The sequence below is a fragment of the Oncorhynchus clarkii genome, chromosome 16 (genome assembly GCF_045791955.1).
Source record: "Oncorhynchus clarkii lewisi isolate Uvic-CL-2024 chromosome 16, UVic_Ocla_1.0, whole genome shotgun sequence".
Taxonomy (NCBI): Eukaryota; Metazoa; Chordata; class Actinopteri; order Salmoniformes; family Salmonidae; genus Oncorhynchus; species Oncorhynchus clarkii.
In genome coordinates this window covers 65,671,062-65,815,240 of record NC_092162.1, presented here as the reverse complement: position 1 = coordinate 65,815,240, position 144,179 = coordinate 65,671,062, and the positions used below count along the sequence as shown (strand labels likewise).

The window sequence follows — 144,179 nt, the reverse complement described above, 5'->3', positions numbered from 1 at the left end:
TAGACCCAAACTGCTACAGACCTATATCTATCCTACCCTGTCTTTCTAAGGTCTTCGAAAGCCAAGTTAACAAACAGATTACCGACCATTTCGAATCCCACCGTACCTTCTCCGCTATGCAATCTGGTTTCAGAGCTGGTCATGGGTGCACCTCAGCCACGCTCAAGGTTCTAAACGACATCATAACCGCTATCGATAAGAGACATTACTGTGCAGCCGTATTCATCGACCTGGCCAAGGCTTTCGACTCTGTCAATCACAACATTCTTATTGGCAGACTCGACAGCCTTGGTTTCTCAAATGATTGCCTCGCCTGGTTTACCAACTACATCTCAGACAGAGTTCAGTGTGTCAAATTGGAGAGCCTGTTGTCCAGACCTCTGGCGGTCTCTATGGGGGTGCTGTTGTCCAGACCTCTGGCAGTCTCTATGGGGGTGCCACAGGGTTCAATCCTTGGGCCGACTCTCTTCTCTGTATACATCAATGATGTTGCTCTTGCTGCTGGTGATTCTCTGATACACCTCTACGCAGACGACACCATTCTGTATACTTCTGGCCCCTCTTTGGACACTGTGTTAACTAACCTCCAGACGAGCTTCAATGCCATACAACTCTCCTTCTGTGGCCTCCAACTGCTCTTAAATGCAAGTAAAACTAAATGCATGCTCTTCAACCGATCGCTGCCCGCATCACTCGCCCGTCCAGCATCACTACTCTGGACGGCTCTGACTTAGAATACGTGGACAACTACAAACACCTAGGTGTCTGGTTAGACTGTAAACTCTCCTTCCAGACTCAGATTAAGCATCTCCAATCCAAAATTAAATCTAGAATCGGCTTCCCATATCACAACAAAGTATCCTTCACTCATGCTGCCAAACATACCCTCATAAAACTGACCATCCTACCGATCCTCGACTTCGGCGATGTCATCTATAAAATAGCCTCCACCACTCTACTCAACAAACTGGATGCAGTCTATCACAGTGCCATCCGTTTTGTCACCAAAGCCCCATACACTACCCACCATTGCGACCTGTACGCTCTCGTTAACTGGCCCTCGCTTCACACTCATCGCCAAACCCACTGGCTACAGGTTATCTACAAGTCTCTGCTAGGTAAAGCCCCGCCTTATCTCAGCTCACTGGTCACCATAGCAGCACCCACCTGTAGCACGCGCTCCAGCAGGTATATCTCACTGGTCACCCCCAAAGCCAATTCCTCCTTCGGTCGTCTTTCCTTCCAGTTCTCTGCTGCCAATGAATGGAACGAACTGCAAAAAACTCTGAAGCTGGAGACTCATATCTCCCTCACTAGCTTCAAGTGCCAGCTGTCAGAGCAGCTCATAGATCACTGCACCTGTACATAGCCCATCTGTAAACAGCCCATCTATCTACCTACCTCATCCCCATACTGTATTTATTTATTTATCTTGCTCCTTTGCACCCCAGTATCTCTACTTGCACATTCCTCTTCTGCCGATCTACCATTCCAGTGTTTAATTGCTATATTGTAATTATTTCGCCACCATGGCCTATTTATTTCCTTAACCTACCTCATTTGCACTCACTGTATATAGACTTTTTGTTTTCTTTTGTTCTACTGTATTATTGACTGTATGTTTTGTTTATTCCATGTGTAACTCTGTGTTGTTGTATGTGTCGAATTGCTATGCTTTATCTTGGCCAGGTCGCAGTTGCAAATGAGAACTTGTTCTCAACTAGCCTACCTGGTTAAATAAAGGTGTTCTCAACTAGCCTACCTGGTTAAATAAAGGTGTTCTCAACTAGCCTACCTGGTTAAATAAAGGTGTTCTCAACTAGCCTACCTGGTTAAATAAAGGTGTTCTCAACTAGCCTACCTGGTTAAATAAAGGTGTTCTCAACTAGCCTACCTGGTTAAATAAAGGTGTTCTCAACTAGCCTACCTGGTTAAATAAAGGTGTTCTCAACTAGCCTACCTGGTTAAATAAAGGTGTTCTCAACTAGCCTACCTGGTTAAATAAAGGTGTTCTCAACTGGCCTACCTGGTTAAATAAAGGTGTTCTCAACTGGCCTACCTGGTTAAATAAAGGTGTTCTCAACTGGCCTACCTGGTTAAATAAAGGTGTTCTCAACTGGCCTACCTGGTTAAATAAAGGTGTTCTCAACTAGCCTACCTGGTTAAATAAAGGTGTTCTCAACTAGCCTACCTGGTTAAATAAAGGTGTTCTCAACTGGCCTACCTGGTTAAATAAAGGTGTTCTCAACTGGCCTACCTGGTTAAATAAAGGATAAAGGTGTTCTCAACTAGCCTACCTGGTTAAATAAAGGTGTTCTCAACTAGCCTACCTGGTTAAATAAAGGTGTTCTCAACTAGCCTACCTGGTTAAATAAAGGTGTTCTCAACTAGCCTACCTGGTTAAATAAAGGTGTTCTCAACTAGCCTACCTGGTTAAATAAAGGTGTTCTCAACTGGCCTACCTGGTTAAATAAAGGTGTTCTCAACTGGCCTACCTGGTTAAATGAAGGTGTTCTCAACTGGCCTACCTGGTTAAATAAAGGTGTTCTCAACTGGCCTACCTGGTTAAATAAAGGTGTTCTCAACTGGCCTACCTGGTTAAATAAAGGTGTTCTCAACTGGCCTACCTGGTTAAATAAAGGTGTTCTCAACTGGCCTACCTGGTTAAATAAAGGTGTTCTCAACTGGCCTACCTGGTTAAATAAAGGTGTTCTCAACTGGCCTACCTGGTTAAATAAAGGTGTTCTCAACTAGCCTACCTGGTTAAATAAAGGTGTTCTCAACTAGCCTACCTGGTTAAATAAAGGTGTTCTCAACTGGCCTACCTGGTTAAATAAAGGTGTTCTCAACTAGCCTACCTGGTTAAATAAAGGTGTTCTCAACTGGCCTACCTGGTTAAATAAAGGTGTTCTCAACTGGCCTACCTGGTTAAATAAAGGTGTTCTCAACCGGCCTACCTGGTTAAATAAAGGTGTTCTCAACCGGCCTACCTGGTTAAATAAAGGTGTTCTCAACCGGCCTACCTGGTTAAATAAAGGTGTTCTCAACCGGCCTACCTGGTTAAATAAAGGTGTTCTCAACCGGCCTACCTGGTTAAATAAAGGTGTTCTCAACCGGCCTACCTGGTTAAATAAAGGTGTTCTCAACCGGCCTACCTGGTTAAATAAAGGTGTTCTCAACCGGCCTACCTGGTTAAATAAAGGTGTTCTCAACCGGCCTACCTGGTTAAATAAAGGTGTTCTCAACCGGCCTACCTGGTTAAATAAAGGTGTTCTCAACCGGCCTAACCTGGTTAAATAAAGGTGTTCTCAACTGGCCTACCTGGTTAAATAAAGGTGTTCTCAACTGGCCTACCTGGTTAAATAAAGGTGTTCTCAACTGGCCTACCTGGTTAAATAAAGGTGTTCTCAACTGGCCTACCTGGTTAAATAAAGGTGTTCTCAACTGGCCTACCTGGTTAAATAAAGGTGTTCTCAACTGGCCTAACCTGGTTAAATAAAGGTGTTCTCAACTAGCCTACCTGGTTAAATAAAGGTGTTCTCAACTAGCCTACCTGGTTAAATAAAGGTGTTCTCAACTAGCCTACCTGGTTAAATAAAGGTGTTCTCAACTAGCCTACCTGGTTAAATAAAGGTGTTCTCAACTAGCCTACCTGGTTAAATAAAGGTGTTCTCAACTAGCCTACCTGGTTAAATAAAGGTGTTCTCAACTGGCCTACCTGGTTAAATAAAGGTGTTCTCAACTGGCCTACCTGGTTAAATAAAGGTGTTCTCAACCGGCCTACCTGGTTAAATAAAGGTGTTCTCAACCGGCCTACCTGGTTAAATAAAGGTGTTCTCAACCGGCCTACCTGGTTAAATAAAGGTGTTCTCAACCGGCCTACCTGGTTAAATAAAGGTGTTCTCAACCGGCCTACCTGGTTAAATAAAGGTGTTCTCAACCGGCCTACCTGGTTAAATAAAGGTGTTCTCAACCGGCCTACCTGGTTAAATAAAGGTGTTCTCAACCGGCCTACCTGGTTAAATAAAGGTGTTCTCAACCGGCCTACCTGGTTAAATAAAGGTGTTCTCAACCGGCCTACCTGGTTAAATAAAGGTGTTCTCAACCGGCCTACCTGGTTAAATAAAGGTGTTCTCAACCGGCCTACCTGGTTAAATAAAGGTGTTCTCAACCGGCCTACCTGGTTAAATAAAGGTGTTCTCAACCGGCCTACCTGGTTAAATAAAGGTGTTCTCAACCGGCCTACCTGGTTAAATAAAGGTGTTCTCAACCGGCCTACCTGGTTAAATAAAGGTGTTCTCAACCGGCCTACCTGGTTAAATAAAGGTGTTCTCAACCAGCCTACCTGGTTAAATAAAGGTGTTCTCAACTAGCCTACCTGGTTAAATAAAGGTGTTCTCAACTAGCCTACCTGGTTAAATAAAGGTGTTCTCAACTAGCCTACCTGGTTAAATAAAGGTGTTCTCAACTAGCCTACCTGGTTAAATAAAGGTGTTCTCAACTGGCCTACCTGGTTAAATAAAGGTGTTCTCAACTGGCCTACCTGGTTAAATAAAGGTGTTCTCAACTGGCCTACCTGGTTAAATAAAGGATAAAGGTGTTCTCAACTAGCCTACCTGGTTAAATAAAGGTGTTCTCAACTAGCCTACCTGGTTAAATAAAGGTGTTCTCAACTAGCCTACCTGGTTAAATAAAGGTGTTCTCAACTGGCCTACCTGGTTAAATAAAGGTGTTCTCAACTGGCCTACCTGGTTAAATAAAGGTGTTCTCAACTGGCCTACCTGGTTAAATGAAGGTGTTCTCAACTGGCCTACCTGGTTAAATAAAGGTGTTCTCAACTGGCCTACCTGGTTAAATAAAGGTGTTCTCAACTGGCCTACCTGGTTAAATAAAGGTGTTCTCAACTAGCCTACCTGGTTAAATAAAGGTGTTCTCAACTGGCCTACCTGGTTAAATAAAGGTGTTCTCAACTAGCCTACCTGGTTAAATAAAGGTGTTCTCAACTAGCCTACCTGGTTAAATAAAGGTGTTCTCAACTGGCCTACCTGGTTAAATAAAGGTGTTCTCAACTAGACTACCTGGTTAAATAAAGGTGTTCTCAACTGGCCTACCTGGTTAAATAAAGGTGTTCTCAACCGGCCTACCTGGTTAAATAAAGGTGTTCTCAACCGGCCTACCTGGTTAAATAAAGGTGTTCTCAACCGGCCTACCTGGTTAAATAAAGGTGTTCTCAACCGGCCTACCTGGTTAAATAAAGGTGTTCTCAACCGGCCTACCTGGTTAAATAAAGGTGTTCTCAACCGGCCTACCTGGTTAAATAAAGGTGTTCTCAACCGGCCTACCTGGTTAAATAAAGGTGTTCTCAACCGGCCTACCTGGTTAAATAAAGGTGTTCTCAACCGGCCTACCTGGTTAAATAAAGGTGTTCTCAACCGGCCTACCTGGTTAAATAAAGGTGTTCTCAACCGGCCTACCTGGTTAAATAAAGGTGTTCTCAACCGGCCTACCTGGTTAAATAAAGGTGTTCTCAACCAGCCTACCTGGTTAAATAAAGGTGTTCTCAACCAGCCTACCTGGTTAAATAAAGGTGTTCTCAACTAGCCTACCTGGTTAAATAAAGGTGTTCTCAACTATTCTACCTGGTTAAATAAAGGTGTTCTCAACTGGCCTACCTGGTTAAATAAAGGTGTTCTCAACTGGCCTACCTGGTTAAATAAAGGTGTTCTCAACTGGCCTAACCTGGTTAAATAAAGGTGTTCTCAACTGGCCTACCTGGTTAAATAAAGGTGTTCTCAACTAGCCTACCTGGTTAAATAAAGGTGTTCTCAACTAGCCTACCTGGTTAAATAAAGGTGTTCTCAACTAGCCTACCTGGTTAAATAAAGGTGTTCTCAACTAGCCTACCTGGTTAAATAAAGGTGTTCTCAACTGGCTTACCTGGTTAAATAAAGGTGTTCTCAACCGGCCTACCTGGTTAAATAAAGGTGTTCTCAACCAGCCTACCTGGTTAAATAAAGGTGTTCTCAACCAGCCTACCTGGTTAAATAAAGGTGTTCTCAACTAGCCTACCTGGTTAAATAAAGGTGTTCTCAACTATTCTACCTGGTTAAATAAAGGTGTTCTCAACTGGCCTACCTGGTTAAATAAAGGTGTTCTCAACTGGCCTACCTGGTTAAATAAAGGTGTTCTCAACTGGCCTAACCTGGTTAAATAAAGGTGTTCTCAACTGGCCTACCTGGTTAAATAAAGGTGTTCTCAACTAGCCTACCTGGTTAAATAAAGGTGTTCTCAACTAGCCTACCTGGTTAAATAAAGGTGTTCTCAACTAGCCTACCTGGTTAAATAAAGGTGTTCTCAACTAGCCTACCTGGTTAAATAAAGGTGTTCTCAACTGGCTTACCTGGTTAAATAAAGGTGTTCTCAACCGGCCTACCTGGTTAAATAAAGGTGTTCTCAACCGGCCTACCTGGTTAAATAAAGGTGTTCTCAACCGGCCTACCTGGTTAAATAAAGGTGTTCTCAACCGGCCTACCTGGTTAAATAAAGGTGTTCTCAACCGGCCTACCTGGTTAAATAAAGGTGTTCTCAACCGGCCTACCTGGTTAAATAAAGGTGTTCTCAACCGGCCTACCTGGTTAAATAAAGGTGTTCTCAACCGGCCTACCTGGTTAAATAAAGGTGTTCTCAACCGGCCTACCTGGTTAAATAAAGGTGTTCTCAACCGGCCTACCTGGTTAAATAAAGGTGTTCTCAACCGGCCTACCTGGTTAAATAAAGGTGTTCTCAACCGGCCTACCTGGTTAAATAAAGGTGTTCTCAACCGGCCTACCTGGTTAAATAAAGGTGTTCTCAACCGGCCTACCTGGTTAAATAAAGGTGTTCTCAACCAGCCTACCTGGTTAAATAAAGGTGTTCTCAACTAGCCTACCTGGTTAAATAAAGGTGTTCTCAACTAGCCTACCTGGTTAAATAAAGGTGTTCTCAACTAGCCTACCTGGTTAAATAAAGGTGTTCTCAACTGGCCTAACCTGGTTAAATAAAGGTGTTCTCAACTAGCCTACCTGGTTAAATAAAGGTGTTCTCAACTAGCCTACCTGGTTAAATAAAGGTGTTCTCAACTAGCCTACCTGGTTAAATAAAGGTGTTCTCAACTGGCCTAACCTGGTTAAATAAAGGTGTTCTCAACTGGCCTACCTGGTTAAATAAAGGTGTTCTCAACTAGCCTACCTGGTTAAATAAAGGTGTTCTCAACTAGCCTACCTGGTTAAATAAAGGTGTTCTCAACTAGCCTACCTGGTTAAATAAAGGTGTTCTCAACTAGCCTACCTGGTTAAATAAAGGTGTTCTCAACTAGCCTACCTGGTTAAATAAAGGTGTTCTCAACTGGCCTAACCTGGTTAAATAAAGGTGTTCTCAACTAGCCTACCTGGTTAAATAAAGGTGTTCTCAACTAGCCTACCTGGTTAAATAAAGGTGTTCTCAACTAGCCTACCTGGTTAAATAAAGGTGTTCTCAACTAGCCTACCTGGTTAAATAAAGGTGTTCTCAACTGGCCTAACCTGGTTAAATAAAGGTGTTCTCAACTGGCCTACCTGGTTAAATAAAGGTGTTCTCAACTGGCCTAACCTGGTTAAATAAAGGTGTTCTCAACTGGCCTACCTGGTTAAATAAAGGTGTTCTCAACTAGCCTACCTGGTTAAATAAAGGTGTTCTCAACTAGCCTACCTGGTTAAATAAAGGTGTTCTCAACTAGCCTACCTGGTTAAATAAAGGTGTTCTCAACTAGCCTACCTGGTTAAATAAAGGTGTTCTCAACTGGCTTACCTGGTTAAATAAAGGTGTTCTCAACCGGCCTACCTGGTTAAATAAAGGTGTTCTCAACCGGCCTACCTGGTTAAATAAAGGTGTTCTCAACCGGCCTACCTGGTTAAATAAAGGTGTTCTCAACCGGCCTACCTGGTTAAATAAAGGTGTTCTCAACCGGCCTACCTGGTTAAATAAAGGTGTTCTCAACCGGCCTACCTGGTTAAATAAAGGTGTTCTCAACCGGCCTACCTGGTTAAATAAAGGTGTTCTCAACCGGCCTACCTGGTTAAATAAAGGTGTTCTCAACCGGCCTACCTGGTTAAATAAAGGTGTTCTCAACCGGCCTACCTGGTTAAATAAAGGTGTTCTCAACCGGCCTACCTGGTTAAATAAAGGTGTTCTCAACCGGCCTACCTGGTTAAATAAAGGTGTTCTCAACCGGCCTACCTGGTTAAATAAAGGTGTTCTCAACCGGCCTACCTGGTTAAATAAAGGTGTTCTCAACCAGCCTACCTGGTTAAATAAAGGTGTTCTCAACTAGCCTACCTGGTTAAATAAAGGTGTTCTCAACTAGCCTACCTGGTTAAATAAAGGTGTTCTCAACTAGCCTACCTGGTTAAATAAAGGTGTTCTCAACTGGCCTAACCTGGTTAAATAAAGGTGTTCTCAACTAGCCTACCTGGTTAAATAAAGGTGTTCTCAACTAGCCTACCTGGTTAAATAAAGGTGTTCTCAACTAGCCTACCTGGTTAAATAAAGGTGTTCTCAACTGGCCTAACCTGGTTAAATAAAGGTGTTCTCAACTGGCCTACCTGGTTAAATAAAGGTGTTCTCAACTAGCCTACCTGGTTAAATAAAGGTGTTCTCAACTAGCCTACCTGGTTAAATAAAGGTGTTCTCAACTAGCCTACCTGGTTAAATAAAGGTGTTCTCAACTAGCCTACCTGGTTAAATAAAGGTGTTCTCAACTAGCCTACCTGGTTAAATAAAGGTGTTCTCAACTGGCCTAACCTGGTTAAATAAAGGTGTTCTCAACTAGCCTACCTGGTTAAATAAAGGTGTTCTCAACTAGCCTACCTGGTTAAATAAAGGTGTTCTCAACTAGCCTACCTGGTTAAATAAAGGTGTTCTCAACTAGCCTACCTGGTTAAATAAAGGTGTTCTCAACTGGCCTAACCTGGTTAAATAAAGGTGTTCTCAACTGGCCTACCTGGTTAAATAAAGGTGTTCTCAACTAGCCTACCTGGTTAAATAAAGGTGTTCTCAACTAGCCTACCTGGTTAAATAAAGGTGTTCTCAACTAGCCTACCTGGTTAAATAAAGGTGTTCTCAACTAGCCTACCTGGTTAAATAAAGGTGTTCTCAACTAGCCTACCTGGTTAAATAAAGGTGTTCTCAACCGGCCTACCTGGTTAAATAAAGGTGTTCTCAACCGGCCTACCTGGTTAAATAAAGGTGTTCTCAACCGGCCTACCTGGTTAAATAAAGGTGTTCTCAACCGGCCTACCTGGTTAAATAAAGGTGTTCTCAACCGGCCTACCTGGTTAAATAAAGGTGTTCTCAACCGGCCTACCTGGGTAAATAAAGGTGTTCTCAACTGGCCTACCTGGTTAAATAAAGGTGTTCTCAACTGGCCTACCTGGTTAAATAAAGGTGTTCTCAACCGGCCTACCTGGTTAAATAAAGGTGTTCTCAACTGGCCTACCTGGTTAAATAAAGGTGTTCTCAACTAGCCTACACTTTACTCAACTGGAGAATTCTCTAACCTCTACTCTGAAACATACATTGGACTGAACTTTTCAATAAAACACACCCTCACTTTTTATACTGTCTGGACAAACTTAATAGAATTGTTGGTCTCATTCCAGGACTATTTCCATTGTTTAAAGGGAAAAAGCGATCTCTGTTTTTGGCAGTAGAAATAAGAACAATCCCTTTTCATTTTTTTGGAAGGGTGGGGTTTCAGACAATGGAGATTTGGGGATGAGGATTGGGGAGAAGGGCTCCAGGCAGTCCTACTCCCCACCTGTATGTTTCCTGGATGGGAGGAACAGAGTAGCCCCAGTCCAGTCAGGAACAGAGTAGTCCCAGTCTAGTCAGGAACAGAGTAGTCCCAGTCCAGAGTAGTCCCAGTCCAGAATAGTCCCTGTCCAGTCAGGAACAGAGTAGTCCCAGTCCAGTCAGGAACAGAGTAGTCCCAGTCCAGTCAGGAACAGAGTAGTCCCAGTCCAGTCAGGAACAGAGTAGTCCCTGTCCAGCTCTGCAACTATTACAAAAGCACCAGAGTGTTACATATAAAAACGCTGTACTCTCTGGATCACTGGGTATAATGTGTTGGAACTGGATCACTGGGTATAATGTGTTGGAACTGGATCACTGGGTATAATGTGTTGGAACTGGATCACTGGGTATAATGTGTTGGAACTGGATCACTGGGTATAATGTGTTGGAACTGGATCACTGGGTATAATGTGTTGGAATTGGATCACATCCATTCTGGATGTACAGTACTTCTACTTCTAAATTGTAGACTCTCCTTGAGGACTTTTACTGGGTATGAGTGTACTTATGTCTCGGGGTAGTAAATGTCCAATCAGAGGTTGAGTTACTGACTGTTATTGACAGCGAAAGCCATCTTGAATGGCCTCAAATCCTCAGAGCTGATATCAGTTTTGCCTTGTGGATGTATGCGTGGTCCGTGGTGTGCATTTATCATGTACTCAAATGTGCTCCTATATGAAACGCCTACCTTATGGAGATGAATACTCCAGGCACAGGTTGAAATACATTGGGGCAGAGTCGTTTCACTGTTCATTGTCTGATCTGTAGGAGAGTAACTTGGCAGAAGCTGCCTATGCTCTGCAAGGAGACTGGGGCTGAGGCTGTGTGTGGGTTGAAATGGCCTGACTGAAATGTGGTTCAGGCCCTCAGAAGCCATATCATTCACTGCAGTATATGAACACCCATGGAAATTACTCTTCCAAAGGCCTTCAGCAAAAAGGCCCGTCTGAAATTGAAAAATGAAGGGTGTCCTTAATAACCAGACATCAGCAATTAGCAGGGTCTGTAATAGTGCTTATTTTATCAAACCATAATATAAAAACTAACACCATTAATCAGGATTTATTTGAACACACTTTTTGGGCAATGTGGCGTTAAGAGTCTGTATTTTTGTCGTAACTTTGCCATTCTCTCTTGTCTGTGAGACCTGCCACTGTCGCTGGCTGGATGTGTCTGTTTTGAAGGTACCCCAGCCATTCAGATTCAGGAAACGTTAATGTCCTCAAAGAGGTCATTCATCTTGCAGCAGTCATAAAACATATAACATGCAACTTCAATTAGCACTGAGGTGTGACGTGAGAGGTGTCAAAGCCCTTGAGCCCAACAATGGCAGGAGAGTTTCGCAGCCCACCCCAACCAAACACAGACCTTTGAAGCCCCCTCCCGCTGTTCAGATGTCATTACAACACACTACCCTCTGGATGTAGAAAATGACAAGGCACAAAAAGAGTACAAAAAAAGCTCCTTATGGAATATCAAGAGACACTTTTTTTGCTGACTATTGTAAAAATGGGAACATAAACAACTTAATATTCCACACAGACCATCCCCTGGCATGGTGCAGTGCTATATTAACACACTATACCTCTTTTAAGAGGGGAGGTGTTAGCGATAGGTGGAAACTCGGGATACTAGAAAATGAGGACTCTTGAGTCAGCCAATGTCAACCTGTACAAGTCTAGAACAGAACCGAGTGCTGGAGGAGAAGGAGGGAATGATGACATGTGACAAACCATTAGAGAACTGGCCACCCCTTCAGAGAAGCCAGCAGAACTACTCACCTCAGCTCCTGACAAAAGTCTCGACAAAACAGCAGAACAGTCCACCCCAGACCCTGACCATAGCCTTGACATCACAGCAGAACAGACAAATGAAGAACCCCAAGCCACCCTGATAGCCCTCCTGACAACCCCCCCACACCCATTGAGAAAATATACAAGCCACAGATTGTACTCCTTATGCACTCAAACGGGAAATATATATATACAAGAAAATGTACTTTTTCCCAAACACACAGTGTCTAAACTCTGGTGTCCAAACACCCAGCGCGCTCTAGACCTTCTGTCTGAGGACCAACTAGGGTCACCCAGCCACATAATAATACACACAGGCACAAACGACCTGAGAACACAGCAGAAAACACTTTTTTTGCTGACTATTGTAAAAATGGGAACATAAACAACTTAATATTCCACACAGACCATCCCCTGGCATGGTGCAGTGCTATATTAACACACTATACCTCTTTTAAGAGGGGAGGTGTTAGCGATAGGTGGAAACTCGGGATACTAGAAAATGAGGACTCTTGAGTCAGCCAATGTCAACCTGTACAAGTCTAGAACAGAACCGAGTGCTGGAGGAGAAGGAGGGAATGATGACATGTGACAAACCATTAGAGAACTGGCCACCCCTTCAGAGAAGCCAGCAGAACTACTCACCTCAGCTCCTGACAAAAGTCTCGACAAAACAGCAGAACAGTCCACCCCAGACCCTGACCATAGCCTTGACATCACAGCAGAACAGACAAATGAAGAACCCCAAGCCACCCTGATAGCCCTCCTGACAACCCCCCCACACCCATTGAGAAAATATACAAGCCACAGATTGTACTCCTTATGCACTCAAACGGGAAATATATATATACAAGAAAATGTACTTTTTCCCAAACACACAGTGTCTAAACTCTGGTGTCCAAACACCCAGCGCGCTCTAGACCTTCTGTCTGAGGACCAACTAGGGTCACCCAGCCACATAATAATACACACAGGCACAAACGACCTGAGAACACAGCAGAAAAGGGTGGCCACAGCACTGAAGGGAGTGATTGAAAAAGCTTCTTCTACTTTCCCCAACGCACAAGTGGTTATCTCCACCCTGCTACCACGAAAAGACTTCCACCCTGCTACCACGAAAAGACTTCCACCCTGCTACCACGAAAAGACTTCCACCCTGCTACCACGAAAAGACTTCCACCCTGCTACCACGAAAAGACTTCCACCCTGCTACCACGAAAAGACTTCCACCCAGCTACCACGAAAAGACTTCCACCCTGCTACCACGAAAAGACTTCCACCCTGCTACCACGAAAAGACTTCCACCCTGCTACCACGAAAAGACTTCCACCCTGCTACCACGAAAAGACTTCCACCCTGCTACCACGAAAAGACTTCCACCCTGCTACCACGAAAAGACTTCCACCCTGCTACCACGAAAAGACTTCCACCCTGCTACCACGAAAAGACTTCCACCCTGCTACCACGAAAAGACTTCCACCCTGCTACCACAAAGACTTCCACCCTGCTACCACGAAAAGACTTCCACCCTGCTACCACAAAAAGACTTCCACCCTGCTACCACGAAAAGACTTCCACTCTGCTACCACGAAAAGACTTCCACCCTGCTACCACGAAAAGACTTCCACCCTGCTACCACGAAAAGACTTCCACCCTGCTACCACGAAAAGACTTCCACCCTGCTACCACGAAAAGACTTCCACCCAGCTACCACGAAAAGACTTCCACCCTGCTACCACGAAAAGACTTCCACCCTGCTACCACGAAAAGACTTCCACCCTGCTACCACGAAAAGACTTCCACCCTGCTACCACAAAAAGACTTCCACCCTGCTACCACGAAAAGACCTCCACCCAGCTACCACGAAAAGACTTCCACCCTGCTACCACGAAAAGACTTCCACCCTGCTACCACAAAAATACTTCCACCCTGCTACCATGAAAAGACTTCCACCCTGCTACCATACAGTGGGTAAACAAAAATATTTTCCGCGACTGTGCCTCAAAGCCCAGTCAGTAATGTCTACCTGGCCCACCACTCCACCCTGGACTTGAACAGCCTTTATGACCAGTAATGTCTACCTGGCCCACCACTCCACCCTGGACTTGAACAGCCTTTATGACCAGTAATGTCTACCTGGCCCACCACTCCACCCTGGACTTGAACAGCCTTTATGACCAGTAATGTCTACCTGGCCCACCACTCCACCCTGGACTTGAACAGCCTTTATGACCAGTAATGTCTACCTGGCCCACCACTCCACCCTGGACTTGAACAGCCTTTATGACCAGTAATGTCTACCTGGCCCACCACTCCACCCTGGACTTGAACAGCCTTTATGACCTGTAATGTCTACCTGGCCCACCACTCCACCCTGGACTTGAACAGCCTTTATGACCAGTAATGTCTACCTGGCCCACCACTCCACCCTGGACTTGAACAGCCTTTATGACCAGTAATGTCTACCTGGCCCACCACTCCACCCTGGACTTGAACAGCCTTTATGACCAGTAATGTCTACCTGGCCCACCACTCCACCCTGGACTTGAACAGCCTTTATGACCAGTAATGTCTACCTGGCCCACCACTCCACCCTGGACTTGAACAGCCTTTATGACCAGTAATGTCTACCTGGCCCACCACTCCACCCTGGACTTGAACAGCCTTTATGACCAGTAATGTCTACCTGGCCCACCACTCCACCCTGGACTTGAACAGCCTTTATGACCAGTAATGTCTACCTGGCCCACCACTCCACCCTGGACTTGAACAGCCTTTATGACCAGTAATGTCTACCTGGCCCACCACTCCACCCTGGACTTGAACAGCCTTTATGACCAAGTCCACCTACACAGCAGCAGTGCCCACCTTTGCCCAGACACTAAAGGCCCTCAACCGCTGCCCCAGCACCTCAGTGTCAACAGACACTCCACCCCAGACCAGTCGAGACACTCTCCCAGACCTGCGGGAGCCCCCCCCCGCCGAGAGGACCTACATCCAGACCACAGCACCACCAGCCACATCCACACCCCCACCCCAACCAATCAACACCCCCCCCCCCTCAACCATGCCCACACACCATTTAGAACACCTCAGATCAGACCTATGCCCCTCCTGCCCACCCCATACCCCCCACTCCCGCAAAGAGGGCCTCAACATGGATGTCACACATACGCCCAGGCCGTGAGCAGGCAAACAGGGCCAACCCCCACTCTTACACTAGCCCAAGTCGATGGCATGTACCAGAAGCTCAGCAGGCTCTGCTCACACTTACTGGCCTGAAGCCAAACCACACGACTAACATTGGACACTTTATGGAACACAAAGCCATCACTAACTCATCCTGGAATATCCAAGGCCTGAGGTCATCTGCCTTTGGCTTAAAGAGCAGGAACCTGGACTTCACCAAAGAAATCAGAAATTCAGACTGTCACCCTACAAGAAACATAGTTTAGAGGAGATGGACTCACTGGTTTCCCTCTAGGTGACAGAGAGCTGGTAGTCCCATCCACCAAACTACCAGGTGTGAAACAGGGAAGGGACTAACTCACGCTATTAAATTAATCAAAACAGGGACATTTTTCATCTGGCTAGAAATTCAAAAGGAAATGATCTTAACAGAGACAAATGTCCTCATGTGTGCTACCTATATCCCCCCACTAGAATCCCCATACTTTAATGAAGACAGCTTCTCCATCCTGGAGGGGAAAATCAATAATTTCCAGGCCTAGGGACATGTACTAGTCTGTGGTGACCTAAATGCCAGAACTGGACAAGAACCTGACACCCTCAGCACACAGGGGGACAACCACCTGCCTGGAGGTGACAGCATTCCCTCCCCAATATGCCCCCCTAGACACAACTATGACAACATTACCAACAAAAACGGGTCACAACTCCTGCAGCTCCGTCACATGCTGGGTATGTACATAGTGAATGGTAGACTCCGAGGGGACTCCTATAGTGGGTACATGGCAGTAGTACTGTAGATTACTTTATCACTGACCTCAACCCAGAGTCTCTCAGAGCGTTCACAGTCAGCCCACTGACACCCCTATCAGACCAGAGCAAAATCACAGTACTTAAACAGAGCAATACTCAATCATCAAAGCCAAAGGAACTGAATAATATCAAGAAATGCTATAGATGGAAGGAAAGGAGTGTGGAAACCTACCAAAAAATAATTAGGCAACAACTAATTCAGTCCCTTTTAGACAATTTCCTGGACAAAACGTTTCACTGTAATAGTGAAGGTGTAAACTTGGCAGTTTCTCAGCTTCCCTATCAAATCAAAAAATGTCAACAATGACAGAAGATTTTATGAAGAATGCAAAAACCTAAGAAAGAATTTGAGAAACCTATCCAACCAAAAACATAGAGACCCAGACAACCTGAGCCTACGCCTTTTGTGGAAATGCTGTTTTGGCCTGATTGGGTCTTAGTGGAGCTTAGCTCCAGACCCGCTGAGGGGGTTCAGATTGGAAAGCTTTGGGCCTGAGCTGTGGACAAATACACCAGTTGTACATCTGATCAACGGTCCACATGTTTCGCCATGCTGCATGGATTACTACACTATTGAAAAGATTATCATGCCGCTTTTGTTTTTAATAAGACCACATTATGAAGCCCTTACTACATAGACATATGTCTTTTACAGCTGCTATGTAAAATAGGGGTACCCTCCCCGGTCCCTACCCACACATCTCTGTCAGAACAATAATGTAAAGCCTGATATGTAAGAGGTCAGATTTCCTCTTAACAGATCTGCCTGACTTCTACAGCATTATATTGTAAATATGAGGTCATATGAGTATGAATGTAAAAGCCCATCTTTCAAGGTTATTGTTGGTTATATTACTGTTTGTTCTTCTTTAGGCCATGTAATTGAGTTTGAAAAAGCCTTTGGTAAGACATTAGTGTTGGTTCAGAGGCAAACTCACTATTGATATGATTGTGATGAATTACCTGGATGTTCTAAAGGGAGAACAATGTTGGCCGTTTGGGATTTGATATGATTCATTGCATAAAGGGAACAAATCAAACTCATGTTATTAGATTTGTGAAAGTATAGTGAACACAATTCTAAATGCAACATGTAAAGTGTAGGTCCCATGTTTCATGAGCTGAAATAAAAGATCCCAGAAATGTTCCTCACGCACAAAAAGCTTATTTCGCTCAAATATTGTGCACAAAACATTGCTTTTAGTGAGCATTACTCATTTGCCAAGATAATAAATCCACCAAACAGGTGTGGCATATCAATAAACTGATTAAACAATATTATCATTACACAGGTGCACCTTGTGCTGGGGCAAACAAAAGGCCACTCTAAAATATGATATTTTGTCACATGCTACAGATGTCTCAAGTTTTGAGGGAGCGTGTAATTGGCATGCTGACTGCAGGAATGTCCACCAGAGCTGTTGCCAGATAATTGAATGTTAATTTCTCTACCATAAGCCACCTCCAACGTCGCTTTAGAGAATTTGTTTGTACGTCCAACCGGTCTCACAACCGCAGTGTCAACACGGCAGCTCAGCACCTCCACATTCAGATTCATCACCTGCTGGGATCATCTGAGACCCCTCTGAAACTGTGGGTTTGCACAACTGAAGAATTTCTGCACAAACTGTCTGAAACCGTCCCAGGAAAGCTCATCCGAGTGCTCGTCGTGCTCACCAGGGTCTTGACCTGACTGCAGTTTGGCGTTGTAACCGACTTCAGTGGGCAAATGCTCACCTTCGATGGCTGCTGGAGAAATGTGCCCTTCACGGATGAATGTCTGGCGTCGGATGCGACCAGCGATTTGCTAATGTCAAAGTTGGGACTTTCCAGCAACTTCACACAGTCATTGAAGAGGATTGGGACAACATCTTTTACATTGTTGCATGTTGCGTATATATTTTTGTTCAGTGTAGTTTCATTTGTATTTGGTAAAGGGAAGTGGCAGTGGAAGTGTTTTGGGGCGATGGAAGGTGAAGCAGCCAGAGGAAGGCTACAGAGAGTGGGGGATGGAAGGTGAAGCAGCCAGAGGAAGGCTACAGAGAGTGGGGGATGGAAGATGAAGCAGCCAGAGGAAGGCTACAGAGAGTGGGGGATGGAAGGTGAAGCAGCCAGAGGAAGGCTACAGAGAGTGGGGGATGGAAGCAGCCAGAGGAAGGCTACAGAGAGTGGGGGATGGAAGCAGCCAGAGAAAGGCTACAGAGAGTGGGGGATGGAAGCAGCCAGAGGAAGGCTACAGAGAGTGGGGGATGGAAGCAGCCAGAGGAAGGCTACAGAGAGTGGGGGATGGAAGGTGAAGCAGCCAGAGGAAGGCTACAGAGAGTGGGAGATGGAAGGTGAAGCAGCCAGAGGAAGGCTACAGAGAGTGGGGGATGGAAGGGAAGCAGCCAGAGGAAGGCTACAGAGAGTGGGAGATGGAAGGTGAAGCAGCCAGAGGAAGGCTACAGAGAGTGGGGGATGGAAGGTGAAGCAGCCAGAGGAAGGCTACAGAGAGTGGGGGATGGAAGGGAAGCAGCCAGAGGAAGGCTACAGAGAGTGGGAGATGGAAGGTGAAGCAGCCAGAGGAAGGCTACAGAGAGTGGGGGATGGAAGCAGCCAGAGGAAGGCTACAGAGAATTGGGGATGGAAGCAGCCAGAGGAAGGCTACAGAAAGTGGGGGATGGAAGCAGTCAGAGGAAGGCTACAGAGAGTGGGGGATGGAAGCAGCCAGAGGAAGGCTACAGCGAGTGGGGGATGGAAGCAGCCAGAGGAAGGCTACAGAGAGTGGGGGATGGTTGTTATGTTACCATACATGTGTTTAGATGTGAAAGCCACACTGGGTCACCTATTTCTAGAGTGTGATCTGCATGAATGATTCCAGATTCTACTCTGTTAACGCTTTAGGGGACATTAGTAAATTGATTCTACAGTACGCACACTGACGAACACACACACACACACACACACACACCATAAGTCACATGCTCAATGTACTGTATGTTTACAGAATTAGACACGTGTCATCAACAGACAGTAATTCACATATGATTCCAGCTGTAGCGTTTATGTCTATGCCTTGCTAAATCTTCCTCTCCCTCTGGATCTTCTTCTCCAGGCAGGAACACTGGACTCCAAGGCCCAGTCGGAGATCTCGTCACAAGGCGGAGGTAATGGACACAGGGGCACCCCTCATGGAGTCAAAGTGACTGGAGACAGGAGGGGAGGTGGGGGAGGAGGAGGCGGCAGTGTGGGATACCAGTACCCTTACACCACCCTCTGTAAACCTCCTCCAGACACCAACATGGTGGACTGGGCCAGTAAGAACCTGAACCTGCACACGCAGGGCCTGTTCCGCCGCCGCGTCTCCATCGCCAACATGCTCTCCTGGAACAGAGGCTCCATCAAGAAGCCCATGCTGATCACCAGCGACCGCACTGTCAAGAAGGAGGCCTGTGAGATGTTCAAGCTGATTCAGGGCTACATGGGGGACCGTCCGGCCCGGCTGGAGCGCCGTCACACCGCCCTGCTGGTGGTCACTAAGTGCTGGGGAATGCAGGCCCTGAGGGATGAGCTGTACGTCCAGCTGGTCAGACAGACCACTGACAACCTGAGCCTGAGGAGCCTGGAGGCCGGCTGGGAATTCATGGCCATCAGCCTGTCCTTCTTCTCCCCCTCGCCCAAGTTCAGAAGCTACCTTGAGGGGTACATCCAGACACACCTGGAGCCCTCCAACGACAAGAAGAGTGAGTGTCAAAACTGCTTCTATTGATAAAAATGTTTGTACTATTTATATACAGTACATCTATGGATTATGGGTTGGTGAAGGTGTTTTCCTGTAGCTGGTGGTTTCGAAATATGATTTATTTGTTTGATTAGACTTGGGTGCATCCAGAGGTGTCTTTATGTATCCGGTATTCCCGTGAGTTCAAAAACAGACAGTTGATATTGGTTTTCCAGCTATTATTATCTGGGATTCGGGCCAGATCAAACAGGATGCAGCACTGGAAAAGTGAGACCAAAAAAAAATGGAGTGGAAGCAGGGTCAAAGTTGAGAGAGCCCAGCACAAAACACCGTCATCTGTTTTTCAGACCTAGGCACTGGGGAGAGCGTTATTGCGACAAATCTTTAATCAAAAGAACATTTTGTCTTTCCGTCCTCCTCACCACTTCATTTACAGTCATGCAGCACATTATGGAACAACAGGACATGAAGACCAAGAAGAATTCAAAGTCCCGGAAGAAGAGGAAGCAGAACAACGAGGAAGAGGAAGAGGGTGAGTTTCACTACATTAACACTTGTTCACTACAGTAACACTTCATTCACAGAATAAAAAGAGGGAGGAATAACAGTTGAATTAAATTAATTTGGGTGAAAAACATATACAAAAATATGTAGAATGTGTTCCTAGAGGATAGCAGTTACAAGTATTAATTAAAACACTTCCAAAGTAGTCCTCACAGTGTCCCCATCTTACAGCCGGCAGGCCGACATTCACAGAAAATATTAACCAATGATAACACTTTATGTGGATAGTCCGGATTTTCCATTAGTAGATGCTCCACATATAGTTTGTTGGTAGTCATGCCATCTGTTGATAAGCAACTGGTTGCTAAGGTTACGGTTAGGCTTGAATAAGAGTTGGAGTAAAAGTTTTGATTAAGTGTTAGGGTTAAGTTTATGGTTAGGATAAGGGTTAAGGTCAGGGTTAGCGCTAAGGTTATTTAGTCATTTGAAATGTTAGTGATAGTCTGTACCAACGTATGTTTCTTTCTATATGAGATTGACAATTGAAAGTATTGCACACATTTACATCAGTACTAGACTCTTTAAATAAGATTAGCAGAACCACACAAAGGAGCCTTGAGGAACAAAATCTGGGGTAACGTGTTTCCCTCTGTGCTTTATCTCTGTTGCCCTGCTGGGCAGGCTGGCACACACACACACTGCCAGGCAGGGATTAGCAGGCAGATAGCCATGTTATAGGAGTCCCTGGCCCGGTCTCCTCCTAACCCTCTGGCCTAAAGAGCATTAGTAATGCTGTCCAGGCCATGGCTGAGGGGACCTCTCTGTAGAGTGAGAGGAGACACCACCTTCATATAATCAATAAGAGACACCACTACCTAGACTCAATAAGAGACACCACTACCTAGACTCAATAAGAGATACCACTATCTAGACTCAATAAAACACCACCTACCTAGACTCAATAAGAGACACCACTACCTAGACTCAATAAGAGACACCACTACCTGGACTCAATAAAACACCACCTACCTAGACTCAATAAGAGACACCACTACCTGGACTCAATAGGAGACACCACTACGTAGACTCAATAGGAGACACCACTACGTAGACTCAATAGGAGACACCACTACGTAGACTCAATAAGAGACACCACTATGTAGACTCAATAGGAGACACCACCTTGCTAGACTCAATAACAGACACCACTACGTAGACTCAATAGGAGACACCACTACGTAGACTCAATAAGAGACACCACCTTGCTAGACTCAATAACAGACACCACCTTGCTAGACTCAATAAGAGACACCACTACGTAGACTCAATAAGAGACAACCCCAACGTAGACTCAATAACAGACACCACCTTGCTAGACTCAATAATAGACACCACCTTGCTAGACTCAATAAGAGACACCACTACGTAGACTCAATAGGAGACACCACTACGTAGACTCAATAGGAGACACCACTACGTAGACTCAATAAGAGACACCACTGTAGACTCAATAGGAGACACCACTGTAGACTCAATAGGAGACACCACTACGTAGACTCAATAGGAGACACCACTACGTAGACTCAATAGGAGACACCACTACGTAGACTCAATAAGAGACACCACCTTGCTAGACTCAATAACAGACACCACCTTGCTAGACTCAATAAGAGACAACCCCAACCTAGACTCAATAATAGACACCACTACGTAGACTCAATAGGAGACACCACTACCTAGACTCAATAACAGACACCACCTTGCAAGACTCAATAAGAGATACCACTACGTCGACTCTAGGGTCCTTAGCTTAGTGATGAGCTTGGAGAGTACTAGGGTGTTGAACACTGAGCTGAAATCAATGAACAGCATTCTCACATAGGTGTTCCTTTTGTCCAGGTGGGAAAGGGCAGTGTGGAGTGCAATAGAGATTGTGTCATCTGTGGATCTGTTGTGGCAGTATGCGAATTAGAGTGGGCCCAGGGTTTCTGGGATGATGGTGTGGATGTGAGCCTTTCAAAGCATTCCATGGCTATACATAAAGTAGTAGCTGTTTGTTATAAAGTAGCTGTTAGGTAAGTGAGTGTATTTCCTACCTCAAACCACTGCTACTTTCTGTAATGGTTCGACAGCTAGAGTCTCTCTCAGGATGGTCAGTGACAAACTCTCACCCCAGCTCTCTCTGTGTCTCGTACAGTGGTGGAAAAAGTACCCAGTTGTCATACTTGAGTAAAAGTAAAGATACCTTCATAGAAAATGACTCAAGTAAAAGTGAAAATCACCCAGTAAAATAGTTCTTGAGTAAAAGTCTAAAAGTATTTGCTTTTAAATATATATTAAGTATTAAATGTAAATATAATTTCTAAAATATACATAAGTAACAAAAGTACATGTAAAAGTATGAATAATTGAATATTTCTTATATTAATCCAACCAGACAGCCTAATTTTCTTGTTTTTTAAATGTACAGCTAGCCAGGGGCACGCTCCAACACTAAGATATAATTTACAAATGAAGCATGTGCTTAGTGAGTCCGCCAGATCAGAGGCAGTAGGGACCATTTTCCTGTCCTACTAAGCATTCAAAATGTAACACGTACTTTTTGGACAAATTCAGTGCATATAGTTGATTTTATTAAACACATACGCTGTGTCTATATATGGAAAAATACACGTTTAAAAAGGTTGACCAATCTATTGGTTGAAAGAAAAGAACACTCTTGGTTGACCAATTTTTATTTTATTTTTTAGTCAGGTACAGCCCTAGTGTGTTCATTTGAGCAATCAGATGGCTCCTCACAGCTGTGTCCCAGCATCTTTGCTGGTCTCATGATGCTGCATTCTGCCCTGAGGCCAAACACACTGCGTCTACCACACCAAGACCAAGACCCAGACTGACACCACATCACATCGCACAGTCATCCCCAGCCCTGCTACCAGCTGTACCAGTACTGTGACAGAGAGAGTCCCTGGCCCAGCTCCAGGATGACATGCCTGGGGGGGCATTTTAAATCTATCTGTTGTTTAAAGCACTAACAACACAAGGTAGATTGGTCTTTCTGCTGTTCAAATGTACACACGTGTATCTGAAATGTAGCCCTACACATCAACAACCATCACTTTATATAATAACACAAGAAAGAGATGCTCCCCACTAGGACGTGTATCTGAAATGCAGCCGTAGCTGCAGTAGGCCTACACATAATCTATGCCTACCAACACTCACAGACCAGCTGACAGGATGAGCCACACTAGCTTGTCAACAAATCTTATTAAACTTTAATCATTATAACTATATAGACTACATTTCTGTTCAATTTGTTACACTACACAGTGAGCGTAACCAAGCCGCCCTTCTGCTACTACCAGCTGTACTAGTACTGTGACAGAGTCCACTCACTGTGCTACCAGCTGTACTAGTACTGTGACAGAGTCCACTCACTGTGCTACATAATTTAAGAGACTATAGATAATGGGAGAGTTGTGGAAGGTTGAGATGGTTGTTGACTGACTCTCCTCCCCTTACTGTAGTAGAAAACAGTTAGTCACACTGTACACCACATCCACTCTGGAGTGTTTTCACTGAGGACATGAGGAACTACTGTCTGTGTGAGAGTGTTGTCACTGAGGACATGAGGAACTGCTGTCTGTGTGAGAGTGTTGTCACTGAGGACATGAGGAACTACTGTCTGTGTGAGAGTGTTGTCACTGAGGACATGAGGAACTACTGTCTGTGTGAGAGTGTTGTCACTGAGGACATGAGGAACTACTGTCTGTGTGAGAGTGTTGTCACTGAGGACATGAGGAACTACTGTCTGTGTGAGAGTGTTGTCACTGAGGACATGAGGAACTACTGTCTGTGTGAGAGTGTTGTCACTGAGGACATGAGGAACTACTGTCTGTGTGTGAGTGTTTTCACGGGTAAGGATAAAGGGGAGGAGAGATTGGATGGGGATGGTCGTTGGAATGTTTTGAAGGGAGGGAGGTGGCATCTTTGTGAGCTTCACCAGCTGCCTCTCTGGGCCCAGGCTGCTGAGTGGGTATTGTTCTGGGCGCCAGTTTGGGGCCTCGGATCCAGCTCTTCATCAAAAGAGGAGAAAGAGGGCGTAGGGGGTTTGTTTTGGTAGTGTCCGATCTCTCTGGGGCACGTTTAAGAACGTGTGGCTGACAATGGGGCCGGCCCATGGGCCTCAGACAGGCTGGGAAGACCTGGGCAGCCAGGCATTGTGGTGGCAGCAGTGGGTGTCCTGGAAATGAAACAGTGGGCCAAGCCCAGTTAAGCCCCCAGTACAAGGGGAGCGTGGGCCAGAGGAGTGGTGTGGCTGGGGCCTCTCTCTCCTCTCTGTGGAAGATTAAAGGTTGGCCGTTACACCACCAACTATTTGTATGCAAATACTCTCCGTTTCCTCTGTATCTTTTCTCTGGCCCTGGCTGTCCCTGTTTAGCGTGGGATCGCTGGATCCCATTGGACACTCAGCTGAGGCTTAGGCCACAGACACAAACAGGCTGCAAGTGGAGAGTAATGAAGAGACTGTTGATCTTTTATGTCACCTGCTTTATAGATGCCCCCCATCCCCCACATCAACTCCCTAGTTCTCGGTCTGTTATTTTATGCATACAAACACATTTACAGCCATGGTAACAGACTCATACACACATACCCATGTAGCCCCCCCCCCCCCCCCTTCTTGTGGTATCATATAGGGATTACGACCCCCAGGCAGTGGAAAGTCAACACGGGATTCTCTCTATCTCTCAGAGCCTTAATAACAGTCTCTGAGGTCTTAACCGTGGTGCTCAGTGGTACAAGCCAGCCCTCTACCCTGCCTGGGCTATGTGCCTCATCTGGGCTATGTGTAACATCATCTGACACATAAGAGGGGAAATCAGTCCACCGCTCCCACATGCTTGTCATTCCAACCCTAACAACACAGGAGAAGGGAGGAATGCTCAGGAAGTAGGAGAGAGAGAGAGAGGAATGCTCAGGAAGGAGAGAGAGAGAGAGAGGAATGCTCAGGAAGGAGAGAGAGAGAGAGAGGAATGCTCAGGAAGGAGAGAGAGAGAGAGAGAGAGGAATGCTCAGGAAGGAGAGAGAGAGGAATGCTCAGGAAGGAGGAGAGAAAGAGTGAGAGAAAGAGAGAGTGAGAGAAAGAGGGGGAATGCTCAGGAAGGAGAGAGAGAGAGAGAGAGAGAGGAATGCTCAGGAAGGAGGAGAGAGAGAGAGAGAGAAAGAGAGAGTGAGTGAGAGCAAGAGGGGGGAATGCTCAGGAAGGAGAGAGAGAGAGAGAGAGAGGAATGCTCAGGAAGGAGGAGAAAGAGAGAGTGAGAGCAAGAGGGGGGAATGCTCAGGAAGGAGAGAGAGAGAGAGAGAGGAATGCTCAGGAAGGAAGAGAGAGAGCGAGAGAGAAAGAGAGAGTGAGAGCAAGAGGGGGGAATGCTCAGGAAGGAGGAGAAAAGGGAAAGATGAGGAGAGCGGGAGAGAATAACAGTACAGAAACCATTAGAGATGAGGAAAATAAATGAAGGACTGTGAGGGGCAGAGGAGTGAATAAAAGAGGATAAGAGAAGACGAGGGATGTGAAGACAATAAGGTCTAGAAAAAAGGAAGGAGCAGATCTTGGAGCAGGTGTTCCCAGCAGCAGTCCTGAGCCAGAGCGATGTGTGTGTCCTGCAGTCCTCAGCAGCACAGAGATCAGAGAGCAGAGACAGGGGCTTGTGAAACCACTGCCCTGCCTCTTAAATATGTGTTTTTACAGCCAAATAAAAGAGGACTTCTGCCTAAAACAACTCCTATAAAACTCTCTTTTCTTCTTCTCAGTTACAAAGTCCTCCATCCACTATGTTGACAACACTGTAACAACACTGGTCAGAAGAGGAGGAGAAGTTAAAGTGTTTGTTCTGGACTGAGGTCATCAGGCTGTGTGACCGGTCACCTCTCTGACTATCCCTGCTGGGGCCTGCTTGGCCATGTGCCCTCACAGCTGTGCTCGGAGGTGAATGACCCAGTAGTATTATCCAGTCTGGTGTCTGGTCCTCTGAGCCGATGCAGTGCTACAGTAACACTAGGACCTGGGCGGGCTGATGAACGACAGCCCTGTATCATAGTGTTCCATTTTCTCTACCTGGCCTGGTCTCTGGGACCTGCACAACAAGTCCCCCCTCCTTTCCTCTTCCCCCTGAGGACCTTACTTTGATATGTCAGCACCCCTCCTCTCTCTTTGTTGTTTCATGAAGGCGCAAAGTTGTCCCGTGATTGAATTACCTTTCCTCATAATTGAAATCCATCTCATTCCCGTTTTGGATGAGGAAAAAGAACAAAGTTAAATCCCCCCTCCAGAAATCAACACCATGTCAGTTATGTGTGTGATTCATTTGACTTACGATAGGAGACAATACTCGCAAAACCTTTTTAAAGCCTCAGGTTCCCGTAGTTTCTCAAAACTCAACTCAGCTAACCCTCTGCCAAACCTCATGCTGCTGTTTTGTTGCTGAGGACAGGCTGTGAACGACTTTCACCTGTTTGCCATCAATCTGTGTCATGTAGTTTCAGCACCAGGGTCTGCAGCCAAGATGAACTCTGGTTCTCACAGAGTAAGGACAACAGGAAAAAAAAATGTTTTGGCCGGCCAATACCTCAGTCGCTCATTCTACACTCTTGGAAAGGATTCTACATGGAACCCAAAAGGATTCTACCTGGAACCCAAAAGGATTCTACCTGGAACCCAAAAGGATTCTACCTGGAACCCAAAAGGATTCTACCTGGAACCCAAAAGGATTCTACATGGAACCAGAAAGGATTGTACCTGGAACCCAAAAGGATTCTACCTGGAACCCAAAAGGATTCTACCTGGAACCCAAAGGGATTCTACCTGGAACCCAAAAGGATTCTACATGGAACCAAAAAGGGTTCTGATATACAGTAGTAGGACTGGCAGTTAAAGTAGAAGCAGTTGAAGCACAATTAAAAATGCAGATTCAATAATGATAGTAGTAATAGTGCTTTAATAACAGTAGTACTGCTATCTGTTATAGTAATACTTGGTGTTGGATATCTTGGTGGCTTTAACCTTGAGGTACAGCTGCTCCCTGCAGCTCGATAATACAGTAAAAATACACCATGGTGACTGTGCAGGATTCTCCTGGAATGTGCAGAGCTGATATCCAAAATGCCCTGCGGGGAACAGATTTGGTTTTGATGATTCATTGGTGTTCTGTCGGTGGGGTTTATGACCCCCGGGTATTACTCCAAACTCCTGTGGAACTGACACTGAGGACTTTCACATGCAGATAGAAAATGGTAACGAATTGTATTACTGCCTCAGGATTGGTCAGTAATGGTGTCTGTCATCTCCCCTCTCTCCAGGCCTGCCAATCAGCACTTATGCCAAGTACTGCTACCGCAAGCTGCAGAAGGTTGCCGTCACTGGGGGCAAAAAGGTAAGGTCATCCTAAAACACTATTAAAATGGCCAGGGAGGGATGTCATACAAAGACAGAGGGGGTTGCTCCATCTCTCACTGCTCCATCACTCACTGCTCCATCCCTCACTGCTCCATCTCTCACTGCTCCATCTCTCACTGCTCCACCACTCACTGCTCCATCACTCACTGCTCCATCTCTCACTGCTCCATCTCTCACTGCTCCATCCCTCACTGCTCCATCCCTCACTGCTCCATCTCTCACTGCTCCATCACTCACTGCTCCATCCCTTACTGCTCCATCTCTCACTGCTCCATCCCTCACTGCTCCATCTCTCACTGCTCCATCTCTCACTGCTCCATCACTCACTGCTCCATCTCTCACTGCTCCATCTCTCACTGCTCCATCACTCACTGCTCCATCACTCACTGCTCCATCTCTCACTGCTCCATCACTCACTGCTCCATCTTTCACTGCTACATCTTTCACCTCTCCATCGCTCACTGCTCACTCACTGCTCCATCACTCACTGATCACTCACTGCTCCATCACTCACTGCTCACTGTTGGACTGAATTGAGATTTCATTTCCAGACCTTCTGCTGCAGTTTTATATTCTAATTATCTAAATGATCTAGGAACTCCAACTCTCCCAGCAGACAAAGAGAAGTGGAATGTTTCTATTGTTCTAGTGAGTTAGTGTTGCCCCTGAGGTTAGCATCGGCTATGAAGCGAGGCATTCTGGGAGCTCGCACATGTGTTAGCAATCATCACACTGAGCCGTTAGGAATCCTCAGCAAAATAGGCACTAATCTGTAAACCAAAACTGAGACGGGGGCATTACAACAACCCTTTAGACCCCCTCCGTCACCCGCTCTCTCCCAAATCCCCACTGGACACGTGGATCTTAAGAGAGGGTTCAAGTCTGAGCTTGTGCCTACCAAACCACTCCTCCATCAGTCAGCCAGTAGAGCAGCCATCTCCCAACCTCCAGCCTGTCCTCTGTTGTGTCCCACCCTGTAATCAGCCCGCCCACTGCAGCCTTACTGCAGCCCGCCCACAGCCCGCCCACTGCAGCCCGCCCACTGCAGCCCGCCCACAGCCCGCCCACAGCCCGCCCACTGCAGCCAGCCCACAGCCCGCCCACAGCACGCCCACAGCCCGCCCACAGCACGCCCACAGCCCGCCCACTGCAGCCAGCCCACAGCCTGCCCACAGCACGCCCACAGCCCGCCCACTGCAGCCAGCCCACAGCCCGCCCACAGCACGCCCACAGCACGCCCACAGCACGCCCACAGCCCGCCCACAGCCCGCCCACTGCAGCCCGCCCACAGCCCGCCCACTGCAGCCAGCCCACAGCCCGCCCACAGCACGCCCACAGCCCGCCCACTGCAGCCAGCCCACAGCCCGCCCACAGCACGCCCACAGCCCGCCCACTGCAGCCAGCCCACAGCCCGCCCACAGCCCGCCCACTGCAACCAGCCCACAGCCCGCCCACTGCAGCCAGCCCACAGCCCGCCCACAGCACGCCCACAGCCCGCCCACTGCAGCCAGCCCACAGCCCGCCCACAGCACGCCCACTGCAGCCCCAGGCCAGGCACTTTTACTGGGGGCTATATTTCAAATCAAATGTTATTTGTCACATGCTTCATAAACAACAGGTGTAGACTAACAGTAAAATAATTACTTAAGGGCCCTTCCCAACAATGCAGAGAGAAAGAAAATAGAGAAATAATAGAAAAGTAAAACAAGTAATAATAAATACACAATGAGTCATGATAACTTGGCTTTATACACGGGGTACCAGTACTGAGTTGATATGCAGGGGTACCAGTACTGAGTTGATATGCAGGGGTACCAGGTCATTGAGGTAGATACAGTAGGTACATATAAACAGGAATAAAGTGATAGATAATAAACAGTAGCAGCAGCGTATGTAATGAGTCAAAAAAAGTTTGTGCAAAAAGGGTCCATGCAGAAAGTTAAATAGTTAACCAACTAGCTACCCAGACTAACTATTTAGCAGTCTCATGGCTTGGGGGTAGAAGCTGTTCATGGTCCTGTTGGTTCCAGACTTGCTGCATCGGTACCGCTTGCTGTGCGGTAGCAGAGAGAACAGTCTATGACTTGGGTGGCTGGAGTCTGAACATTTTTAGGGGCCTTCTGACACCATCTGCTATAGAGGTCCTGGATGGCAGAAAGCTCGGCCCCAGTGATGTACCGGGCCGTATGCACTACCCTCTGTGGCGCCTTGCGGTCGGATGCCAAGCAGTTCCCATACCACGCCATGATGCATCCAGGCAAGATGTTCTCAATGGTGCAGCTGTAGAACTTTGAGGATCTGAGGGTCCATCCAAAATATTTTCAGCCTCCTGAGGTGGAAGAGGTGTTGTCGTGCCTTATTCACGACTGTGTTGGTGTGTTTGGAACATCATAGATCCTTAGTGATCTGGACACCGAGGACTTGCAGCTCTCAACTCGCTCCACTACAGCCCTGTCGATGTGGATGTGGGTGTGCCCAGCCCTCCGTTTCCTGAAGTCCACGATCAGCTCCTTGGTCTTACTGATGTTGAGGGAGAGGTTGTTGTCCTGACACCACACTGCCAGGTCTCTGGCCTCCTCCCAATAGGCTGTCTCAATGTCGTCGGTGATCAGGCCTAGCACCGTCGTGTCGTCGGCAAACTTAATGATGGTGTTGGAGTCGTGCATGGCCTTGTAGTTGTGGGTAAACAGGGAGTACAGGAGGGGGCAAAGCACACACCCCTGAGGGGCCCCCGTGTTGAGTGTCAGTGTGGCGGATGTGCTGTTGCCTACCCTCACCACCTAGTGGCGTCCCTTCTGGAAGTCCAGGATCCAGTTGCAGGGGGAGGTGTTCAGTCCTTAGTGTTGAATGCTGAGCTGAAGTTAATGAACAGCATTTTCATGTAGGTGTTCCTTTTGTCCAAGTGGGAAAGAGCAGTGTGGAGTTCAATTGAGATTGCATCAATTGTGGATCTGTTGAGGTGGTATGGAAATTGGGAGTGGGTCCAGGGTGTCTGGGATGATGGTGTTGATGTGAGCCATGACCAGCCTTTCAAAGCATTTCATGTCTACAGATGTGAGTGCTACGGGGCGATAGACATTCAGACAGTTTACCTTGGTATACTTGGGCACAGGGACTATAGTGGTCTGCTTGAAACACTTGCCAGCTGGTCAGCACATGCTCAGAGTGCGTGTCCTGGTAATCCTGCTTAATGATCTTACACCGGCCACACAGAGCTGGTGCTGTCACTCATGGTTCAAACATAGAAGGCATTTAGCTCTGGTAGGTTCGCGTCACTGGGCATAGTAGGCATTTAGCTCTGGTAGGTTTGCGTCACTGGGCATAGTAGGCATTTAGCTCTGGTAGGTTCGCGTCACTGGGCATAGCAGGCATTTAGCTCTGGTAGGTTCGCGTCACTGGGCATAGTAGGCATTTAGCTCTGGTAGGTTTGCGTCACTGGGCATAGTAGGCATTTAGCTCTGGTATGTTTGCGTCACTGGGCAGCTTGCGGCTGGATTTCCCTTTGTAATCAATGATAGTTTGCAAGCCCTGCCACATCCGACGAGCACCAGAGCTGGTGTAGTAGGATTCGATCAGTCAATGTGTCTGGATTGACACATTGCCTGTTTGATGGTTTGTCGGAGGGTGTAGCAGTATTTTTTAAATAAATGTCCAGATTAGTGTCCCGCTCCTTGAAAGTGGTAGCTCTAGCTTTTAGCTCAGTGCGGATGTTGCCTGTAATTTAAGGCTTCTGGTTGGGATATGTACGTACGGTCACTGTGGGGATGTCGTCGTAGATGCACTTATTAATAAAGATGGTGATTGATGTGATAAACTCCTCAATGCCATCAGATGAGTCCCGGAACATACTCCAGTCTGTGCTAGCAAAACAGTCCTGTAGCGTAGCATCCACATCATCTGACCACTTCCGGTTTTAACCAAGTCACTGGTACTTCCTGTTTTAGTTTTTGCTTGAAACCAGGAGTCAGAAGGATGTAATTATGGTCAGATTTACCAAATGGAGGGTGAGGGAGAGCTTTGTACATGTCTCTGTGTGTGGAGTAAAGGTGGTCTGGAGTGTTTTTTCCCTCTGGTTGCACATGTGACATGCTGGTAGAAATTAGGTAAAACAGATTTATGTTTGCCTGCATTAAAGTCCACGGCCACTAGGAGCGCCCATGGCCTTACACAGCTCGTTGAGAGCAGTCTTAGTGCCAGCATCAGTTTGTGGTGGTAAATACAAAAAAGATCAATTGTAAATAGTACGGTCTACAGCTCATCATGGGGTATTTTAACTCAGGTGAGCAGAACCTCGAGACTTCTTTAGTATTACACCAATTTAACAGAGGATAGAGGATGATTATTTACTTGTCGCCATAGTTTCATCAGGGTACACGCACGTCGGCCTCTATGTTGTAGTTCATTTTTCGTCTGAATGTCGGGGATTGGGGTCAGGGGTAAGCAGTATGTGCCGCTGACTCATTAGGGTAGAAATGTTCATCCAAATCGAGGTTAGGGATTGCTGTTCTGATGTCCAGAAGCTATTTTTATGGTCATAGGAAGCGATGGCGGAAACATTATGTACAAAAACAGTTAAGATCTGTGGGGGAAAAAACACACAAAATAGCAGAATTGTTCAGGACCCATTAAAATGTCCGCTATACATTCCAGCGCCATTCTTTCTTTTAAACCTTATTTAACCCCTCGGAGCTGCTGAGATGGAAGCTGGGCTTTAAACATGGCTGGGTGTCTCCTGTCTACTTCTGTATATGAGGGGCCTGACCTACAGTTCAGCTGTGATTGCAGTAGGGAAGTTACAGTAGTGTGAGTGACTCGACCTGGGCCTGACATAGATAGACAATGTACCTAGATAAGGGTCGGCTTAAAACCAGTTCTAAGCTTAAATCAATAGACTTTCTAGAGCTGTGTTTAGGGACAGGTCACTTTTTCCTACTCACACCCCCACCCCCTCCCCACTCACAGGGTCTAAGGAAGCCCACCCTGGAGGAGTTAGACCAGGGGAGGAATGCCATCGTGACCCCTTCCTTGTTCGGCAGTGCCCTGGAGGAGATCATGGAGCGCCAGAGCGAGCTGTTCCCGGAGCGCAGGCTCCCCTGGGTGCAGGTGCAGCTTTCTCAGTGCGTGCTAGCCCTGGGAGGGGCCCAGACAGAGGGAATCTTCAGGTGAGGAGTCACACCACATCACCATACCACCAGGCTCGGCTCCTGGGAGAAGGGGTGGGCGTCACGGTGGAAGGATAGGGGGGAGAAGAGCAATGTTGGTGGAATTGGATAAACTTTGGGTTCCAGATACGGTCTCCACAGATGAGGATCACTTTGAGGGGGTAAGTAGTGTTATGGGGTACAGAAAGACAGGCGTGCATCATGGGAGAAAATACAGTATAGCCATCCCTGACACACATGGTATGCAGAACCAGACTAGGTCAGAGCCATTGTTTCAGCAGTAATTAGCAGTACAGACAGACTGAACTCTTCTGCTCCTTCTCTCCCAGCCCCAGGCCAGCAGCGTTATAGGACCAGCCTCATCAGAGACTCCCATTGGTCGGGAGGGGAGGAAGTGAGGCTCTTTCTCCTCTATTCTCATGTTAATCAGTTAAACAAACACCCTGCCTGGTTAACCTGGGGAGGTTAATCCTTACTGACTGGGCTGTGGAAGAAAAATGGAGGAGATGACTGTAACCCGTTCTCGCTGATTCAGACCCTCTCCTGGGGCATCGGTACAGATGTCTGGCGTTCTGAAGACCCCTACAAACTCGGGCCCAAGCCCTGCTCATGGCTCAGACAGACTGGGTGGTCCTACTGAGAAATGGTAGTTCAAACAAACATTAATATGTTTGACATTACCAAATGATACAAATTCACAGACTAAATCCCTGTCACACAGCAAATAATGAAAATCCACCAAATGAATCTTTTGGCCGTTCATGTTTCAGATAAAAGCATCCGATGATTAAAGACATTGTTTTATGCCTGTGTATGTGAAAGTAAACACAGTGGGCAGAGTTTCCTCTTTCTCTCCCATTCTGTTTGTATTGAAGTACATTTAGAGCCCAGTGTTCTGCACACCATCTCTGTGTAAGTTCCTCTTTGGCTGAGGTCTCATCACATACTGACAGACTGTGGATTGTACATAAAACAAACAGGAGATTATGTGAGATACTGTAAACATATTTTAAGACAGTTCCTTTTTGTCACAGTTCTCATTTGTGTCACTCACATCTCCCTTCAGTCTGGTGTGTGATTTGAACATTGACAGGAATTCTACCCTGACAGTTTTTTTTTAAACCCTGCTGTCAGAGGATTGTCTTTACTTTTGTTTTCTTATTGAGCATCACGGTTTATTTATTTCTACTTGACAGGGATCCCGGTGTCAGGGGAATGACTGGCATTATCCTTGTGGCTCAGTGATTTTGCCTTGTTTTTTTATCCTTGGCACAATCAGTCACCATGTAAAGGATACCTCCAGACGTGTAGCACTGCTATGTCCGTGTCTGCGGACATGAAACACCTTTCTCACTAATTATATCTGAGTGGTGTTGTATAACCATGTCCACCTGGGATCATATATCCCCAATATGTGTGGACTAGACCACGGCAACATGCTGAAGTGATACCGTGGTTTCCCCCAGAGCCATGAATTAAAAACATGGCTCTGGTCTTCCCTGGGCAGCTTCAAGAGAAATGTCACAGCTGCTCTCTTTCACTATAAATGTTATTAATTAATTCATGTTATTAATTAATGAAATTAACATATCATGTGTCAAAGCAATTTTCTGCATCGGTATAAACGGGTTAGCTACATTTCCTGGTTGTAAGCAAACCACAATATCCAAAATTCATAACAATTTTATATCCAACTGATGTGAGAAATATCAAAATGTCTGTTTGAAGCCAGCACTGTCAGCCAGAGGATTTTGAAACGGAACTGAAGTCTCAACTGATGGAGTTGGTATGTCGTCGGTCGTTGACAAGTGATGCTGTTCCATATTCCCTTCACTTCAAAGGGGAAGGCATCCGATCAGCCAACATCAGTGCAGCAGAAAAGAGGACAAGCTGAGGTAAGGTAGCTTACGTTACCTAGCGAACTAAACGTATTTGTCTAAACCAAAATCGAGCTAGCTAGCTAGCGAACTAAATGTATTTATCTAAACCAAAATCGAGCTAGCGAACTAAATGTATTTATCTAAACCAAAATCGAGCTAGCTAGCTAACTTTCATAATACGCTGGCTAAACATTCCAAAGCAATAGCAATGTAATTAGCCAGCTGCCATCTAGAGATGCTCAATAATCAATTGCATAGCTATCTAGAAATGATGTTATATATTTTCTTACCTCTTGTTTCAGGAAGTTATGTCACTGAGTACTGCCCCTATATACAGGACCTTCCACCCCCACCTGGGATATGAATGCCTGATGACCTAAGGGTCGAAAATGTTGTTGTAAATACACCAGATTCTACAGCTCAACTGCTCAACGGGACCTTGTTAAGCTGACCCTGGTGTGTTTGAGCAGTGCTGGATGGAGAAGTATGCACACCCAATGGCCTAGCTCTTCAGATGGAGAGTTGACCACGTGTTTTATACAGTAACTGTGCTGTATATTTTATTTGAAGGCATTTCTTCACGGTGGTGTCGTTAATGTTGAGTATCATTATATTGAGCTGGTATTGGTATCGAAATAACAATTCTGAACACTTGATATAGCTAATGATTAGCCCATTGGGGTAGCCTAAACAAATGCAGATGGGCAACCCCATGCTTCAGCCATCTATAGCCTAGCCGCTATGCTACTACATCCGTCAGACTACAGAAGAATGTTCATGGCTGCAATAGCACACCTGCCTGATAATAATAAGCCTTTCGGGCTGCCTGATAAGCCTTTCGGGAAAGAGCTAGCCCAGCCCTATAAATACAACTTTTTGGCAACATGGGCTCATTTCTGGAGATGAACATTGGCAGGTGTGTGCCGTGCTCAGACCTCAAAATTGGCATTGCAATGCAAGTGGCATTAAAATGGTCTTAAAAATACTTCAATTCAAATTCCTGGAGCCTGCAGAAAGCCTTGATTCAACTTCCTGGAGGCTGCAGAAAGCCTTGATTCAACTTCCTGGAGGCTGCAGAAAGCCTTGATTCAAATTCCTGGAGCCTGCAGAAAGCCTTGATTCAACTTCCTGGAGGCTGCAGAAAGCCTTGATTCAACTTCCTGGAGGCTGCAGAAAGCCTTGATTCAACTTCCTGGAAGCTGCAGAAAGCCTTGATTCAACTTCCTGGAGGCTGCAGAAAGCCTTGATTCAAATTCCTGGAGCCTGCAGAAAGCCTTGATTCAACTTCCTGGAGGCTGCAGAAAGCCTTGATTCAACTTCCTGGAGCCTGCAGAAAGCCTTGATTCAAGCGCCGCAACAGAGAATAGCGACACCTTCTAAATGCACCTTCTAAAATCTGACTAAAATCTACTAAATCTTTCCATGATTAGCAAATAATATACTGGAGCTAGGCATAAACAGGTCTTGTTGTCAAAGTTGGTGTGTTTACAAGTAGGTTACAACTTCTACTGTAGTTTTGTCTCTATTATGACTGCAAGGCTTGAAGGCGACATTGGAGAAAGGGAGGTATTAGCTAGGAGGGCATGGTGTGGGTGACTGACTGGTGTCTGTTGGGGGTGGGTATTGTGTGTGAACGTTAGTATGCATGATCTATTGACATGAACAAAAAATTCACCAATACACTAAACTGTCTACTAGACAAGTGTTCCTCAAACTTTTCACACCCTTGCAGTCAGTTCTTTGGCATAGGGGAGAGGGTCTGTTAGAATACCCTTCTAGACTATTCACTCTATTGGTGGCATCTACTCAACAACTGTAGGTGCTCGTACACAACTAGACTGTCTACAAGTCAACTCAAACTTTTCACAACTTTGCTAACAGCCCATCTCAATGGCGCACTCGGAGTCAATAATGAAACAAAACGCATACCAGTCTACTCTACCCTTTTTAGTTTATAGATGAACATGGTTTATTGTATGGTTACACATCCTAATGATCAGTCTTCATGTCTTTCCAGGAGACTTGCAGTACAACAAATCTCCTGCAAGAGGTCGAATCAGTGGGTGGTGAAGAAAGTGTATGAGAGGCTTGTCCACCTGACTGTGGAGTGCAGAAAGAACCAGACGGTTGTCCACCTGACTGTGGAGTGCAGAAAGAACCAGACGGTTGTCCACCTGACTGTGGAGTGCAGAAAGAACCAGACGGTTGTCCACCTGACTGTGGAGTGCAGAAAGAACCAGACGGTTGTCCACCTGACTGTGGAGTGCAGAAAGAACCAGACGGTTGTCCACCTGACTGTGGAGTGCAGAAAGAACCAGACGGTTGTCCACCTGACTGTGGAGTGCAGAAAGAACCAGACGGTTGTCTACCTGACTGTGGAGTGCAGATAGAACCAGACGGTTGTCTACCTGACTGTGGAGTGCAGAAAGAACCAGATGCTTGTCTACCTGACTGTGGAGTGCAGAAAGAACCAGACGGTTGTCTACCTGACTGTGGAGTGCAGAAAGAACCAGATGCTTGTCTACCTGACTGTGGAGTGCAGAAAGAACCAGACGGTTGTCCACCTGACTGTGGAGTGCAGAAAGAACCAGACGGTTGTCTACCTGACTGTGGAGTGCAGAAAGAACCAGACGGTTGTCCACCTGACTGTGGAGTGCAGAAAGAACCAGGCGGTTGTCCATCTGACTGTGGAGTGCAGAAAGAACCAGACGGTTGTCCACCTGACTGTGGAGTGCAGAAAGAACCAGACGGTTGTCCACTTAACTGTGGAGTGCAGAAAGAACCAGACGCTTGTCCACCTGACTGTGGAGTGCAGAAAGAACCAGACGCTTGTCCACCTGACTGTGGAGTGCAGAAAGAACCAGACGGTTGTCCACCTGACTGTGGAGTGCAGAAAGAACCAGACGGTTGTCCACCTGACTGTGGAGTGCAGAAAGAACCAGACGGTTGTCCACCAGACTGTGGAGTGCAGAAAGAACCAGACGGTTGTCCATCTGACTGTGGAGTGCAGAAAGAACCATACGGTTGTCCACCTGACTGTGGAGTGCAGAAAGAACCAGACGGTTGTCCACCAGACTGTGGAGTGCAGAAAGAACCGGACGGTTGTCCACCTGACTGTGGAGTGCAGAAAGAACCAGACGCTTGTCCACCCGACTGTGGAGTGCAGAAAGAACCAGACGGTTGTCCACCTGACTGTGGAGTGCAGAAAGAACCAGACGGTTGTCTACCTAACTGTGGAGTGCAGAAAGAACCAGACGGTTGTCCACCTGACTGTGGAGTGCAGAAAGAACCAGACGGTTGTCCACCTGACTGTGGAGTGCAGAAAGAACCAGACGGTTGTCCACAAGGAGCCACAGCCCCCCAAACCCAACATCCCTGCCAACATCGCCACAGCGCCAAAGCCTGCTAAACCAGCTGCCATTAACCAACACAAGAAGAGGCTCACCAGATGAAGAACATTTTGGAACCTGGCTGGAACATTCAACCAACACAACATCCATATTCAGTACTGATGAAGTAGTATAATATAGAATGCCTAGTATGCTCACAACTGCATTGTGGTATAAACATTGCTAGCTGTTGTAGAAAAGTATATAATGCGTTTTACTAAATGTACTGACAAGTGACTAAATTATTCCAGCTGCATCAAAAAACAATAAAGTGTTGACTTCAATTTCTTGATCAATTCATTGTGATATTCAAGTCCAATGCACGGTAACATAGCTCCTGCGAACCTGTAAACTAGTACCGCCCCCGTTTTGAAAAGCCTGCCTTCGAGGGTGAGAACAAGGAAGTATGACTGTCAGGCTGTAGTCTTTACAAAGCCAGGGAAAATGAGTCAACCTAAGTATACTGCAATGTCCTGGCAGATAGGAACATGGTTGAGACAAGTCCGGTGGCTCTATTGAACAATGATGACCATATCTACTCGCTGCCGGTGTGATCGTGCAATCGGAGAAACACAAAGACCACAATAATTGCTACAAAACTTGACTCCACATTTTTGGGATCAGACAGCTGACTCAATCAACCAATGACATCCGTGGTTGAACTCTCCCGGCGAGTAAATTAAAAAATACAGCTATAGTGCATAATTATGTCTGAAACACCCTCTCATCACTCATAATTATGTAGGGAGACTGGAAAAACACCCCAAATACTGGCTAGTGGTGAAATTTCCTTTTAAAAGACCTGCTGCACCACCTAGTGGAGTATTATCACACTACAACAATCAATATCAACACTGTCATAATACTGTATATCAGCTTCTAGTCCTCCGTTGACATCGCTTTATCTCCTACCACTTCCTGGTCTGTAGCAGCTGTTAAACCTATCTGCTGTGTGTCTCTTCCCTCAGGGTGCCTGGGGATATTGACGAGGTGAATGCGCTGAAGCTGCAGGTGGATCAGTGGAATATTCCAGAAAACCTTGGGGACCCCAACGTCCCAGGTAAGAAATAAATCCCTCTCATTCAACAATAAAAACAAAAACACTAAATTCCTTCTCTTGGCTGCCTGTTTTGAATGGAGAAACTAACCTTTTCTTAGAGAATGTTGTCAAGGCTGTATATAGAGCAGTCTGCACTCCATCATGCCTGGGGGACAACAGAGGTGTGGGTGTCAGAGGGGTTCTGTGTACAGTGGAAAAAGAGGGAGGGGGGGCTTGGTTTTTATCTTTTTAGTTCTGGTAAAATTAAGTAAAGATTGTTCTCAAATGTACAGAAAAATAAATCTATTTTAAAAATAAGAACATCTCTCTCCCCTAGCGTCTCTGCTGAAGCTGTGGTACAGGGAGCTGGAGGAGCCAGTCATCCCTCAGAGCTTCTATCAGCAGTGCATCAGTAACTATGAGGATCCTGAAGCGGCTATCAGAGTGGTACAGTCTCTGCCTGAACTCAGCAGACTGGTGCTCTGCTACTTTATAAACTTCTTACAGGTAACACTCAGACATATAGACGGCTTGGTTGTTTAGCAACAAACCCATACTTGCGCAACCGTGGAGCCAAACAGGCGAGGGTTAGCTTTAGAATCAAAGGCTTGTTGACAACATGTAAACTACACTGAGTGTACAAAACATTATGAACACCTTCCTAATATTGCATTGCCTCCCCTTTTGCCTTCAGAACAGCCTCAGTTTGTCAGGGCATGGACTCTACAAGGTGTCTAAAGCGTTCCACAGGGAAGCTGGCCAATGTTTGAATCCAATGCTTCCCACAATGCTTCTTGATAAACACGGAAAATTGTTGAGTGTGAAAAACCCAGCAGCGTTGCAGTTCTTGACGCACAGTGCGCCTGGCACCTACTACCATACCCCGTTCAAAGGCACTTAAATGTTGTGTCTTGCCCATTCACACATACACAATCCATGCCTCAACTGTCTCAAGGCTTTAAAATCCTTTAACATGTCTCCCCCCCTTCATCTACACTGATTGAAGTGGATTTAACTGGTGACATCAATAAGGGATCATAGCTTTCACCTGGATTCACCGCATCAATCTGTCATGGAAAGAGCATGTTCCTAATGTTTTGTACACTCTGTATATTTCCTCTCTGAATCTTAATTGAAAACATACATTTACACAATGAGCACTTGTCTCTCAAATACATCGTTACAGTTGTTGGTTAGCTAGCTAGCTATTTTTTTTGCCATATTAGCATTGACGTGACATCAGTCAAAACACGTCAAAACAAGACATGGTGTCAATAACAAGATACAACGAGCTGAAACGAGCTACCTGCGGTTCCCCACTTGTCATTGTTGCTTGCTACAACAACTCAGACTTCTGCCAGCGTGCATATCGTTTTCGGGACATTGTCTGCTAACTCATCTATAGGTCTCTCTCTCGCTCGTCTACCCTCTTTTTCTTTCTCTCCTCTCTTGATTGATTGAATTATTGGGGGAAAAAACATGCACTGACTATAACCCAGGGGATAACGTGTTTATGTGAAATTCACTTGTTTCCAACGTGGTCCCTCTATAAATGTTTAATCTGTCACTGTATGTTTTGAAGTTCCACCTACATAATAACTAGATGTATTAGTATAAACACAACAAACACTACATAAATGTCTCTGACCTTGACTCTCACCCTAAACTCATCCACTCTCCCTCTCCCTCCTGCAGGTGTTTGCTCAGCCCGTCAATGTGAGTAAGACCAAGATGGACGTGAATAACCTGGCCATGGTAATGGCTCCCAACTGTCTCCGCTGCCAGTCAGATGACCCACGCGTAATCTTTGAGAACACGAGGAAGGAGATGTCCTTCTTACGCATGCTCATTGTTCACCTGGACACCAGCTTCATCAAAGGCATCCTCTGAGGGAGCCAACTCTATCCCTCTTTATCAAGGGCCTCCTCTGAGGGAGCCAACTCTATCCCTCTTCATCAAGGGCCTCCTCTGAGGGAGCCAACTCTATCCCTCTTTATCAAGGGCCTCCTCTGAGGGAGCCAACTCTATCCCTCTTTATCAAGGGCCTCCTCTGAGGGAGCCAACTCTATCCCTCTTCATCAAGGGCCTCCTCTGAGGGGGTCATCTCTATCCCTCTTCATCAAGGGCCTCCTCTGAGGGAGCCAACTCTATCCCTCTTCATCAAGGGCCTCCTCTGAGGGAGCCAACTCTATCCCTCTTCATCAAGGGCCTCCTCTGAGGGAGCCAACTCTATCCCTCTTTATCAAGGGCCTCCTCTGAGGGGGTCATCTCTATCCCTCTTCATCAAGGGCCTCCTCTGAGGGAGCCAACTCTATCCCTCTTTATCAAGGGCCTCCTCTGAGGGAGCCAACTCTATCCCTCTTTATCAAGGGCCTCCTCTGAGGGAGCCAACTCTATCCCTCTTTATCAAGGGCCTCCTCTGAGGGAGCCAACTCTATCCCTCTTTATCAAGGGCCTCCTCTGAGGGAGCCAACTCTATCCCTCTTCATCAAGGGCCTCCTCTGAGGGAGCCAACTCTATCCCTCTTCATCAAGGGCCTCCTCTGAGGGAGCCAACTCTATCCCTCTTTATCAAGGGCCTCCTCTGAGGGAGCCAACTCTATCCCTCTTTATCAAGGGCCTCCTCTGAGGGAGCCAACTCTATCCCTCTTCATCAAGGGCCTCCTCTGAGGGGGTCATCTCTATCCCTCTTCATCAAGGGCCTCCTCTGAGGGAGCCAACTCTATCCCTCTTTATCAAGGGCCTCCTCTGAGGGAGCCAACTCTATCCCTCTTCATCAAGGGCCTCCTCTGAGGGAGCCAACTCTATCCCTCTTTATCAAGGGCCTCCTCTGAGGGAGCCAACTCTATCCCTCTTCATCAAGGGCCTCCTCTGAGGGAGCCAACTCTATCCCTCTTTATCAAGGGCCTCCTCTGAGGGAGCCAACTCTATCCCTCTTCATCAAGGGCCTCCTCTGAGGGAGCCAACTCTATCCCTCTTTATCAAGGGCCTCCTCTGAGGGAGCCAACTCTATCCCTCTTTATCAAGGGCCTCCTCTGAGGGAGCCAACTCTATCCCTCTTCATCAAGGGCCTCCTCTGAGGGGGTCATCTCTATCCCTCTTCATCAAGGGCCTCCTCTGAGGGAGCCAACTCTATCCCTCTTTATCAAGGGCCTCCTCTGAGGGAGCCAACTCTATCCCTCTTCATCAAGGGCCTCCTCTGAGGGAGCCAACTCTATCCCTCTTCATCAAGGGCCTCCTCTGAGGGAGCCAACTCTATCCCTCTTTATCAAGGGCCTCCTCTGAGGGAGCCAACTCTATCCCTCTTCATCAAGGGCCTCCTCTGAGGGAGCCAACTCTATCCCTCTTCATCAAAGGCATCCTCTGAGGGGGTCAACTCTATCCCTCTTCATCAAGGGCCTCCTCTGAGGGAGCCAACTCTATCCCTCTTTATCAAGGGCCTCCTCTGAGGGGGTCAACTCTATCCCTCTTTATCAAGGGCCTCCTCTGAGGGGGTCATCTCTTTATCTGTCACCATGCCCTGGAGAGCTGCACTTGTTCATCAGCCCTCAACTATAGCTGCTCTGTCTTTCTATCATACAACTCTACAACTGTCTACCACCTTATTCACAACAAGCCCTCTGTTCCTTCACACTTCTCATCAACCATATCACATCTCAACCCTAGATTCCCTCTGGTTCATGAACACCACAGCCGGAGGAACACAGACAGTGGACTGCACAGACAGTGGACTGCACAGACAGTGGACTGCACAGACAGTGGACTGCACAGACAGTGACCGGGTATCTAGATGGTTTTTCGTGCTCCGAATCATCTTCCCTTATTGTTTGAGACTTTGGGACAAGCTCACATGTGATGGTAGTGGGAGACTGTTTATCCGTTGGAAAGCAGGACATACAGTACACGGTGTTCTTGGGCTCGTGTTAATGTCTGGAGCAGAATCAGTGGAATGGTATCCAACACACGGTTTCCATGGTTTCCAGGTCTTTGATGCCATTCCATTTGCTCCGTTCCAGCCATTTATTATGAGCCGTCCTCCCCTCAACAGCCTCCTGTGCTACTGTTTCTGCTCCAAACACTGGACCGTGCTGGCGTGAGATTCAGCATGTGAAGAAGAGCAATCGCAATACGAGACAAATATGCACAAGAAGCATGTGTGCAGGGAAAAGTCCAGAGACAAATGTGTAAATATGATGTTGTTTTTATTGTGGGGGGGAAATTGTTCCTGCTTTGAGTGCCACATATGTATCTGACTGCCATGGTAGTGAATGATGATGATGTCTCATCACGTTTAGACATGACGAATTGAGGGGGAACCCACTACAGACAGAATCTGTATTATTCCGTTCTCTTTTCCTTTATCACAGTGTGTCTGCAAGCAACGATTTCCTTCGCATTTCATTTGGAACGCTTTTTTGACTAATTTTAATATGAATTCTGTCTGTGTTGCCAGAGCTGCAGGATGAGTTGATAGTAAGGTTTAGACTTCTCCACTGGCCGCGGAGACAGATTCCCCCTCTGGGCAACAAAAAATATATATATTTATTTCTAAACAGTTTCTCTTAAAATACAAATGGTTACCCATCAGTTAGGCAGAGATGTGTGTACATGTGTGAGAGACAGAGTCTCGGATTAAAATGAGGAAACCACATTTCTATTCTCCTCAGCGGTGGAGGGGGGAAATTTGTGGAGCACTTTCTGCTGTTTTCCTCCAGACAATTACATTTGACTTATTTTGGAGAGGGCCAAAAATATTTTTATCCTCCCTTCAGTGGAACACAATTATACCTTTGATGGAGCTTGCAAAAATGCTAATTTTAGCTATTAGCAGGTCAGGGGAAAAGGTTGCAGGAGAAAATGAGAGCGTTGCTTCTGCCTGGACCTAAAGCCTTAGCCACGCAGACAGTGGTGGATTTACAGTGCAAGCCAAAGGGAGAGGCAATCTGGCAGTGGTTTTAGGGTCTGGGGGTACATTAGTTTAGTGCCATATACTGGGAGGACAAAAAACAAACCGATTTAGTATTTTTAGACAATATTGCCTAACAAGGACTTTCCTATTCCTTAAAATCGTATGCCACATAAGGAGAAGAGGGTTTAAAATCCATATTTCAGCTGTCTTAAGGGCCATGCGGTCTCTGTTATATTTAGCAGTGTGGTCAGGGTTTAGGTTTTAATGCCCCACATGTTTTCTCTGTGTCTACCTCATCTTAGTGATGGGGTCTGTGCTGCGAGGCTTGTGTGTATGTATACGCACGTGTATGTACGTACTTGCACATCAGTGTGTGTGTGTTTGCCGACTATGCGTGTGTGTCAACTGTAAATGTGTGTAGCATATACTCCGTAGTTACTGGAAGCGGGAGCCCCTAAATTAGAGGGTGTGTTTAGCCAGAAAATTGCATCTAGAGGTTATATGGTTGTTAACCCCTTTTCTGCACTCACAGCATTTACAGCGGCCGCTCCTTCGTTTCCTGCATTAATGCTTTACTGTTCGTCTTACGAAAACCCAAGCCACCAGAGTTGGGTACTCCATAGCCACATCAGAGGACACTACCCAGCTTTCTCCTCACCTCTAGCCAGCAGCGGCAGCTCTGAGGTGGGGTGGAGGATGGCTATGCAGTGCCAGTAGTTCTGGGAGTGCATGAGAGATATATACTGAGCCTGCAGAACGAGGAGGGAGAATTCAGGGGCCAGCAGTCACTGGTCTATTGCTAAAGTTCTTGTATCACAATGTGAGTGTTCTTCTAGAATCTATACACAGATCTTTAATAAAACAGCTGTGGACCTGTAACTCTTAAGACACTGAACTCCTGAAGCTCTGGTTTAACTCTTCTCCATCCTGTGTTCTTCAGTGGCTGATGATTCATATATATATAATATATATATATATAGTGTTATATATGAATAGTAGCATGGTCTTTGGTCACTGAATGTTCAAAACAATGACGGTTATAATAACATGATTCCACAATATTGTGAAAAAGAGTTTAATTCTTCAGTAATGTCATTATTCTCTTAGTTTGACATCAATGCTTACGGTGCGAGTCAGCGGTGTAATTTCTTGATTTGATCAAATCATTTTTGACTCTTATTTTTTTCCTAACTGGAATGAGTGTTGATAATGTTTGTTGAGATGATAAACTGAAGTGTGTCATGTTTAGACTGTGTTTGATGACAGTTACAACATGTGTGCCCCCCCCATCCATTGTGCTTCCTCTTCCCTGGCCCTCGCATGATGGGTGCTATTGACTCGTTGTAAATATGCTTGCAGGTCTTTTGGGTATGTTGGTGTGTGTGTGTGTGTGTGTGTGTGTGTGTTCGAAAACAAGAAAAACAGCAACGGTGATTGTGTGGATGGATTTATTTCATAAATAATTGAAAAAATAAAGTTTGTAAACAAAATTTGTCATCACTTGTTTTATACTGAGCAAAAATAAACGCCACATGTAAAGTGTTGGTCTCATGTTTCATGAGCTGAAATATAAGATCCCAGAAATGTCATACGCACAATAATATTATTTCTCTCAAATTGAACACATTTGTTTACCTCCCTGTTAGTGAGCATTTCTTCTTGGCCAAGATATTCCATCTACCTGACTGGTGTGGCATATCAAGAAGCTGATTTAAAAACATGATCCTTGTGTTGGGGACAATAAAAGGCCATTCTAAAATGTGCCGTTTTGTCACACAACACAATGCCACAGATGTCTCAAGTTCAGGGAGCATGCATGTGGCATGCTGACTGCAGGAATGTCCATCAGAGCTGTTGCCAGATGAATCACATTTTCAACTCTACCCGGGCAGATGGCGTCGTGTGGGCGAGCGGTTTGCGGATGTCAACGTTGTGAACACAGGACCCCAAGTAACTTCACACAGCCATCGAAAAGCAGTGGGACAACATTCCACAGGCCACAGTCAACAGTCTGATCAACTCTATGTGAAGGAGATGTGCTACGAACTCTATGTGAAGGAGATGTGCTACGAACTCTATGTGAAGGAGATGTGCTACGAACTCTATGTGAAGGAGATGTGCTACGAACTCTATGTGAAGGAGATGTGCTACGAACTCTATGTGAAGGAGATGTGCTACGAACTCTATGTGAAGGAGATGTGCTACGAACTCTATGTGAAGGAGATGTGCTACGAACTCTATGTGAAGGAGATGTGCTACGAACTCTATGTGAAGGAGATGTGCTACGAACTCTATGTGAAGGAGATGTGCTACGCTGCACACCAAATACCGACTGGTTTTCTGATCCATGCTCCTACTTTTTTTTTTTAAGGTATCTGTGACCAACATATTCATATCAGTATTCCCAGATCATGTGAAATCCATACATTTGGGCCTAAAGAATTTATTACAATTGACTAATTTCCTTATATGAATTGTACGTCGGTAAAATCTTTGACATTTGCATGTTGCATTTATATTTGTGTTCAGTGTATCTTGAAAAGATTAGTTAACAAGGGATGAGTCGAACTTGTGCAAGTCTCCCATTGACATCAATATGCATTTCAGGGTTTTAGTCTCTGGTGACCTACAGAAACATGGAGTAGCTGGCCAGAGGCCAGCGCTTACACAATTTTGGTTGCGGGGGCCGAGGATACCATTAGGTTCATATGTTATGATAGAATGATGTCTTTCACAGCACCCAACACATCCCAACACTGTCACATCTGAACGTATTTGACAAATAAGCAGCATATGTTACCACAATCCCAACAGAGCCGTGGTAACTCTGTGTTAAAGCAAAGCTCTGGTATCTTCCTGGACAGCTGTAAGCATCAGGCCAAGTCGAGGAGAATAAGCAGCATATGTTACCACAATCCCAACAGAGCCGTGGTAACTCTGTGTTAAAGCAAAGCTCTGGTATCTTCCTGGACAGCTGTAAGCATCAGGCCAAGTCGAGGAGAATAAGCAGCATATGTTACCACAATCCCAACAGAGCCGTGGTAACTCTGTGTTAAAGCAAAGCTCTGGTATCTTCCTGGACAGCTGTAAGCATCAGGCCAAGTCGAGGAGAATAAGCAGCATATGTTTCCACAATCCCAACAGAGCCGTGGTAACTCTGTGTTAAAGCAAAGCTCTGGTATCTTCCTGGACAGCTGTAAGCATCAGGCCAAGTCGAGGAGAATAAGCAGCATATGTTACCACAATCCCAACAGAGCCGCTGTGTTAAAGCAAAGCTCTGGTATCTTTCTGGAAGCATCAGGCCAAGTCGAGGAGAATAAGCAGACCTGCAATAAATAAGTCTGCAAAATGCACAAAATACAGGAAACTGCCAAAATACAGGAAACATTTGAGTAAATGAGGGTTCTGGTGTAGGGTGCATTTTCCTGGCATGGTTTAGGTCCACTCAGCCCCTTAGAGGGCAAGGTAAACACCAATAAATACACAGCCATTCAAAGTGATGACCTTCAACCTGTGGTGAATCATTTCTATGCTGATGGGCGTGGTCTCTTCCAGGATGACAATGCTCCCATCCACAGGGCACAAGTGGTCACTACATGGGTTTGATGAGCATGAAAATGGTGTTAAAACCATATGCCATGGCTGTCTCATTCACCAGATCTTAACCCAATTGAACACTCATGGGAGATTCTGCAGTGATGCCTGAGAGTGTTAATCCATCTACAAAACACAAAAATATGGAATAAGACACTTGTAGCACTATCCAGACATGTGCAGCATTCCAGACACTTGTAGCATTCCAATCTAGAGGCGGGAAAAAAACGCACACCTATTTAGGCGAGGTGCTGGCTAGCGGAATAGAACAGTTGAAAAATGTAAGGAGAACAGCGCACTCTAGGAGCTCGGACGCAATAACTGAATAACCTAATAACCAGCGTTTCCACAGACAAGCTGTCTTCATCAGGGTTCATCCAGATACTTATAGCAGTATTATTATTCCCAAGGTGTTCTGGCGGTTTGTGGTGGTCTACATGGAGATGTTTCTCTCTAGCACAGTGACTGATCATTATCAAGGAAAATACAAAAGCACATTGCTGAAGTTGCTCTTAAAGGCCCAGTGCAGTCAAAAACTTGATGTTGCTGTGTTATATATATATATATATATATATATATATATATATATGTATGTATATATATATATATATATATACATACATACACTGCTCAAAAAAATAAAGGGAACACATAAACAACACAATGTAACTCCAAGTCAATCACACTTCTGTGAAATCAAACTGTCCACTTAGGAAGCAACACTGATTGACAATAAATTTCACATGCTCTTGTGCAAATGGAATAGACAACAGGTGGAAATTATAGGCAATTAGCAAGATACCCCCAATAAAGGAGTGGTTCCTGGCTGATGTTTTGCTCACTTTTGAATGCTGGCGGTGCTTTCACTCTAGTGGTAGCATGAGATGGAGTCTACAACCCACACAAGTGGCTCAGGTAGTGCAGCTCATCCAGGATGGCACATCAATGCGAACTGTGGCAAGAAGGTTTGCTGTGTCTGTCAGCGTTGTGTCCAGAGCATGGAGGCGCTACCAGGAGACAGGCCAGTACATCAGGAGACGTGGAGGAGGCTGTAGGAGGGCAACAACCCAGCAGCAGGACCGCTACCTCCGCCTTTGTGCAAGAAGGAGCACTGCCAGAGCCCTGCAAAATTACCTCCAGCAGGCCACAAATGTGCATGTGTCTGCTCAAACGGTCAGAAAAAGACTCCATGAGGGTGGTATGAGGGCCCGCCCACAGGTTTGGCATTTGCCAGAGAACACCAAGATTGGCAAATTCGCCACTGGCGCCCTGTGCTCTTCACAGATGAAAGCAGGTTCACACTGAGCACGTGACAGAGTCTGGAGACGCCGTGGAGAACGTTCTGCTGCCTGCAACATGTGGGGTGGCATTTCTTTGGGGGGCCGCACAGCCCTCCATGTGCTCGCCAGAGGTATAGCCTGACTGCCATTAGGTACCGAGATGAGATCCTCAGACCCCTTGTGAGACCATATGCTGGTGCGGTTGGCCCTGGGTTCCTCCTAATGCAAGACAATGCTAGACCTCATGTGGCTGGAGTGTGTCAGCAGTTCCTGCAAGAGGAAGGCATTGATGTTATGGACTGGCACGCCTGTTCCCCAAACCTGAATCCAATTGAGCACATCTGGGACACCATGTCTCGCTCCATCAACCAACACCACGTTGCACCACAGACTGTCCAGGAGTTGGCGGATGCTTTAGTCCAGGTCTGGGAGGAGATCCCTCAGGAGACCATCCGCCACCTCATCAGGAGCATGCCCAGGCGTTGTAGGGAGGTCATACAGGCACACACACTACTGAGCCTCATTTTGACTTGTTTTAAGGACATTACATCAAAGTTGGATCAGCCTGTAGTGTGGTTTTCCACTTCATATTGAGTGTGACTCCAAGAATATTTCATTCATTCAGATGTAGGATGTGTTATTTTAGTGTTCCCTTTATTTTTTGGAGCAGTGTATATATTTCCACAATATGATGTTGGAATAACTGTGAATTTGTGAAAATTATGATAATGCACTTTTAGTGTAAAAGCTGTTTGAAAAGACCACCTGAAATTACAGCCTGTTTTGGTGGGAAGGAGTTTTGGCCTTCCACGATGACATCACCATGTGGTAAATTGGTTAATAGCCCAATAAGAAAGAGCGTTCCGAACCTCTCTGCCAATAACATCTTTCCCCTCCCCACTCCTACATTTTTTTTCAAAATTCTTGCTAGAGAAATTGCCCTTTGCTAAAAAGCTTTATTTTTTATTTATTTTTACCATTGAAATTTAAAACAATCACAGGAAGGAACTTACTTGTTACCTAGAAATGATTTGATATTGAGGTAACGTTTAAATTGGACCTTTAATAAACTATAATGAGAAGTGGCTGGACATAACATCTACATTATGTATGTACGGAGTTGGTAGCAGTAGCAAGGAGATCTGTTCTCCTAAATTAAAGCAATACTGCTCTCTGGTGGACAGATGTTTTATAGCATTTGTTTCCGTATAGACAGACCCACATGGTTACATGCACAATGCAAAACACAAGTTCCTCAAATGATGACTACTGCATTTCATACAAAAGAGGACTTAAGTCCTAATCTTCTCAAAGTCCAACATATAGTGTAGGTTCATCACAAAGCATGTACACTGGGATATTTTAACACAAAGGGGAATCAAAATGATACAGAATATAATTGTAAAATACAAATTAAAAAAGCACATGGATCATCATCACTGTGCAGCCTATATTCTCTCTCTCTCCAAGACAAAAAATAATGCGAGAAACGATTAGAAAACAGAAAAAAACATCTAAATTCTCTCCAAAAAGTTACATTTCATAATAGAAAGAAATCGAACATTTTATGTACACTTCTTGTTCTTGACCTAGGAGGCAGTTGAGTAGTGCAAACGCATTAGTTATCTGCTTCGTAACAGTGACCTTGCTCTGCCAGACAACATACGTTGTCCATAGAGGCCCGAGAAGCACGTTGCTCGAAGGATTTGCAACGCGGTGTGAAACAACTGCGGAGCGCAAAGTAAACGTCTATCTAGCTTCTTTGTAAAGAACATATACAGTGTATTTAAATGTAGCTGTATAATTTACATGTAAAACTAAAATGTTAAAAGGTTTTGATGGCAGTAATGATGTGACGATTCTGTGGATATGAAACTTGCCTGCAAGCGTGCGGGATGGTGTCTGTCTCGTCTTGGTAACGTTAGCTAATATTCGCTAGCTACAGCAAAATAATTTCTTTAGGGAAAAGTTTCGAAACTCAAGTGAAGTATAGTATCTAATTGTATTTATTTGATTTGCTGCATAAGTGAAGTTAAAGTTCTGTGTTCTCAGACTGTGGTTACGGGGGCCCCGGGAAAGGAAACCACTGATTGACAGTGGCTGCATCCTATGAAACGTCTGTATCGACATTCCGTCATAAATTGTAAACAATCATTCATTCGATATCGGCGGAAGTTGCTATGAGTAGAACGCGGAAGCGAACTTTTCTTTTTACAGTGTTAAGTTATGGTTTTCACTGTTTTAACACAATTACGTTAACAGATTAGAACACGTGCATCTGTTTGATAAAGATTTTGGAAGTTTGCGATGAAAGTGTTATTTGTCAAGGAATAATTGTGCAGGCATTCTGACGTCGTACGCACGTTTCATCCGCGGGCGAACTGGATTCAGATAATTACTGTACATTAATCGCATGTCATGTTTTTGATAGCACCGGTTTTAATATGTCTATATGTTTAATGTAAGGTCACTGTTAGTGCGCTGTTTAATTTAAATAAATCAGAAACTGTGTTAGCGCTTCTGAGAATGTAAACAAGATCGAGTCCCTTTTGTCAGACTTCTATCACTGTCACTAGCTAGGTTTCCATCAAATTGCCTACAGATTTTCATGTGAATATACATATGGATTCGCTGTGGATAAAAAAAAAATCTGTGTTTGTTGACGTAGTGCACACAATGTACCTTTTCGCTTCCATTTTCAGCTGCCGAATAAAATAAAACAAAATGCAATGTGTTTTCATTGCATTTTAAACCTGACCGATAGTTTTGTCACAAACTTGCGTTAAATAGCAAATGTGTCTTCTCTGGTCTTGGTACGTGCGCTCTAGCCAACAGGTCGCATATACTGTCGTGGCCAAAAGTTTTGAGAATGACACAAATATTAATTTTCACAAAGTTTGCTGCTTCAGTGTCTTTAGATATTTTTGTCAGATAATACTATGGAATACTGAAGTATAATTACAAGCATTTCATAAGTGTCAAAGGCTTTTATTGACAATTACATGAAGTTGATGCAAAGAGTCAATATTTGCAGTGTTGACCCTTCTTTTTCACGACCTCTGCAACCCGCCCTGGCATGCTGTCAATTAACTTCTGGGCCACATCCTGACTGATGGCAGCCCATTCTTGCATAATCAATGCTTGGAGTTTGTCAGAATTTGTGGGTTGTTTGTTTGTCCACCCACCTCTTGAGGATTGACCACAAGTTCTCAATGGGATTAAGGTCTAGGGAGTTTCCTGGCCATGGAACCAAAATATCAATGTTTTGTTCCCCGAGCCACTTAGTTATCACTTTTGCCTTATGGCAAGGTGCTCCAACATGCTGGAAAAGGCATTGTTCATCACCAAACTGTTCCTAGATGGTTGGGAGAAGTTGCTCTCGGAGGATGTGTTGGTACCATTCTTTATTCATGTCTGTGTTCTTAGGCCAAATTGTGAGTGAGCCCACTCCATTGGCTGAGAAGCAACCCCACACATGAATGGTCTCAGGATACTTTACTGTTGGCATGACACAGGACTGATGGTAGCGCTCACCTTGTCTTCTCCGGGACAAGCTTTTTTCAGGATGCCCCAAACAATCTGAAAGGGGACTCATGAGAGAAAATGACTTTCCCCAGTCCTCAGCAGTCCAATCTCTGTACCTTTTGCAGAATTTCAATCTGTCCCTGATGTTTTTCCTAGAGAGAAGTGGCTTCTTTGCTGCCTTTCTTGACACCAGGCCATCCTCCAAAAGTCTTCGCCTCACTGTGCGTGCAGATGCACGCACACCTGCCTGCTGCCAAGCAAGCTCTGTACTGGTGGTGCCCCGATCCCGCAGCTGAATCAACTTTAGGAGACAGTCCTGGCGCTTGCTGGACTTTCTTGGGCGCACTGAAGCCTTCTTCACAACAATTGAACCGCTCTCCTTGAAGTTCTTGATGATCCGATAAATGGTTGATTTAGGTACAATCTTACTGGCAGCAATATCCATTCCTGTGAAGCCATTTTTGTGCAAAGCAATGATGACGGCACGTGTTTCCTTGCAGGTAACCATGATTGACAGAGGAAGAACAATGATTCCAAGCACCACCCTCCTTTGAAGCTTCCAGTCTGTTATTCGAACTCAATCAGCATGACAGAGTGATCTCCAGCCTTGTCCTCGTCAACACCCACACCTGTGTTAAGGAGAGAATCACTGACATGTCAGCTGGTCCTTTTGTGGCAGGGCTGAAATGCAGTGGAAATGTTTTTTGGGGGATTCAGTTCATTTGCATGGCAAAGAGGGACTTTGCAATTAATTGCAATTCATCTGATCACTCTTCATATCATTCTGGAGTATGTGCAAATTGACATCGTACAAACTGAGGCAGCAAACTTTGTGAAAATTAATATTTTTGCAGTTTCCAAGCAAATTTCCAGGGATTCTACATTTTCTTCCATCTAGCTGAGAGAATATTTTTCAGTTTTGAAGATAGTTTCCTGCAATTCAACACATTTTGACACTGAGCTTGAGAGAACATTTTGCCATAGTTAATGCTGTGTTCTTTTGCTCTAACTTCAAAAATCAATACTGTTAAATTCATTGTTTTTGGAATGTTCAATTCCTCTAACTGTTTAGCTTTTATCTTGATGATTGTAAAGTTCTCAAAGATTAAAAAAATATATATAGGTCCATTATTTTGTATACATACTTTATATTTGGGTTTAGTAATTTAAGTTCACGCTGAAAGCATTTTTTCCATCCAGAAAATGAATAACAAATTAAATGTAAAAAAATAAACCATTCTTTACATTTTGGCCCGTCCGGCCCACCCAAGGGTTTCTATGGCAGAAAAATCCCTGTACATTGGGTCAATATTCTGACCGTGTCTGTTTTTCTCTCTCTTCAGCTTCCTATACTGTGAAGTTTTTCGATGGAGTAGTCAAGACCATTCATCCAACCAAAGTAAAGCCATATAAGCTAGAGGTGAGAGCTCCATATGACTGTTGGTTCACACTAGTGTAGAAGTGGGTTATCTTAATGTTTTAAATGTTGTCTTGTGTGATAGAATGTGAAGGCCCAGGAGAGAGACATAACTCAAGGTGAGCAGAGCAATGGGAAAGGTGAAGCCAAGGTGAACGGGAAAGCAGAAAGTTATAAATCCAAAAAAGGATCTTCAGACCTGGAGGAAGAAGAGAGTAGGAAAGATGAAGAGGAGAAAACGCGGAATGGCAACATTGAGAACAGTGGACAGAATGGGAACCTGAATGGCGAGGAGGGGGAGACGGGAGCAGAACTAGGCCAGGAAGGTGTTGGGGAACAGACTGAAGAGCCACAAGTCAAGAAAGATGGGCTGGCTGTCCAAGCTGAAAGGAAAGATAGACAGGCTGTCCAAGCTGAAAGGGAAGATGGGAAGGTTGTCCAAGCTGAAAGGGAAGATGTGAATGTAGGTGGGGAGTGTGTGATGAGCAGTAACCAAAGGCAGGAGGAGAAAGAAAGGGATGTTTCTGGACAGAGTTCCCCGCTGAACTGGTACCGACCTTCTGAAGGTATGTAGGTTAGTGTAAGGCCTCGATCACACAAACAGCGTCATTGCATTTTGGTACACCAGAAGTACATTAATTTCCAATGAAACGCTACGTTTGCCTTGCAGCGTTGCAGAGGCAGTTGCAATGCGTTCTGGGTGGTGCATACGTTGGATTTATCGAATATATGCATCAAACTGTATGCCTAGACAGCTTGACAGAAATGGTAGCAGAAGGTGAACTTTTGTTGCACACACAGATGATGCTGTGTACCGTTTTGCACAATGACGCTAATCGGTGTGATCAAGGCGAAGGCTTTGACAGTGGAACAATGAAAAACCGCTGTAGAATCATCAGGTTGAAATAGAACGTTTCCCATGGTTGTGCTCGTGTCCAAACTGGAGAAGAAAGATGGAAGCTTGGCTTATAGCTTTGCTTGGTAACTTGAATTGTGGCTTAATAAAGCATGTTAGGACAGATTCTGTAGCTTGATAGATAAGTGGAAGAAGTCAAGGGGAGAATGTCTGCTGAGTCACACTGAACTTTCACTTGTTATCGTTTACAGAAAGTTAACACGAACTGAGGAAGAGGAGGGTGTGTCTCTTGGACAGAGGCCACCTCCAAAGACGGAAAGGTCAGACACAAGCAAAGGTCTGTATCTTAATAGATTATTTTATTAGTCACATGCACAGGGTCGCAGACATGGGCGCAACTTTGGTTTTAGAAGTGGGAGGGACATAACTTGTTTTATTTTTTTATCCAATCGGATAAACACACCAATCAGCCTACCTACCCGCCGAGAGGCATCCACATGGTCCTAAAGCACTCCGTTTCCTCGTTTTGTATCACATTCCAATGATAAAACTGGGGGGGACAAAAATACAATTTCAGAATGTGCACGGCCCCCCCCTCCTTTCCCAGTGAAAGTTGCGCCCCTGGTCACAGATGTATTTACAGGGTTCAGTGAAATTCTTAAGCTTTGAACTCCAACAGTGCAGGTCAAAGAGAAGTGAATGAAACAATAATTAAAATGATAATTTACAACTGCAACGATGATAAAGGTCCATGGGGGGGATTATTATACATTTGTATTTAACCTTTATTTAACTAGGCAAGTCCCTTAAGAACAAATTCTTATTTACAATGACGGCCTACCAAAAGGCAAAAGGCCTCCTGCAGGGACGGGGATTAAAAATATAGTACCAAACACACATCACGACAAGAAAGACAACACAACACTACATAAAGAGAGAGCTAAGACAACAACATAGCATGGTAGCAACACCATATTACAACATGGTAGCAACACAACATGGTACAAACATTGTTGGGCACAGACAACAGCACAAAGGGCAAGAAGGTAGAGACAACAATACATCATGCAAAGCGGCCACAACAGTCAGTAAGTGTCCATGATTCAGTCTATGAATGGAGAGATTGAGATAAAACTGTCCAGTTTGAGTGTTTGTTGCAGCTCGTTCCAGTCGCTAGCTGCAGCGAACTGAAAAGAGGAGCGACCCAGGTGCTTTGGGGACCTTTAACAGAATGTGACTGGCAGAATGGGTGTTGTATGTGGAGGATGAGGGCTGCAGTAGATATCTCAGATAGGGGGAGTGAGGCCTAAGAGGGTTTTATAAATAAGTATCAACCAGTGGGTCTTGCGACGGGTATACAGAGATGACCAGTTTACTGTATCATCTGCATATAAGACTGTATCATCTGCATATAAATGGATGTGAGAGCTTCCTACTGCCTGAGCTATGTTGTTGATGTAAATAGGGGAAGAGCGTGGGGCCTAGAATTTCTGGGGGGACCAGACTTTTTGACTGTTTTTAATGACATTGAAAGCTCTGTTTGTTCTTTGTTTATAACTCCTTCTTCTCTGCCTTCCCCTTCCTCTCTGCCTTCCCCTTCCTCGCTGCCTTCCCCTTCCTCTCTGCCTTCCCCTTCTTCTCTGCCTTCCCCTTCCTCTCTGCCTTCCCCTTCCTCTCTGCCTTCCCCTTCCTCTCTGCCTTCCCCTTCCTCGCTGCCTTCCCCTTCCTCTCTGCCTTCCCCCTCCTCTCTGCCTTCCCCCTCCTCTCTGCCTTCCCTTTCCTCTCTGCCTTCCCCTTCCTCTCTGCCTTCCCCCTTCCTCTCTGCCTTCCCCCTTCCTCTCTGCCTTCCCCTTCTTCTCTGCCTTCCCCTTCCTCTCTGACTTCCCCTTCCTCTCTGACTTCCCCTTCCTCGCTGCCTTCCCCTTCCTCTCTGCCTTCCCCCTCTTCTCTGCCTTCCCCTTCCTCTCTGCCTTCCCCTTCCTCTCTGCCTTCCCCCTTCCTCTCTGCCTTCCCCCTTCCCTGCCTTCCCCTTCCTCTCTGACTTCCCCTTCCTCTCTGACTTCCCCTTCCTCGCTGCCTTCCCCTTCCTCTCTGCCTTCCCCTTCCTCGCTGCCTCCCCCTTCCTCGCTGCCTTCCCCTTCCTCTCTGCCTTCCCCCTCCTCTCTGCCTTCCCCCTTCCTCTCTACCTTCCCCTTCTTATCTGCCTTCCCCTTCTTATCTGCCTTCCTCTTCTTCTCTGCCTTCCCCTTCCTCTCTGCCTTCCCCTTCCTCTCTGCCTTCCCCTTCCTCGCTGCCTTGCCCTTCCTCTCTGCCTTCCCCTTCCTCTCTGCCTTCCCCTTCTCCAGACAGAAGCAACTCATCCCAGTCTCAGAAGCAAGTTAGATCAGATTCCGTCCCAAGCATTCACCCCAGACCAGACAAACACCCAGGCAACCTCAGAGGCCAGCATCGAAGCCCAATCAGAGATAGGTAAATGAGATGCTCATAATATTTAGAGCCAATAAGAGTTTTTAGGAGCCTTCATAAGCTGTCCTATCACCATACACACACACACACACGCACACACACACAGTTCCATTAATTACATGTTGTTCTTTTTATCTCTATCTTAGTGTATAGAGTCATCAAAAACCAGCCACTTCCAATCCTCTCCATTGAACTGGACCACATCCCCTTCAAGTGCAAGGCTCCTGGCTGCCTGAAGTCCTTACGGAAGACCTCTCTCCTGCACTACCACACACCTCCGAACACGCCTCTGAGTGCAGCGTGCAGACCCGGGCATCAGAGAAGAAGGTTGGCTTTCAGGAGACGCCTAGGAGGAGAAGCACCATGTCAGGCTCTATACGTGAGTAGTGTCACTCCAGCCCAGGGATCACCTGAGCTAAACCCAACCTCTCTGTCACATTATTATCTGGACCAGTTGTTGTATACAGCCGGTGCTGTTATATCCATGCATGGACAATAAATCAATCAAATCCGAATGAAATCTTCTATTGCAATGCTCTGCTGTATTATAGACTCACCCCTGGGTGACAGACAGACTGCCATCGGAGTTAACCGTCATCGTTGGAGATCACTGAGTGAGAGAAGGAAGTAGAACCAGCAAACCAACAGCGAACCCCAATGCTGAAAGAGAATATGGCGTCAGTGAAACAGGTGAGGGACATTTTGCACACATTTCACCATCGTTCTGGACTGAGAATATCAACTTGGGTCTTGAACTCTTTTATACACTGAGTGTACAAAACATTAAGAACACCTGCTCGTTCAATGACAGACTGACCAGGTGAATCCAGATGAAAGCTATGATCCCTTATTGAGGTCGCCTGTTAAATCCACTTCAATCAGTGTAGGTGAAGGGGAAGAAACGTGTTAAAGAAGGATTTTTAAGCCTTGAGACAGTTGAGACATGGATTGTGTATGTGCGCCATTCAGAGGGTGAACGGGCAAGACAAAAGATTGAAGTGCCTTTTGAACAGGGCATGGTTGTAGGTGCAACCGTTTTCTGTCAAGAACTAGTGTTGTCACGATAACCAAAATGTTACAAATGATACGATACCAAGTAGGATCGCGACACCACGGGATGAAAAAATCAGTGACCTAGCTTCCTGTTTGCCCCGTCCCCTGGACACATGTTCACGTTGTCTAAACGTTCTCCAAAAAAACATGTCACTGAAATTCACACTTCTACTCAATACAACACATTGAATTGAACATCACACTGTTCAGTGTATAATATAAAACTGCATAGAATGGCTGATTTTGCTCATATTTGTAAAGGCCCAGCTGTGATTTGATTGGAGGAATGGCAGGAAGTATACATATATATACATGCAGTATATATATATATATATATATATATATATATATATATACAAGCATGATGATCTGTATGTCATTGTGTCAGTCAGGGGAAACGCTACATAATGATCTGTATGTCATTGTGTCAGTCAGGGGACAACGCTACATAATGATCTGTATGTCATTGTGTCAGTCAGGGGGACAACGCTACATAATGATCTGTATGTCATTGTGTCAGTCAGGGGACAACGCTACATAATGATCTGTATGTCATTGTGTCAGTCAGGGGGACAACGCTACATAATGATCTGTATGTTATTGTGTCAGTCAGGGGGACAACGCTACATAATTACCTGTATGTCATTGTGTCAGTCAGGGGACAACGCTACATAATGATCTGTATGTCATTGTGTCAGTCAGGGGGACAACGCTACTGTATGTAATGATCTGTATGTCATTGTGTCAGTCAGGGGACAACGCTACATAATGATCTGTATGTCATTGTGTCAGTCAGGGGGACAACGCTACATAATGATCTGTATGTCATTGTGTCAGTCAGTCAGGGGACAACGCTACATAATGATCTGTATGTCATTGTGTCAGTCAGGGGACAACGCTACATCTGTATGTCATTGTGTCAGTCAGGGGGACAACGCTACATAATGATCTGTATGTCATTGTGTCAGTCAGGGGACAACGCTACATAATGATCTGTATGTCATTGTGTCAGTCAGGGGGACAACGCTACATAATGATCTGTATGTTATTGTGTCAGTCAGGGGGACAACGCTACATAATTACCTGTATGTCATTGTGTCAGTCAGGGGGACAACGCTACATAATGATCTGTATGTCATTGTGTCAGTCAGGGGACAACGCTACATAATGATCTGTATGTCATTGTGTCAGTCAGGGGACAACGCTACATAATGATCTGTATGTCATTGTGTCAGTCAGGGGGACAACGCTACATAATGATCTGTATGTTATTGTGTCAGTCAGGGGGACAACGCTACATAATTACCTGTATGTCATTGTGTCAGTCAGGGGGACAACGCTACATAATGATCTGTATGTCATTGTGTCAGTCAGGGGACAACGCTACATAATGATCTGTATGTCATTGTGTCAGTCAGGGGACAACGCTACATAATGATCTGTATGTCATTGTGTCAGTCAGGGGGACAACGCTACATAATTATCTGTATGTCATTGTGTCAGTCAGGGGACAACGCTACATAATGATCTGTATGTCATTGTGTCAGTCAGGGGGACAACGCTACATAATGATCTGTATGTCATTGTGTAAGTCAGGGGACAACGCTACATAATGATCTGTATGTCATTGTGTCAGTCAGGGGACAACGCTACATAAGGATCTGTATGTCATTGTGTCAGTCATTGGACAACGCTACATAATGATCTGTATGTCATTGTGTCAGTCAGGGGGACAACGCTACATAATGATCTGTATGTCATTGTGTCAGTCAGGGGGACAACGCTACATAATGATCTGTATGTCATTGTGTCAGTCAGGGGACAACGCTACATAATGATCTGTATGTCATTGTGTCAGTCAGGGGACAATGCTACATAATGATCTGTATGTCCTTGTGCATAATGATCTGTATGTCATTGTGTCAGTCAGGGGACACCGCTACATAATGATCTGTATGTCATTGTGTCAGTCAGGGGACAACGCTACATAATGATCTGTATGTCATTGTGTCAGTCATTGGACAACGCTACATAATGATCTGTATGTCATTGTGTCAGTCAGGGGGACAACGCTACATAATTACCTGTATGTCATTGTGTCAGTCAGGGGGGCAACGCTACATAATGATCTGTATGTTATTGTGTCAGTCAGGGGGACAACGCTACATAATTACCTGTATGTCATTGTGTCAGTCAGGGGGACAACGCTACATAATGATCTGTATGTTATTGTGTCAGTCAGGGGGACAACGCTACATAATTACCTGTATGTCATTGTGTCAGTCAGGGGGACAACGCTACATAATGATCTGTATGTTATTGTGTCAGTCAGGGGGACAACGCTACATAATTACCTGTATGTCATTGTGTCAGTCAGGGGGACAACGCTACATAATGATCTGTATGTCATTGTGTCAGTCAGGGGACAACGCTACATAATGATCTGTATGTCATTGTGTCAGTCAGGGGACAACGCTACATAATGATCTGTATGTCATTGTGTCAGTCAGGGGGACAACGCTACATAATGATCTGTATGTTATTGTGTCAGTCAGGGGGACAACGCTACATAATTACCTGTATGTCATTGTGTCAGTCAGGGGGACAACGCTACATAATGATCTGTATGTTATTGTGTCAGTCAGGGGGACAACGCTACATAATTACCTGTATGTCATTGTGTCAGTCAGGGGACAACGCTACATAATGATCTGTATGTCATTGTGTCAGTCAGGGGACAACGCTACATAATGATCTGTATGTCATTGTGTCAGTCAGGGGACAACGCTACATAATGATCTGTATGTCATTGTGTCAGTCAGGGGGACAACGCTACATAATTATCTGTATGTCATTGTGTCAGTCAGGGGACAACGCTACATAATGATCTGTATGTCATTGTGTCAGTCAGGGGACAACGCTACATAATGATCTGTATGTCATTGTGTCAGTCAGGGGGACAACGCTACATAATGATCTGTATGTCATTGTGTAAGTCAGGGGACAACGCTACATAATGATCTGTATGTCATTGTGTCAGTCAGGGGACAACGCTACATAATGATCTGTATGTCATTGTGTCAGTCATTGGACAACGCTACATAATGATCTGTATGTCATTGTGTCAGTCAGGGGGATAACGCTACATAATGATCTGTATGTTATTGTGTCAGTCAGGGGGACAACGCTACATAATGATCTGTATGTCATTGTGTCAGTCAGGGGGACAACGCTACATAATGATCTGTATGTCATTGTGTCAGTCAGGGGACAACGCTACATAATGATCTGTATGTCATTGTGTCAGTCAGGGGACAATGCTACATAATGATCTGTATGTCCTTGTGCATAATGATCTGTATGTCATTGTGTCAGTCAGGGGACACCGCTACATAATGATCTGTATGTCATTGTGTCAGTCAGGGGACAACGCTACATAATGATCTGTATGTCATTGTGTCAGTCATTGGACAACGCTACATAATGATCTGTATGTCATTGTGTCAGTCAGGGGACAACGCTACATAATGATCTGTATGTCATTGTGTCAGTCAGGGGGACAACGCTACATAATGATCTGTATGTTATTGTGTCAGTCAGGGGGACAACGCTACATAATTATCTGTATGTCATTGTGTCAGTCAGGGGACAACGCTACATAATGATCTGTATGTCATTGTGTCAGTCAGGGGACAACGCTACATAATGATCTGTATGTCATTGTGTCAGTCATAATGATCTGTATGTCATTGTGGACAACGCTACATAATGATCTGTATGTCATTGTGTCAGTCAGGGGACAACGCTACATAATGATCTGTATGTCATTGTGTCAGTCAGGGGACAACGCTACATAATGATCTGTATGTCATTGTGTCAGTCAGGGGGACAACGCTACATAATGATCTGTATGTCATTGTGTGTCAGGGGACAACGCTACATAATGATCTGTATGTCATTGTGTCAGTCAGGGGACAATGCTACATAATGATCTTTATGTCCTTGTGCATAATGATCTGTATGTCATTGTGTCAGTCAGGGGACAACGCTACATAATGATCTGTATGTCATTGTGTCAGTCAGGGGACAACGCTACATAATGATCTGTATGTCATTGTGTCAGTCATTGGACAACGCTACATAATGATCTGTATGTCATTGTGTCAGTCAGGGGGACAACGCTACATAATGATCTGTATGTTATTGTGTCAGTCAGGGGGACAACGCTACATAATGATCTGTATGTCATTGTGTCAGTCAGGGGGACAACGCTACATAATGATCTGTATGTCATTGTGTCAGTCAGGGGACAACGCTACATAATGATCTGTATGTCATTGTGTCAGTCAGGGGACAATGCTACATAATGATCTGTATGTTATGTCCTTGTGCATAATGATCTGTATGTCATTGTGTCAGTCAGGGGACAACGCTACATAATGATCTGTATGTCATTGTGTCAGTCAGGGGACAACGCTACATAATGATCTGTATGTCATTGTGTCAGTCAGGGGACAATGCTACATAATGATCTGTATGTCCTTGTGCATAATGATCTGTATGTCATTGTGTCAGTCAGGGGGACAACGCTACATAATGATCTGTATGTTATTGTGTCAGTCAGGGGGACAACGCTACATAATGATCTGTATGTCATTGTGTCAGTCAGGGGGACAACGCTACATAATGATCTGTATGTCATTGTGTCAGTCAGGGGACAACGTTACATAATGATCTGTATGTCATTGTGTCAGTCAGGGGACAATGCTACATAATGATCTGTATGTCCTTGTGCATAATGATCTGTATGTCATTGTGTCAGTCAGGGGACAACGCTACATAATGATCTGTATGTCATTGTGTCAGTCAGGGGACAACGCTACATATTGATCTGTATGTCATTGTGTCAGTCAGGGGACAATGCTACATAATGATCTGTATGTCCTTGTGCATAATGATCTGTATGTCATTGTGTCAGTCAGGGGACAACACTGCATAATGATCTGTATGTCATTGTGTCAGTCAGGGGACAACACTGCATAATGATCTGTATGTCATTGTGTCAGTCAGGGGATAACGCTACATAATGATCTGTATGTCATTGTGTCAGTCAGGGGACAACGCTACATAATGATCTGTATGTCATTGTGTCAGTCAGGGGGACAACGCTACATAATGATCTGTATGACATTGTGTCAGTCAGGGGGACAACGCTACATAATGATCTGTATGACATTGTGTCAGTCAGGGGACAACGCTACATAATGATCTGTATGTCATTGTGTCAGTCAGGGGGACAACACTGCATAATGATCTGTATGTCATTGTGTCAGTGTCATAATGATCTGTATGTCATTGTGTCAGTCAGGGGGACAACGCTACATAATGATCTGTATGTCATTGTGTCAGTCAGGGGGACAACGCTACATAATGATCTGTATGTCATTGTGTCAGTCAGGGGACAACGCTACATAATGATCTGTATGTCATTGTGTCAGTCAGGGGACAACGCTACATAATGATCTGTATGTCATTGTGTCAGTCAGGGGGACAACGCTACATAATTATCTGTATGTCATTGTGTCAGTCAGGGGACAACGCTACATAATGATCTGTATGTCATTGTGTCAGTCAGGGGACAACGCTACATAATGATCTGTATGTCATTGTGTCAGTCAGGGGGACAACGCTACATAATGATCTGTATGTCATTGTGTAAGTCAGGGGACAACGCTACATAATGATCTGTATGTCATTGTGTCAGTCAGGGGACAACGCTACATAATGATCTGTATGTCATTGTGTCAGTCATTGGACAACGCTACATAATGATCTGTATGTCATTGTGTCAGTCAGGGGGACAACGCTACATAATGATCTGTATGTCATTGTGTCAGTCAGGGGACAACGCTACATAATGATCTGTATGTCATTGTGTCAGTCAGGGGACAACGCTACATAATGATCTGTATGTCATTGTGTCAGTCAGGGGACAATGCTACATAATGATCTGTATGTCCTTGTGCATAATGATCTGTATGTCATTGTGTCAGTCAGGGGACAACGCTACATAATGATCTGTATGTCATTGTGTCAGTCAGGGGACAACGCTACATAATGATCTGTATGTCATTGTGTCAGTCATTGGACAACGCTACATAATGATCTGTATGTCATTGTGTCAGTCAGGGGAAACGCTACATAATGATCTGTATGTCATTGTGCATAATGATCTGTATGTTATTGTGTCAGTCAGGGGACAACGCTACATAATGATCTGTATGTCATTGTGTCAGTCAGGGGACAACGCTACATAATGATCTGTATGTCATTGTGCATAATGATCTGTATGTCATTGTGTCAGTCAGGGGACAACACTGCATAATGATCTGTATGTTATTGTGTCAGTCAGGGGACAATGCTACATAATGATCTGTATGTTATTGTGTCAGTCAAGGGGACAACGCTACATAATGATCTGTATGTTATTGTGTCAGTCAGGGGACAACGCTACATAATGATCTGTATGTCATTGTGTCAGTCAGGGGACAACGCTACATAATGATCTGTATGTCATTGTGCATAATGATCTGTATGTCATTGTGTCAGTCAGGGGACAACGCTACATAATGATCTGTATGTTATTGTGTCAGTCAGGGGACAACGCTACATAATGATCTGTATGTTATTGTGTCAGTCAGGGGACAACGCTACATAATGATCTGTATGTCATTGTGTCAGTCAGGGGACAACGCTACATAATGATCTGTATGTCATTGTGTCAGTCAGGGGACAACGCTACATAATGATCTGTATGTCATTGTGCATAATGATCTGTATGTTATTGTGTCAGTCAGGGGACAACGCTACATAATGATCTGTATGTCATTGTGCATAATGATCTGTATGTTATTGTGTCAGTCAGGGGACAACGCTACATAATGATCTGTATGTCATTGTGCATAATGATCTGTATGTTATTGTGTCAGTCAGGGGACAACGCTACATAATGATCTGTATGTCATTGTGCATAATGATCTGTATGTTATTGTGTCAGTCAGGGGACAACGCTACATAATGATCTGTATGTCATTGTGCATAATGATCTGTATGTCATTGTGTCAGTCAGGGGACAACGCTACATAATGATCTGTATGTTATTGTGTCAGTCAGGGGACAACGCTACATAATGATCTGTATGTCATTGTGCATAATGATCTGTATGTCATTGTGTCAGTCAGGGGAAAACACAACCATTTTCTCTCACACACAAACTTTTAAAACGTTAGGCACCAAACAGAATGTAAGAAAGAAATTGATGTTTGATATAGTTTAGTTACATCCTACCTATATGAATCCTACCCTTTTGAAACACATCTCATGAGTAGCAGATCCTTTTCCTTTCTTCCTGGGCCAATCAGATGTGCTTAGACCTACTGTCAACTTACCAGGTTGTTAGCTAGCTTGGTAACATGACTGAACAACAGTGAATCCCCCCCCCCCCCCCCCAAAAAAAAAAGACCTCTGGTAACATGTGTCATATTTTTAAACTGTTTAGGCTAGAGACAAGACCTCTGGTAACATGGATCATATTATGTAACTGTTCAGGCTAGAGACAAGACCTCTGGTAACATGGATCATATTATGTAACTGTTCAGGCTAGAGACAAGACCTCTGGTAACATGGATCATATTATGTAACTGTTCAGGCTAGAGACAAGACCTCTGGTAACATGGATCATATTATATAACTGTTCAGGCTAGAGACAAGACCTCTGGTAACATGGATCATATTATATAACTGTTTAGACTAGAGACAAGACCTCTGGTAACATGGATCATATTATATAACTGTTCAGGCTAGAGACAAGACCTCTGGTAACATGGATCATATTATATAACTGTTTAGACTAGAGACAAGACCTCTGGTAACATGGATCATATTATATAACTGTTCAGGCTAGAGACAAGACGTTTTCTTTGCTGTAAAGCTGCATGTTGAGAAGCAGTGCTCCACGTTCCCTCTCTGACACTCCGAGGCTGCATGTTGAGAAGCAGTGCTCCACGTTCCCTCTCTGACACTCCGAGGCTGCATGTTGAGAAGCTGTGCTCCACGTTCCCTCTCTGACACTCCGAGGCTGCATGTTGAGAAGCAGTGCTCCACGTTCCCTCTCTGACACTCCGAGGCTGCATGACAGTGAACCTGCAAAGTCTACTCAGACTGGTCTGTGCTCTTGGCTATAACAGGCGATGAAATTATACAATGTATCAAAATTGCTCGCTTTGCGCACTGCTCCATTGTAACAAATGTACAAATCTAACAACAGAAGGCCCATCAGGGTTTGAGTCTGCATCCCCGCTGACGGAGAAGCAGCTGAGTGAGGGCTGGTAGGGAATGCTGAGAGAAGCAGGTGAGTGAGGGCTGCTAGGGAAGGCTGAGAGAAGCAGGTGAGTGAGGGCTGCTAGGGAAGGCTGAGAGAAGCAGGTGAGTGAGGGCTGGTAAGGAATGCTGAGAGAAACATCTGAGTGAGGGCTGGTAGGGAAGGCTGAGAGAAGCAGCTGAATGAGGGCTGGTAGGGAAGGCTGAGAGAAGCAGCTGAGTGAGAGCTGGTAGGGAAGGCTGAGAGAAGCAGCTGAGTGAGAGCTGGTAGGGAAGGCTGAGAGAAGCAGCTGAGTGAGAGCTGGTAGGGAAGGCTGAGAGAAGCAGCTGAGTGAGAGCTGGTAGGGAAAGCTGAGAGAAGCAGCTGAATGAGGGCTGGTAGGGAAGGCTGAGAGAAGCAGCTGAGTGAGGGCTGGTAGGGAATGCTGAGAGAAGCAGCTGAGTGAGGGCTGGTAGGGGATTGTCACGACTTCTGCCGAAGTTGGTGCCTCTCCTTGTTCGGGTGGCGTTCGGCGGTCGTCGTCACCGGTTTTCTTGTTGCCACCGATCCACGTTTTCTTTTTCCATTTGTTTTGTCTTCATTGTACACACCTGATTTCCATGTCTTTGTTATTTGTCCCTATTTAACCCTCTGGTTTCCCCATTGGTTTTGTGCGTGTTTGTTGCGTGTTAAGCTGGCGTGTTTGTTTGTGAGTTGAGTTTGTTTCCCTATGTGGCATATTTAGTTGTTTTGTTGAGTAAAGACCTTTATTACTCATTCCCGGTGTCCTGCGCCTGACTTCGTCCCACCTGCTGCACATTGACTCTTGACAGGGATGCTGAGAGAAGCAGGTGAGTGAGGGCTGGTAGGGAATACTGAGAGAAGCAGGTGAGTGAGGGCTGGTAGGGAATGCTGAGAGAAGCAGGCGAGTGAGGGCTGGTAGGGAATGCTGAGAGAAGCAGGTGAGTGAGGGCTGGTAGGGAATACTGAGAGAAGCAGGTGAGTGAGGGCTGGTAGGGAATGCTGAGAGAAGCAGCTGAGTGAGGGCTGGTAGGGAATGCTGAGAGAAGCAGCTGAGTGAGGGCTGGTAGGGAAGGCTGAGAGAAGCAGCTGAATGAGGGCTCGTAGGGAATGCTGAGAGAAGCAGCTGAGTGAGGGCTGGTAGGGGATTGTCACGACTTCTGCCGAAGTTGGTCCCTCTCCTTGTTCGGGCGGCATTCGGCGGTCGTCATCACCGGTTTTCTAGTTTCCCAAGTCAAAGGGAAACAGATTTGTCATGAATCCAGCTACCGTACTTTAGTTTTCAGATATCGTCTCTTCATCACAACTTACACCAATTCTAATGCATATATTGGATATGATGAATGTTGTAACTACTGACACACAATCATCTTCGAGAAGGAGTACGGACCTTGTCTGGTTGTAGGGTAGTGGGGTGAATCTTGGTCCTGCAGCAAGGAGCTAGGGTAGAGCTTGGTTCTGTCAGGGTGCAATGGGCCACCGTAGCGCTGCGCCAGCTCCAGCAGGTCCTCAGTGCTCCTCAGGCTGTCCTGCAGCTCAGAGCCTCCCGGTGTCTCCCCCACCAGCCTCTGCTCCACCGCTGGGTAGTACGCCCACGGCTTCTGGTAGAAGTGCTCACTGCTGATATAGGAAGCGTTCGAGTCCTAGAACGAGGTTGGGCTCTTCTGAACCCTGTTGGGCTGCACAGAGTGTGTTGAAATTGACGTTGCACTCAGCGTGTCGCCCACCTCCTCTCTGTCATTAGCTAGAGGTGAAGGGGCCCTGCTGGTCTCCATACTGCAGCTCCTCATCCTGCTTCCAGGACTGGCACTTCAGATCAGAGTGTTTCTGGGTCCTTGTACAGAATGACAGAGAGGGGTGAGAGAGAATTCACATTCATTGAAGATGGATCATCCACGAACCAGTCACACCCCAAATTGTGGAACATGACGTTTTTAGGAAGTATCTGCAGTAACTTTGATGGTACTCACTGGAGTACGTCAAAAACGTGATGCACGTTGTCCAGGAGCGGGTGATTGCTGCCCTTACCACTGTCATCAGACCCAACACTCTTAACCACTAGACTACCTGCTGCCCTTACCACTGTCATCAGACCCAACACTCTTAACCACTAGACTACCTGCTGCCCTTACCACTGTCATCAGACCCAACACTCTTAACCACTAGACTACCTGCTGCCCTTACCACTGTCATCAGACCCAACACTCTTAACCACTAGACTACCTGCTGCCCTTACCACTGTCATCAGACCCAACACTCTTAACCACTAGACTACCTGCTGCCCTTACCACTGTCATCAGACCCAACACTCTTAACCACTAGACTACCTGCTGCCCTTACCACTGTCATCAGACCTAACACTCTTAACCACTAGACTACCTGCTGCCCTTACCACTGTCATCAGACCCAACACTCTTAACCACTAGACTACCTGCTGCCCTTACCACTGTCATCAGACCCAACACTCTTAACCACTAGACTACCTGCTGCCCTTACCACTGTCAGACCCAACACTCTTAACCACTAGACTACCTGCTGTCCTTACCACTGTCATCAGACCCAACACTGTTAACCACTAGACTACCTGCTGTCCTTACCACTGTCATCAGACCCAACACTCTTAACCTCTAGACTATCTGCCACCTATACCAATGTCTGTTCCATACCACTGTCATCAGACCCTGTGTGTCACAGAGATGATTCATTTTAGAGATACATTTAAATTATCCAGTTGAAGGAAGATACATTTTTACATGGATGTAAGTATGATGGAACTATTATTTATTCTTACCATGTCTTCCTCACTCTATCTCTCCCTTTTCTCTCCCCCTCCTGCTCTTCCTGCTCCTCCTCCTGCTGATCCTCCTCCTCCTATCCCTCTGCAGTGTTGGAGAGTAGGCTGGACTACACAGGGGAACTGGATCCTCCTGACCCGTTGACCCGATTGCCTCAGCTCAAACATCTCATCAGACAGATGGTCAGAGACCTGGGCACCGTGCATCAGATGTCCCTCTGCTCCTCCAACACATGAGTGCGCCACTGAGTTCATCACTTCACCACAGAGACCTGGCTGGAGCAGGGCGTAGCAAGCAAGACCACAGTACAAATGATGGGTAGGGGAGTAACACAAACTGTCATTAATCAGTTATTATACCAGCTAAACTATTGTAATCAGATTACAGATCCTTTTGAAAAACTACATTACATCTTGGATTACTTTTAATATCAGAAAAAAAATACATTATGACACCTTTTCAGTTTTCTTAATGACAGTCAATTCAGCATTTTTTTTAAAAAGGCGCAAGTTTAAGTTTGTTCCAACTGAGCAAGTCTGACCGGATGTCAGAGACCACTATGATGACACACCAAATGATGACCACCAATCAAAGACCACTATGATGACACACCAAATGATGACCACCAATCAGAGACCACTATGATGACACACCAACTGCTGTCATCATTCTTCTGTCCAAAAGTAACTGAAAGTAATCAGATTGATAACGAGTTGTGATAATCCAAAAGTTACGTAACTGATTACAATTGTGGACAGGTAACTGTAACGGATTACATTGTTGAAGGTAACATATAATCCACAACCCTGTGTGTGGGTGACAGGGACAGAGACGTTAACAGGGGATTCCTGAGATACCTGGTACTACTGACAATTCAGGAATCAACAATATGAAATGTCTGGCAACCTGCATTCCTGCCATGGTGATGAAGGATGGATAGGACAGGCTACTTTTCTGAAAAATAAGAAAAGTAAGAACAGAACATAACCATGTTTAACACTTTTTTAGTTTAGTTTTTATTAATTTGACCATTTTTAAAAAACAAAAACAAGCACACATAAAACTTAAAAGCCATACATGAAACTTAGGTTTTCGATTGTAAGTCAACCCCTCCTAATAATATAGTTCTTGCAATTAAATGTAAAACATGGTGAATACTTTGTTTTTGCTAACATAAATAATCTATATCCAACAGGGCTGGTTTTGATTGGATGGTTTTGGTGAAAAGGTTCAAATGTAGACCACTGTAGGCTTTTTCTTCTACAGTTCTATTAAATGTTTATATAACATTACACATGTTTGTTCAATGTAAGCACATATGTATCTAATCCTATGTTTCAAATGCATATTTTTTATTAGTGTTTCAATGAAATGTATTTGGAAAAAATTGCTTAATACTGATGTTTTAAGATCATAAAAAATAAGGGTCACACTTTATTTGGATAGTCTACAGATGCTCTACAGATAGTTTGGCCATCTGTTGATAAGCAACTGCTTGCTAAGGTTAGGTTTAGAATAAGGTTAGGGTTGGAGCTAGGGGTAGCGTTAGTAGATGGTTAGTTGAAATGTTACTGATAGTCTGTAGAGTGTCTACAGATGGACAATCCAAAAAGTTATACAAAAAAAACAGAAGTAATTTTTAAAAGGAGGTGAAATATTTTCATATTTGCAAATATTGTCCTGTCTTTTGAATGTCCAGAATGTTCTTGAGAATAGATGGTATCTTTCTATTGTCCTTTTTAATAACAAATGTTTATTTCCCCATAGATATTGACGTAGTATAGTATACAAAGTTATTTAGAGGACATTGCCAATATTAATACTTTTGCAAACAAACTGTAAATTTTGTCAATTGTAGTACTCTGTTAAGATATTTCTCTTTGATTTAAATATTTAGTTGTGATGTTTGTTTTTTCTTATTATTTCATGTTTTTCCATGCGACCACTGTGCTCTTATCCTTTTATATATTGTGATTCAGAATTTAATTTATAATTTTTTTGTAATCAGTAAGTAATGATATGTATAGCACGTACAGCACATAGTCCATAGAGTATAGCACTGTGTCACAGTATATTTAGTACTGATATACTCAGTACATTGCCTGTGTATCCTTCCCTGGTGGGTAGAACTAGAGGATGTGTGTGTGCGTACTGAAGAGCAGTGGGGGGAAAGCAGATGGAGCCAGCCCAGCATATGGCCCCACAGTGTGTAGTCAGAAGGCTCTGGAGTCCCTTATGGCAGTGCCACCTCTGCGTTTCCTTGTACCATATCAGGAATATTACTTTGGTTTCTTTCTATTGTGCATTTTCTTAATCTTTGCATGTGAAATGGGTATTTTTATTTATCCTTTATTTAACTAGGCAAGTCAGTTAAGAACAAATTCTTATTTACAATGACGGCCTACCCCGGCCAAACCCTGACGCTGGGCAAATTGTGTGCCGCCCTATGGGACTCCCAATCATGGCTGGTTGTGATACAGCCTGGAATCAAACCAGGGTCTGTAGTGACACCTCTAGCACTGAGATGCAGTGCCTTAGACCACTGTGCCACTGGAGCCGCAAATTGTTGTTTAATGTGACCCATTTCAGAATGATTTGTTTTATATGTCAGCTGAATGTTGGCAGCGTCAGACTTATCAATGTATGTTTTTTTAATGTAATAGATTTTGTCATGAGAGGACTGAGATTTAGCTTTACCCAGGACCCAACACTGGAATTGTGCTATTTTTGTTTAATAAATAATTATTTAAAATTTCCATGCAAGAAAATAAACATTTTTATTTATCTAAATTACGTGTTGTCTGTACGTTGTGTTACTCTTCGAACATTATAATTCAGACTAGACGAGCAAGCATATGAAATGCGAATTCACGATCTAACATTGCCCAGAATCAATCTAGGGAAAGTAACTAGGTCAATATCAGTATTCATTTTTAGATACATTTTTATTCTCAAATAAAACTGATTCAGATACAAAGCAACACAGCTGAAGGAAGTCACAGTATATATACCTCCTATCACTCATACTGGTCATCCTCTAGGTTCGGGTTGAAAATAAATGTATTGGAGTTGGTCTCCATTTACACGTTGAAGGGTCCTTTCATGTGTCAGATCAGCGTGCTGCTGGTTTCAGTTGGTCTCCGGCGGTTCGAGCACTACGAGACAGCCAGTCCGACTGCTTTCCCCACTGTTTTATCCTAAATCAACGGGTGAGTAGCATGGTGCATTCTCGGATATAAACCGTGTGTAGCTAAGATATTTGTATGGCAGTTGTTGATTTTCTTAGCCAAAGCAAAGGTTTGGTAAAGTGCGTTGTTCTCGGCTAGACAACGTTAGCGAGCTGCTAACAGTAGTTAACTAATTGTAGCTAGCTAGTTCAACGTTAATTGATTAAGCTAGTTATCTATGAAGCCCAGCGTAATCCTTATAATTTAATTTAATTAACATGTTCACACGTTTTAATAGCTAAACGTTACCGTTTAACTTGGCTAGTTAACGACCATTGGACCAGCAGAGAGTGGTTGGAAGAGAAGCCTGTCTTTGGTGCAATCCTAGCTAAAGTTAGCTAGCCAGGACTTGAGATGCTAACTAGTCACCCCAAACCGTTAGTTCTAGCTATATTGGGTGTGTATGTATAGTTATTGTGATACTGTTAACCTATTCCCTTGAAAGATTTCACATTAAGAATCAGAACACAGGGCAAGGGATTTAGGGAGATGGACTGTCAATGTCTAGTTAGAGAGAAGCAAGTCCTTGGCAGAAGAGCCATGCCCTTTTAAACATAGCTATCCCCCGGTAAAGTGTCCCTTTGATTGTGTATTCGTGCTGCTAATCTAGATTCCCAAAATACAGAGATTTAAAAACACAAACAAATGCCAGCAAAGCCATGAGATTAGTGACAGCTGTTTAGGAGTCCAGATGGCCTCTGCAACCATACAGTAAACCTACACACATGATGGTGTTCTGTTCAGACAGAGACCAGAGACTAACATTGAGGGTTGAATTGTGCTTCATCCCTGTACATAATCTGCAGCCCTTGGATCTATGTACTTTTTAAGCTGTAATAATGATATGTACTTTTTATAATGTACCCTAAAAGCCTTCTACTGTACTTGAGCTGGATTTTCCGGGTTTCTGTTTTTGTGTTACATACAACAGCTGCTGCACAGCCGTGGTGCAGGACAGTTCTCTCCATCCTTGATTCTATTTCTGTGGCTGGCCCTGGGGAGGTCTTTGCCAAGCTCTGCTGGAGGGGAAGAAGGCTATGTAATCAATACTATGTAATCAATGGTGAACATTGTATCCCCTGGGCCCATTTATATCCCCTGAGTTTCATTCAATGTGGTTTTGGTTTATTCAATTGTTTTTGTCCAGTTAATAACTGCTAGGGGGTTGGTTGATGTCTGTAATTTATATAATTGTGATTAAGCAATGTAATGACAGCAGCCAACCTCAGTATTACACTCAATGACCACGTGAAATTGTACGTTACACAGTTGAGATTGAGGTTGTCATCCTAAAGGTCCAACATATTTTATGATTGCGCATCAGCTACTGTGTGGATGGGCGCTAGCGGGCGTATTAACAATGCTAGCAGACACTCGGCCCTCCGTGGAATGAGTTTGACAGCTGTGATGTAGACCGTCATGAAAGTAAAATAACCATTTATTTATTTACGAACAGTCGACTGAAGACTGGCCGGCCAGGCATTCGTGCGGTTGAGTCTGTTTCTGTGATAACATGGACTCTTAGCAACGTAATAACTTTGTTGTCCCTTGCTGAAACAAGAAAGGTGTTGTAGCAAACAATGAATAGAATGGGCTTGGAACCTCTAACCCTGGCGATTTTGACTATTAAACTCATGAGCAGTGTTCGTATACTCATACTAACCATACTATTTGTTATGTAAATTGAGTATGTAGTATGCTTATTGGCCATAGTATGGATATATTTAGTATGCCAAAAGTTCCCGGATGTCGTACTAAATTCTCCAAAATATGATGTATACACGCAGTGGATACAATTTTTGTACTTTTAGGGCCCATAATGCAATTCTTCAGAAACTGGACGTGGCTTCGCAATGTTTTCAGATTTGAAGAAAATAATGGAAGATATGCAGCCAAAGTCCAACGAGAGCGGATACAAATTCATTGTTTTGAACTAATTACGACAAATGTTGAGCAATGTAATGTTGGCTGACAATTTGTTAGCTACGCTATCCTTACGAACAGCATATCATTACAGCAGTATGTACCGCCCGTATGTTAGCTGGTTACCTAACGTTAGTTGGCTACTAATACATCGATCTTGCCAGGCAGTATATTAATTATATGCTATCTAACTAACTAACAAGCTAGCAAGAGTATCAACTTCTGGCAGACAGGCGACTAGTATGCTCAGCTGAAACATACCGTTTGTTTACAGTATACTAAAATGAAGTAATAGTATGTAGTAGATACTCCTTAAGTATACGGTATGTTAGTATGGGTATTCGAACACAGCTATGGTTACACTCACAATGACTGCTTGGTATTGTGATGCCATAATGTCCATGGTAATGTTGAATGCTCATTCAAATGATGTTAGCTGATATGGCTCATGGAATGTAGTTTTTGTAATGTCAGTTGAGTTGAATCAACAAATCACAGCACATGTTGATGGGTACACTTCCTGCTTTTACTTCCTGCTTTGGTCCTAAGTGTACATCCGCCAGTCCACCCATTATGCCGTCATTGACTTGAATGGGGACTCCCGGTCTATTCATTCTATTTCTATGGCAGCACATGCGGTCAGGAAAGGAGAATATGTGAGTGTAAATGATTTGTTGCTATTCTAATGGTTATCACGGAGCCCGTGGTCATTTGGCTGGCCAATTACCGTCATACAAAATTCCATGACCGCCACTGTCCGAGCAGCAGCACTGCAGAGATGCCTGGTAAAGAGCTGCGCAGTGGCATTACCAATTAATTAAACAAGACTGGGTTGAGCGGGTGTTGTCTCACAGAACAGAGAAAGCACAAGCTGCTCCCTGATATTGTGTCGGCCTATAGGCAGGGCACCTTTTGTAAAATAGATATTGGCCTCTATGGTACTCCCTGCTAAAATAAAGATGAGCTGAAACGCTCCAAATATACCCACATGTAATTTAGGCTGAGCATTTCTATATTTAGATATTTTTCCCTTTCTACATCACAAACTTGGCTGAGAATTGCCCAGGAGGAGCAGGTCCCTTGGCTGTGTATTAGTAAGCACAGTTACTCAGGTAGAGAGGGTGGGGAATACAAAGCAACGCAAAGGAACGCGCTAACATCAAACGCTCGTTACCCAGCCCAACAGCTCATAAAGAATATTCTCTCAGAGGTTTTTGCTTGCCGTCTGGATAGCCTTATTACCTCTCCTGTGGCCTGTCCTGGCTGCTTGGTCACGGTCCCCTAGCCAGGCTACTCTCCCTCTCCTTACTGTATTGCCAGATGAGGGTGTCTCCACCCCCCCTCCCCCCCAGCTCTTCTCTCTTTGGAAGCAGATGTCACCCTCGTCTGCTCCGTTGCGTCTTGAATACCAACCTCAATATGTAATGGAGACGAGTCACGAGTGTGTCACTTTGCAGTGCTCAGTCTGCCAAACTTATTCTCCTAGCATTCTGGCTGGCACCCATAGACTCTCTCTCCATTAGCTGACCATGAGTAGGAGACTCCGATGCCTGACCTGGCAGCACTCCACAGGTGGATCACTGTGAAACCAGTGCCAGAGGAGAGACAGACTTTGGGGGCTGCACTGGAATAAAATAAACCCGCATGTTAGTTGTTTAGTCACTTTAGTGTGGGTTTGTGAGATACATGGATGAGTTGGTGACCTTGAGCTTGCTGGAGTGACGTGAGTTTATAGTCCCTGTGCCAAACAATGCCAGGGTAACCTGTCTAAATGACTATCTCCCCGTTGCACTCACATCTTTAGCCATGACATGCTTTGAAAGGCTGGTCATGGCTCCACACCATCATTCCAGACACCCTGGACCCACTCCAATTCACACACTGCCCCAACTGATCCACAGACGACGCAATCTCTATTGCACTCCACACTACCCTCTCCCACCTGGACAAGAGGGCCACTTGTGCGAGAATGCTGTTCATTGACTACAGCTCAGCTCCAAGCACATCACTAAGCTCAGGAACATGGGACTGAACAACTGCATCCTGGATTTCCTGACGGGCCGCCCCCAGGTAGTGAGGGTAGGCAACAACACATCCGCCACACAGACCTTCAACACGGGGGGGCCCCTCAGGGTGCGTGCTTAGTCCCTTCCTGTACTCCATGTTCACCCACGACTGTGTGACCGCGCACGACTCCAAAACCTTTTGAAGTTTGCTGACGAGACAAGTGGTAGGCCTGACCGCCAACGACGATGCACACGCCCATTTGATCATTCCTTAGTGACTTGAACACTGGGAACTTGACCCGCTCCACATAGTCAGAGCTGTGGTGGAGCTGGTTAAGAGTTTCAAGTTCCCAGTGTCCATGTCACTAAGGAATGATCATGGTCCACACACGTCACTAAGGAATGACCATGGTCCACACACCCCAACACAGTCGTGAAGAAGGCATGATAACGCCTCTTCCCCCTCAGGAGGCTGAAAAGATTTGGCATGGACCCTCAGATCCTTAACAAGTTACACAGCTGCACCATTGAGAACATCTTGACTGGATGCATCATGGCGTGGTATGGGAACTGCTTGGCATCCGACCGCAAGGCGCTACAAAGGGTAGTGCATACGGCCCGGTACATCACTGGGGCAGAGCTCCCTGCCATCCAGGACCTCTATAGCAGATGGTGTCGGAAGGCCCCTAAAAATGTTCAGACTCCAGCCACCCAAGTCATAGACTGTTCTCTCTGCTACCGCACAGCAAGCGGTACCAATGCAGCAAGTCTGGAACCAACAAGACCCTGAACAGCTTCTACCCCCCCAAGCCATAAGACTGTTAACCAACTAACTACCCGGACTATCTGCATGGATCCTTTTTGCATTAACTCTTCTGACTTTTCACATTCTCTGCTGATACTATTTGTATCTATCCTGTTGCCTAGTCACTTACCTATATGTACATATCTACCTCAATTTCCTTGTACCCCTGCACATCGGCTCGGTTCTGGTACCCCGGGTATATAGCCAAGTTGTCGTTCCTCATTGTGTATTATTTTTCTCTCCGTGTTGTTGGGAAGGGCCCGTGAGGAAGCATTTCACTGTTCGTCTACACGTATTTTATGTGACAAATACAATTAGATTTGATCCCCTGCTGCAGAGAGACTGTTACATGTGATACACTTGTGTAGCATCGGAAGTTTCTGTCTCCTCCACATTCCAGCCCTGCAATTATACCCATGGACCTGCTGCATCTGCGGAATGACAGTTCAGTCCTCCTTTTTGAAATAAACTCAAAGACAAAGGGGTTGAATGAGGCTCCTTTTGTTAGACTCTTCCCCTCTGTACAATGAGACGCTAATGGAAACCACCCACACACACAGCTGAGACTTGTGTGTGTGTGCGTATAAATGAGCCTAGAGAGCCCCGGGCTTTGTCATCACTCTCCCCCCGGCTTCCATGCATCTTTAATACAGTATAGTGACAGTGTGGATATCATATTAGGCCTTACACTGGGTCCATAGACTTAAGTAGGCGTGGTTGACAGACGGAACGGTGGTCACCTGGCTGTTTCAAACTCACTGATCTGTTTGTAGCCTGGTGTGTGTATGACCATTTGTGTTTTCTCTCCGCCCAGACAGCTTCCAACATGGAACAATTTATTCATTTTTTTAGCCAAGAAGTACGTGGCACACTAGGACTAAATCTGGTGTTGTGAAATCTGTTTCGAGACTCTAAGGTAAACATGAGAAATAAAGTCTTAAACTTTAAACTGCTCATTTTTTTTTTTTTCTTTAAACTATGAAATAAATAAAAAAAGACATGTGAATTTCACAAAACAGATATGGTCCTGCGTATGACCGATAGGGGGGGTGAATCAGTTCAATGTACCTCAGTCCTGGATACCAGACGGTGCTCACCTTACTGCTGTCCCCCACCCACTCAGCAACGATGGTAGGTCATGCTGTTTTTAGGTTCTCTGCTGTGTTACTCCCCCCCCCCCCCCCCCCCCCATGTTCTCAGGTCAGTACATGGGACTTCATATCTCACCTCTCATCAGAGTGATGGCTCCCTGTAGTGATGTATAACAGTGTTCTCAGGTCAGTACATGGGACTTCATATCTCACCTCTCATCAGTGTGATGGCTCCCTGCAGTGATGTATGATAGCGTGTTCGTATACATCCAACAATCTGTTGTTAACGCCACATATGGTGTTCGATAGCTTGCGCTTTGTACTTGTAGAGCAATCATTGTACAATTTCTCAATCCAGACCATCACACACTTTATTTTTTTACATGGCATCTTGTAGTCTGGTTCTAGATAATGCCATCAGGCATTGAAGCCAATATCCTCTGCTATTGACAATGGCTACATGTCAACTGCAATCTTTTCTGTAATCAGCGGTGTGATTTTTCTCACTCCGTCCCTCATCGCTCCTGTCTGTTTGGGTCTCACCGTGCCTCCCTTTCAGATGGTTAAGCATTGCACCTGTACTGCCACTCTAGCTCATATCCACCTCCCTAAAACTTCACCACCTTCTCATTTAACTACTCAAAGTATTGTCATTTGGCCATGCAGGACTTCGCCTCCCTTTCTCGCTCTTTGCCATTTGTCCAACTGTGAACAACGACGGCGCTTTATAACCGCGGTAAATCATGTGAAAGATGCATATCTCCTAGCATTGTTGCGTTAGGTATTTTGTTCAATTTCAAAAGTTTCCATTTTATGGTAATGATGATGAGAACCTGTTAGTGGTAGTTTTGTGATAACTGCACTGTGACATTTATGTTTTAGAAAACCAAACACCATTTTTCGGTTCGGGATTTTTTTTTCCCCTAAAGGTTAAGAATCCCAATTTTCGTTTAAACGTTCACACCCTTACTGTGAGGTGTCATTATCGAGGCTAAAATGTGGACAAAGCATGAAGTGGGAAGCAATTGAAGAGTGTTAACCAGGTTGTGAATAAATGGCTCAGCGGTGTCAAAATTATTCTCATGGAGAGGTGTGTGTGTGTGTGGGGTGGGGGGGGGGGGTTACTTTAATCAGTAAATGGCCTGTGTGTTTCCTTAGTCTTTCTGGACCAGACACCAGAGAGCACATCAAAGTGTCCTGTAGGAATGACATCACCTGACGTAAGACAATGAGAGTGAATTACAGCTGGTTTAAATTGAAACCGTTAACTCAGTAGGTGACAGGGAAGACGTACATATTATCTCCCACAGAAATATAACCCCCTAACAGCATGCTATAATGATGTCAATGGAAGATGCTCTAAGGATTAGGAAATGAAAAAAGTTAGTGTAAATCTGTGATGCTTGCTTCTGTTGCCCATCATGCAGTGGCAACTAGACAGACTGCCAGCTGGACTAGTTTATTGACAGCCCATCTTTATTCCCTTGTGTTTTTGCCATAGTGTGCCACAAACTTTACCCAAATGTGCAATGGAACAGTCGGACTGGTCTGACAAATGCCCAGACTGCTGAACATTCTTGGGGGTTAGGGGACCCGGTCCAGTGACCCAAGTATCTGAAACATAACTCTGTACTGTCCCCTGTCCCCCCCCCCCCCCCGTGATTAGGCTCCCACATTACTTGCACTCTTCCTCTATCTATAACAGGAGGTTGGTGGCACCTTAATTGGGGAGGACGGGCTTGTGGTAATGGCTTGAGTGGAATGGTATCAAACACATGGACGAGAGGAAACTAACGCTACTTTTCAAGTCGTGGCCAACTCTCAACAGCGTTACCCTTTTCAGCTCCCAGAGCCACGACTTGAAAAGTAGCGTTAGTTTCCTCTCGTCCATGTGTTTGATACCATTCCACTCAAGCCATTACCACAAGCCCGTCCTCCCCAATTAAGGTGCCACCAACCTCCTGTGATAGATAGAGGAAGAGTGCAAGTAATGTGCAGCAGCTGGGCGTTACCCTTTTCCAAGATGGCTGTACTTCATTGCACAAAGGAATAACCTCAACCAAATTCTAAAGACTGGTGACATCCAGTGGAAGCGGTAGGAACTGCAAACAAGTGCCTAAGAAATATCGTTTCCCCATGAGAACCCAATGAAAAGACAGTGACCTCAAAAATAAATCATTCTGAATGGTTAGTCCTCTGGGTTTTGCCTGCTACATAAGTTCTGTTATACTCACAGACATGATTCAAACAGTTTTTTAGAAACTTCAGTTTTCTATCCAAATCTACTAATAATATGCATATCTCATACATCTTATATTCTTGGCATGAGTAGCAGGAAGTTGAAATTGGGCACGCTATTTATCCAAAAGTGAAAATGCTGCAGTTCGTTTCAGAATGGGTGGCAAGGAATAAGTTAGTCCTAAATATTTAATAAACTAAAACCATTGTATTTGGGACAAACCATTCACTAAACTCTAAACCTTAACTAAATATTGTAATGAATGTGGTAATTGAGCAAGTTAAGGAGACTAAACTGCTTGGACTAACCCTGGATTGTAAACTGTCATGGTCAAAACATCCATACAACAGTAGCTAGGATGGGGAGGAGTCTGTCCATAATAAAGCACTGCTCTGCATTCTTAACAACACTATCAACAAGGCAGGTCCTGCAGGTCCTAGGTTTGTTGCACCTGGACTACTGTTCAGTCGTGTGGTCAGGTGCCACAGAGGGACTTAGGAAAATTGCAATTTGCTCAGAATAGAGCAGCGGGACTGGCCCTTGGATGTACACAGTGCGCTAACATGAGTAATATGCATGTCAATCTCTCCTGACACAAAGTGGAGGAGAGATTGACTTCATCACTACTTGTAAGAGGTATTGACATGTTGAATGCACAGAGTTGTCTGTCTGAACTACTATCACACAGCTCAGACACCCATGCATACCCCACAAGACATGCCACCAGAAGTCTCTTCACAGTCCCCAAGTCCAGAACAGACTATGAGAGGTGCACAGTACTACATAGAGCCATGACTACATGGAACTCTATTCCACATTTAAGTAACTCATGCAGGCAGTAAAATTAGATTTAGAAATGTGAAATACACATTATGGAACAGCGGGGACTGTGAAGCAACACATGGGCACAGACACATGCATTCATACACACTATACACACACGTTCACATGGATTTTGTGTTGTAGATATGTGGTAGTAGAGTATGGGCCTAAGGGCACACTTAATATGTTGTGAATGTATTGTAATGTTGTTGTTTTTTAAACTAACTGCCTTCATGTTGCTGGACCCCAGGAAGAGTAGGCAGTAGCTAAATACACTGCCACCTACACTGAGTGTTCAAAACATTTAAGGACATCTTCCTAATATTGAGTTGCGCCCCCCCGAAACGGTTCCACAGGGATGCTGGTCAACTTTAACTCCAATGCTTCCCAAGGTTGTCAAGTTGGCTGGACGTCCTTTGGATGGTGGACCATTTTTGGTACACGCGGGAACTGTTTAGGGTGAAGAATGTAACAGCATTGCAGTTCTTGACACAAACCGGGGCGTCTGGCACCTACTACCAAACCCCGTTCAAAGGCACTTAAATATTTTGTCTCACCCTCAATGCCACCCATACACAATCCATATCTCAAATGTTTCAAGGCTTAAAAATCCTTCTTTAACCAGTCTCTTCCCCTTCATTTGCTTCTCTCTCGTTTTTCCATCCCATCTTTTATCATTTGGGTTAATCTTCATTTGCCATATTCGATTAATACAGGCAGGTCCTTTAATATTTTAATTGTGTGGTTGGGGAATGGGGATAACCAATGATATCTCTTCTCGCACCTGATGACGAAGACTGGTCACCATGGCAACTTAGGTTCCGTTTGGGCAGATGTTGCGCTGGGTGGGTGGGGGGAATTGGGGGAGCTGAGCTGGGCCATGGCTCTCTGTCTGAGAAATCGGGTTAGGCGTTGCCATGAGCTGTCTCTCAATAAGACTAATCAGATTTCTCTGCATGTCTGTGTGTCTGTCGCTGCATGTCTGTGTCTCTGTATGTCTATTTCTGTCATTACAGAAAGTGATTGGGGATCCATAACTAATGTCTTTAGTCTTGGTAAAGAATGCTGGCTGACGATTCCTCTGCTCTAGGATACATGAACTAGGCTACTATGCTCAGTGCTGGGCAGAACTGTCTAGGCAGACCTGGGGACTGTAAGGGAAAGGCCTATATTACAGCAGCACTGTCTGGCTGCACTGGATGACATAAAACGTCCAGGTTTTAAACGATAGTGTATTTTTAAATAGTTTCAAAATGCTGACCGCCGCCTCTCAGATTCAAGATGGGTGATGTGCAGTGCACAGTCTTTCACTCGGATCTTGTGACCATTTGATCTGAACCGACTGTGCCTCGAGTATGTCGACAGAATCAAACCTTTTAGACGTTAATGTTAGTTGTCCTTCATTATATTTGTCAAACATGACTGGCTTTTAGCCTATATTTATATAATTCAAAATCTCATTCAAGTTCAGCTTCATTTTCTGGTGCTTCCTTAATGTCAGCATCAGTTTTAACATGAGGCTGTAGCCAATATGCATATCACCTACACTTTGATCTGTAGTTTTTTTTTTTATATATATATATATATATCAAAAAATATATTTTTATATTTTTCCAATGTTGGCCTCTGATCCAAACCTGGCCGGGCACTTAATGTTTGATTTAGTTTAAAAAAAATGTTTTTAATTACATGTCCATTTCGACATGTTAAATGTATATTCTTCTTGTCCGACTATATTCAGTTTTACTTGTCCCGGACAAGATGGCGTTAATGTCGAGCCCTGCTATTCTGTCGACTGCTTTTCTCAAACTCATTATTTATCAACTCAAATCAATCAAATCAAATTTTATTTGTCACATACACATGGTTAGCAGATGTTAATGCGAGTGTAGCGAAATGCTTGTGCTTCTAGTTCCGACAATGCAGTAATAACAAGTAATCTAACTAACAATTCCAAAACTACTGTCTTGTACACAGTGTAAGGGGATAAAGAATATGCACATAAGGATATATGAATGAGTGATGGTACAGAGCAGCATAGGCAAGATACAGTAGATGGTATCGAGTACAGTATGTATAAATTAGATGAGTATGTAAACAAAGTGGCATAGTTTAAAGTGGCTAGTGATACATGTATTACATAAGGATACAGTCGATGATATAGAGTACAGTATATACGTATGCATATGAGATGAATAATGTAGGGTAAGTAACATTATATAAGGTAGCATTGTTTAAAGTGGCTAATGATATATTTACATCATTTCCCATCAATTCCCATTATTAAAGTGGCTGGAGTTGAGTCAGTGTCAGTGTGTTGGCAGCAGCCACTCAGTGTTAGTGGTGGCTGTTTAACAGTCTGATGGCCTTGAGATAGAAGCTGTTTTTCAGTCTCTCGGTCCCAGCTTTGATGCACCTGTACTGACCTCGCCTTCTGGATGATAGCGGGGTGAACAGGCAGTGGCTCGGGTGGTTGATGTCCTTGATGATCTTTATGGCCTTCCTGTGACATCGGGTGGTGTAGGTGTCCTGGAGGGCAGGTAGTTTGCCCCCGGTGATGCGTTGTGCAGACCTCACTACCCTCTGGAGAGCCTTACGGTTGAGGGCGGTGCAGTTGCCATACCAGGCGGTGATACAGCCCGCCAGGATGCTCTCGATTGTGCATCTGTAGAAGTTTGTGAGTGCTTTTGGTGACAAGCCGAATTTCTTCAGCCTCCTGAGGTTGAAGAGGCGCTGCTGCGCCTTCTTCACGATGCTGTCTGTGTGAGTGGACCAATTCAGTTTGTCTGTGATGTGTATGCCGAGGAACTTAAAACTTGCTACCCTCTTCACTACTGTTGCATCGATGTGGATAGGGGGGTGTTCCCTCTGCTGTTTCCTGAAGTCCACAATCATCTCCTTAGTTTTGTTGACGTTGAGTGTGAGGTTATTTTCCTGACACCACACTCCGAGGGCCCTCACCTCCTCCCTGTAGGCCGTCTCGTCGTTGTTGGTAATCAAGCCTACCACTGTTGTGTCGTCCGCAAACTTGATGATTGAGTTGGAGGCGTGCGTGGCCACGCAGTCGTGGGTGAACAGGGAGTACAGGAGAGGGCTCAGAACGCACCCTTGTGGGGCCCCAGTGTTGAGGATCAGCGGGGAGGAGATGTTGTTGCCTACCCTCACCACCTGGGGGCGGACCGTCAGGAAGTCCAGTACCCAGTTGCACAGGGCGGGGTCGAGACCCAGGGTCTCGAGCTTGATGACGAGCTTGGAGGGTACTATGGTGTTGAATGCCGAGCTGTAGTCGATGAACAGCATTCTCACATAGGTATTCCTCTTGTCCAGATGGGTTAGGGCAGTGTGCAGTGTGGTTTAGATTGCATCGTCTGTGGACCTATTTGGGCGGTAAGCAAATTGGAGTGGGTCTAGGGTGTCAGGTAGGGTGGAGGTGATATGGTCCTTGACTAGTCTCTCAAAGCACTTCATGATGACGGATGTGAGTGCTACGGGGCGGTAGTCGTTTAGCTCAGTTACCTTAGCTTTATTGGGAACAGGAACAATGGTGGCCCTCTTGAAGCATGTGGGAACAGCAGACTGGTATAGGGATTGATTGAATATGTCCGTAAACACACCGGCCAGCTGGTCTGCGCATGCTCTGAGGGCGCGGCTGGGGATGCCGTCTGGGCCTGCAGCCTTGCGAGGGTTAACACGTTTAAATGTCTTCCTCACCTCGGCTGCAGTGAAGGAGAGACCGCATGTTTTCGTTGCAGGCCGTGTCAGTGGCACTGTATTGTCCTCAAAGCGGGCAAAAAAGTTATTTAGTCTGCCTGGGAGCAAGACATCCTGGTCCGTGACTGGGCTGGATTTCTTCCTGTAGTCCGTGATTGACTGTAGACCCTGCCACATGCCTCTTGTGTCTGAGCCGTTGAATTGAGATTCTACTTTGTCTCTGTACTGGCGCTTAGCTTGTTTCATAGCCTTGCGGAGGGAATAGCTGCACTGTTTGTATTCGGTCATGTTACCAGACACCTTGCCCTGATTAAAAGCAGTGGTTCGCGCTTTTAGTTTCACACGAATGCTGCCATCAATCCACGGTTTCTGGTTAGGGAATGTTTTAATCGTTGCTATGGGAACGACATCTTTAACGCACGTTCTAATGAACTCGCACACCGAATCAGTGTATTCGTCAATGTTGTTATCTGACGCAATACGAAACATCTCCCAGTCCACGTGATGGAAGCAGTCTTGGAGTGTGGAGTCAGCTTGGTCGGACCAGCGTTGGACAGACCTCAGCGTGGGAGCCTCTTGTTTTAGTTTCTGTCTGTAGGCAGGGATCAACAAAATGGAGTCATCTGACAAGATGGCGTTAATGTCGAGCCCTGCTATTCTGTCGACTGCTTTTCTCAAACTCATTATTTATCAACTCATCTGACATGTTCATCTCTTCTTATTCTTTCTTCGTGAAAATAAGGCTATATTAGATTATAATTGATGACGTGAGCTACATAACCTAATTTTGAAAGACTCTGTGATACACATGGTCATGGACAGGATATTAATGAGTATGGCAATAACAGGGTTTGTGATTGACGTAATATAAAATAGAATTTTGTGATTTTTTATTTTTTTTTTCAAGGGAAAAGGTCATCTCAGTCATGTTTTGTGTATGCCATGGTTAGCGGGATTGCAGCTGTGTGGGTGTGTGTTTGTCAGAGGTCTGTGTGTGGGCGTGTTAGTTTGTTATTACACCATCACTGACCGACTCATCCACGGCTCATATCTTGGGACAGTGTCTTTGTTGTTGCAGTGCTCATGACTAGGGTTTAGTTGCAGGAACTTGGTTACAGAGATTTACTGAGATTTCCCGCCCGAACCCACTTCCTTTTCCAGGGATAAATAATTGAGAAACCGGTAAAATATAAAGATTTATTTCTATCAACAGCATGACGTGAAATGGAATTGTTAAATTATATGCAATGTCTAAATCTGGCTTCTCTATGGCTTCTGTCTGCATGATCAATCATCAATGCTGAGAGTGGGGACAGGCGGTGCATCTCATACGGATTCGCATTTTACAATGCATGTATCATATTGTTTTCTTGCGACAGGTACATTTGCTGCAGCATAGCCTATGCGTGCCTAATTTACACATCACCATCTGGCTTGGGGGGGGGGGGTCACCTTATTTTTTACTTGTAAAAAAGCAGCTGCACTATTTTTTTTATTTTTTTTAACCCTATCACTCAAATATTGTTGCTTTAAAGGGTAGGGAGGATGTGTTTTTACTGACCAAAGTAACAACACCATGTGGTCAAAGTCTTAGTTAGTTGTCACGATCTGCTTACCTATAACTACTATTTTTATATTTAACTTATTTCCAGATATCTTTAACTACCCACAATGCACTATTTCTCAACGTCATATGGAGGATATACTCTGCTAAAGAGTTCATATGCTAGCTCAGGCTGGGTAACGTTAGCAACACCTTGATTTTTTTCACAGACTTTGTGGCTGTATTATCTAGTTGGAAAGCTTTAGCATTGCAGGCTCTGGTGCCTTCTTGCAGTGGACTCAAAACGAAAGAGAATCATTCTTGCTTGCTCTAATTGTGTAACAGTGGTACCTCGTCTCTTCTCCTTTTTGTTTTGTCTACTATTTGTCATGTTCTCTGCCAAGTAGGCTACGCAAGTTTTTTAACTTTTTTTCACCTTGACATCTGGGAGCTATCCATTTAGAAATGTTCTCGCTATTGAATTTCCCACTCTTACTTACAGATTGATGTCTGGGGCCCATTCGATGGTATCTGCTCTTTTTTGTTCTGCGGTTGTTTTTGTTTTGTGTTGTTTTAACTGATCATCAGTAGTTGGGCTCTAGCATGTCGACCGTAGCCGTGCTGGTTGTCTAGGCTGGCTAGGCTAATAGCTAACTTTAGCTGGCTGGCTAACCTTTTTATTATAATTTTGTTAATTACTGGCTAAGAACTGAATATTAGTGATGCACCGATATGACATTTTTGGCCGATAACGTTATTTTCCTTGCCCCCCCCCCAAAAAAACATATTTAAAATGCTAGTGGCCATTTTAAGCATTCTAGTACATTTAAATACACTGCTCCAAAAAATAAAGGGAACACTAAAATAAAACATCCTAGATCTGAATGAATGAAATATTCTTATTAAATACTTTTTTTCTTTACATAGTTGAATGTGCTGACAACAAAATCACGCATTATCAATGGAAATCAAATTTATTAACCCATGGAGGTCTGGATTTGGAGTCACACTCAAAATGAGTGGAAAACCACACTACAGGCTGATTCAACTTTGATGTAATGTCCTTAAAACAAGTCAAAATGAGGCTCAGTAGTGTGTGTGCCTGTATGACCTCCCTACAACGCCTGGGCATGCTCCTGATGAGGTGGCGGATGGTCTCCTGAGGGATCTCCTCCCAGACCTGGACTAAAGCATCTGCCAACTCATGGACAGTCTGTGGTGCAATGGAGCGAGACATGGATGGAGCGAGACATGATGTCCCAGATGTGTTCAATTGGATTCAGGTCTGGGGAACGGGCGGGCCAGTCCATAGCATCAATGCCTTCCTCTTGCAAGAACTGCTGACACACTCCAGCCACATGAGGTCTAGCATTGTCTTGCATTAGGAGGAACCCAGGGCCAACCGCACCAGCATATGGTCTCACAAGGGGTCTGAGGATCTCATCTCAGTACCTAATGGCAGTCAGGCTACCTCTGGCGGGCTGTGCGGCCCCCCCAAAGAAATGCCACCCCACACCATGACTGACCCACCTCCAAACCGGTCATGCTGGAGGATGTTGCAGGCAGCAGAACGTTCTCCACGGCGTGTCCAGACTGTCACGTCTGTCACATGTGCTCAGTGTGAACCTGTTTTCATCTGTGAAGAGCACAGGGCGCCAGTGGCGAATTTGCCAATCTTGGTGTTCTCTGGCAAATGCCAAATGTCCTGCACGGTGTTAGGCTGTAAGCACAACCCCCACCTATGGACGTCGGGCCCTCATACCACCCTCATGGAGTCTTTTTCTGACCGTTTGAGCAGACACATACACATTTGTGGCCTGCTGGAGGTCATTTTGCAGGGCTCTGGCAGTGCTCCTCCTTGCACTATGCTGGCTGTATTGGTGCTACAGTGGTTCTTCCTTTAAAGTTGTGGCACACCTTGTGTGCTGCCGCAGAACTCTGTGGCACGTCATTCAAATGTGACATTTTTCTGTTATTGCTAGTTTGACCACCAGAGGGCATCTTTGAGAAGCATTTGATAGTATTCCGTATTGGCATTACCAGACAATTTTTAAAACCTTTTTTTGTAATAACATAGTATAAGTGATTGATTTTAAGAAATTTGCCTTAATTAATATTATGGTGTTTCTATTCAGAGGAAAAACGAAGTCCTCAGGGTTTTCGTTAGGATTGAATGGAAAATATGACTCTGTACAACGTGACGGTAGGGAGTAGACTACAGGATTGGAGGTTTCTCCAAATTGTTTGCCTTCACTAGATGGCTTTCTTCCAATATTTCGGTAAATCGGTGATATTTATTCCCATAGTAATTCGTTGTTCAATGTGTTTGTTTATTAGGCTACTGTGCAGTCTACAATACATACTGTAGTAAACATGGGAAAGTGCCTAATTCCTTACATAAGGGAGAGCAGGCCATGTCTGTACTCTGCAGTAAACATGGGAAAGTGCCTAATTCCTTACATTAGGGAGAGCAGGCCATGTCTGTACTCTGCAGTGAACATGGGAAAGTGCCTAATTCCTTACATAAGGGAGAGCAGGCCATGTCTGTACTAGAGGTCGACCGATTGGGATTTTTCAACACCGATACCGATTTTATTGGAGGACCGAAAAAAGCCGATACGGATTAATCGGACGGTTTTTATTTTTCTCTTTAGGATGGAACAGAAAATATGGCGCTGTACAACGTGACGCTCGTAAATAAACTTCCAGACACACATGAGACCACTCTTGACCATTTTACTTGCTCTAGCAGAGCAGGTTAACCAGAGCGTTGGTGACTGTGCTGCTGGAAACAATTTAATTTCCCTTTTTTTCGGACGTTTACTGACACAGGCCATATTCAACCGGTGTTGAGCACTCGTAAATGCATTATTCTGCGTTCTGGTACAGTCAGACGAGAGTGCTCTGAAATCGGAGTAGATTGCCAGAGCGAATTTACAAAATCACCCGAATGTCCCTTGAACACACAACGACTATGCCATTTAGCTAAGCTAAGAATGACGGGAATAATCAAGTCAATAAACGTTGGGTTGTTAGTTAGCCTATAGTTAATATACTGTCAAGTTTGATGTATAACTACTAACGTTAAGTAGATAGCTAACATACCGGTACATACTACTGTAATGATATGCTATGTGGTTGGTAAGGACAGCGTAGCTAACAAATTGTCAGCCAACATAACGTGTAAGGTAACTTATTTGAAAAGTCATTACTTTATTGCTTTGAGTAGCAAGCTACCCCTTGGTCGTTAGGGCAAATCTGGTCTATGATGGGGGGTTTCAGACCTAGCTCGGCTATTAGACTATTCTTTAATGGTTGAACAGTCTATTGTTCAGCTATTAACCCCTCTCCCCAACTTGCAACAAATTGTGGTGTTCCTTTCCCTCTTCCAAGCGTTATCATTCTGCGCCTGAGTGGCTCGCTTGGGGGCTGGCAGGATATGGCAGCATCTTCGGTTGTGCATCAAGAATTCTGCACCTTTGTATGAAGGTGTGGTTATTCACAGGCAAATTGTTATGCTATAATTGTTCTGAAAGCAACAACAACAAAAATCGGACACAATGGAAGTCTAAGCGGATACCTACGAAGAAGGACTGTGTGATGATGGCATCTCAGGTAAGCAGCACTGGGCGTTCTTCCATCCAACTTTTACATAGCTAGTATTTAGCCCCTACGATTCAGTGTCGGTTCATAACATTCTACTATATTCCATACATACTGTAGAATGATAAACCATGCAATTATTTTTCTCAAGCTAACCAAAGACATTTAGCCATGAATGCCTGTTCTCGCCATTTTCAGTTGATTTAATCTAACTGTCTTTCATGGCAACTCCTAAGCAGGCCATGTCATATTTGTTTCATAGTCGATATATAATCCTATTTCATGACAGTGAAACGGTTAGCTTTTTTTTACAGAAGGATGAAAGAACACTCTTTCACGAAGAGTTAGGGAGTCTCTGCAGAGTGAAGATGGGAAATATGCAATGATACCTGCACCATCACTTAATGAACAACCACAATACCAGTCTGGTGTTCAGCTTTATGTGCTGTACTGACGTATCCTAAAATAAACATCTTCATCCCCCTGCTCCCTAAATCCTCTAGGTTATATCAGCTGTTTTTGTGAACCCCTCCTGTATCTGAACTGGCTGACATAGGGCACATGATGCATGATCATAGGTGAGCGGTCACTTGGTCGGGTCAACAGGAAGTGTTATTAAAGAGATGCTATACATTGAAATACAGACAGAGATGTAGTAGTCCCAGAGTTAATGATCCAAGGTCAGTTTTGCATTTAATCTCCTGATGATTATGATGACTGACCATGTTAGAATCATTTAAAAAACAAGGCTTAATCATGCTCTCTCTCTATCAATCTGTCACTCGTCTGCAGGTATGTTTTGATGTGAGAGAGGAAGCCAGTCCCGTCATCGCCACCTCAACCTTCTGGCCAACTGGGAGCCCAAGGCTGGTTAGGAGACACCGCAATTGTGATGAACTGAGAGAATATTAGGGTAGCACTGTAATTCATTAATCATATGCTGTCTGCCGCTGTTCTTACCTCTTTCTGTCTTCTACACCTCTCTCCCCACCTCGTCTTTCTTCCTCGTTTTATAATGCACACCATATGTGCAGTGAAGTACAGATTGAACTTGTATTTATAATATATTACAATTATCATAATTATAATGCAGTATGTATTTATAACACCTGGATAATGAACTTCTTTCAGTAAAGCGTTTCACATTCTCCACTGGTTGAAATTAAGTATCTCATTGAAATACTATCCTGTGTCCTGAGATTGATGCAGATGGAGTTAGATATGCATATATTATTTTCTGTGTATATATATGAATTACAAATCAGCCTTTACTTAAACCATGTTTCTAGTCTATTACATAGTTACAATGTGTAATCATTGATGTCCCAGGAGCAGGAGTGGTAAACACTGTTGGAAGTGTATAATTGTAATATATACATGCAGACACAGCGTCATTCAAATAATGGAGTTTGATATGACTGAAAAAGAATGTCTGAGATTTATACCTGAACCTCACCTTTATTTGCCAAGGAAGAGTACATGATCGGTGAACATATTCACTGTACATTTTACAATGTGAGAATCTCCTGTGTGGTAATAACTACAGTATATGTATATAGGACTTGCATCCTTGGCACAATAAAGTTATTATATTCTACTCAATCCATAGGCTTCATTAATGCCATCCAGACTTGAAGTTGATACAACAGAACCATAGATTCTGGTTCTGAACTAATATTCATACCAAATGTTTTAGGTTCCATACACAGATTGGCTACCTACTGTTTCTAGCTAAACATCCATAGACATGCAGTTATTTTTATCCTCTACTACACAATAAGTAAATAGTTAGTTAGCTAAGTTACTTCAGCTCCATGACAAGGCAAGTTTACACAATTTTACGTTCAATTTACAGTAAATGCTTTAGCTAGCGAGATTCTTTACATCCACTGTTTCACAAAACGACAGCCTGGTTTGCTGGTTTTCTGTTAGAAATATTATGAATAAACAATATTCTCATTTTAAAAAAAAACTGTAACTAAGTAAACTTATATTCTGTTTTTATTATATCTGATTAACAATATGAGTTCATAAGAAGGGATTGTGTGACACAGACAAGGAGTAATTAAAGTTAATGAACACCATTCCAACTAGGAAGAAACTAATGGGTTGTGGATTAAGTAAACAGATCAGGTAGTTAACCTATGGTTGAACCGACGAAACTTGGCTATGGGGTGTTCTTAGATAACCTAGGAATGCACTCACTGTCTTTTCTGTTAATTAGAACTGTCAGCTAAGTGGTGATCGATTAATTTTGAGGGGTCAAAAGTTAATTCAGTTGTGTTGTTTGTCCCGGCTGTGCCCTTTGTCAGCCAGTTCAGATACAGGAGATTCTGTTAAGCAATGAAATGACGTCATGTTATTGTATATAAGCTGTCGCTCGTGGTAACGTGGCAGCGCCCCCCAAGAATAAATTCTGTTACCTATTATTGAAAAGACTGGTCTCCGTCTATTTTATGCAAACAAGAATCTTACAAATTCTCATAAAATAGATTAAGGGAATTCAATTAATGAATACATATTGGTATAATTAAATTACAGTAAAATTTTCTCAGGAGTCCCTAAAATATTAAACAACACAAATTATAACTTAATTCCCCTGTCATAACACTAGCTAGCTGGCGAACTTGCTAAATAGCAATTTTCGTAAATTAACTTTATGACCAAAAAATTATGCACAAATGTTTCTCTACATTAACTAACATATTCCTCTCAATTGTAAATTTTTTGCTTGACTCGTTATGACGTTATAACTACTTGCATTTGGATCCACCGTAATGTTTTGTCAGCCATCTTCAACAAGAGACGGGTGGCTCGCGTCAAATTCATCATTGGAACCACTCGATATGATTGGCCATATAAAACCCTTAGGACCCAAATGCATAATGAGTGCTCTAACTCCCCCTTGTTGTGGTTTGGAGCAATGAAGCCGTGACGCTGGGTACCTCCAAGTCCTGCGGTGCAAGCTCGCTACTTTTAAAGGAGGAACCACTAGTTAGCTAGACGCTAGCTAGCTCCAGAAGTTGCGGTCGAACAAATAATGCTTTATTACCAACGCAGTATTGTAAACGCATCGTTCGTGGCCAGTGCTGGACATGTAACTAAATGAAAAGCCACTTTAGTTTTTTTTTGTTTTGCTGCGGTCTCGGGACACAAGCACATTGGAATTTATGGAGAGAGAAAGACATTCAAATTGCATCCATAATATATAATCCTGTTCAAGGTAGATGTCCTAGCCTGCTTCTTTCAGGTAATTCATTCAACGCAGTATTAGCCTTATATTTAGCTAATAACTTGTGGTTTAATATGCATACGATTCTAATTTAGCTATAGCCTCTGCAGTGTTCTATTGCACAATGAAACTGCTCTCCCATGAAAAGCTAGACTAGAATAGATGGTTGGTCATCTTTTTGAGCATTTCTTATACTAATAGACTATTTGAAGAGGGACGTTTGCTGAACGTTAAAATACAGCAGCGAAAATGACTGAGTTTGAAAGAAGAGAGAGAAAGCATGGATGGCTATAGCAGTTATTTGTCTGACAATGTAATGCCTTTGTCCTTAACTGCCATCTACTTAATTCGACTCTTCCTGAAAGCAATCCCTTAGCATAGTCATTGAGCTGACCTAACATGGTGGGATAAATAATGGCTGCTTCGTTCAGGACGTCTCCAGTGATCCATCAGTAGTGCAGTCAGGCAGAGTTATGCTAACAATCATCTCCTGGGTCAGCAAGCGCAACCATCAGCCACTACAGGTTTTCACTTGGCTTTGTCACACTGAAGGAAGTGTTGGATCCATCCCTTCTCCTGGAATAATACCTCCCCTCCGGTCTCCAGTATGCTCGGCTGATCTGGTTTTAATTGAGAGGGATTTTACGAAGATGTTGCTTTGTCCTCCGTCCACTTACAGCGTCCTGTTAGTGGGCTTCACAGGTTTGGTTTTCCTGCCTGTTTGTAATTTTGTCAATACTATAGAAAGAGGCATATTTGAGTGGTAGGCTGTGTTGACTTCTCTGCTGAAAATCTCTTCATCAATGTGCCCATCAAAGATGCATTCTATTTTCAGCCCACACTTTCAAATCCCTTTTGTTTTCTGTAAAAAAAAATGCCTTCCAGATTATGTGAACGAGACCGTGTGAGACACAGGCATGCTGTGAAGTCTTCATCTACTCCACATAAAATTAGATTTAGAACTGGGACAGACTTGGCAACGTTCACTAAAAAGACATCGGAGCACTGAGAGAGAGAGTGAGGAGTGTTCAATAAACCACAGGACATTCATCATGACAGTCAGGATGATATCCACTGCATGTGATCCTGGGGTCATTTGCTAGATCCTTGTCTTGTTGGTTCTCTCCTGGCTCATTTCACCACTACTGTAGCGTTTAGACGTTGGCCACACCATGATGACACTCGGTCACATGCTCCCCTACTGCGACAGGATAAGGGACTGTCCCCACTGACACCCCATGGGGAGGGAGATGAGGTTCGGTGTTGACATGCCCAAATGCACACGACACACTTTATTTTCCCTTTCTTATTGCACCCTCTGTGTGCAATAAAATGGGAATTATTTTGGTGCACTGTTAGTGTTCAGTGGAACATGTCTGCCAGTGAATGGCTGAAAACTGTCATACTAGTATCCATTTAGGGGTTTTGACAACTTGAGTAGCTAGGCTACTACTGCGATTGAATCGCATTTCCATTTTAAATGGCTTTGTCATAAAATAGAAGTGTAGCAGTTATTATACTGACAATTTCCAGCCAGACGTTAGACGGTGTCAGTACTAGTACATCAATGCTCCCCCTCCATGTCATTACTTATTCATGTCCTCATTTCTAGTGCTCTCCATCTCTGGTTAACAGGATTCTTCCTGCTCTCTAATCCTCTTCTCTCTTCCCAGTTCTGCTCCCTTTCTGTGGGTAACAGAGCTCCAGTCCACACATGCTGATCTACCACTACAGCATCCTGTTCCTATCTAGTGAGCAATGTTAAGAGGACACTCGGTGTCCATGGCAACGGAGCCGCTGTTTCTCTCTCGGTTTCTCCTGATCTCTGTTTTTGAGTCTTCTATCCTCAGACATATTCATGCTGGCAGGATATAGGATATCACTGGTGGTAGTTGGTGGTAGTAGCTTACTACTGCTTCCTGTGAAGAAATCTGATACACTTCTCTCTCGGTCTCCCTCAGGTGTGATTGACAGCTGTCAGACCTAAGTTGAGATGGACGAGCTCCAGGACGTGCAGCTGACTGAGATCAAGCCACTGCTCACAGATAAGGTGAGTGGACAGGAAGAATAAACCCAGTCCTTTACTCCCACCAGTAGGTTCAGCGGTCACTAGCCTGGGCTGATCAGCTTAGCACTGCACAGCTCTGCCCTTCAGTCAGTCTGCACTCTCAGCATAGATCGGTTCCTTTTATTTACATTTGATCAATTTGCCTGCCAGGCCCCATGGTGCTGCTGCTGCTAGTTACCCTGGGGAAACAAGACTGTCTGGGGTACGTGGTGGTGGGGCTGGAGGTGCTGCAGTGTGGAAGTGCTATAGGGGAGAGCAGTGCTGGACTTGGACTGGAAATAGGTGCCGGTAACCATTTTGGGTGCCGGTACTGTTTTATATTTAGGTGAAGCAGCTCCAGCAGTAGAACATTTGAGGTGTTGGTACTCCTGCACAAGTCATGCACTCGGGAAGAGGAGAGGCTGATATGAAATTAGATTGAAAGGAGATGTTATTAGATGTGATGGCAGATTTAGATGTGACTATATTGGTAGCTAGCAGATACTGGGAGCTGATGTAAGGTTGTCTATATTGTCAGGAAATGGGCTTGCTGAGTGAGCTTGGTTTTTGATATTGCAGTCAATCCGCCATTTGAGTTTCAAAACAGCGTCCCACTTTGCTCACTATGGTGGGTGGCTGAGGCACTTGAACCACTCTGCAAATCATAAACCCCTTGACCCTGCCTCGTTAGAATGAAAGTTCCTGACGGACTCTAGTAGGGAATGTGTGTTCTGCCCATGTAAAGGGTGGCAGGTAGCCTAGTGGTTAGAGCGTTGGGCCAGTAACCGAAAGGTTGCTGGATCGGATCCCCGAGCTGACAAGGTACAAATCTGCCGTTCTGCCCCTGAAGAAGGAGCACACTATCCAGTGTTCCTAGGCTATCCAACACTAGTCCAGTGTTCCTAGGCCGTCATTGTAAATAAGAATTTATTACTAACTTGACTTGCCTAGTTCAATAAAAAATGTCTTATCTGCAGTAATGATCCTCCTCATCGACATCTGCTCAGTGTCTCCACTCTCTGCTCCAGCAGTACATTACTGCTAATGATGAGGGTGGGTGGAGGGCTCAGTATGAGGACAGTAATGACACACAGAGAACCCAGGGGTGTCCTCCACATTGCTGGGAGCAGAGAGAGACCGAGCGAGAGGCAGACCCTGGCATTAACCACTAGAGGTAATTTACTCCACACATTGATCTGAGATGGCTCTTGTTGCCGCCTCCTGGTTACACCTGTGGCTCCACAGACTCTTCGCCTTGGAGCAGAATGACTGAGGGATAATGAGGGAGAAGAGGAGCTTCGGATCCCCTTCAATCAAAAAATATATGACTTAAATACATGTCTTTTTTCTTCTCTTCCCTCGGCAGAATGGGCGTAACTTCCAGGACTTTGATTGTCAGGTGAGTCAAACGTCTCTTAACCAGTGTTCACATTGGCAGTATGAGGTGACTCAAATCCATTTTTTTCCATATCCGATAGAACCGATAGAATGTTATTTTTCCTGCAGTCTGAACAGCTAAAAAGCACATGGAATCGGGTATTTCAAGTCACCTTCATAGGTGGTTTGAAATCAGATCAAATCTGATTCCTGGCCATGTGACTTGTCTGAACAGTCAAATCTGATTTGCCCTCAAGTGGTTTTAGACTGTTATTTGGCACATCTTGTTTCTTGCTAGCTACTCTGTTGACAGTTTGAAAAGAACATGTGGTAGCTAACTAGCTTGGTAATTGTTTACAGACAAATTAGTGAATGCGCTTGAAAGCTAAACAGATGCCCAGCTAGCTAGTGGACTGCTAGCTAGCTAGTGGACTGCTGTGCCCAGCTAGCTAGCTAGCTAGTGGACTGCTGTGCCCAGCTAGCTAGTTTACAAGGTCCAGAAAGGCACATTAGCAGGCCAGTCATAGTGTGTATTTTGTCAGAATGTATCGGCGTTAACAGATAGGCCTACCATCGGGAAATAGGACCTTCTCATGCTCTGTTTGTGGTGGATCATCATTCTCCCAAGTCGTCCTATAATTAAAGTGGCCACCCACCAATATGCTCACACGTGACCAGTTATCCAGGCGAGATTACAGTGTGCTCTGCCTTGTCTCCACTCCAATCAGCACCTACAACCAAGAACACTTGTACAGAACACGTTTTTGATTGGTTGTCAATATTTTATAGTGGGAGGGACAGGGAAAACTTCGCTCTGAAAGTGATACAGACAATAGCTCTCGTTATCGTTCTCCACTCTTTTTGTAGTTATCAGTTAACGCTCCTGTTCACTTAAATTATAACAATTGTTGTTATCATTATAGTTATCTTCATTGGTGTGGATGGCCCTTTTGACCATTTTACTGTGAAGAGGGCAGTCTGAGATCGTTGCAGCTTTAGGCCTACCCATAGTAGAATGGTCAGTGTGTGGGGATGTGTATATTTTCCTTTCGAGATGATTTGATACACATCTAGGTACATGGGCTCTGATACCATAAAGGAGCCATACATTTTAGTTTAAAATGATTCCGTTTGATAAGAGGAACGAATCTATATGATACGAGTCGATGCACTAACGTTTGTTGTATAAACACTAAATGGTAAGTGATGCTTTAATGTGCATGAAGATGATAGTCCTGAGTTTCGGTTCCTTCTCCCTGTGGCGCGTCGTCACGGTTCCTTCTCCCTGTGGCGCGTCGTCACGGTTCCTTCTCCCTGTGGCGCGTCGTCACGGTTCCTTCTCCCTGTGGCGCGTCGTCACGGTTCCTTCTCCCTGTGGCGCGTCGTCACGTTTGACTTATTTCCTCTATACAGTCAGCCTAAAAACACACACTCCTCTCGTGTGACCCTGTTGGACACATCTCTATGGTGATTGATTGGCCAATCGACTGCTTGTGGCGGGGTGTAGGCGATGTATGTTGTCAGCATGTGATGAGCACAGCCTCGTGTCCTCTGGGTTGCTGTTATTAGACTGAGTGTGGATGTATTCACTGAATCCAAACAACCCTGAGGCTTTACAATGCAGTACATGCAACCCAGCTGCCTGTAGGAGCCTTGAGAGAAGCCTTGCTGTATCTGATTCTCTTAATGACACTCCTCTCTTCCAGTCCTTCAGTGCTTTTCTCCCTTAATTAACTTCCTGTGTCTCAGCGGGCTTATGAAGCACCAGGTTTACCTCATCTTGACAGTTTCAGACACGCCGACAGACAGGGACGGGCGGGGGCAGGCAGACGCGCAGACAGACAGACGCGCAGACAGACAGACACGCTCGCGCAGGCAGGCAGGCGGGTGCACGCTGGCGCCATCCACCCTCATGGCGGCACGGCGCCCTCCCCCCTCGTGGAGGCACGGCGCCCTCCCCCCTCGTGGCGGCACGGCGCCCTCCCCCCTCGTGGCGGCACGGCGCCCTCCCCCCTCGTGGCGGCACGGCGCCCTCCCCCCTCGTGGCGGCACGGCGCCCTCCCCCCTCGTGGCGGCACGGCGCCCTCCCCCCTCGTGGCGGCACGGCGCCCTCCCCCCTCGTGGCGGCACGGCGCCCTCCCCCCTCGTGGCGGCACGGCGCCCTCCCCCCTCGTGGCGGCACGGCGCCCTCCCCCCTCGTGGCGGCACGGCGCCCTCCCCCCTCGTGGCGGCACGGCGCCCTCCCCCCTCGTGGCGGCACGGCGCCCTCCCCCCTCGTGGCGGCACGGCGCCCTCCCCCCTCGTGGCGGCACGGCGCCCTCCCCCCTCGTGGCGGCACGGCGCCCTCCCCCCTCGTGGCGGCACGGCGCCCTCCCCCCTCGTGGCGGCACGGCGCCCTCCCCCCTCGTGGAGGCACGGCGCCCTCCACCCTCATGGAGGCATATTTTGTCATAGAGAGGCATGGTTGTCGTGGCAATCCTCTCAACTCTATTCTTTACAAAGCAGATAGAGGATGTTCTTTTTCCATCCAAGTGGTTGAGGGGAAATGGAGTTTCATTACTGTACATAAAAACACCGGTGCCTCCAGAAGAGGGCATCATGAGCACACGTGTGAATCTCCAAGTCAACCCCAGGGAACATGGTTATAGAATTATTGCAAAAACCTTCCATTGATATAATGAACTATTGTTGACAGAGCTGAACTCAACATGTATTCGCTTCAGCCTCACTGATCTTGAGGACTTACATGAATGTTTTGCCGACTGGATAGCATGTGTCCGATCAGGGAGGTTCTCTAGGCTAATCAAACGTGTGCTTTGGTTTGATAATGGTGTCCCTGACTGGACAGGTTTAGGCCATCATTATCTTGTGCTTGGTTTTATTAGTTACATGTTAGTCATTTAGCAGACGCTCTTATCCAGAGCGACTTGCGGTAGTGAGTACATACGTTTTTCGTACTGATTTGACACCAAACTATCCTCCATCCTGGCCTGTCATGTGGGCTGCCTGTTTTCTGCATAGGGCATCGCAGCAGCCAGTGAGACTGCATCGGGACGAGTGATTTTGAATGGCAGAAGGCCTGGGATCAAACGATACAGTGCTGACAGCAACCTTGCCTATCATGTCCACTCAGTGTTTTCCCTATACTGTAGGTCGGCCATGCTGGCTCCCTTGGTGCCATGTGACCTAGATGGGCTAGCTATCTTAAGATGAATGCACTTAACTGTAAGTCGCTCTGGGTAAGAGTGTCTGCTAAATGACTAACATGTAAGTGCCATTAGGAGAGGGCTGAAAGAGTGTGAGGGAAAGTGGAGGGAATCAGCGTCAGGGGAAGAACACTAATGGTTGGATCGGAAGAGGATCAATAAACTACCTGTGGATTGGCTGATACTGAACACCTGACTAAAATATTAGGTTTAGGCATGATATGGTAATAACCTCACATAGACGTCTAATCCATTCCAATCCACAGAGTTCTTAGAAAATGGCGTGTTGGTGGTTGTTGGAATTGGGCAGTAGCGTGTCATGTGCATACCATCCTTTTCCTTTAGGAGGCATGGGCTTTGTTGGAGGTCTCGCTGCCCCCTCTACATGCTGACTAGACTGGGGCGAACGCTGCTGGAGGGCGGGGTCCTAAATCCTGCCTGCCGACAGACTGATTTAGTCTGATGAAGTCGTTATTGGATCCATATGGTTGAGATATTTATATCCCAACATGGGTGGTGGAGAGGAAGAGGGGTAGGTGAATGCACACTAAGGTCAGTGTAAACTCAGGGAACATTGGTATAGGGAAAACATACAACTCACTAAGTATGTAGCGCCCCCTGTGGCTGATGTCATGAACTACAATTTTATGAGTAGAGCTATTTCTATGCAAGCATGACGTTACTATTACTATTTGAGTTTGTCTCTAGAATGGAGGTGGAGAGATTAGCCTGCTGCAGGCCATGGCAGCTGGGGATCCCAGGGTTGAGCCGAGGATCCCAGGTTTGGGCAGAGGTAGCAACAATAGCACTGACCCAGTTTGGAGCGTAGTTTTGGGCCGCTTTCCCTGTCCTGAATCGGCCCTAATCCTGACCTCCAAATCCATTGTGTACTCGTCTTAGCAGATCTACAGTGTTTCTGCCACAGTGTCTCTGTGTGTGTACACTGAGTATACCAAACATTAGAAACACCTTCCTAATATTGATTTGCCCCCCCCTTTGCCATCAGAACAGCCTGAGGTCGTCGGGGCATGAACTCTACAAGGAGTAAAAAGCCTTCCACAGGGAAGCTGGCCCATGTTGACTCCCAATACTTCCCACAGTTCTGTCAAGTTGGATGAATGTCCTTTGGACCAGTCTTGATACACACGGGAAACTGTTGAGCGATGAAAAACCCAGCAGTGTTGCAGTTCTTGAAAAACTCAAACTTATATCATCCTCATCCAGAGCCAATGGCTAAGTAACAGACTGTTAGTGCAAACTGCTTCTGAAATGGACTGCCATCACAATGTATAGTAGCCTAACTGGAGACCGAGGAGAGCTAGTTCTTACCTTTCAATGAATGCCTTATGGTGTAGGCTGTGTTATGTTGCAGTACTGTGCTGTAGCCGTTGTCTCCTGATATTATTGCTGAAAGACGGCAACATGAAGGAACAATGGGCCACAGACATTGCTGGTGCTACTGTCTGGCTGGATTGCCCTCTGGAAGAGAAACTGAGTGGACATTGCATACAGGGTCCAGAGAGCTGGCTGAGAAAGCCATATTGTCTTCTTGACATCCCATATCTGCAGTTAACCCCCCCCCCCCCCCCCCCAATTCATGCCACTTCTCCCGCGCTTCAACGAGCGTCTGCGTAGCCAGGTGCTAAAATAGAACTTGGTTCTATTTGTGACGCTTGACGCTCTCCCATCTCCTCATTTGGTTTTTAGGAGCATATACCCATGTGGGTGATTGAAAGATGAAAGGAGGTCCACACTCCAGTCCAGTTAGGGGTGGTAATGCACCTTAAAGTTGGTTGCCAACCGCCATGTACATTCTGAAGAAGAAGAAGCCTGAAGGAGGAGAGATTACTAGAAACAAACTTGGTTTACCCTTTTATCAGTGGATGAATTGTCAGAGTGGATGACCTTGTGTATTTCAGGTAAAATAACAACCCAGTGTTTATATGCCATGACAAATTAGCTAGCAACAGCAAGCTAGCTAAATGTTTAATTATTTTCAACCTGTCCCCAAATTAATATAGTTGGTTTAGAGTTTGTTTTGATATTTCAACCTGCGTCTGGTGTGGGTGGACAAAATCAACATGTGCGCCCGGTCTAGTCAGCATGTAGAGGGGGCAGCCAGACCTCCTAAAGGAAAAGGATGGTATGCACATGACACGCTACTGCCCAATTCCAACAACCACCAACACGCCATTTTCTAAGAACTCTGTGGATTGGAATGGATTAGACGTCTATGTGAGGTTATTACCAGATCATGCCTAAACCTAATATTTTAGTCAGGTGTTCAGTATCAGCCAATCCACAGGTAGTTTATTGATCCTCTTCCGATCCAACCATTAGTGTTCTTCCCCTGACGCTGATACACTCGTTCAGCCCTCTCCCAATGGCACTTACATGTTAGTCATTTAGCAGACACTCTTACCCAAAGCGAGTGCGTTCATCTTAGTTAGTGCGTTCATCTTAAGATAGCTAGGTGGGACAACCACGTATCAGTTATAGTAAGCTACTTTGGGGGATAATTGATCAGCAAAGTCAGTGCTAGTAAGAGGTGAGCAAAGTAAAGTGCAAGTGTTTAATTCACAAAAGGCTTTATTTAAGAGGTAGGGTTTCCGAAGATGGGAAGGGACTCTGCTGTCCTAGCTTCAGGGGAAAGCTGGTTCCACCATTGGGGTGCCAGGACAGCGAAGAGCTTTGACTGGGCTGAGATGGAGGGCCAAGAGGCCAGAGGTGGCAGAACGAGTACTCAGGTTGGGGTTTAAGGTGTGAGCATCTGGTGAATTAGGAAAGTATTCAGACCCCTTCCCTTTTTCCACAGCCTTATTCTAAAAAAGAATGATGAGGGGGAATAGACAAAATAACAATCTACACACATACCCCATAATGACAAAGCGAAAACAACAGGTTTTCTGACAAATTTGCAAATGTATTAAAAATTACAAATATTCAGAGACTTTTGTATGAGACTAAATTAAGGTGCATTCTGTTTCCTGTTTCCATTGATCATCCATGAGATGTTTCTATAACTTGATTGGAGTCCACCTGTGATAAATTAAATTGATTGGACATGTTATCAGGGCCCACAGTTGACAGTGCATGTCAGTGCAAAAACCAAGCCATGAGGTTCGAAGGAATTGTTCCTCAAGCTCTGATTCTGATACAGGATTGTGTCGAGTCACAGATTTGGGGAAGGGTACCAGAAAATGTTTGCAGCATTGAAGATCCCTAAGAACACAGTGGCCTCCATCCTTCTTAAACGGAAGAAGTTTGGAACCACCAAGACTCTTCCTAGAGCTGGCCGCCCAGCCAAACTGAGCAATCCGGGGAGAAGGTTCTTTGTCAGGGGGATGACCAAGAACCCGATGGTCACTCTTGACAGAGCTCCAGATTCCCTCTGTGGAGATGGGAGAACCTACCAGAAGGACAACCATCTCTGTAGCACTCCACCAATCAGGGCTTTATAGTAGAGTGGCCAGACGAAAGCCACTCCTCAGTAGAAGGCACATGACAGCCAGCTTGGAGTTTGCTAAAATGCCCCTGAAGGACGGATCGCCAGAAACAAGATTCTCTGGTCTGATGAAACAAAGATTGAACTCTTTGGCCTGAGTGCCGTGTCATGTCTGTATGAAACCAGGCACCATCCTTATGGTGAAGCGTGGTGGCAGCATCATGCTGTTGGGATGTTTTTCAGCGGCAGGGACTAGGAGAATAGTCAGGATCAAGGGAAAGATGATCGGAGCAAAGTACAAAGAGGTCCTTGATGAAAACCTGCTCCAGAGCGCTCAGGACCTCAGACTGGGGTGAAGGTTCGCTTTCCAATAGGAAAATGACCCTAAGCACACAGCCAAGACAATGAGTGGCTTCAGGAAAAAGTCTCTAAATGTCCTTGAGTGGTCAAGCAAGAGCCCGGACATGAACCCGATCAAACATCTCTGGAGAGACCTGAAAATAGCTGTGCAGTGACGTTCCCCATCCAACCTGACAGAGCTTGAGAGGATCTGCAGAGAAGAATGGGGAAAAACTCCCCAAATCAGGTGTCAAGCTTGTAGCGTCATACCTACGAAGACTAGGTGCTGTAATCGCTGCCAAAGGTGCTTCAACAAAGTACTGAGTAAAGGGTCTGAAATGCTTATGTAAATGTGTTATTTCAATATTTAATTTGTAAAAAAAATTGCAAAAAAATCTAAACCTGTTTTTGCTTTGTCATTATGTGGTATTTTGTGTACATTGATGAAGGAAAAAACAATTTAATACATTTTAGAATAAGGCTGTAACGTAACAAAATGTAACATGCTCTTAAACGCTAGTAAAACTAAGTGCATGCTCTTCAACCGATCACTGCCCGCACCCGCCCGCCCGACTATCGCTACTCTGGACGGTTCTGACTTCGAATATGTGGACAACTACAAATACCTAGGTGTCGGGTTAGACTGTAAACTCTCCTTCCAGACTCACATTAAGCATCTTCAATCTAAAATTAAATCTAGAATTGGCTTCCTATTTATCAACAAAGCTTCCTTAACTCATGCTGCCAAATATATCTTCGTAAAACTGACTATCCTACCGATCCTTGACTTCAGCGACATAAATTACAAAATAGCCTCCAACACTCTAGTCAACAAATTGGATGCAGTCTCTCACAGTGCCATCCGATTTGTCACCAAAACCCCATATACTACCCACCACTGCGACCTGTATGCTCTCGTTGGCTGGCCCTCGCTACATATTCGTCGCCAAACCCACTGGCTCCAGGTCATCTATAAGTCTTTGCTAGGTAAAGCCCCTCCTTATCTCAGCTCACTGGTCTCCATAGCAACACCCACCCGTAGCACGCGCTCCAGCAGGTATATTTCACTGGTCATCCCCAAAGCCAACACCTCCTTTGGCTGCCTCTCCTTCCAGTACACTGCTGTCAATGACAAACGAATTGCAAAAATCACTGAAGCTGGAGTCTTATCTCCCTCACTAACTATAAGCATCAGCTGTCAGAGCAGCTTACCGATCACTGCACCTGTACACAGCCCATCTATAAATAGCCCAACCAAATACCTCATCCCCATTTTTATTTTTGCTCCTTTGCACCCCAGTATCTATGCTTGCACATCATCATCTGCACATCTATCACTTGTGTTAATGCTAAATTGTAATTATTTCACCACTATGGCCTTTTTATTGCCTTTACCTCCCTAATCTTAATACATTTGCACACACTGTATATACATTTTTCTATTGTGTTATTGACTGTACGTTTGTTTATCTCATGTGTAACTCTGTTGTTTTTGTTGCACTGCTTTGCTTCATCTTGGCCAGGTCGCAGTTGTAAATGAGAACTTGCACTCAACTGGCCTACCTGGTTAAATAAAAAAAATAAACAAAGCCTGACGGTAGGGAGGGGCAGTTCCTCTTGTTGCTTCGTAGGCAAGTACCATGGTCTTGCAATGGATGCGAGTTTCGGCTGGAAGCCGGTGGAGTTTTTGCGGAGGAGCGGGGTGACATGGTAGACTCTGTTCAACCTACTGGCCCTTCTAAATGCAATTACAAAGGGCTACTGAGTGCCTAGACGACCCTGAGAGCTTTGTGCATACCCAGCAAGAAGCACACTCCCTCCCCCTTCTTCCTCCACGTCTCTCTCTCGAGCTTCCATTCACACCGCCTCTCCAATCCCTCAGTCTCTCTCCCTCTCTCCCTCCCCCTCTCACACATTCTCCTCCCATCTTTTGATGGGACCAGCTGCTGCTATCGAAGAAATTTCAGTCGTTCCTTGTCGTTCATCTCTCCGCCACTACCGCCCCTTTCACAGACAACACAGGGACAGACAGCACTCTTCTCTCCTTTCTCTGGCTGACAAAATGACAGCCGTTATGGACCTCAACCAGATTGCCATCGCCTGTTCGGCCATTGCTGTGGTGGTGAGTGAGACTCTCTGTTAGATTGTGTGGGGTTGTATTTATTGCTGATACCATCGCCAGTCACCCTCCGTGGCCTGCCTGTTGCTTGAGCTCTGACCCTGAGCAGCAGTGTGTTTGATTTCTCTGGGTTGTTTCTCGGGGGTGTGATCTCTATGGCATGGGAAAGTAGGTGGTAGGCAGTGTGGTGATGTGGGCAAGCGTATGACTGAGGAAACAAAAAACCTGCTGAGCATATTTGTGCTAGTGAGTGTGACTATGTTGTGTTCGTGACGAAGAGATAATGCATCTGTCTTTGTCTGTCTCTCTGTGTGTGTTTTATTCACCCTCTTACTGCTGCCGATCCAGCGAAAGGCGAATGAACAGTGTTGTCAGTGTATCAATACACCAGCCAGGTAAAGGGTTTGTCACTGTCAGGGGCCTTGAGAATATCAATCAGACTGAGGGAAATGTAACAGGCGTCTACCAAGTGGAAGGCATTGCGAAGGTGGGAGAGTACAGAGACTGCATTGTTTACCCCACCCAGTGGAGTGGGGGGTGGGGTTTAGCCCTGGGGGTGGGGTTTAGTCTTGGGGTTTAGTCTTGGTGTTTAGCCTTGGGGCGTGGGGTTTAGCCTTGGGGCGTGGGGTTTAGCCTTGGGGCGGTGGGGTTTAGCCTTGGGGCGGTGGGGTTTAGCCTTGGGGCGGTGGGGTTTAGCCTTGGGGCGGTGGGGTTTAGCCTTGGGGCGGTGGGGTTTAGCCCTGGGGGGTGGGGTTTAGCCCTGGGGGGGTGGGGTTTAGCCTTGGGCGTGGGGTTTAGCTCTGGGGGGGTGGGGTTTAGCCTTGGGCGTGGGGTTTAGCCCTGGGGCGGTGGGGTTTAGCCCTGGGGCGGTGGGGTTTAGTCCTGGGGCGGTGAGGTTTTGAGGAAAAGGGAAGGTCTCCTCTCTCCTTAAAGATAGTCCTCCATCTCTTCATTCCCTGTGGTTGCAGAGATGGAATATGACACCGGTTGTTTTCCAGTCCTACTGGCTGTGTATTTTATGCAGCATGTCTGTGTGAGCGAGGGAGAGATTAGCCTAACCACCAGCTGGGACCATATTTATTTTTTAAATGGACGCTTCGCTTGCTTGTTGAGTCACTACCTGGTTCCACTGTGTGGACTGGTTCCTTCACTTCCTTCACTGCGTTCAGTGTGGTCCTGCCTAGACTAAAAAACAGACTCCTACCACACAATGGGTTAGGTTATCCATCTCTCCTCCCTGTGTCTCTTTCGCCCCAGGCTACTGGGAGACGTTGCTTATTTATTTATTTTTTGTTGTTGACAATTTCAAACCCACTACAACCACACATGGCAGTACAATGCCATTAAAATCATTGAGGATGACACCAAAAAGTTTAAACGTATTCTATTGTGGTCCTCATGAAAATACATGCAAACTAAATATACACGATTATAACATCAAAACAAAATGCTTCATCTCAATAGGGAAGAAACCGTAAAAGGAAGAAAATAGATTACCAAGTAACGTTAATTGAAACAATTATACTTTCTTCAAGCCTGTGCAGTTTTAAAGCATTTTGTCCATGAACCATTTCTTAAAACTCCCTAGCGTAGGGATGGTTTTGATATGGTTTGGTACACTTGACTGAGAAGTTGGAAGAGTTTCTCACTTTGTGTTTGGAACCAAACAGGATACATTGTCTTCCCTAAATGCAGAGAATGTTGTCGGATAACCACTTACTGACTTTGGTCAGTTGGCTGCTTAGGTTCTTTTCAATGGTCTTCTTTTCCTAATGTGAAACCAAGAGGGCAGCATCATCCACATACAGGAACAGAGGGCATGAACAGGCAGAGTCCATGTCATTTAGGTAGAGTAACAAATCGATGACCCCAAAATACTCCCCGGGGTACATCACAGTTTATCTCCTTCGCGTCAGACGGTGTCCTGCCCACATCCACCCTTTGGATCCTATCAGCTAGGTATGACGTCATCCATAATAAAGAGCTGTTGCCAAAACCAATTCTGTTCAGTTGGTACAACTAAATATCATGGTTCATAGTATCAAATGCTTTTTGTATGTCAAGCATGAGCATAGCACAGAAGTTGCACTTTGTGTGAATTCAATTTCATGCTTGATAAAAAGTATAGCAAACACGTGTCAGTAGAATAGGATTGTGTAAAAAGGTCATATACAATGTTATGGTCATCATGTACTTTATGATCTGTTCATGGAGTGCTCTTCCTAAAATATTTGACAAGACACTGAAGATTGACACTGGTCTGTAGGTCCCTTGTTCAACTTGGCTTCCTTTCTTGTATAAAGGAACAACTCTGACATGTTTAAACTCTTGTGGTACCTTTCCATGTTGAATGGAAAGACTGATGTGTCTTTTTACATGACGTCCAATAGGATTAGCAGCATCACATCGGAATCTAGCTGGGATCCAATTGTGTTCCTTTCTGTTTGTCGAGATCTTTAAACATCTTTGTAACAGTTGAAACCTCGTAAATTCAAACTGTCCTTTGTAGATGCCCTTGGCTGAATAATAGGTTTCAATAGGATGGTTTCCAAAGGTTCCAGAGTATTCTGGGAGTTGGTCAGCAAGGTTGCTCATAATGGTGGTGGAAAATGCTTGAATGTTTATCAGAACATCTGCCTCTCCTGCTGCTGAACCATCCTTGAATCCTTCTTCCTCATTTAGCATAAAGTGGCTCTACAAAACACCACCGACCATGATTATTGCCATGTTGCTTTTCTCTCTCTAATATGGAAAAGCAGGATCCGTGTTGTCGTGGTAACCGATAGTGTTCAGCTTTTCTCTTTTAACTTGTTCCGTATTAAGTGCTTCCTCTAGGTCTGTCTTTGTTGTCGTTCAGAGGGGGTGAATGTTAGGCTTTTACCAATGAATACTAACTTTTAGGCTTCATCAAAACAAAAATAGTATGACTATTGTTTACACCTTAAACTCCCTCAAGTGCCACCTCAGATCCACATGCCCCTTTGAGAAATGGGTCCAAACTTGCAGTGCTCTCTGAAGGACACGATCTAGACCAAGGGTAGTAGGGCTGGGAATTGCCAGTGACCTCACTATTCTATATGTACTGCAACTCGATTTGGTGATTCGATGGTTCTGGACATATTGCTCACGATATGTCTGCTGCAGAGGGACGAGAGCCATGAGAAAATGAGTTTTGATCCGTCATGGAATTTAAGGGGCTGATAACAAACTGGCTCCCTATTTTTTTAAAACTAGAGATTAAGCTATGAAGGAAAAACATGAGTTTTTACTAGAGGTACTGCCAACTAGTGCAAAAATATTGTCAAAATGATACAATATATCATCAAAAATAATATATTTAGTTTTCCCCCCCCCCCCCCCCCCCCCCATCACTAAGGGGTAGGCAACTATATTCAGACGAGGGACGATTTCTGTCTGCGTGGATAGTTGGGTGGCCGGAACATAAGTTATATTTATTTGCAGTGTACAAATTTCATATCTTGATTACATTGAGACACGATCACATTTTTTAAGTACATTTTTTACAAAAAAGCCTGTTCTTCTCAGGATACTGCTGCAGCAGGTCCCCTCTCCTCATCACATGACCCCTGATCTAGATGTAGCAGCCTGTTCTTCTCAGGATACTGCTGCAGCAGGTCCCCTCTCCCATGACCCCTGATCTAGATGTAGCAGCCTGTTCTTCTCAGGATACTGCTGCAGCAGGTCCCCTCTCCTCATCACATGACCCCTCCATTGTGACCAGCCAGATATCAGCAGTGCACAGCCGCTCAACCTTGTGCCAGGAATACATAAAAACTGTTATTGGGACTGCTGCTGTTTTCAAAGCATCAAGTGCTTTGTTTTCTTTGGTCAAGGCCACCATTGACTCAGAAGCTATTTGAGGTCATTGACGTTTCAGAAGAAAAAGCTATGTGTTTTTTTGTCTTTCTCTCAAGCTTCCATTTCATCTGGTAGATAAAAGCCCCAGGCGACAAAATATATATATTTTTTGATCCTTCAGTTGTGGCAATTCTTGTCTACTGAAGCCTCTTTGATCAGAGTCGTCATATTCAACAGGGTTACAGGTGTCTGTATCAGGGACCAGGCTGAAGGCACCTCGCATGTATCCTCCATCTCTCACAACGTTTCACACAGCCAAGCCCTTCAACCGCAGCTTCTATTAATACTCCTCCTCATCCAGATAGGAGTGTGACTCTGCCAGGTGTCAGCGCAGCTGAGGGAGGTATTTATACAGGCCTGGGTTGAACAACTACAATCCATATTGTATAGCTATTGTATTTGCTTTTTAGAGACATGGCTGAATAGACAGGTTTAGCCTAATCTCTAACCTACCCCCCTCCCAGACCCCATGGTGTTGAGTGTTGCTCAATGTTCTGGTGACGTGGATGATTCTGAACAGTTGTTTGAGAGGGCCTCATGTCTCAGCGTGGCGTCCTCCCATCCAGTTTAGATCTCTGACGCAGTACGGCCCTCAAACCACCGTCTCTGTGGTTTTCAGCTGCACCAATGGACGGAAGCTGAACGCTGACATAGGCACACGCGTTTAGTAGGGTTCCTATATTTGGGTCTCTGCTTGTTTGTTGGTTTTTCTCGCTAAAACTGACCACCACGCCATTATTGCTACCAGACAGAAACATGCCTCACGCTAGGTTGTAGTAGCACTGTGCTTACTAGTAAACTATATGGTTGAATCACACCTCTATATGCATTGCCTTCATTAACTGTTTGATGTTGATGTGTTCCTGTGTTGAATAAACAGCATATGTGGAAGAAGTTATCTCTAGCTACATGTACATACTACCTCAACTAACCGGTACCCCCGCACATTGACTCTGTACCGGCACCCCACTGTTATTTTACTGATGCTCTTTAATTACTTGTTACTTTTATCTCTTATTCTTATTAATATTTTTTTAAACTGCACTCTTGGTTAGGGCCTTTTAAGTAAGAATTTCACTAAGGTCTACTACACCTGTTATATTCAGCATTTCACTGTAAGGTCTACTACACCTGTTATATTCAGCATTTCACTGTAAGGTCTACTACACCTGTTATATTCAGCAGTACACTGTAAGGTCTACTACACCTGTTATATTCAGCAGTACACTGTAAGGTCTACTACACCTGTTATATTCAGCATTTCACTGTAAGGTCTACTACACCTGTTATATTCAGCATTTCACTGTAAGGTCTACTACACCTGTTATATTCAGCATTTCACTGTAAGGTCTACTACACCTGTTATATTCAGCAGTACACTGTAAGGTCTACTACACCTGTTATATTCAGCAGTACACTGTAAAGTCTACTACACCTGTTATATTCAGCAGTACACTGTAAGGTCTACTACACCTGTTATATTCAGCAGTACACTGTAAGGTCTACTACACCTGTTATATTCAGCAGTACACTGTAAGGTCTACTACACCTGTTATATTCAGCAGTACACAATAAGGTCTACTACACCTGTTGTATTCAGCAGTACACTGTAAGGTCTACTACACCTGTTATATTCAGCAGTACACTGTAAGGTCTACTACACCTGTTATATTCAGCAGTACACTAAGGTCTACTACACCTGTTATATTCAGCAGTACACTAAGGTCTACTATACCTGTTGTATTCAGCAGTACACTGTAAGGTCTACTACACCTGTTATATTCAGCAGTACACTGTAAGGTCTACTACACCTGTTATATTCAGCATTACACTGTAAGGTCTACTACACCTGTTGTATTCAGCAGTACACTGTAAGGTCTACTACACCTGTTGTATTCAGCAGTACACTGTAAGGTCTACTACAGCTGTTATATTTAGCAGTACACTGTAAGGTCTACTACAGCTGTTATATTCGGAGCATGTGACTAATAACATTTGATTTGAAGATGTGACCTGTTAAATGACATTTAATGTTGAATTAGCGTCAGGTCTAAGGGCTGTGGACGGACAGAGATTCCCATCCCCACATAATTAGATTAGCCAGACGTCAGATGATGTTATCTGTGAGACGAGACAGGTAGAGGGCCCTCTACTTATCCACACATCTGCGTTGCGTGTGTGTGTATGGTGTGAGAGACTACAGTGTGCACATATGCGTCTGGTGTGGTGCCAACAGCACCTCCTGACATTAGCCGTGCCGTTCACATGCAGCGGTCATTGTGACCACAGAGATATGGGTCGTGATGATCCAGCCAGTCAGTTTTCAATCTAGGTCATCCTCTAGGCTACCTGCTAAAGAGGACCCAGTTTTCATCATGAAATTATTTTCTCTCTCCTACTGTCTCCTACTGGCACTTTTCGAAAATCACTTCCTCAGCGAGCCTAATTGTCAGTAGGAGACCGAAAATCACTTCCTCAGCGAGGATGTCTCCTACTGGCACTTTGAAAATCACTTCCTCAGCGAGGATGTCTCCTACTGGCACTTTGAAAATCACTTCCTCAGCGAGGATGTCTCCTCGGTGTATGAATGAATAATGCATGTTTTTTTCTCAAATCTGCACCTGAATAATTTTATGACTGACTGGCACTAAAAGGCTGGCTCCTCTAAGCTCCACAGACACCGCCGGCCCTGACCCAGACCATGCTGTCTTGTGTTTCAGGAGCATGACATCGAGACCTCCCATGGTGTTCTGCACGTGACGATGAGGGGCACCCCCAAGGGCAATAGACCAGTCATCCTCACCTACCATGACATTGGTCTCAACCGTGAGTGTACACACATTCAGGCTCTCATTGGCCTAGTTAGGCTTTGAAATCTCTCCAAACACCACTGAAATGCATAATATCACGGGTGAATTGTCATTAGAACAGTTGACGCTGTAGAGATGTAAGAAACTGTAGGGTTGAAGGTAGAAAGCTCCTTGAGCATTGGAGATATGAGCCACTATGTCAGACTGGATTGCTCCACCAGTTGGCTGCCTCATTGTAAAACAACACTGATTGTTTCAGTATATTTTTTTGGTTGATTACTGGTATGGGATGGGATTTCTTGACACGCTCAATGTTACATTCAGTGTCGTCGTTTTTGTTAAATGTCTATTTGAGTAGGACCCATAAATGGGGTGACTTTAAACAGTGCTGCCCCCTCCCCCTTGCAGATAAGTCCTGTTTCAACACACTGTTCAACTTTGAAGACATGCAGGAGATCACATCCCACTTCGCTGTGGTCCACGTGGACGCCCCAGGACAGCAGGAGGGTGCTCCCCCATTCCCCACAGGGTAAGAGGCCAGTTCACTCAAGTCATCATCCTCAACATCATGTAATAATATCACCACAAGTATCAACACAGTCATGATTGATATTGTAGACCTGAATAAATGGTGGCTATGTCAGAGCCAGAGTAAACCATGAGGTCCTCTGGCTGCACCTCGCGCTGACTCTTCCCCTGGCACCGCCTCCCCTGGCCCTGCCTCCCCTGGCCCCGCCTCCCCTTCCCCTGGTCCCGCCTCCCCTTCCACTGGCCCCGCCTCCCCTTCCTCTGTGTGAGTGAGTGAGTGAAAGGACCGTTTCAGACCAGGAGTCACATGGCCGGCCAGAACATGACATGGCTTTGGACTTTCATCAACTTGATAGGATGGTGTGCTGCTCCAGGTGTCTGGTAGTGTCTCTGGTCGTCAGTCCATTTAAAAAAACTAAACAAAGAGTCTGTTTCAAATAGCTAGTGCCAGTTACCTCACCAAGGCAGACCTATTGTACCTCAGTGATCCTGGTCCTACCGCTGTCTGTCTGTCCCAGGTACCAGTACCCTACAAACCTATATGTCTGTCTGTCCCAGGTACCAGTACCCTACAAACCTATATGTCTGTCTGTCCCAGGTACCAGTACCCTACAAACCTATATGTCTGTCTGTCCCAGGTACCAGTACCCTACAAACCTATATGTCTGTCTGTCCCAGGTACCAATACCCTACAAACCTATATGTCTGTCTGTCCCAGGTACCAATACCCTACAAACCTATATGTCTGTCTGTCCCAGGTACCAATACCCTACAAACCTATATGTCTGTCTGTCCCAGGTACCAATACCCTACAAACTTATATGTCTGTCTGTCCCAGGTACCAGTACCCTACCATGGATGAGCTGTCTGAGATGCTGCCGTCTGTCATGACTCAGCTGAAGTAAGTTCTCCTGCAGTGTTTCCATCATGGATGTAGAACCCTATATTGTCTATGGTTTCCATAACTACCTCTTACACTGTTGTTTATTGACTTTTTCATTGTTGTTACTTCTTCATTGCAGCTTATATTTTTCTCTCCCCTTTCCCCAGGGTGAACAGTGTGATTGGGATTGGAGTTGGCGCTGGAGCCTACATCCTGTCCAGACTGGCTGTAAGTCCCCATTCCTCCTAGTCCTCCATATACCACATGAACTCCTGCACACCCTGCTTGTTTCCAAACATATAACAAGATTGTTTGTTAAGACAAAGGTCTTTACAGGGATCATTTGTTAAGACAAAGGTCTTTACAGGGATCATTTGTTAAGACAAAGGTCTTTACAGGGATCATTTGTTAAGACAAAGGTCTTTACAGGGATCATTTGTTAAGACAAAGGTCTTTACAGGGATCATTTGTTAAGACAAAGGTCTTTACAGGGATCATTTGTTAAGACAAAGGTCTTTACAGGGATCATTTGTTAAGACAAAGGTCTTTACAGGGATCATTTGTTAAGACAAAGGTCTTTACAGGGATCATTTGTTAAGACAAAGGTCTTTACAGGGATCATTTGTTAAGACAAAGGTCTTAAAGGGATCATTTGTTAAGACAAAGGTCTTTAAAGGGATCATTTGTTAAGACAAAGGTCTTTACAGGGATCATTTGTTAAGACAAAGGTCTTTACAGGGATCATTTGTTAAGACAAAGGTCTTAAAGGGATCATTTGTTAAGACAAAGGTCTTAAAGGGATCATTTGTTAAGACAAAGGTCTTAAAGGGATCATTTGTTAAGACAAAGGTCTTAAAGGGATCATTTGAGTTTTTGGCAATGATGACCTTTATCTGCTTCCGTAGAGTCAAATGAACTTGTGGATGCCATTTTTTTTATGTCTGTGTCCAGTGTGAAGGAAGTTTGAGGTAGTTTCGTGAGACAGTGCTAGCTAGCGTAATGACTGGAAATCTATGGTATCTGCTAGCATCTGCACTACTCCGTCGGTCCTCTGTCTTCAATAATAACTGGGCTGAACAAGGATGAACAGAGCAGTCTCTATCGATTACCACTAACAAAATCATTTTACTACTTCTTCAACATATAAGGCATACTTTCACAAACTCTCTTTTCCTCTCTTGTTGTGTACATTCATTTCTTATGCGGTCTGTGTGTATCTAACCTAATGTCGCCGGTGTAAAAGTGTATCCATCTCGGTCCCAGCCAGAGAAAACAGACGCAATGGAATATGGCCATTGCAGTTAATTACCATAACGCAGCGCCCCACGTAGTTCTTGACTTGATTTCTCTCATGAAGGATTAGATTTCTCTCTAGAGAAACGGCGAGTTGGGTTCACAAAAAAAATACATACGGAATAAAAATATAAACGCAACATATTGTTGTTTCATGAGCTGAAGTAGAATTTTTCCATACCATACCATTCCAAAATGCTTAATTGTTTACATCCCTGTTAGTGAGCATTTCTCCTTTGCCAATATAATCCATCCACCTGACAGGTGTGGCATATCAAGAAGCTGATTAAACGGCATGGTCATTACACAGATGCACCTTGTGTTGGGGACTGTAAAAGGCCACTCGAAAATATGTGGTTGTCACACAAGACTTCGCCAAAGATGTCTTTAAGTTTTTGAGGAAGCGTGTAATTGGCATGCTGGCAGCAGGACTGTTCTACCAGTCCTGCATGCGGCAGGTAGCCTAGCGGTTAAAACCATTGGACCAGTAACCGAGAGGTCGCTGGTTCGAAACCCCGATACCGACTAGGGGGGGAAACCTGTCTGTGCCCTTGAGAAAGGCACTTAACTCTACATGTGTGTGCTGCCCTGCTTCCTCTGCTGCTGGGCCCTGTCTGTGACTCCTTTGGTCCTCTATGTTCCACACAGTACGGTCAGTACAGTAACCCCCTATCCTCTGTCTTCAGCTCAATGAGCCGGCCCTGGTCGAAGGTCTGGTCCTCATCAATGTGGACCCTTGTGCAAAGGGCTGGATGGACTGGGCTGCCTCCAAGGTAAGAATGTGCCCACACACACACACACACACACACACATTTCTATGCTAACTCTGTGCATTTTAGAGTCATACTAGATTGGCACCTTGGAACGTAATTATTTGTCCTTTGTTTTAGATGTCCGGTTGGACCAGCAACCTGGTGGACATAGTGATGGCCCACCACTTCAGTGATGTGAGTCAGAGGGCTGTCTGGAAGGGTGGGAGACTGGGATGGGACAGAGGGAAAGGGCGTGCAAACTGATATTTAATCTGAGAATAAGTTAATGGTTTAGTTAAGGATCCGTTTCTGGCGAGTCCGTTTGAAAGGTCTTGATAGCCCTGTCCAGGGGCAGAGCATACTGGCTGAATACGGTGGGTGGTTGAAAGTGCCGTAACAATCTTTGCCCCCTCAGGATGAGCTGTCTGACAACCAGGAGATCACCCAGACGTATCGGCTGCACATCGCCCAGGATATCAACCAGGAAAACCTGGCCCTCTTCTGCAATGCCTACAACAGGTACAGTACTGTACATAGAACCCCAATAATAACTGGCTGTCCATTTTGGGTAGAAATTATAGATGGGTTGATTTGGTTCATCTATTTGTTATGACAGCCGTCGGGACTTGGAGATTGAGAGGCCTGTCACCGGTCTGACTGACGACACGGTGAACACACTGACGTATGTAAACATGCTGCAGACTGTATTACTGCAGCTCCGTCTTATTACCTTGCCGTATGTTTTGTATGTGAGGAGTTGTTTTTTATAAATTGACTGGTTCGAGCCCTGAATGCTGATTTGGCTGACAGCTGTGGTATATCAGACCATATTCCACAGGTATAAATAAAATAATACATTATTTTTACTGCTATAATTACGTTAGTAACCAGTTTTTATATAGCAATAAGGCACCTCGGGCGGTTTGTGGTATCTGACCAATATACCACGGCTAAGGGCTGTGTCCAGGCACTCCGCGTTGCGTCGTGCTTTTAGAACAGCCCTTAACCGGTTTTCCCTCCTGTCTCTCCATCCAGATGCACTTCTCTGCTGGTGGTTGGTGACACGTCCCCGGCTGTCGACGCAGTGGTGGGTGCCCACTTTATCTCCATGGCAACACAGTAGCGAATAAGCCAGAGGGTCTGATTCCAATACAAAGTATCAACCCCCATCGGGGACAGTGTGTTCAGTCTATAGAGACGGGGGGGGGGGGGGTTGAGGTCACAAGACGTAACCTTTCTGAATAGGAGGGTCCAGACTGAACCGCTGTTGTGTCTCATCTATCTTCTTTTCTCGTTTACAGGTTGAATGCAACTCGAGGTTAAATCCAACCAAAACAACCCTTCTTAAGGTGTGTTCAGTTACTCTTTTGTTAGAAATGGGAGTGGTAATGCTATGTGGTCCCTGCTGTTCTGCTCTTTAGTAATGCACACGATCTGAATGGTACTTAGAGGTTCAGCATTCTTCCATGTGTTCATAGGCCAGTGAATGTTAAGGTGTTTTGACTAACGGTATGGTCCTGTCTGTGAGATTCTCCACTCTGGTCATGCTCTGGTTTCTTCCCTATAGATGCAAGACTGTGGCGGGCTTCCTCAGGTCATCCAGGTGAGTCATTTAACTAGTTTTGTGTTTGTCTTAAACGACACTTAAGTGATCCTCTGTAACTCCGTTGTTTAGAGAATGGCGCTTGCTTTGCCAGGACCGTGAGTTTGATTCGCGGCACCACCCGTACGTAGAATGTATGCATTACTGTAAGTCGCTTGGGATGAAAGCTTCTGATTTATATCTCAACTGTTACTTCATTCAGTTTTATTTCAAATGGCTCCATTTTAACGGGATGTTTTCTGTTTGTGTCTTACAGCCGGGTAAACTAGCGGAGGCCTTCAAATACTTTATCCAGGGAATGGGTTACAGTGAGTACTTCTCCTTCAGTCGTCTCTGGTGTCAGACTTGGGGGTTTTCCTCATGTCCTGGTTGTATCAGTCTGTTCCATGTCCTGTTTACTGAAGTCCACCTCTTATCTCAGAATGAGACCTCCGTCCGACTGATATCCCATAGAACGTGACCGTTTCAGGCAGCAGCCCTCCCATGTGGGCGTCACACACACACACACACACAGAAGATACTCTTATCCAGAGTGACTTACAGTAACCGCTGGTAACCGCTAGGCTACCAGCCACACACACATTTATGCCCTAAACTAAGGCTAATGTAGCATTCATGTAGCACTTCAAGAATACAGCGGAACCCCAGTATCTACAAAACCACATGTACTGGATGTCCAAGGATGACAAACTATTACTGGTAACTGACGAGGGAACTAACCTCAAGCTAACCTTGTCTCCTTTCTATTTGCAGTGACTTTTAACAACGGGTGTAAGTAGTGTGATGCTGAGTAAATAAATTACATGCAGCATGCATGGTCTTCCCTTGAACATGCACTACATTTGCCAAAAGTATGTGGACACCCCTTCAAATTAGCATATTTAACTATATAAGTCACACACGTTGCTGACAGGTGTATAAAATCGAACACACAGCCATGCACTCTCCTTAGACAAACAGTCAGTAGAAGAACTCAGTGATCTTCAACGTGGCACGACAAAGGATGCCACCTTTCCAACAATTCAGTTCGTCACATTTCTGTCCTGCTAGAGCTGCTCCGGTCAACTGTAAGTACTGTTATTGTGAAGTGGAAACGTTTAGGAGCAGCAACGGCTCAGCCTCAAAGTGGTAGGCCACACAAGCTCACAGAACAGATCCGCTGAGTGCTGAAGCATGTAGCGTGTAAAAGTCGTCTGCCTTCGGTTGCAACACTAACTACAGAGTTCCAAACTGCCTCTGGAAGCAACGTCAGCACAATAACTGTTCATCAGGAGCTTCATGAAATGGGTTTCCATGGCCAAGGAGCTGCACACAAGCCTAAGATCACCATGCACAATGCCAAGTATCGGCTGGAGGGGTGTAAAGTTCACCACCATTGGACTCTGGAGCAGTGGAAACGCATTCTCTGGCATGATGAATCATGCTTCACCATCTGGCAGTCCGACGGACGAATCTGGGTTTGGCAAATGCCAGGAGAACACTACCTACTTAAATGTGTAGTGCCAACTGGGAAGTTTGGTGGAGGAGGAATAATTGTCTGGGGCTGTTTTTCATGGTTCGGGCTAGGCCCCTTAGTTCCAGTGAAGGGAAATATTAATGCTACAGCATACAATGAAAATTAGACCAGGGATCATAAACTAGATCCAGCTGTGGGACGATTTTTATTTATTGAGCGGATGGTCGGGGGACCGGAACATAATTACTAATTATTTGTAGACTTTAAATTGACCGCAAGAAGATAAAATATATATATATTTGACTAAAACAATCATTTCAAACCTTGCTTACTTTTTGTCTCTCTCTTGTGCTTGGGAATACTTGGAAACATATAATATTATTATTTTTTTATGAAAATCACTTGGAGATGATTTCCTGGTGTCTTTACAGTATTTTATGTCCAACAACGAAAATTCTACACCAGAAAACTCGGGAGTCAAATAAAAACACAGCGGGCCAAATTCGGCCCACGGCCTGCCAGTTGGGGAAGCCTGTTCATGATGATTCTGTGCTTCCAACTTTGTGGCAACAGTTCGGGGAAGACCCTTCCCTGGTTCAGCATGACAATGCCCCTGTGCACAAAGTGAAGTCCTTACAGAAATTATTTGTTGAGATTGGTGTGGAAGAACTTGACTGGCCTGCACAGAGCCCTGACCTCAACCCCATCGAACACCTTTGGAACGCTGAATGCGAGCCAGGCCTTATCACCCAACATCAGTGCCCGACCTCACTAATACTCGTGGCTGAATGGAAGCAATGTTCCAACATCTAGTGGAAAGCCTTGCCAGACGAGTGGAGGCTGTTATAGCAGCAAAGGGGGGGACCAACTCCATATTAATGCCCATGATTTTGGAAATAGATGTTTGATGAGCACATACGTTTTGGCAATATACATTGGTGTGTGGGATGATCTGTAACACACACCCGACAATGGTTCCTTCCCCCAGGTCTTAAGATGCAGTGCCCTAAACAGGGAGGGTGTTTACAGGCCTACCTTTTTAAAGCTGTGGTTCATTTAGGCCTGCTGAGAGCTGATCTGGCTTGTTGAATAATCATCATATTAGAAACAGACCACGTATTGGCCACTATCTTAGAACAGCCAAATTCTATTGGCTGTCTTTGATCACTTTGAGATACTTGAATCTATTTTTTTTTTCTTTTTTTTCTGCGCTTCAAAATGTTTATTTTGTTCATATAAACATTTAAAGGTTTGAGTTGCTAGCTCACAGAGTGGAAAATGTAAGGTGTTAGGGAGGTCAGAGTAAAAGCTGCTTGACTATTACAATAGTCTCAATGAGTTTTTGTTGTTCTCCCTCTGGAATCTTCATCTGAACATTAAGCCTTCTGTACCTGTGTAAACCTCACTGGCAAAACCCTGCACCTCTCGTCTGGCTTGCCCTCACCATCCTCACCCCTGGCCCTCTCCCCATGACCCCTGGCCTTCACCTACCCTCCCCTGGTCCTCACCCCTGACTGGGCTGACTGAGGCTCCAGTGGTTCTCCAGGTATGGTAATGTCAGTGGCAGATTAGTGTTCTCATTAAAGGCTGCTCTTAAGCCCCACAGCATGGCCTGCCCCCCTGCCCTGGGGACCTGTCTGGAATCCCGTGAGCCCTGCCCCCCTGCCCTGGGAACCTGTCTGGAATCCCATGAGCCCTGCCCCCCTGCCCTGGGAACCTGTCTGGAAGCCCTGAGCCGCCTGGCCAGCCTGTTGTGCTCTGCTCTGCTGGAAATGTGCTGCTTGGGTTTGTTCTGCTACTGCAGGGACACTCACATGGTGCTGCTGGAAGGTAATGTCAGGAGAACAGGGCCTCAAGAGAACCATGCCGCCTCCGCACAGCACTATGGGAAGGAAGATCTGTCGTTGCCTTATTCCAAATCCTATCCTGTGAGGGTGACCCTTGATGTTTTGTCTGCAACAAGTGACTACAGAGGCACTCGAAGCGGCACCCTAGAGGCTGGCACGGGGTTAGTTTTGGATTGAGTGTTGGTTCATCCCACGCCCCCTCATTCTTTCACCTCTTGGAGGTCTGTTTTCCTGCTTGAAGAGTTATTCTGGATACCCATCCTAGTTATTGAAATGAACTAGAATTTTCAATGGAATACAGTATAGCTTGAAAAAACAATTTTCACTCATCAAACCCTTGATAGCCCTCCTTTCTGTTGTTTTTCTTGTGAACCCTGTCTCTGTTGAGGTGTTAAGTATGGTGGTTTCCTCGCCGTCTGAGCGTTCACATCACACGCGTTATGCTCTTTGTCCACACCAAGCAATGGCACGTTCCAGAAAGTACCTTCCCTTTCTGAGAATACCTAAACATTGAAACAGTTGAGGACATTGTGAGCTTTCACAAACACATACTTGTGGCATACTGTAGGAGGTTTGTAACTCTGTAGCGTTCAGGCTACGCCTTCTGTCAGGTGGCTCATCCCAGAAGATCAGCATTGTGTTGAAAGGAAAGCAGTAAGCTAGCAGGAGATTGGTTTGAGTGTGAATAGATGAGCAGTAGAGCTGGGACTTTAAACTGAAAATGATCGACACCCGACGACCATTACCACAACCAAATTACTGACACCGATAATCACAATAAATAGCCTACTAGAGAAATGTGAAGTTTAAAGGAAATACGTTTGATAATGGTACAATTGATAGTAACAACATTCAAAGTAGTAGTAGTAGTGCTAATGGTATGGTAATATATAAAAGGTGGCTAACAAGAGTACATGAATGTTATATGGTTATCGTGATAGTTCAGTCAATTTATCGTTCTATGGATTTGTGTCCATATCGCCCAGCTTTACTGAACAGTCAAGTGCTCGTCGAGGCCCTGTTTGAATGGTTACTTTAGCACGGAAGACTGTAGTTCAGTGGGGAAATGATTGCAGGGGGGGGGCACACATTAAACTATCTCAACTGGATCAGACAATGTACTCATGAAGCACATCTTGGCTCAACGTTCTCTTCGGGTAATCTCAGGGCCACAGGTGACATTCCCTTTAGATTGACAGAACAGTAAGAAAGCCTTCTGGCTATTTTCACAACTGTCAGAGATTTACTGAACATTCATGTAAAAGTTGATGGTGCTAGAATGAACTATACACGGTGCTGCTTCAAGTCTCTCCTAGGTAGGACGCAATGTTAGTTTCTTTTCAGATCTTTTGTGAAGACAGCGCATTAATCTGACAGTCTCTCTCTGTACCCCTCCTTTATTTCTTCCCTCCTTCCTTCCTTTCTGCCCGTCCGTCAATGCTAACAGTCCCTCATGTACTGCTTAGCCACGTAAGCAGTGAATCAGGTACCAGGGCCATTGGTAGCAGCCTTGGCTGCGCCAGCCTGCCCTCTCTACCTCCAGTACGCTACTCCCCCCAACCCTGTTTGCCCATCACTGGTAGTCACTTTTTTAGCCATCTTCTCAAGTCTGAGATTTGAAGCATGTGGTCAACTTTATTTAATTTTTTTAAAGATTCCTTTTGTCTTGCTAAATGTGTGGTTTGAGAGGGCGTGGATGTTTTTATGTGATGTCTGTCAGGTAACATGGTTGTCTTATGTCTGTCTGTTCTTTGTTATTTTTCTCTTCTGAACAGATGGCCCTCAAATCTCTTGTGCATGCTGCATAATCATATTGGCCTTTCCCATTTATTCATTTTTTCTCCAACAGTAAAAATGAATTGGAACTTGACCTGATCAGGCAATCTCTTTTTCTTTATGGGAGAATAATGAACACACTGAGGGATTCTGCTCAGACATTTCAGACCCCAACCACTTTAATGAGATGCATATGCAGTACCAGTCAAAAGTTTGGACACACCTACTCATTCCGGGGTTTTTCTTTATTTTTTACATTGTAGAATATTAGTGAAAACATCAAACTATGAAATAACACATATGTATTGATCCTTTATTTAACTTGGCAAGTCAGTTAAGAACAAATTCTTATTTACAATGACTGACGACGCTGCGCCGCCCTATGGGACTCCCAATCACGGCCGGTTGTGATACAGCCTGGAATCGAACCAGGGTCTGTAGTGACGCCTCTAGCACTGAGATGCAGTGCCTTAGACCGCTGCGCCACTCTGGAGCCCTCTTGGCATTCTCTCAACCAGCTTCATGAGGTAGTCACCTGGAATGCATTTCCATTAACAGGTGTGCCTTGTTAAAAGTTAATTTGTGGAATTTCTTAATGTGTTTGAGACAGTAAGTTGTGTTGTGACAATGTAGGGGTGGTATACAGAAGATAATATGGACTTGGTCTTATACCAAATAGGTTTATGACAAGAACAGTTCAAATAAGCAAAGAGAAACGACATCATCATTACTTTAAGACACGAAGGTCGAGAGAATGCCAAGAGTGTGCAAAGCTGTCATCAAGGCAAAGGGTGGCTACTTAGAAGAATCTCAAATGTAAAATATATTTAGATTTCTTTAACACTTTTTTTTTTTTGGTTACTACATGATTCCATATGTGTTATTTCATAGTTTTGATGTCTTCACTGTTATGCTACAATGTAGAACCTAGTTTAAATAAAAACCCTTGAATGAGTAGCTGTGTTCAAAACTTTTTGCCTGTACATACAGTACTTTCTGAAATACAGTGACATTTCCAGTATTCCTGCTTTCGCTGATATCAATCTCCTTAGAAGGCAGTGTAGCTAGCATGAGCTGAACACTACAAGGTGTTCAGGTTATTAGCTGTTTAGAGATTTCATTATTCTCCCTGGGCTCCAGTCCACCCCATCTTAAATTGGGAATGTTGATGCAATAATGATTGTGGTATGATTACCAGGGGCCTCATTTACAAACATTGCACATGAACAGAATATGCCCCAAAACATTTATAAAAACTGAACTTATCCTCCTGCAAACTTCAGACCATGAGTACGCACACGTTCTAGTGGTTGAAGTATTGCATTGCAAGAAGGCAAAAGAAGCCTTGTGCAAATGGGGGATATACTGTATGATGACTTATAAATAACAAAAAAACAGGTAACTAAATATAATAACAAGATGCAATCATTTGCTGTTAGTGAGAAGATAATCTATTTGTTATCTTTGCATTCTAAAATAATTAGAAATCACCTTTGGTTGGTGACTTTGGATGGTTTCATAATCACTAAATAGCCTACAGATCAACAACAGTTTAGTAAAGGCTACCATTCATCCCAGCTCTCATTTAATTGGACCCACTTCACAGTAGTAAATAGGTAAGTTATTGCTATTTCAAGTATCTTGTTCTCTGCGATCCAAAGCAAAGTTTAACGGTAGAACAGACGGTTCACCAACTCCATTGACGTTTGAATGCTGTAATGTAACATTTCTCCAGTAGCCTGGACCATTTATAAACCCAATTGCACCTCTTCTGGCCGTGATGCCCTCATATTGCTGAAGTAGCCATACAACAAATGACCGTACGCATCTCATTTAATTGGGCCTATTAGATAGGCTATTATAATTTCTAGTTCCAACAGGGAGCGTGGTTTCTAATGTACAGTAGAAGGGAAGGTCTTTTGCGTTGGAAGTGTGTGGGCTACCACTGAATGTAGGCCTACTGTAGTTTGTTTTCCAGAGTAAACCATGTTTCAGGATTCACGGCCAGTGCAGCATATTTCGGTTTTGAAGAAAGTAAATTAAAAACATTATTGAATTCAAACGATCTGTTTTCCAGGTCCACCAAAATGTGCACTTTTGTTTTGGTTTCAGAAACGGTCAAATATGTCACACAACAAAACACATTCTGCCAACACCTCCAAAGACATTTGATCAGGTTCGCCATTTGCTATTTCTTTCAGATAGACGGTCTTGTCTTAATTCCAATACTTCTGAAGTATTCAGGAAATAAGGGCGTTATTGTCACCTTCACGGGTGAATGACGGGCGTTATTCAGGCAGAGATATAAAATGCTCGTTCACAGTTTTACAGCCGGTCTGATTTATAATGGGGAAACGTGTATGTATGTATGTATGCATGTATGTATGTGCCAAGTATATACATCTACATTTTTCCATACGTTTGTAGTGTTTTCAGAAGTGGCTCACGCAGATATTTAGTGTAAAATTCACACAACGGTTATAAATGAGGCCCCAGCATCCTGCCCCTAGCCACATTCTCTAAAGCAAACTACCCCTCCCACTAAACATTCAACACACTAAACAAATGTCCTCATACGTGACTTCTTAACCTAAATGTTCTGTCCTCTCTCTCTCCTCTCTCTCCCCTCTCTCTCTCTCTCTCTCTCTCGTCTGTAGTGCCCACGGCCAGTATGACCCGCCTGGTGCGTTCTCGTACCCACTCTACCTCCAGCATGGGCTCTGTGGAGGGGAGTCGCAGCCGCACCCACACACAGCTAGAGGGCGCCACTGCTGCCGGCCCGGGTGTCGAACAGGCCAGGCCACAGACCATGGAGGTTTCCTGTTAAAGAACCCAGCCCAGAAAACCACCACCTCCCCCTTCCTCTCTGTCTCCCTCCCTCTCTTTTTTCCTTTCCCATGCTCAAGGTCAGAGAGGATTGGAATCCTGAGCTGGCGTCTGAAACGTGTTCTGAAAGATAATTTATGAAGACAGAAGCAGTCAGGTTCTCTGCTGTGTTCTCTCACCATTTCCTGTTGTTGTCTGTCTATCATGCCTGTCTGTGCATGACTGCTGTGGTACGGCAACCTGAAAGTCAGTAAGCAGGCGGACGATGCTGCTTGTCTGGTTTTCCTTTTGTTGTCTACCAGCTCTCCCCATTAAAAGAGGAGGAGGTTGTTTTTTTAATCTTTGAGATTTGAGATATATTTGTATTTATAACTATTTTGGGTCAGTGTGTCAGTTTAAAGATAACAGATGGAAAGGCATCAGGAGTTTTCTCTTGTAAAGTACTCTATACGGAGTAATGTTGCCCCTCTTTCTGTCTCCCTCTGGGGTCTTCCTCACCTTGCTAATTGGTAAGATCAGATCACACCACCCCTCCTTAGTGATCCATTCCTTAATCAGTCTCATGACACACCAGTTTTTCTTGATTCTTTTTTAATTGTTTTTATGTTGTGATTTGTGAAAAAAAATACCTTTGCTTTCCTGGATTGCAATACGATGTGATAAACTTGTTCCTGCTCTGTCCCTTTATATCAAGAATATCTGACAGAATGGCCCTCTAGTAGATGAAACGTAATGGACGTGTCTGTAGAATTGCTTTTGTCTAGATGTATCTGGAAATAGTTGCCTTGTTTGATATTTAATTTTTCGAGTGAGTTATTTGAAATGGCAGGTCCTGGGTTTTTGATCCCACCCACATTTAATATTGACGGGCAGAGAAAAGAACCAACCCAGTGGGCACAGACGTCAGTTCAGTGTGTATTCCATGTTGGTTCAACGTAATTTCATCGAAACGATGTGGAAACGACGTTGATTCGACCAGCGTGTGCCCAGTGGGAACATTTTACTGTAGTTTATTGAAAACTCAAGTCAAATGCGGAGAGTACCTAAACTATCCCCAGCTCAGTCAGAGGTGAGTAAATGTCTGCGAATTGAGGTACAGATAACATTACTACCTCTTTCATAAAATAAAACTAAAATATATTAACTTATATTGCTTCCAGTTAGTAGAAAATAAGTATGTTTTCCTTCCTGATTTAAATAAAGATGAGGTGAAAACGACAACGGGTCAGATGCCTGAGGGACTGTGGATTGTGTAATGAATGTTTTTATAGAGTTTCTTATTAATGTTATTAGTTGGTAGTTTTCTCTGTGGTTTTCCTGCATTTCTCTCTGATTGTACTACGGCTTGGGTGAACACGTGGTGATGATGCATTGGACTCTGTCTGCATAGTATACGGGGTGCTGTTAGTCATACTGTGCTGACTATGTCAATTTGTACTGATCATAAAATAAAGCTAGAAGCTGTACATGACTGGACTTTTCATCTTATCCTTTCTGTCACTGGCATGTCTGTTCTCTAACTTGGTAAACTAGCCTGATTTATAATAGTGGTCCTTTGTAGTTCAGTTGGTAGAGAATGGTGCTTGTAACATCAGGGGAGTGACTTCGATACCTGGGACCATCCATGTATAAAATGGATGCACCCATGACTATGGTATTTATTATTATTATTATTGTTTATTGTTATTATTATTATTATTATTAGGTTCGGCATCAGCAGTTTCTCATTCTATGTCAGTCACTGACACACTCAATTAGCCATGTCCGCTAACAAAAACATTTATCGGTATGTTTATCTAGCCAACTATCTAAAGCAGTGGCGGTTGGTGCCGTTTAAGATGAGGGAGGATGATTATTATTATTTTAATGAGCATGGCCTTATTTCTATTACAGCATATTGGATGACTGTCATTCATTTTCCATTCACCCAGCTCGATGTAACATCCATAGGTTTAGGCTACTAAATGATACTCAAATCGGCACAATGAATATCCCCCTGATCACAAGCAAACACATTTTACTTTCATACCAGACACACACAAACAGCTCGTTGTGTGTGTATGTGTGTGTATATATATATATATATATATATATATATATATATAATAATTCCTTCTCGCATCTATCCACTCTCCTCTCACATGCTCTCCTTGCTTGTGGACTTCAGTGCAGAACACATCAGCTGTGACCGTGACCAGGCGGGAAAAAAACTTTCCAAGCTAAACCTTCATATCATGACTGCTAACTGCTACATCATTGTCACGTCATAGTTAACATAGGCATAGCTACTAGAACTAAGGCGTTAGTAAACCCACTACAATCATGCAGAACCGTGTAGTCCGACAAGCAGTTTAGCAGTTACACCGGCAGGCCCCAGAGGCAATGAATTAATAAAGCCAAAAGCTTACCTTGACTTGGAAGAGTTCCAGTATTGGATAGCAATAGACAGCTAGCTAACATATCATCCCTCTGTTGGATAGCAATAGACAGCTAGCTAACATAGCATCCCTCTGTTTGAGCTGGGTGTTTGAGTAGGCTAAACTAGCTAGCTGCATTGGACACTAGCTAAGTAAGTGAAAATGGGAAAAAATAAAAAAATGCAGGTAATTCATTATAAAACATACATTTTTCTCTACACCATCAAGATGCGGTGCCAGTAAAAAAAAGGGCCCCGGCTACTGGTATAATGCAGTTAGTTCAGAGTGTTCAGTAGTTTAACTGCACAAATCAGTGTGAGTATGCTGAACCGTGAGCCCATATCTCTTGATAATGAGTACAAAAGGGTTATGAAGAGAAAAATAATTGCTCAACACTTTTACCCAATCAACAGCATTTACCTGAATGATGAAGAATATGAAGCTCTATTCTGGGGAAAAAACAATGTGACCTCACTTCACACCAGTGTATGTATGCCACCGCTCATGCAGATGCTGCAAAACAGAACATTTGCACAAACCAATTGCACCTCATTGCTACAGCTGATGACTCATTGATCAAGTCACTGATGTCAAAGGTCTGTCTGTTCCAATTACTACAGCCCCATGTTCAGTAGATATTGTTGAACAAAAATCTTTCTTCCTTTCTCTTTGTGCATCACTTTTTCTTTGTCTTCCCTCCACTCTTCTCCATTTCCCTCTCTTCACTCTGATATCTGAGTTGTGGTGTGTACATGTTTCAGGCCTCATTGAAACAGGAAACGGCGTGTGTGAGGTGAATATAAAAAAAGTCCTGTCAAATCTCTCCACTCAGATGTACTATAGATCACTCTGCTACGCGTACGTAGACTCTACCTACCACCGATGCCTCCTTTCCTCTTGGAACACCACAAAGGAGAACACTCTTTCTTCATTGGAGCCTAAAGAAGTCTCACACAGACTCTCATACACACATCGCACTCTCGTTCCACATGTGAACACTACCGGCAGCGTGCAACTCCCAGACCCACTGGACTCTTCTGGCCTCTGGGCCGCACCTCTATCCTTGTGCTAGTCTACTGTGGTACTCTACAGCTCTGACATCAACTCGTACCACAGCATCAGAAGACTGACGTTCACCAGTGCCACAACAGGGAAATGCTGTGAGTATAAAAATATTTTTGAGCTGTCTAATCGATCCGACTGTACTGTACACGTAAAAGGTTAGTTTTATCCAACTCAGATTTAAAATATTAAAAGTATACTTTTTGGTTTTAACAAAGAAAACAACGGTCAAGTAAATATACACTCAGAATAGCTTCTATTTGTCGGGGCATGGACTCTACCAGGTGTCGAAAGTGTTCCACAGGAATGCTGGCCCATGTTGATTCCCACAGTTGTGTCAAGTTGGCTGGATGTCCTTTGGGTGGTGGACCATTCTTGATACACACAGGAAACTGTTGAGTGTGAAAAACACAGCAGCGTAGCAGTTTTTTTGACACCACAGGTGTATAAGACTGAGCACACAGCCATGCAATCTCTATAGACAAACATTGGCAGTAGAATGGCCTTACTGAAGAGCTCAGTGACTTTCAACGTGGCACCGTCATAGGATGCCATCTTTCCAACAATTCAGTTCGTCAAATTTCTGCCCTGGTAGAGCTGCCCCGGTCAACTGTAAGTGCTGTTATTGTGAAGTGGAAACGCCGCCATTGGACTCTGGAGCAGGGAAAACGCATTCTCTTTAGTGATGAATCACGCTTCACCATTTGGCAGTCCGATGGACAAATCTGGGTTTGGCGGGTGCCAGGAGAACGCAACCGGCCCAAATGCATAGTGCCAACTGTAATGTTTGGTAGAGGAGGAATAATGGTCTGGTGCTGTTTTTCATGGTTCGGGCCCCTTAGTTCTAGTGAATGGAAATCGTAACGCTACAACATACAATGACATTCTAGATTATTCTGTGCTTCCAACTTTGTGACAACAGTTTAGGGAAGGCCCTTTCCTGTTTCAGCATGACAATGACCCTATGCACAAAGCGAGGTCCATATAGAAATGGTTTGGAAGAACATGACTGGCCCCCACGGAGCCCTGACCTCAACCCCATCGAACACCTTTGGGATGAATTGGAACGCTGACTGCGAGCCAGGCCTAATCGTCCAACATCAGCGCCTGATCTCACTAATGCTCTTATGGCTGAATGGAAACAAGTCCCTGCAGCAATGTTCCAACATCTAGTGGAAGGCCAGAAGAGTGGAGGCTGTAATAGCAGAAAAGCGGGGGACAAACTGATCTTTTCTAAATTATTATATTACGTGCCATATTACAGAGCATTGAGGGAAGATATTTAGAAATATTTAATGCCAATATATTTCATATGACTATTTCTGAAATGATCATCTATTTTTGTGTCTACCATTGTCAAAATTAGACAAACACACACCAGGGTAGAAAGGTGTTCAATAAAAGAGCATTTATTTTCTACCCAATGATATCCTGACAGTTTTATGTTTGACTCCATTGATGCTGGAGATCTCATGCATTACTTTACAGTAAAACATGTTGCAAATTACGACACAAAACTTTTCATCTTATGGTTTCTGCATCAGTGTATTGCTGCGAACTAATTTACCCATCTTCCATGGTTCCTGTGGAGCAGAAGGTTGCCATGAAATGTCATATTTGTCACACGTGTGTTTGTGCAAATCACCAATGCATGATACTTCAACTAGTTGCACATTAGGGGCATTGTTGTTTACATCAATTAGAGCAGTGGTCCCCAACCGGTCCATCACGATCGCCAATCGGACGGTCCAGATTATGGTGTCTGCAGTCATTTAAGAAGGCATAAAAGAAAGCAACAGAAAAATTGATACTGTGAGATTTCAAAATGTTTAAAACCATCACTAGAGAGAAACTGTCAAGGAATACAGCAAAGAGATGCTGTTTTTATTTAACTAGACAAGTCAGTTAAGAACAAATTCTTATTTACAATGACGGCCTACCCCGGCGACGGCGGGTCAATTGTGCGCCACCCTATGGGACTCCCAATCAAGGTCGGATGTGATTCAGCCTGGATTCGAACCAGGGACTGTAGTGGTGCCTCTTGCACCAAGATGCAGTGTCAGAGATGCTGCGCCACTCGGGAGCCCAGTGAGTTGAGTTTAAGTTCTTACTCAGCACTGTCAACACTTTGTATTCAACACTTTTATAAGCCATGAAATTTGCGTTCTCAGCTCTACAACAAGCAGTGCAGCAGTAATGAACGGGAAGGAAAGTGTATTTATAGGCTTGCGTTGTTGTTATTATTAGCAGCTTGGGTATTTTTTATTATCAAGGAATATTTCACTTCCTCTGTTCATAGGAGTTAGAATTTGTGCATGAGAATTTTTGCATTACATAATGCGGTGCGACTCGAGTTTCCCCATCAGCTGGAAGACGGTGTCCCTTCATGGTCAGTGTCAGTGGAGGAAAGGGAGAACGGAGGGATGTTGAGAGACGGACCCTCACTCTGCAACTCTCTCGCTCCGCTGAGACTGACCATCAGATACAGACATTATCAGCCCAGTAAAATAAAAATAAAAAGCTAATTATTTACATTTACGCTCACTCAGCTGTGCCTCACCAGTAGTACCACAACAGATCTATTACCAGTCTGATCATATGCCTACCTCAAATTTAGAATTTTTTTTTTTTTTTTAAATGGCCCAAACAACAATGCTTTGTCAGGGCAATTCAAGCAAAGCCAATATGCGGTGATAATGTATTGGGCCTATAGCTTACTGCATGAACCTCATTGCTACAGTACTGTTTTTAATTGGTTAATGTTGCATAGGCTTGTGTTTAAAAATAAATTTGAGCCGTAGAGCTCGGCTTGCATTTTGACTCAAAAAGTGATCTCAAAAGGTTGGTGACCACTGAATTAGAGAGTGTTCTATTATGTGTTCTAATATTGTTATTTATTCAGGCGAAAGCACCTTATTTTCCTTGCCAACAGCACCTCGACAACCAGCAACCCATGTGTAAAAACAAGAGTGTGGTTGGAAACTAAAGGGTGTTCAGAAGAGTGGTTTTCAACTTCCTCCCTCCTTTTGTCTGACTGGCAATACATTAAATAAAAATAGGCAGGGCTATTTTAAATTCCCTTCACATTTTTGGTTTTGAAATATGCTACCTGTAATAAGTTACAGTGAATTGTGATTGATGCAATAGTATGCATAGAAAATATGTCTCTACCCATATGAAGAGTTTAATTCCAAAATGCTATACAGTGCATTTGGAAGGTATTCAGACCCTTTGACATTTTCCACATTTTGTTACATTACAGCCTTGTTCTAAAATTGATTAATACAACAACAACAAGATCCTCACACAACACCCCATAATGACAAAGCGAAAACAGGCTTTTAAAAATGTTTGCAAATGTATTACAAATTAAAAACCGAAATACCTTATTTGCTTAAGTATTCAGACCTATGAGACATGAAATTGAGCTCAGGTGCATCCTGTTTCCATTGATCATCCTTGAGATGTTTCTACAACCTGTGGTAAATTCAATTGATTGGACATGATTTGGAAAGGCACACACCTGTCTATATAAGGTCCCACAGTTGACAGTACAAGTCAGAGCAAAAACCAAGCCATGAGGTCGAAGGAATTGTCCATAGAGCTCTGAGACAGGATTGTGTCGAGGCACAAATTTGGGGAAGGGTACCAAAACATTTCTGCAGCATTGAAGGTCCCCAAAAACACAGTGGGCTACATCATTCTTAAATGGAAGAAGTTTGAAACCACCAAGCCTCTTCCTAGAGTTGGCCACTCAGCCAAACTGAGCAATCAGGGGAGAAGTGCCTTGGTCAGGGAGGTACCCTATCGAATATCTATCTCTGGAGAAACCTGAAAATAGCTGTGCAGCGACGCTCCCCATCCGACCTGACAAAGCTTGAGAGGATCTGCAGAGAAGAATGGGAAAAACTCCCCAAATACAGGTGTGCCGAGCTTGTAGCCTCATTCCCAAGAAGACTTGAGGATGTAATCACTGAATTCTTATGTAAATTTGATATTTCATTTTTTATTTTTTTGTTAAACATTTGCAAAAATTTCCCAAAAACTGTTTATGCTTCATCATTATGGGGTATTGTGTGCAGATTGATGAGGGGGGGAAAATGATTACGTCCGTATTAGAATTAGGCTGTCATGTAACTAAATGTGGAAATAGTCAAGGGATCCGAATACTTCCCGAAAGCACTGTATATCAGAAATGCTGGTAAATTAGGTTTAAATGTTTGAAAGAAGTTATGAAAAAGATGAGTGTTTTCTTTCTAATCACGGCAAGGAGTTGTTCGATGACATATTTGTTTAAAATCTATCACTTGATGGCTTAATTTCAGAAAGACGATCGTGTTTTTTTTGTTGCAAAATGCTATATATCCACCTCATTATCAGAGAACTAAGTAGTACTGCCAGGCTTTACACAGTCAAATGGAACAAATAACTCAAGTAGATTTTTTTAACGTTTTTTTTAAAGCACAAAATACATTTATGACATCATTTAAATAAATAAATATACTTAAATACATTAATATGAGATCTATATATAAGACATTTGACATTTGAGTCATTCAGCAGATGCTGTTATCCAGAGTGACTTACAGTAAGTGCATTCAACTTAAGATAGCTAGGTTGGACAACCACATATCACAGTCAAATATACAGGATACAAACATTCCATTCTAGCTTAACAATGGATACATAATGTATTGCACCAACAACAAAAAAAAACATCTAAAATCTATGAATAAAGAATCTGAGAAGAGTAATATTTTACACACACATGCAAACATTTCTGATTAAAAAAAAAACACGTGAAAAATTGGTGGATATAGCATTTTGGAAATAATTGGCTATTAATTAATAGCTGTGATTCCCTCTAACCCACAGAGTCCTCTGCTGACCCATACGAGCTCGACATCGCCATGGGCAGTGGGCCCAGTAAAGAGTGTCGGGGATCCAGCACTCAGGCAGCCTTGCTGGGCCAGGAAGAGCCCGCTGAGTCAGTCATACTGGGTAAGGCCTGACCTCCCATCTCGGTCTGAGCACAGCACAGGACTCTGGGAAACAGGCCAGTACTAGCCTTTCTCTTTCTCTGTCCTCAGAGGTCAATCGTCCTGGGATTGTTTTGACTGAAACCTATAGGGAATTGGAAGTGTGCACGACAGCCGGGTCTATTTATGGTTAAGGACAATCATTGGATAACCTGCATTTTTACTTAACTTATTTCTTCTTAAAAATGCATGGTTGGTTAAGGGCTTGTAAGTAAGCATTTCACTGTAAGGTTGTATTCAGCACATGTGACATACAATTTGATTTGATTTCAAAGTTCAAATCAAATCAATGCGACCATCATTAATGCGGAATTGTTTTTGTTAATGTTCCTGCATCCATGGTGTGGTGATGCTGTTCCTATGCATCCATGGTGTGGTGATGCTGTTCCTATGCATCCATAGTGTGGTGATGCTGTTCCTGCATCCATAGTGTGGTGATGCTATTCCTATGCATCCATGGTGTGGTGATGCTGTTCCTATGCATCCATAGTGTGGTGATGCTGTTCCTGCATCCATGGTGTGGTGATGCTGTTCCTGCATCCATGGTGTGGTGATGCTGTTCCTATGCATCCATAGTGTGGTGATGCTGTTCCTGCATCCATAGTGTGGTGATGCTATTCCTATGCATCCATGGTGTGGTGATGCTGTTCCTATGCATCCATAGTGTGGTGATGCTGTTCCTATGCATCCATGGTGTGGTGATGCTGTTGCTATGCATCCATGGTGTGGTGATGCTGTTCCTATTTATCCATGGTGTGGTGATGCTGTTCCTATGTATCCACGGTGTGGTGATGCTGTTCCTATGCATCCATGGTGTGGTGATGCTGTTCCTATGCATCCATGGTGTGGTGATGCTGTTCCTGCATCCATGGTGTGGTGATGCTGTTCCAATGCATCCATGGTGGGGTGATGCTGTTGCTATGCATCCATGGTGTGGTGATGCTGTTGCTATGCATCCATGGTGTGGTGATGCTGTTCCTATGCATCCATGGTGTGATGATGCTGTTGCTATGCATCCATGGTGTGGTGATGCTGTTCCTATGCATCTGTGGTGTGGTGATGCCCTAGATGTTTAGATACCTCTCTGTTAAATATGACCATAGTTGGTGTGCAAGAAAGAGGACAAAAACATTCCTGGTCTTCTATTGAACCACCAGAGGAGAGAAATGAGCTTGTGCAATAACTCAATTCGCCTTTGCACTCCTTCTAAACAAAGCACTTTAAAAAAAACTGTGGCAAAGTGTAAAGTCTTCAAAACTTAGTCCACTCTGTTCGTAACAGGTTTTAGTTTTGGGAACAGAACTGTATTGATATCAAATGTTTAATCGGTGGGAAAATGTACCGAATGTCGGCCAAAGTCCATCTCGTTTCCTTCTTCTCCTGACGGCCCCTTGGCTTCCTCTCACTACCACATTTGGTAATGAATGGAAACACCAAGCGGATGCTTCACATTCATACATCCGGTGAAATATCTATCTCATTGTTCAATCTGTGGCTGTACTCCCTCTAGTCACCCTCTAGAAATGGTGTGAACCAGGTGACATTGAATTCCTCAAGATGTTAGTTGAGGAAGATCACATCAATCATTTAGCTCAGAAAGACTGACGATCATCTCATTTGTGTAACTTGGAAGTGTCTTGCCTAACCATGACTACTCACATTCAAAGTGTGAATTACAAACATACAAGTACATAGATATTTTATTGTATGCAAGCTTTTTTTGTGCTTTTTTTCCTTTTTTCTCAGCATGAAAATACTGCGTTGTCATGGTTTGAGGTTCTCATAGTAGACTGACACTAATCTTTCATGTATCTGTTCTGTCTACAGAGAGCAGCAAGTATATGGTAGTGGCCCTGTATAACTATCCCACTGGTCCCCCAGCACACTGCCGCATCCACGCTGGAGAGAGACTCAACGTGCTTTCAGAGTAAGAAACCATAGCCTCTACATACAACTACCATAATTACTACTACTACTACTACTGTGATGTGTGTTTTTCCTGCAATAACTTATGTATCTCTTGTGTTTCTGTGAATGTGCATGTCTATATAGCGAGGGGGAGTGGTGGAAGGTGAGATCCTCTGCCACAGGCAATGAGAGCTACATCCCCAGCAACTACACAGCCAAGGTGTACCACAGGTGAGTCCGCTGATCCATCTGACTCTATTCCCCTTTGGAATCTCTATTGACATGGCTTTGTCTATTTCTATGTCTGACTCTATCTCTATGCTCTTGGCCTAGGTGGCAGTATGAGGGTCTCAGCCGAGAGAAGGCTGAGGAGCTCCTCTTTCTGCCCTACAACCAGACTGGCTCTTTTCTGGTCCGGGAGAGTGAGACCCACCCTGGTCAGTTCAGTTCACACTCCAGGCTACACATTATCAAACGCTAACAAGACCAGGGAAACAATCTTAAAAATGTCATTGATAAACCTGAAGTGATAAAACACGGTGACTGAAGTATGGTTCTACACTGTCCACTCTAGGTGCCAACTCCCTGTCAGTGCGTAAGAGCAGTGACCAGGATCGTCGCTCAGTCAAACACTACCGGATCCAACAACTGGAGAATGGCTGGCTCTACATCTCCCCCTGCCTCACCTTCCCCAACCTCAGAGCTCTGGTAGACCACTACTCAGGTCAGGTGCTTTAAAACATTTACAGTGGTGTAGAAAATATTGAAAGCTGTAGTTACATCTTGTCAAGCCCTTTTGAGTCCAGCCCACACATTTGAATCTTTTGCACAACTGGCAGTGTGATAAAAGCTGGGGACACTTAAAGCATCTTCAGTCATTAAATTGTAGTATTCATGTTAAGGCTGAGTTGTAACAGACTGATTGACATCTCCTTCCAGAGGTCCGTGATGGGCTGTGCTGTCTGCTAGGGGAGCCCTGCTTCATCCAGGGGTCCAACAACGTTCCTGTGGTTACTGGGCCACTCCCCATGGCTGTCAGGAAGCCCACCCTCAACTGGAAAGATATGGACAGGTGAGGTCATTTACTGTTGTGGTACAGTAATAGGTTGCCAGTCTCTGTGTATCCATGTCTGTCAATAAATCTTATACTGAACAAAAATATAAACGCAACATGTGACAATTTCAATGATTTTACTGAGTTACAGTTCATATAAGGAAATCAGTCAATTGAAATCAATTCATTAGGCCATAATCTATGGATTTCACATGAGTGGGCAGGAGCACAGCCATTTGGGAGCCAGGCTCAGCCAATCAGAATCAGACAGAAATACTCCTCAGTTGGCTGGTCTCAGACAATCCCGCAGGTGAAGAACCCGGGTGTGGAGGTCCTGGGCTGGCGGCGTGTTTACACATGGTCTGCAGTTGTGAGGCCGGTTGGACATACTGCCAAATTCTCTACAATGATGTTGGAGGCGGCTTATGGTAGAGAAATTAGCATTCAATTATCTGGCAACAGCTCTGGTGGAAATGTCTGCAGTCCGCATGTCAATTGCATGCTCCCTCAATAGTTGAGACATCTGTGGCATTGTGCTGTGTGACAAAGCTGCACATTTTAGAATGGCCTTATTGTCCCCAGCACAAAGTGCACCTGTGTAATGATCATGCTGTTTATTCAGCTTCTTGATATGCCACACCTGTCAGGTGGATATATTATCTTGGCAAATGAGAAATGCTCCCTAACAGGGATGTAAACAAATTTGTGCACAACATTTTTAAGAAAAAAGCTCTTGTGCGTATGGAACATTTCCGAGATCTTTTATTTCAGCTCATGAAACACGGACCCAACACTTTACATGTTGCCTTTATATTTTTGTTCAGTACATATTCTTTGTCACCATTTCCTCACTAATGGGGTTTCTCTGTCTGTCTGCAGCTCCATGATTTTTGGCAAGGATAAAGGCAAGGACAATGAGGATTCCCTGGTGAGCGAGGGATTAAAGGAGGCCATCAAATCCTACCGCTTCATGACAGAGGACTGCAAAGGCTCCAGCCACAAATGGGACAGCTGAGCATGGATCTGGCATCATAACGACAGAGAGATACTCAGACTAAAACAGACCATAAGATGGAGAGCTTTGCATCAAGCTACCCATTAAAGCTGAGGCAATCCTGAGGACCAGACATTCTGGCCATGAACCCAATGGATCTCATTAAAGGAATGTTGTTAGGGGAACTGGAAATCACAACTCAACCACTGCAGAGAACCATGGTTCTCAAAGCTATGGTTGTAGAGTGCTCAACATTACATTGCCAAGCAGCTGAGGCCCATATTTGCTTGGATTCATGAACAGAATAACTGTTTAGATCCTGGAGGCAGACTTTGCTAGACTTAACAGAAAGTAGTTTGAACGTGAGATATACAGCCTTATGAAAGTGATCCCGTATCATCAATAAACAGACTATATGGTTGGTTTTGTTGAAGTACGCTACCTTGAAAACAATTAAGGAACTGTGATGTATAAGAATTAGTCTGTTTGATTTATGTGTTTCCTGTCCTGAACATGAACACCTTTTCGCTGTTGCTTGTTCTCTTCCGCACCACAGTCTTGACTTTGGCACAGGAAATGGTCAAGGTGCAGTGGAAAGCACAATGGTGTGGCAGAGACAGAAAGTTGAGGTTGTGGTAAAGAGCATCTCAAAGTTATGTCAAATATTATGGTATGAAACACTGACATGTTCTTCTGAGGTTTCATCAACTGAAACAATGCACTGTAGTGTGTGTGTATGTATATAATGTTAATATCGAGTTTTGTGATGTTTTTGGGTGGGTGGAAATTTATTTTTTATTTTGTTTAACTATTCTACATTAAAATGTTGCATTTAGTGAAATATGGGGAAATTATTTTGTTGATATGCTGGTTTTTCACAAATCAGAGAATGAATAACCAAACGCATAAATAACCAAATACATTTCACACATGAAGTGACAAGTATTTGGCGTACCTTTATTTACGACTGTATCTTGTCTTGTATCGCCACCTGCTGGGGGAAATGCGTAGGTCGTCAGGTTGGCGGAGACGTCAGTGACACACACGCGCCAAGCCCATTCAATTTACTTCCCCGTTAACCGTTTGTGTTGTTGTTGTTGCTCTTGTTAAGAATTGAATCAGTGTATTTAGCTGTTATCCAATACCCCGGTTCTTAATGCTTAGGTTGCTGTGCACTATTCGTTTGTCCGTAATTCATGTCTTTACATTTGATCAACAATGCAAAAGGAAAACCGTTTTACAGCGCTGGAGATGCCTTCAGGTGCCTTCAGAAAGTATTCACGCCGCTTGACTTTTACACGCCGCTTGACTTTCCACATTTGTTGTGTTACAGCCTGAATTTAACATTTATTACATTGAGATTGTGTGTCACTGGCCTACACACAATACCCCATAATGTCAAAGTGGAATTGTGTTTTTAGACATTTTTTACAAATGAATTACATATGACAAACTGAAATGTCTTGAGACAATAAGTACTAAACCTCTTTGTTGTGGAAAGCCTAAATAAGTAAAGGAGTAAATATTTTATTAAGTCAAATAATGCCTTGATCACACCTATAGTATATTTGCGCAAAATGTGTGGAACAAAAAGTTCAACATTCACCTTCTGCTACCATTTCGTTCAAGCCATCTATGCATACAATTCGGTGCATACGTTGGACGATAAAAAGAAACGGAATAGACCTAAGCAGAAGGAATAGACCTAAGCAGAAGAAATAGACCTAAGCAGAAGGAATAGACCTAAGCATAGGCAAAATCCTAGAGGAAAATCTGGTTCCGTCTGCTTTCCAACAGACACTGGGAGACAAATTCACCTTTCAGCAGGACATTAACCTAAAACATAAAAAATACACGAGTTGCTTACCAAGACTGCATTAAATGTTCTTGATAGGCTTAGTTACAGTTTTGACTTAAATCAGCTTCTAAATCTATGGCAAAGCTTGAAAATGGCTATCTAGCAATAGCCAACAAACAACTTGACAGAGCATGAAGACTTTTTTAAAGAATAATGTGCTAATATTGTACAATCCAGGTGTTCAAAGCTCTTAGAGACTTACCCAGAAAGACTCACAGCTGTCATCGCTGCCAAATGTGATTCTAAAATGTATTGACTCAGGGTGTGAATAATTATGTAAATCAAATATTTCTGTATTTCATTTTTAATAAATGTGCAAACATTTCTATACACATAATTCCACTTTGACATTATGGGGTATTGTTTGTAGGCCAGTGACAAAATCTAAATTTGATAAATTTTAAATTCAGGCTGTAACACAACAAAAATGTAGAAAAAGTCTAGAGGTGTGAATCCTCTCTGAAGGCCACTGTATATTACTAATCTACCTCTCTTTGTTTCCTCATATCTTTCAGGACATGAAAGTTGTTAAACCCTTTCCATCTTGCATGGATTTTTCTGTGCCTGATGTTGGACTTAATTTTTCAAGTGCCTCTGTTGGAAAAAAAACCGATAATGTGTGGGTGTGTGCACACACCAATCAGCGTGCTGAATTTGCCATCATGTTGTAAAGAGCCTGGCCACTCTGATGGAACTCAATTCTGCCACTGAGTCATCACTTAACAACTACACGTGGATCACGTAAATCAAGTGCTGTTTGCATGTGAAAATGTCACAGGATGCATTTGCTCCATTGTCAACATGTTTTGTTGGTGGCCCTGTCTTTGAGGGTATTCACAAACTGAGGAGTATGGCTCATCACAAGCTCCACAAGCCCTTCTGGTTGCTTGCCCACTTCAACATGCCATCACCACGCTTCCTCCATTCCTGAAACGTTTGGCTTTAAAGTGGCATACCAGTCTGATTTTCACCTCAATTAACACCAGATTTACTTAACAAACGGCACATCTCAATGGGTGGTCCAGGTAAATCATGACATAGCAAAAGTGTGTGTGTAAATTACTATTATCAGCCAGAGAGATGATTTCAACGTTATTGTCTTCAACTAGCTAACTAATCCTTCTTTTAAGATGCTGAAAAGCTGCTGCATACCGTTTTGTTTGAACGATAGTAGGAGAAAAGACCAGCAAATTAAGTTTTACCAACTGCCCAAGGACCAGGTTAGACAAACCTTATGGTTTCAGGCCATTACGCCACTATGATGATGGAAAGCTGTGGGCTCCAGTTACTTGATACATTAATGTGTGTTCAAATCGCCGGCAAGTGACTTGTTTGCATCTAACTAGTTACGTGTATTGCATAAAGCTTGCTTGTTAGCTTGTAGTAAGGACTAGTGAGCTGTATCCGTCCAAATAACAGCTATTATATTCTCCTGCATTTGTATAAAAAAAACTTTAATTCAATAGAATCAAATAGGAAGAGTATAGTACAGAAATGAACGCGTATCAGAATAAAAACGTCAATAATAAAAAATAAGTAGGTTTTGATATCGCAATAGGCTACTTTATTTGGTAGGGTTGTCTCCGTAAAGTTGAAATGACATGTAGGCAAGCCGGCAAGAATATACTTTTCTACATACCTGGACCTTTCAAGGGCAAGCAAAGACGAAATAGTTACGTGACATATCAAAGTCAAGCGAATTAGTGCTTTTGCGGCACAGTCGATAGCGCGCCGGACCTCGGGCTCGAAGGTCGAGAATTCGAGACATGCTCCCTGCTGTTTCATTACAGTATATTCTATCAAATAGGCCTCACATAGCAAATTAGCAGTTAAATTCAACACACACACAAAACACACTTCCACTACAAACTGCAGTTGCTACATACATTTTTGGACTTATAAATTAATGATAATCAATCAATAAAATTGTATTCATCACATGCAGCGATTAAATGCTTTACCGGGAAATGCTTACGAGTCCTTTCCCAACAATGCAGAGTAAAAAAGTATGAGAACTTAGCTAAATAAAAAAAGGAAATATTAACATAATAAAACAGCAATAACAAGGCTAAATACAAGGAGTACCAGTACCGAGGCATGGATTCTACAAGGTGTCCGAAAGCGTTCCACAGGGATGCTGTCCCATGTTGACTCCAATGCTTCACACAGTTGTGTCAAGTTGGCTGGATGTCCTTTGGGTGATGGACCATTCTTGATACACAAAGGAAACTGTTGAGCGTCAAAAAACACAGCAGCGTTGCAGTTTTTGACCGGTACCGAGGTTATATACAGGGTTACCGGTACCGAGTCTGTATATAGGGGGTACCGGTACCAAGTCAGTGTGGAGGCTATATACAGGGGGTACCGGTACCGAGTCAGTGTGGAGGCTATATACAGGTAGTACCGGTACCGAGTCAGTGTGGAGGCTATATACAGGGGGTACCGGTACAGAGTCAATGTGGAGGCTATATACAGGGGGTACCGGTACCGAGTCAGTGTGGAGGCTATATACAGGGGGTACCGGTACAGAGTCAATGTGGAGGCTATATACAGGGGGTACCGGTACTGAGTCAATGTGGAGGCTATATACAGGAGGTACCGGTACAGAGTCAATGTGGAGGCTATATACAGGGGGTACCGGTACTGAGTCAATGTAGAGGCTATATACAGGGGGTACCGGTACAGAGTCAATGTGGAGGCTATATACAGGGGGTACCGGTACAGAGTCAATGTAGAGGCTATATACAGGGGGTACCAGTACAGAGTCCATGTGGAGGCTATATACAGGGGGTACCGGTACTGAGTCAATGTGGAGGCTATATACAGGAGGTACCAGTACAGAGTCAATGTGGAGGCTATATACAGGGGGTACCGGTACTGAGTCAATGTAGAGGCTATATACAGGGGGTACCGGTACAGAGTCAATGTGGAGGCTATATACAGGGGGTACCGGTACAGAGTCAGTGTGGAGGCTATATACAGGTGGTACCGGTACAGAGTCAATGTGGAGGCTATATACAGGGGGTACCGGTACTGAGTCAATGTAGAGGCTATATACAGGGGGTACCGGTACAGAGTCAATGTGGAGGCTATATACAGGGGGTACCGGTACAGAGTCAGTGTGGAGGCTATATACAGGGGGTACCGGTACCAAGTCAATGTGGAGGCTATATACAGGGGGTACCGGTACAGAGTCAATGTGGAGGCTATATACAGGTAGTACTGCTACAGAGTCAATGTGGAGGCTATATACAGGGGGTACCGGTACTGAGTCAATGTAGAGGCTATATACAGGGGGTACCGGTACAGAGTCAATGTGGAGGCTATATACAGGGGGTACCGGTACAGAGTCAATGTGGAGGCTATATACAGGGGGTACCGGTACAGAGTCAATGTGGAGGCTATATACAGGGTGTACTGGTACAGAGTCAATGTGGAGGCTATATACAGGGGGTACCGGTACCAAGTCAATGTGGAGGCTATATACAGGGGGTACCGGTACAGAGTCAATGTGGAGGCTATATACAGGGGGTACCGGTACCGAGTCAGTGTGGAGGCTATATACAGGGGGTACCGGTACAGAGTCAATGTGGAGGCTATATACAGGGGGTACCGGTACTGAGTCAATGTAGAGGCTATATACAGGGGGTACCGGTACCGAGGTTATATACAGGGTTACCGGTACCGAGTCTATATATAGGGGGTACCGGTACCAAGTCAGTGTGGAGGCTATATACAGGGGGTACCGGTACCGAGTCAGTGTGGAGGCTATATACAGGGGGTACCGGTACCGAGTCAGTGTGGAGGCTATATACAGGGGGTACCGGTACAGAGTCAATGTGGAGGCTATATACAGGGGGTACCGGTACCGAGTCAGTGTTGAGGCTATATACAGGGGGTACCGGTACCGAGTCAGTGTGGAGGCTATATACAGGGGGTACCGGTACAGAGTCAATGTGGAGGCTATATACAGGGGGTACCGGTACAGAGTCAATGTGGAGGCTATATACAGGGGGTACCGGTACTGAGTCAATGTGGAGGCTATATACAGGAGGTACCGGTACAGAGTCAATGTGGAGGCTATATACAGGGGGTACCGGAACTGAGTCAATGTAGAGGCTATATACAGGGGGTACCGGTACCGAGTCAGTGTGGAGGCTATATACAGGGGGTACCGGTACCGAGTCAGTGTGGAGGCTATATACAGGGGGTACCGGTACAGAGTCAATGTGGAGGCTATATACAGGGGGTACCGGTACAGAGTCAATGTGGAGGCTATATACAGGGGGTACCGGTACTGAGTCAATGTGGAGGCTATATACAGGAGGTACCGGTACAGAGTCAATGTGGAGGCTATATACAGGGGGTA

At 44.5% G+C, this 144,179-nt stretch overlaps 3 protein-coding genes and 1 long non-coding RNA gene across 6 annotated transcripts in view; all 4 read left to right on the top strand.

Moving 5' to 3' along the window:
* LOC139368934 (rho GTPase-activating protein 39-like) overlaps positions 1-40,753 on the top strand; it is a 155,581-nt gene extending 114,828 nt beyond the window's left edge. For both annotated transcript variants that reach the window (XM_071108436.1, XM_071108437.1), the window contains 7 exons: positions 18,757-19,384; positions 19,820-19,915; positions 27,250-27,323; positions 32,309-32,508; positions 38,746-38,837; positions 39,154-39,323; positions 40,512-40,753. In XM_071108436.1, the coding sequence (XP_070964537.1) occupies positions 18,757-19,384; positions 19,820-19,915; positions 27,250-27,323; positions 32,309-32,508; positions 38,746-38,837; positions 39,154-39,323; positions 40,512-40,706 (1,455 nt within the window). In that variant the 3' untranslated portion in view covers positions 40,707-40,753. The remainder of the gene's footprint in view (positions 1-18,756; positions 19,385-19,819; positions 19,916-27,249; positions 27,324-32,308; positions 32,509-38,745; positions 38,838-39,153; positions 39,324-40,511) is intronic.
* A 9,507-nt stretch (positions 40,754-50,260) lies between these two features.
* LOC139367749 (uncharacterized) lies at positions 50,261-71,880 on the top strand. Its single transcript, XR_011626883.1, has 3 exons — positions 50,261-51,949; positions 57,414-57,552; positions 69,181-71,880. It is a non-coding gene; the product is annotated as an uncharacterized lncRNA (long non-coding RNA).
* A 226-nt stretch (positions 71,881-72,106) lies between these two features.
* On the top strand, positions 72,107-126,966 carry LOC139368931 (protein NDRG3-like). Of its 2 annotated transcripts, XM_071108433.1 has the most exons (17): positions 72,187-72,299; positions 95,254-95,342; positions 96,317-96,513; positions 96,706-96,738; positions 112,425-112,530; positions 112,923-113,043; positions 113,881-113,943; positions 114,093-114,153; positions 115,905-115,991; positions 116,109-116,165; positions 116,386-116,489; positions 116,587-116,652; positions 117,006-117,057; positions 117,272-117,319; positions 117,538-117,573; positions 117,830-117,881; positions 125,310-126,949. In XM_071108433.1, exons 5-17 carry the CDS (start codon positions 112,467-112,469, stop codon positions 125,477-125,479), a joined length of 981 nt encoding a protein of 326 aa, XP_070964534.1. In that variant the 5' UTR covers positions 72,187-72,299; positions 95,254-95,342; positions 96,317-96,513; positions 96,706-96,738; positions 112,425-112,466; the 3' UTR covers positions 125,480-126,949. The 2 variants fall into 2 exon arrangements, with proteins under 2 accessions (XP_070964532.1, XP_070964534.1); XM_071108431.1 differs by lacking the exon at positions 96,317-96,513 and having other exon boundaries at positions 72,107-72,299; positions 125,310-126,966.
* A 1,978-nt stretch (positions 126,967-128,944) lies between these two features.
* Positions 128,945-138,591, top strand: LOC139367748 (src-like-adapter 2). The gene is made up of 8 exons (XM_071106069.1): positions 128,945-129,055; positions 133,833-133,958; positions 135,824-135,923; positions 136,049-136,135; positions 136,238-136,341; positions 136,479-136,628; positions 136,844-136,976; positions 137,838-138,591. Exons 2-8 carry the CDS (start codon positions 133,868-133,870, stop codon positions 137,971-137,973), a joined length of 801 nt encoding a protein of 266 aa, XP_070962170.1. The 5' UTR covers positions 128,945-129,055; positions 133,833-133,867; the 3' UTR covers positions 137,974-138,591.
* The last annotated feature ends 5,588 nt before the right edge of the window (positions 138,592-144,179 follow it).

Coding starts and splice junctions, on each gene's coding strand:
- LOC139368931 (XM_071108431.1), top strand. CDS start 95,286: ATGGACGAGCTCCAGGACGTGCAGCTGACTGAGATCAAGCCACTGCTC. Junction 96,739..112,424: donor TCCAGGACTTTGATTGTCAG/GTGAGTCAAACG, acceptor CTTGTGTTTCAG/GAGCATGACATCGAGACCTC. Junction 117,574..117,829: donor GGCTTCCTCAGGTCATCCAG/GTGAGTCATTTA, acceptor TGTGTCTTACAG/CCGGGTAAACTAGCGGAGGC.
- LOC139367748 (XM_071106069.1), top strand. CDS start 133,868: ATGGGCAGTGGGCCCAGTAAAGAGTGTCGGGGATCCAGCACTCAGGCA. Junction 135,924..136,048: donor AGACTCAACGTGCTTTCAGA/GTAAGAAACCAT, acceptor ATGTCTATATAG/CGAGGGGGAGTGGTGGAAGG. Junction 136,629..136,843: donor TCTGGTAGACCACTACTCAG/GTCAGGTGCTTT, acceptor ATCTCCTTCCAG/AGGTCCGTGATGGGCTGTGC.